The sequence below is a fragment of the Oncorhynchus gorbuscha genome, linkage group LG16 (assembly GCF_021184085.1).
Source record: "Oncorhynchus gorbuscha isolate QuinsamMale2020 ecotype Even-year linkage group LG16, OgorEven_v1.0, whole genome shotgun sequence".
NCBI classification, from domain to species: domain Eukaryota; kingdom Metazoa; phylum Chordata; class Actinopteri; order Salmoniformes; family Salmonidae; genus Oncorhynchus; species Oncorhynchus gorbuscha.
In genome coordinates this window covers 12641497-12785675 of record NC_060188.1, presented here as the reverse complement: position 1 = coordinate 12785675, position 144179 = coordinate 12641497, and the positions used below count along the sequence as shown (strand labels likewise).

General features: G+C 42.2%; 7 protein-coding genes and 1 long non-coding RNA gene across 11 annotated transcripts; 2 read left to right on the top strand and 6 right to left on the bottom strand.

Annotated features, from left to right (window-relative positions):
• Window positions 1-13957: 13957 nt before the first annotated feature.
• On the bottom strand, window positions 13958-26236 carry LOC123999458. 2 transcript variants are annotated; one of them, XM_046305281.1, is made up of 10 exons: window positions 25929-26236; window positions 25430-25562; window positions 25019-25184; window positions 24653-24762; window positions 24336-24499; window positions 23768-23787; window positions 23388-23524; window positions 21702-21868; window positions 20184-21440; window positions 13958-15827 (listed from the first exon to the last, which is right to left on the bottom strand). In XM_046305281.1, the coding sequence occupies exons 2-10, from the start codon at window positions 25540-25542 to the stop codon at window positions 15631-15633; spliced, it is 2331 nt and encodes a 776-aa protein (XP_046161237.1). In that variant the 5' UTR covers window positions 25543-25562; window positions 25929-26236; the 3' UTR covers window positions 13958-15630. The 2 variants fall into 2 exon arrangements, with proteins under 2 accessions (XP_046161237.1, XP_046161235.1); XM_046305279.1 differs by having other exon boundaries at window positions 13958-21440.
• Window positions 26237-31460: 5224 nt separating this feature from the next.
• LOC123999459 (serine/threonine-protein phosphatase alpha-2 isoform-like) lies at window positions 31461-45772 on the bottom strand. 3 transcript variants are annotated; one of them, XM_046305282.1, is made up of 8 exons: window positions 45630-45772; window positions 45266-45376; window positions 34386-34517; window positions 33888-34118; window positions 33682-33786; window positions 33176-33399; window positions 32449-32583; window positions 31461-32262 (listed from the first exon to the last, which is right to left on the bottom strand). In XM_046305282.1, exons 2-8 carry the CDS (start codon window positions 45318-45320, stop codon window positions 32146-32148), a joined length of 999 nt encoding a protein of 332 aa, XP_046161238.1. In that variant the 5' UTR covers window positions 45321-45376; window positions 45630-45772; the 3' UTR covers window positions 31461-32145. The 3 variants fall into 3 exon arrangements, with proteins under 3 accessions (XP_046161238.1, XP_046161239.1, XP_046161240.1); XM_046305283.1 differs by having other exon boundaries at window positions 45266-45373; window positions 45630-45768; XM_046305284.1 differs by having other exon boundaries at window positions 45481-45748.
• Window positions 45773-56326: 10554 nt separating this feature from the next.
• On the top strand, window positions 56327-60246 carry LOC123999539 (claudin-4-like). The gene is made up of 3 exons (XM_046305421.1): window positions 56327-56464; window positions 58613-58745; window positions 58938-60246. Exons 2-3 carry the CDS (start codon window positions 58614-58616, stop codon window positions 59439-59441), a joined length of 636 nt encoding a protein of 211 aa, XP_046161377.1. The 5' UTR covers window positions 56327-56464; window position 58613; the 3' UTR covers window positions 59442-60246.
• A 100-nt stretch (window positions 60247-60346) lies between these two features.
• LOC123999538 (coronin-1A-like) lies at window positions 60347-70484 on the bottom strand. Its single transcript, XM_046305420.1, has 11 exons — window positions 70355-70484; window positions 67113-67316; window positions 63023-63145; window positions 62709-62838; window positions 62404-62585; window positions 62042-62161; window positions 61850-61954; window positions 61450-61595; window positions 61284-61341; window positions 60988-61203; window positions 60347-60733 (listed from the first exon to the last, which is right to left on the bottom strand). The coding sequence occupies exons 2-11, from the start codon at window positions 67308-67310 to the stop codon at window positions 60641-60643; spliced, it is 1371 nt and encodes a 456-aa protein (XP_046161376.1). The 5' UTR covers window positions 67311-67316; window positions 70355-70484; the 3' UTR covers window positions 60347-60640.
• A 5620-nt stretch (window positions 70485-76104) lies between these two features.
• Window positions 76105-85234, bottom strand: LOC124000905 (progestin and adipoQ receptor family member 4-like). The gene is made up of 3 exons (XM_046307589.1): window positions 84079-85234; window positions 77478-77696; window positions 76105-76803 (listed from the first exon to the last, which is right to left on the bottom strand). Exons 1-3 carry the CDS (start codon window positions 84350-84352, stop codon window positions 76370-76372), a joined length of 927 nt encoding a protein of 308 aa, XP_046163545.1. The 5' UTR covers window positions 84353-85234; the 3' UTR covers window positions 76105-76369.
• Window positions 85235-89742: 4508 nt separating this feature from the next.
• On the top strand, window positions 89743-93377 carry LOC124000182 (perforin-1-like). The gene is made up of 5 exons (XM_046306382.1): window positions 89743-89908; window positions 90542-91129; window positions 91337-91475; window positions 91634-91851; window positions 92019-93377. The coding sequence occupies exons 2-5, from the start codon at window positions 90597-90599 to the stop codon at window positions 92896-92898; spliced, it is 1770 nt and encodes a 589-aa protein (XP_046162338.1). The 5' UTR covers window positions 89743-89908; window positions 90542-90596; the 3' UTR covers window positions 92899-93377.
• A 533-nt stretch (window positions 93378-93910) lies between these two features.
• LOC123998989 lies at window positions 93911-120058 on the bottom strand. Its single transcript, XM_046304296.1, has 24 exons — window positions 119966-120058; window positions 119672-119752; window positions 119543-119575; window positions 119152-119193; window positions 118511-118561; window positions 117886-117936; window positions 117333-117392; window positions 115490-115540; window positions 108829-108879; window positions 108677-108733; window positions 105711-105767; window positions 105298-105333; window positions 100961-101311; window positions 100594-100695; window positions 100301-100363; window positions 99943-99981; window positions 99610-99660; window positions 96079-96138; window positions 95808-95882; window positions 95450-95536; window positions 95226-95258; window positions 94961-95011; window positions 94495-94566; window positions 93911-94318 (listed from the first exon to the last, which is right to left on the bottom strand). Exons 1-23 carry the CDS (start codon window positions 120056-120058, stop codon window positions 94525-94527), a joined length of 1617 nt encoding a protein of 538 aa, XP_046160252.1. The 3' UTR covers window positions 93911-94318; window positions 94495-94524.
• Window positions 120059-120667: 609 nt separating this feature from the next.
• Window positions 120668-123563, bottom strand: LOC123999131. The gene is made up of 4 exons (XR_006832391.1): window positions 123410-123563; window positions 121449-121493; window positions 120810-120875; window positions 120668-120707 (listed from the first exon to the last, which is right to left on the bottom strand). It is a non-coding gene; the product is annotated as an uncharacterized LOC123999131 (long non-coding RNA).
• Window positions 123564-144179: the final 20616 nt, after the last annotated feature.

Below are 144179 nucleotides of genomic sequence, written 5' to 3'. Positions count from 1 at the left end.
AAAGGTTTCTGGTCTCCAAATATAAATATATCTACTTATGATAAGATAAAAGGTTTCTGTTTCTGTCTCCATATGATATGGTAAATATATCCACTTATGATAAGATAAAAGGTTTCTGTTTCTGTCTCCATATGATATGGTAAATATATCCACTTATGATAAGATAAAAGGTTTCTGTTTCTGTCTCCATATGATGTGGTAAATATATCCACTTATGATAAGATAAAAGGTTTCTGTTTCTGTCTCCATATGATATGGTAAATATATCCACTTATGATAAGATAAAAGGTTTCTGTTTCTGTCTCCATATGATATGGTAAATATATCTACTTATGATAAGATAAAAGGTTTCTGTTTCTGTCTCCATATGATATGTTAAATATATCCACTTATGATAAGATAAAAGGTTTCTGTTTCTGTCTCCATATGATATGGTAAATATATCTACTTATGATAAGATAAAAGGTTTCTGTTTCTGTCTCCATATGATATGGTAAATATATCTACTTATGATAAGATAAAGGGTTTCTGTTTCTGTCTCCATATGATATGGTAAATATATCCACTTATGATAAGATAAAAGGTTTCTGTTTCTGTCTCCATATGATATGGTAAATATATCTACTTATGATAAGATAAAAGGTTTCTGTTTCTGTCTCCATATGATATGGTAAATATATCTACTTATGATAAGATAAAAGGTTTCTGTTTCTGTCTCCATATGATATGGTAAATATATCCACTATGATAAGATAAAAGGTTTCTGTTTCTGTCTCCAAATATAAATATATCTACTTATGATAAGATAAAAGGTTTCTGTTTCTGTCTCCATATGATATGGTAAATATATCTACTTATGATAAGATAAAAGGTTTCTGTTTCTGTCTCCATATGATATGGTAAATATATCCACTTATGATAAGATAAAAGGTTTCTGTTTCTGTCTCCATATGATATGGTAAATATATCCACTTATGATAAGATAAAAGGTTTCTGTTTCTGTTTCTCCATATGATATGGTAAATATATCTACTTATGATAAGATAAAAGGTTTCTGTTTATGATATGGTAAATATATCTGATAAGATAAAAGGTTTCTGTTTCTGTCTCCATATGATATGGTAAATATATCCACTTATGATAAGATAAAAGGTTTCTGTTTCTGTTTCTGTCTCCATATGATATGGTAAATATATCCACTTATGATAAGATAAAAGGTTTCTGTTTCTGTCTCCATATGATATGGTAAATATATCTACTTATGATAAGATAAAAGGTTTCTGTTTCTGTCTCCATATGATGTGGTAAATATATCCACTTATGATAAGATAAAGGGTATCTGTTTCTGTTTCTGTCTCCATATGATATGGTAAATATATCCACTTATGATAAGATAAAAGGTTTCTGTTTCTGTCTCCATATGATATGGTAAATATATCTACTTATGATAAGATAAAAGGTTTCTGTCTCCATATGATGTGGTAAATATATCCACTTATGATAAGATAAAAGGATTCTGTTTCTGTTTATGATATGGTAAATATATCTTATGATAAGATAAAAGGTTTCTGTTTCTGTCTCCATATGATATGGTAAATATATCTACTTATGATAAGATAAAAGGTTTCTGTTTCTGTTTCCATATGATATGGTAAATATATCTACTTATGATAAGATAAAAGGTTTCTGTTTCTGTTTCCATATGATATGGTAAATATATCTACTTATGATAATATAAAAGGTTTCTGTTTCTGTCTCCATATGATATGGTAAATATATCTACTTATGATAAGATAAAAGGTTTCTGTTTCTGTCTCCATATGATGTGGTAAATATATCCACTTATGATAAGATAAAGGGTATCTGTTTCTGTTTCTGTCTCCATATGATATGGTAAATATATCCACTTATGATAAGATAAAAGGTTTCTGTTTCTGTCTCCATATGATATGGTAAATATATCTACTTATGATAAGATAAAAGGTTTCTGTTTCTGTCTCCATATGATGTGGTAAATATATCCACTTATGATAAGATAAAAGGATTCTGTTTCTGTTTCTGTCTCCATATGATATGGTAAATATATCCACTTATGATAAGATAAAAGGTTTCTGTTTCTGTTTCCATATGATATGGTAAATATATCTACTTATGATAAGATAAAAGGTTTCTGTTTCTGTCTCCATATGATATGGTAAATATATCTACTTATGATAAGATAAAAGGTTTCTGTCTCCATATGATATGGTAAATATATCTACTTATGATAAGATAAAAGGTTTCTGTCTCCATATGATATGGTAAATATATCCACTTATGATAAGATAAAAGGTTTCTGTTTCTGTCTCCATATGATATGGTAAATATATCCACTTATGATAAGATAAAAGGTTTCTGTTTCTGTCTCCATATGATATGGTAAATATATCCACTTATGATAAGATAAAAGGTTTCTGTTTCTGTTTCCATATGATATGGTAAATATATCTACTTATGATAAGATAAAAGGTTTCTGTTTCTGTCTCCATATGATATGTTAAATATATCCACTTATGATAAGATAAAAGGTTTCTGTTTCTGTCTCCATATGATATGGTAAATATATCTACTTATGATAAGATAAAAGGTTTCTGCTTCTGTCTCCATATGATATGGTAAATATATCCACTTATGATAAGATAAAAGGTTTCTGTTTCTGTCTCCATATGATGTGGTAAATATATCCACTTATGATAAGATAAAAGGTTTCTGTTTCTGTTTCCATATGATATGGTAAATATATCCACTTATGATAAGATAAAAGGTTTCTGTTTCTGTCTCCATATGATATGGTAAATATATCTACTTATGATAAGATAAAAGGTTTCTGTTTCTGTCTCCATATGATATGTTAAATATATCCACTTATGATAAGATAAAAGGTTTCTGTTTCTGTCTCCATATGATATGGTAAATATATCTACTTATGATAAGATAAAAGGTTTCTGCTTCTGTCTCCATATGATATGTTATCTACTTATGATAACATAAAGGGTTTCTGTTTCTGTCTCCATATGATATGGTAAATATATCCACATATGATAAGATAAAAGGTTTCTGTTTCTGTGTCCATATGATATGGTAAATATATCTACTTATGATAAGATAAAAGGTTTCTGTTTCTGTCTCCATATGATATGGTAAATATATCTACTTATGATAAGATAAAAGGTTTGTTTCTGTTTCCATATGATGTGGTAAATATATCCACTTATGATAAGATAAAAGGTTTCTGTTTCTGTCTCCATATGATATGGTAAATATATCCACTTATGATAAGATAAAAGGTTTCTGTTTCTGTCTCCATATGATATGGTAAATATATCTACTTATGATAAGATAAAAGGTTTCTGTTTCTGTCTCCATATGATGTGGTAAATATATCCACTTATGATAAGATAAAAGGTTTCTGTTTCTGTCTCCATATGATATGGTAAATATATCCACTTATGATAAGATAAAAGGTTTCTGTTTCTGTCTCCATATGATATGGTAAATATATCTACTTATGATAAGATAAAAGGTTTCTGTTTCTGTCTCCATATGATATGGTAAATATATCCACTTATGATAAGATAAAGGGTATCTGTTTCTGTTTCTGTCTCCATATGATATGGTAAATATATCTACTTATGATAATATAAAAGGTTTCTGTTTCTGTTTCTGTCTCCATATGATATGGTAAATATATCTACTTATGATAAGATAAAAGGTTTCTGTCTCCATATGATATGGTAAATATATCCACTTATGATAAGATAAAAGGTTTCTGTTTCTGTCTCCATATGATATGGTAAATATATCCACTTATGATAAGATAAAAGGTTTCTGTTTCTGTCTCCATATGATATGGTAAATATATCTACTTATGATAAGATAAAAGGTTTCTGTTTCTGTCTCCATATGATATGGTAAATATATCCACTTATGATAAGATAAAAGGTTTCTGTCTCCATATGATATGGTAAATATATCCACTTATGATAAGATAAAAGGTTTCTGTTTCTGTCTCCATATGATATGGTAAATATATCCACTTATGATAAGATAAAAGGTTTCTGTTTCTGTCTCCATATGATATGGTAAATATATCTACTTATGATAAGATAAAAGGTTTCTGTTTCTGTCTCCATATGATGTGGTAAATATATCCACTTATGATAAGATAAAGGGTATCTGTTTCTGTTTCTGTCTCCATATGATATGGTAAATATATCCACTTATGATAAGATAAAAGGTTTCTGTTTCTGTCTCCATATGATATGGTAAATATATCTACTTATGATAAGATAAAAGGTTTCTGTTTCTGTTTCCATATGATATGGTAAATATATCTACTTATGATAAGATAAAAGGTTTCTGTTTCTGTTTCCATATGATATGGTAAATATATCTACTTATGATAATATAAAAGGTTTCTGTTTCTGTCTCCATATGATATGGTAAATATATCTACTTATGATAAGATAAAAGGTTTCTGTTTCTGTCTCCATATGATGTGGTAAATATATTTACATTTACATTTAAGTCATTTAGCAGACGCTCTTATCCAGAGCGACTTACAAATTGGTGCATTCACCTTATGACATCCAGTGGGACAGTCACTTAACAATAGTGCATCTAAAACTTAGGGGGGGTGGGGTGAGAGGGATTACTTAACCTATCCTAGGTATTCCTTAAAGAGGTGGGGTTTCAGGTGTCTCCGGAAGGTGGTGATTGACTCCGCTGTCCTGGCGTCGTGAGGGAGTTTGTTCCACCATTGGGGGGCCAGGGCAGCGAACAGTTTTGACTGGGCTGAGCGGGAGCTGTACTTCCTCAGTGGTAGGGAGGCGAGCAGGCCAGAGGTGGATGAACGCAGTGCCCTTGTTTGGGTGTAGGGCCTGATCAGAGCCTGGAGGTACTGAGGTGCCGTTCCCCTCACAGCTCCGTAGGCAAGCACCATGGTCTTGTAGCGGATGCGAGCTTCAACTGGAAGCCAGTGGAGAGAACGGAGGAGCGGGGTGACGTGAGAGAACTTGGGAAGGTTGAACACCAGACGGGCTGCGGCGTTCTGGATGAGTTGAAGGGGTTTAATGGCACAGGCAGGGAGCCCAGCCAACAGCGAGTTGCAGTAATCCAGACGGGAGATGACAAGTGCCTGGATTAGGACCTGCGCCGCTTCCTGTGTGAGGCAGGGTCGTACTCTGCGGATGTTGTAGAGCATGAACCTACAGGAACGGGCCACCGCCTTGATGTTAGTTGAGAACGACAGGGTGTTGTCCAGGATCACGCCAAGGTTCTTGGCGCTCTGGGAGGAGGACACAATGGAGTTGTCGACCGTGATGGCGAGATCATGGAACGGGCAGTCCTTCCCCGGAGGAAGAGCAGCTCCGTCTTGCCGAGGTTCAGCTTGAGGTGGTGATCCGTCATCCACACTGATATGTCTGCCAGACATGCAGAGATGCGATTCGCCACCTGGTCATCAGAAGGGGGAAAGGAGAAGATTAATTGTGTGTCGTCTGCATAGCAATGATAAGAGAGACCATGTGAGGTTATGACAGAGCCAAGTGACTTGGTGTATAGCGAGAATAGGAGAGGGCCAAGAACAGAGCCCTGGGGGACACCAGTGGTGAGAGCGCGTGGTGAGGAGACAGATTCTCGCCACGCCACCTGGTAGGAGCGACCTGTCAGGTAGGACGCAATCCAAGCGTGGGCCGCGCCGGAGATGCCCAACTCGGAGAGGGTGGAGAGGAGGATCTGATGGTTCACAGTATCGAAGGCAGCCGATAGATCTAGAAGGATGAGAGCAGAGGAGAGAGAGTTAGCTTTAGCAGTGCGGAGCGCCTCCGTGATACAGAGGAGAGCAGTCTCAGTTGAATGACTAGTCTTGAAACCTGACTGATTTGGATCAAGAAGGTCATTCAGAGAGAGATAGCGGGAGAGCTGGCCAAGGACGGCACGTTCAAGAGTTTTGGAGAGAAAAGAAAGAAGGGATACTGGTCTGTAATTGTTGACATCGGAGGGATCGAGTGTAGGTTTTTTCAGAAGGGGTGCAACTCTCGCTCTCTTGAAGACGGAAGGGACGTAGCCAACGGTCAGGGATGAGTTGATGAGCGAGGTGAGGTAAGGGAGAAGGTCTCCGGAAATGGTCTGGAGAAGAGAGGAGGGGATAGGGTCAAGCGGGCAGGTTGTTGGGCGGCCGGCCGTCACAAGACGCGAGATTTCATCTGGAGAGAGAGGGGAGAAAGAGGTCAGAGCACAGGGTAGGGCAGTGTGAGCAGAACCAGCGGTGTCGTTTGACTTAGCAAACGAGGATCGGATGTCGTCGACCTTCTTTTCAAAATGGTTGACGAAGTCATCTGCAGAGAGGGAGGAGGGGGGGGGGAGGGGGCGGAGGATTCAGGAGGGAGGAGAAGGTGGCAAAGAGCTTCCTAGGGTTAGAGGCAGATGCTTGGAATTTAGCGTGGTAGAAAGTGGCTTTAGCAGCAGAGACAGAGGAGGAAAATGTAGAGAGGAGGGAGTGAAAGGATGCCAGGTCCGCAGGGAGGCGAGTTTTCCTCCATTTCCGCTCGGCTGCCCGGAGCCCTGTTCTGTGAGCTCGCAATGAGTCATCGAGCCACGGAGCGGGAGGGGAGGACCGAGCCGGCCTGGAGGATAGGGGACATAGAGAGTCAAGGGATGCAGAGAGGGAGGAGAGGAGGGTTGAGGAGGCAGAATCAGGAGATAGGTGGGAGAAGGTTTGAGCGGAGGGAAGAGATGATAGGATGGAAGAGGAGAGAGTAGCGGGGGAGAGAGAGCGAAGGTTGGGACGGCGCGATACCATCCGAGTAGGGGCAGTGTGGGAGGTGTTGGATGAGAGCGAGAGGGAAAAGGATACAAGGCAGTGGTCGGAGACTTGGAGGGGAGTTGCAGTGAGGTTAGTGGAAGAACAGCATCTAGTAAAGATGAGGTCGAGCGTATTGCCTGCCTTGTGAGTAGGGGGAAGGTGAGAGGGTGAGGTCAAAAGAGGAGAGGAGTGGAAAGAAGGAGGCAGAGAGGAAAGAGTCAAAGGTAGACGTGGGGAGGTTAAAGTCGCCCAGAACTGTGAGAGGTGAGCCGTCCTCAGGAAAGGAGCTTATCAAGGCATCAAGCTCATTGATGAACTCTCCGAGGGAACCTGGAGGGCGATAAATGATAAGGATGTTAAGCTTGAAAGGGCTAGTAACTGTGACAGCATGGAATTCAAAGGAGGCGATAGACAGATGGGTAAGGGGAGAAAGAGAGAATGACCACTTGGGAGAGATGAGGATCCCGGTGCCACCACCCCGCTGACCAGACGCTCTCGGGGTGTGCGAGAACACGTGGGCGGACGAAGAGAGAGCAGTAGGAGTAGCAGTGTTGTCTGTGGTGATCCATGTTTCCGTCAGTGCCAAGAAGTCGAGGGACTGGAGGGAGGCATAGGCTGAGATGAACTCTGCCTTGTTGACCGCAGATTGGCAGTTCCAGAGGCTACCGGAGACCTGGAACTCCACGTGGGTCGTGCGCTGGGACCACCAGAGTAGGGTGGCCGCGGCCACGCGGTGAGGAGCGTTTGTATGGTCTGTGCAGAGAGGAGAGAACAGGGATAAACAGACACATAGTTGACAGGCTACAGAAGAGGCTACGCTAATGCAAAGGAGATTGGAATGACAAGTGGACTACACGTCTCGAATGTTCAGAAAGTTAAGCTACGTAGCAAGAATCTTATTGACTAAAATGATTAAAATGATACAGTACTGCTGAAGTAGGCCAGCTGGCAGTGGGTGCGTTGTTGACACTACACTAATCAAGTCGTTCCGTTGAGTGTAATAGTTTCTGCAGTGTTGCTATTCGGGGGCTAGCAGGCTAGCTAGCAGTGTTGTTTACGTTACGTTGCGTTAAAAGAACGACAATAGATGGCTAGCGAACCTAGAAAATCGCTCTAGACTACACAATTATCTTTGATACAAAGACGGCTATGTAGCTAGCTAAGTAGCTAGCTACGATCAAACAAATCAAACCGTTGTACTGTAATGAAATGAAGTGAAAATGTGATACAACCTGTGAATGCGACCGGGTAGTTGAGTTCTATACAGAAGACGTTGGCTAGCGTTGGCTAGCTGTTGGCTAGCTAGCAGAGTTGGCTAGCTAGCAGAGTCACCTACGTTAAGGACGACAAATAGCTGGCTAGCTAACCTCGGTAAATTAAGATAATCACTCTAAGACTACACACTCTAAACCTAAACAACACAATTATCTTGGATACGATGATATGATGATACGAAGACAGCAAAGACAGCTATGTAGGTAGCTAACACTAAACTAATCAAGTCGTTCAGTTGAGTGTAATAGTTTCTCAGTGCAGCTAATCAGTGGACGTTAGCTAGCTGGCTAGTGAAGACTACGTTAGGACGGCGAAATACGATAATTACGCAATTATCTTTGATACAAAGACGGCTATGTAGCTAGCTGAGAAGAAATTGCTAAGATAAGACAAATCAAACCGTTGTGATATAATGAAATATAATGAAAAAGTTATACTACCCGTTGGAGCGACGTGCGACGTGCAGATGCGACCACTCGCTCCAACCACTTATGATAAGATAAAAGGATTCTGTTTCTGTTTCTGTCTCCATATGATATGGTAAATATATCCACTTATGATAAGATAAAAGGTTTCTGTTTCTGTCTCCATATGATATGGTAAATATATCTACTTATGATAAGATAAAAGGTTTCTGTTTCTGTTTCCATATGATATGGTAAATATATCTACTTATGATAAGATAAAAGGTTTCTGTTTCTGTTTCCATATGATATGGTAAATATATCTACTTATGATAATATAAAAGGTTTCTGTTTCTGTTTCTGTCTCCATATGATATGGTAAATATATCTACTTATGATAAGATAAAAGGTTTCTGTCTCCATATGATATGGTAAATATATCCACTTATGATAAGATAAAAGGTTTCTGTTTCTGTCTCCATATGATATGGTAAATATATCTACTTATGGCAATATAAAAGGTTTCTGTTTCTGTCTCCATATGATATGGTAAATATATCTACTTATGATAAGATAAAAGGTTTCTGTTTCTGTCTCCATATGATATGGTAAATATATCTACTTATGATAAGATAAAAGGTTTCTGTCTCCATATGATATGGTAAATATATCCACTTATGATAAGATAAACGGTTTCTGTTTCTGTCTCCATATGATATGGTAAATATATCCACTTATGATAAGATAAAAGGTTTCTGTTTCTGTCTCCATATGATATGGTAAATATATCTACTTATGATAAGATAAAAGGTTTCTGTTTCTGTCTCCATATGATATGGTAAATATATCTACTTATGATAAGATAAAAGGTTTCTGTTTCTGTCTCCATATGATATGTTTCTAAGATAAAAGGTTTCTGTTTCTGTCTCCATATGATATGGTAAATATATCTACTTATGATAAGATAAAAGGTTTCTGTTTCTGTTTCTGTCTCCATATGATATGGTAAATATATCTACTTATGATAAGATAAAAGGTTTCTGTTTCTGTTTCTGTCTCCATATGATATGGTAAATATATCCACATATGATAAGATAAAAGGTTTCTGTTTCTGTCTCCATATGATATGGTAAATATATCTACTTATGATAAGATAAAAGGTTTCTGTTTCTGTCTCCATATGATATGGTAAATATATCTACTTATGATAAGATAAAAGGTTTCTGTTTCTGTTTCCATATGATATGGTAAATATATCTACTTATGATGAGATAAAAGGTTTCTGTTTCTGTCTCCATATGATATGGTAAATATATCCACTTATGATAAGATAAAAGGTTTCTGTTTCTGTCTCCATATGATATGGTAAATATATCTATTTATGATAAGATAAAAGGTTTCTGTTTCTGTCTCCATATGATATGGTAAATATATCTACTTATGATAAGATAAAAGGTTTCTGTTTCTGTCTCCATATGATGTGGTAAATATATCCACTTATGATAAGATAAAAGGTTTCTGTTTCTGTCTCCATATGATATGGTAAATATATCCACTTATGATAAGATAAAAGGTTTCTGTTTCTGGCTCCATATGATATGGTAAATATATCTACTTATGATAAGATAAAAGGTTTCTGTTTCTGTCTCCATATGATATGGTAAATATATCTACTTATGATAAGATAAAAGGTTTCTGTTTCTGTTTCCATATGATATGGTAAATATATCTACTTATGATAATATAAAAGGTTTCTGTTTCTGTCTCCATATGATATGGTAAATATATCTACTTATGATAAGATAAAAGGTTTCTGTTTCTGTTTCTGTCTCCATATGATATGGTAAATATATCCACTTATGATAAGATAAAAGGTTTCTGTTTCTGTCTCCATATGATGTGGTAAATATATCTACTTATGATAAGATAAAAGGTTTCTTTTTCTGTCTCCATATGATATGGTAAATATATCTACTTATGATAAGATAAAAGGTTTCTGTTTCTGTCTCCATATGATATGGTAAGTATATCCACTTATGATAAGATAAAAGGTTTCTGTTTCTGTCTCCATATGATGTGGTAAATATATCCAATGTAAAAAAAACATTACATTTAAATGGTATTAATATTACTTTGCATATATTTACGTTAATTCCCATATATTCCTGTTAATTCCCACGGAGTTTCCACCTCTGAAGATTCCCCAAAATGTGCAACCCTCACAGTGAGTTTAATGACTATGAGGTTAAAGTACAGACTGTAACTTTTAATATGAGGGTATTTTCATCGTTTTTGTTTAGAAATTACGACACTTTAAAAACTTTTTTTTATACAGTCCCCCCATTTTAGAGGACCAAAGGTATTGAGACAAATTCACTTATATGTGTATTAAAGTAGTCAAAAGTGTAGTATTTGGTCCCATATTCATAGCACGCAATGATTCAATTTATTCAGTCCTCTCTCTCCTCCACAATTGTCCAAGCCATAATTGACACTAATGCCCTGACACCACCAGCACTGGACACTCATTTGGAGCATCAGCCTCCTGTCACCTGGGAAATAATGTCCTGCTACACTATCTCCTTCCAAGCCATCTCTAAGTCCTCTGCTTTCTCTCTCCTCTCCTCCATCTCTGCCCTGCACTCGAAATCTAGCTCTTTTCTCTGTCTGCTCTTCTCTCCTCCATCTCTCTTTTGTCTCTCTCTCTCCTCTCCGGCTGAGCTCATTTTTCAGGGTAACAAATGGGGGTGTTCTCTCTGTCTCTCCGCTCCACTGGCAGAGTGACTGAGCTGTACTCCTACTGTACTGTCTACCGCTGGTCTCCTCTTGACTCCAACACCAAGTCCACTCAGTCCATCTCAGCCATCTCTAAGACTACACCACTACACTACACATGGCTACAGCTACTCTCTGCCCCTCTGACAGCCTGTAATCACCAGAGGGTGTTAAACATGGGGGCAGAGGAGCTCATGCTGCTACATACACTATATATACAAAACTATGTGGACCCTCCCTTCAAATGGCTGGATTTGGCTATTTCAGCCACACCAGTTGTTGAAAATAGAGAACACAGCCATGCAATCTCCATAAACAAACATTGACAGAAGAATGGCCTTACTGAAGAGCTTAGTGACTTTCAATGTGGCACCGTCATAGGATGTCACCTTTCCAACAAGTCAGAGCTGCCCCGTAAGTGCTGTTATTGTGAAGTGGCAACGTTTAGGAGCAAAACGGCTCAGCTGCTAAGTGGTAGGCCACACAATCTCACAGATCGTGACTGGTGAGTTTTTAAGCACGATGAGCTTAAAAATTGTCTGTTCTCAGTAACAACACTCACTACCAAGTTCCAAACTGCCTCTTGAAGCAACGTCAGCACAATAACTGTTTGTCAGGAGCTTCATGAAATTGGTTTCCATAGCCAAGCAGCCACACACAAGCCTAAGATCACAATGCGCGATGCCAAGCGTTGGCTGGAGTGGTGTAAAGCTCACCGCCATTGGACTCTGGAGCAGTGGAAATGCGTTCTCTGGAGTGATGATTCACGCCTCACCATCTGGCAGTCCGACGGGCGAAGCTGGGTTTAGCGGATGCCAGGAGAACGCAACCTGCCCCAATGCACAGTGCCAACTGTAAATGAGGAATAATGGTCTGGGGCTGTTTTCCATGATTCGGGCTAGGCCCCTTAGTTCCAGTGAAGGGAAATGTTAAGGCTATAGCTTAACTCCATATTCATGCCCATTATTTTGGAATGAGATGTTCGACGAGCACGTGTCCACATACTTATGGTCATGTAGTTAGTATATTTAAGAGTTGAGTGGAATTATGACGTACAGAAGAATAGGAGGAAGAGTGGGTGAGGCGTTATAGAATCATTGAAAAAGGAACATCACCTTTGTTAAAGATGGCCAGTTTCAGTTCCCTGAGCCAGTAAAGGAATCCTTCACAGTGTGTGGCTATTTTGCACATATATGCACTAGGCTGTGTGTAGGTGAAGCTGATGGTGCATGGTGTGGATTAGTACCATTTACTAGCAATGATATCACTGAGTTGATGTACATGTAGGTGTCAGCAGGTGTTAGCATTGATATCACTGATTTGATGTACATGTAGGTGTCAGCAGGTACTAGCATTGATATCACTGATTTGATGTACATGTAGGTGTCAGCAGGTACTAGCATTGATATCACTGAGTTGATGTACATGTAGGTGTCAGCAGGTACTAGCATTGATATCACTGATTTGATGTACATGTAGGTGTCAGCAGGTACTAGCATTGATATCACTGAGTTGATGTACATGTAGGTGTCAGCAGGTACTAGCATTGATATCACTGATTTGATGTACATGTAGGTGTCAGCAGGTACTAGCATTGATATCACTGATTTGATGTACATGTAGGTGTCAGCAGGTACTAGCATTGATACTAAGGGCTGTAGGATCATTCAGTGGTTGGTGAAACACCTCAAAGGATCCAGTCTCTTAGCACACTCAGATCGTCTCTCCCTCTCTGCTGCCTGCTTCTCTGCTCTGCTTGTCCTCATTATGGAAAAGCTGTTCCACTTGGCATCACATTTAACCCCTCACATTCCACTGAGACAAGCAAAGTGGGTCACAGGATCTGAAGCACTAAACATGCCAATGGGAAGTACATGCTGCTGCATTTAAAGAGGCTAGAAACAAGACTGAAAACTGAGTGATGGAGAAGATGGGGAAACAGACAGGAAGAGGCTTAGTGACAAGACGTAAATGACAGTGATATACTGTATGGATAGAGAGAAAGACATTACAGACTGAAGAGGGACACACATTCAGTCAAGAAAGGAATATAAAAGTTTGTGTAAATATGTTGAGTAAATAAGGAAGTAGTTGCCTGAAGGTAGCTTTCATTCAAACCTACAATCAAACCAGCATATTGGTATTTTCATAAACTACAGTATAACAAGTATAACAAAATGGCTGAATGAACAAATAAGTCAAAATAGAGTTTACAGCATTTTCTGTGGACGACAATGATGGTTGCAACCAAACAAATTCAGTCAAATAATATAATTACTGTATTTAATTAAGCAAAATGATTAACTAGCTAGGCACTGTAAGCTAACATTACAAGTTCAACATAGCATGCTTCAGACAATCCACAAATCTATAAATGAATCATGGTTCATAGTACAGTTTTATGCCACACGACACAAGGGGTTTGTTGAACCAATAAATACGTGTCATACCACGAATAACTTGTGAAGACACATCCAAAGATTAATTCAAAAAAAGAATGCATTTTCCTTTAATGATTTACATTTGACAATTCTACAGCAGACCATTAGAATGTTTACCTCTTCAGAAGGCTGATGATATATCACCATCTGAATCAACTCTAAATCTTGGTCCAGGGGAAATGTTGGGGAACCATAAATGAAATGTTAGATTTAAAAAAAAGTAAATAAACAATATGTTCTATCATGTAATATAAACAAATCTTTCATATCTGGAACAATCAATATTATATGTAAAATATTAAATTACAATAAAGCACCATTTTCAATAATAATAATAATAATAATAATAATAATACAGACAGACATGACTGCTTCATGGTTCTACATAAGATGATGTAGTACCTCTGTTGGATTGCTACTGGAACGATGTCTAGATGACGAAAGTGGAATAATGCTCAAATGACATTACAAATGTGTAAGAGCAACGTCCATTTCAAAAATGTGAATCTCATTCATGGATGTAAAAATAATACATGCAACCACGTGGCTGACTACACATTTCTCGGATAACATTTCATTGCGATCACCATCTACACAACTAGCCTAACCAGTGTGATCCAATTAAGTAATGAGCGAGACAAGACTAAAAGCAAGATTATCAAGTAACAAGTCACTGTCCTTGTTCTAACTCACAACAGATTGCTTTGAAGTTGCTTCATAATAATGCCATAAGCACCAAGTATTCTCAGTGTGGATACAAAGGGGAAAGAAGGAAGGGAGGGAACACAAAATGTACCCACTTAGTCCAAGTTGCCCCACTAATACAGTATCATCTACCCCTTGACCTACACCAGACCAAAGAAAAAACCTCATTCTGCAGAAAACATTGCAGTCAGTCTCCCACCCACCCGGTCTCCCTCCCTTGTATACTGTGGGTGCTCTGGACAGCGTCTGCAGAGCTGCAGTTCATGTCATGCACGCCACCCCTCAGTGGAGTTGTCCTGGAATTTACAGGCCTGGAAGTCATTCTACAGTACACACACTGTTGATGCACTGTGCATTTATTAATGCACCATTGACTAATCTTCACTCAAATTGGCAAGGCAGTGCACAAACATACCATGTACAGAAAAGCATGGTACCTAAAATTCCTCCTCACTCCCACACACACTTGCAAGTCTATGTACTTAGAGAAACAGAGAACAGATCCAATAAAACTGTACATTTTAGAGCTCGTAGACAGTACTTAAACCGACTGGAATCAAAGCCCTACTGCCCAAAATCACAGAAACATGATAGAGACACACTTGTTTTAAAACTTAAAAACACATTTTTATGTCAAAGTAATCATGTTGTAGAATGTGCAAACAGTTTGTGTAGGCCTATCTTCCTGACATGTCAACTTCAGAGAACAACCCATTCAACTATGTTACAGTACAATAAGAAGGCCTCCACATACTACTAACTAGAGGGTTCAATGTGCCCACCTTGAGGCTAACCTCTGCTATGACAGATTATGAAAGGACGTCATGCCAAAAAAGCATTGTGGAGATCTATTCACTACATATTTTCCTCTTGCAAATCACTGAACTGACACATAAGATGGTTGCATTCACAAAATAAATAGAAGTAAAACTGTTAAGCATAAGCATTACTCGATCCACACAGATGTCAATAAAACCTCTGAGACATTCATATCATAACAGTATCCAAGAGAGGGATTAGAACAAACACCAGTAACCATAAAACAAACATAATGATAGGTAGACTGTGTAAATTGCTGTATAAAAAAAACATCAGGGCAGAGATATGCTCCTCATGAACAATTCTGTACAATAATGTTGATATATTACAAGCTGCATCAAAGTCAGATGAGAAGAACAGGTATAAATCAGTCTGTATACTGGAGGTCCAGATCCACTAGCCCATCAGTAACCACTAGCCTCAGTCTTTTGGGCTTACGGTCTGTGACCGGGGTACTCAAGGAATGGGATGATGTGGGAGCATGGTGGGATGTTGGTGGGTGGTCTATGGGCTGGCACTGCTGTTGCGTGTCCCTCTTGCAGTGGTCATCCTGGCCTTTAAGCCCTGAAAAGCCCCCCACAGAGAAAGATGGTGAGTGTGAGAGTTGGGGTCCACATGGCTCCAGAACCAGCCTCCCCTGGGTGCCCGAAGGCTCCATGAGGCAGCGGTATGTATAGTTGGTGGGCGGTGACCCTGGGTAATCTCCCAGGCCCATGGTGACTGAGTGGTCACCAGTAAAGTTGACCACATAAGGTGGACCTTGGTGACCATAAGAGTAGGAGAAGGAGGAGGAGGGGGGCTGCTGTTTGTTTGCTGGTGTCTGTGATCCAGAGGGAGAGCTATGTGCTACCTGGGGGCTATTGTGCTGAGACATAGAGGGAGAGAGCGAGGTGGAAAAGGTCAAGTCTGAGGAATCGTAACACAGTTTGTCAGGTGACGCCGATGTGGCATAGGAAGAGTGAGGGTTCTGGGAGTGCACAGCACCACAGGGCTTGTCCTGATTCAAACGTTTGCCATGAGAACCATAACTCTGAGGTGCTTGGCTGGGGAAAAAGAAAGGCCTTGGGAGAGTGGAGAAATTTTTGCTGCCAAAGCTGGTTTCAGTGTATTGAGGTTTGTCAGAGGGAGGCTTCTCCAAAGCTGTCGTTGTACTTTTACTGGATGTCTGGAAATAATCTGGATGGACTTTGTCATTGAGAAGATTTGACTTGATGGGGTAGTTTGATGCATTGAGACGAACTGGATCTTTTCCTGAAATGATGCTATAACTGGGCATGCTACCTTTATGGCCGCCAGTGCTAAAACCTGAACATTTGTTACTCTGGTGGACCTTGTCAGTGTCACTGTACCTAGATTTGGCAATATGAGGTTTGGCCGCAATTTTAGGGTTGCCAGCGACAATATTAACTTTAGAAGGGGCACTATTCAAATTCTGACTTGGTTTCCCTCCTTGAAACTTAAGCACACTCTGGATCACACTGGAGCTTTTGTCATACGTGTTGCGAAAAGCATCTCCTACATTAGGATTTAATTGTGAGCCAAACTTGTTAGAAACAACTTGAGGTGAATGGACAGACTTGACCGAGTAATTCTGGGGCCCAGTTTTGAAGGAACTTGGCACTGGCTGAGAGGTGGAAAATGATTGAGATTTGTTGGAAGAACTCATCAGGTGGAAGGGACCCGGAATTTTGACTTGAGGCTGAACCTTAGAAAAATTGGAATGAGCAGAACTAGCCTTAGTACCATTGGTGCTCTGATTGAGAACATTGACTGGTGTATTGTGGGAATGGGAACCGATGGATGGAGTATTTGTATTAAACATGAATGATTCTTTCTGAGAGTAGTGGGTTTTGGCTGCTGAAGATAAGGCCTGTGTCTTAGAATCTTCTTTTGACAATTTCATCCCAGGATTTTTCATCAAAAAACGATCCATGAAAGTCCCCTCAGCGCTGCTCAGGGGTGTAAAACAAAAATTTGCATTGAGCTGTCCTCTGTCTTTGGAAGTATCCTTAACTCCACAATCCAGAGACTCATTTTTGGAGCACACAAGACCATTAAGAAATTGCTGATCCTCTGCATTGAAGATACTTCCTGGGCTTGGAGGGCCAAGGTATGGGGTTTCTGGATTCCAAGCATCCGAGGGGCTATGAGAGAGGGGACTACTAAAGGGCCCGCTGGGTGGATCCATTGGACAGAGGTCTATTGGGGAGGTTTGGAGGATGTTCTGTGGATGATAGAACCCTTCAAGATTGAGACACTGGAAGTCGAGGAGATCTTCACAGCAATTAGCAAAGCTGGATTCTGTGGAAAGCATCCTTTCTGGAAAACTGAACGGTGGAGACTGAGACTGGGATGGAATCTTTGAGGTGGAAGCAGTGTAATCAGAAGGTATGTTTTTTTCTAAGGATTGTGACTGACATAACCCTTCTGAGAGTTTAGAAAGACTATTGTCTATCTGTAGCAGGTTATGACTAAGACAAGAAGTTCCCATCTCTCCAGTTGCAACCTTACGAGCATTCTCGGTTTTCTGCCTTTCTTTCCGTCCCCTTCCCCTTCCCCTTCCTCCCCTATTAGTGATTTTTGGCATGGCCCTATCATTCATTGTTTCAGGACCATATGCCATCACATCAGAACCCAAAGGTTGGGGTGAGTTAAGGGTCAAGGGTGAGAGAGATAAAGTGAGGGGGGGAGGTTCTTTTTTCAGAAGAACAGCAGTGGAATCTTTTAAAGTGTTGCACTTGATTGCACTGTTGAGTTTCTGGCAGGTGGGAGGTTGAGAAGGGCACTCTTCTTTTGGCTTAACGCATGTCATTTCCTTCTCTTTTTCAGACTCTGCTTCAATCTGCTCCAACACCTGGCTGTCCACCTCCCATACACCCTGTATTTTTCTCCGCAGTTTGATCCGTGGTAAGGGTTGGTCTTCATCCTTTACTTTGTGTTCATGCAGTGCCCCACTGTCAACCAAAGTACTCTCTACTCCAATACAAGTATCCTTCACTTGTTCTCTGTCTTCAGCCAAGGATGGAATATCTTTCTCTTTTTCACAGATTCTAACAGGACTTGATGTGACTTGATAGTCACATTGCAGTCCCCCCACTCCGACAGACATACCCTCACTAGAAATTGTATGGCCCTTTTCTCCTGGCAGTTGCTTTACTCCATAAATAACCTCGTCTAGCACCTCATTTATCTCTACCTCGCTGAGCTCCCCCTGTTCCTTTTTTTTCTCTTTTGAGTCTACAGCTACAACCTCACTCTGCCTGTTCATCAAAATGGGACCTCTATCTTTCAAACTCCCCAATCTGTCTCGTCTAACTTTACGTCTCTTCCAAAATCGTACGTCATGAGTCTCCTTCCCATCTGCCTGGGCACCCTTCTCCATTTCTAAGTTTAAGATTGACACAGAATCTAAAATGGCCCTATAAGGCTCCAATTGTTGTGAATCAATAGACTTTTCAGCTTCAATAATCAAATCCTCTCCTCCTGCAGGTCTGTCCAACTCCCACACTTTGCCCCTCTTTCTCTTAAAACGAATTTTGAAGTTGAGGCTCTGCCCTTTCCCATTCTCTTCCTTGCATGTTTGTGAGGTGAGTGAATTCAGTAACTGTGATTCTGGCTTCTTCCCTCCTTCATTTACATGTTCTTTTTTAGAATCCAGTGAGATTTCACCATGTCCTGCTTTGTGTTTGTCCTCATCAGATTCATTCTCCAGTACCTCTGAGTCTCGGGTCCCTCTTTTATACTTTCCTGCACTCCTCCGTGGCCGGTCTTGTTCCAGTTGATTGACTCTGGGACGCAGCATTCTGGGCGTTGCATTTTGTTTTGCTGTCCTCTTGAAGGTCTGTGTCCGAGATTGGACCCCAAACTCTGAAACGGTAGACTTAGGGTCCCTATTAGACCGCAACCCACCTCTACCGCTGTCCTCCAACACTTTGATAGCTTTAGTTTCTCTTCCTGAACACAGAGTAAGATTCTGCCTCAGCTCTGTGGAGGGTTTGAGGTCCTTGGAGGATGGCTCTGACACAGGAGAGTTGATGCTCTGCTCAGAGTCAGTCTCCACCGAATTACGGAACATCCGTTTCTTCAGAGGAATGTTGGCCTGGGTGTGTGTCTGAAGATATTCTGAAGAAGGAGGGGGAGACTTGGAAAGCCTATCTTTCGCTGGGATTAAATCATCATTACTTTGTGGAGAGTGAATATGCAAGTCTTGACCTGGACCCTCAAGTTTCATCTTATTAGCCCTTCCTTTCCCCCGTTTGGAAGTTATCCCACTTTGTGTTGTTGCATGAGGCAAACTATTTGTCTGTGCATCAGATAATATTTGTTCCCTAACCTCTTTCCCTCCATCCTTATTTGCCTCTCTGCCATCTTCCATTTGCTTGTGATTGGAGGAAATTAGATCTTTCTTTCCTGTGTTCCCACTTCCTGAGCCCCCAGCCTTCTGATCCCACTCTTTTCTTAGAATATCAGAAAGCAGAACCCTCACCTGTTTGATGACAACACCCTTCTTGTCCATAGTTATACTACTCCCCATTTCAGACACCCTCTCATTCTTATCTCCATCCTTTCTGACAATGCTGTCACAACTTTTGCTATTTTGTCCTCCTGCTTTTCCATTACTCTGTTCTGCTCCATCATTTCGCCCTCTAAGCACCCTCTTATCACAGCCAACAACTTGAGATTGTACACTTTTACTATTTAGTTTTGCCCCTCTATCAATGTCTTTTACACTCCCCCTATGCCCCTTCCCAGACACACTAACCTCCCCCCCCCCACCAGCAGCATCTATTTCAATGACCTTCTCACCTGCACCTTTCTCACCATGTAATAAATCAACCTTCACCACAGCAGTCTGTTCCCTTCCTACATCAACTTTGTTAATCTTAGCCTTGAAATACATTTCCCTCACCCCTTTCTTACCTTCAGCGTCTGACAACTCCCTGCCTGCTTCCTCCATGGACTTCTGCTGGGACCTGGACACTCTGGTGTCTGCCTCTCCTCCCTGTGTAGCTGATCTAGCCATCTGTTCTGCTTGCACTGGTACGCTGCTCTCTCTTCTCACAATGCCCTTTCCCTCCAATCCTGGACAGGCCCTTTCTTCTGCTACACTTCCCGGCACAGACACTCTTATCAAGCTAACTGTGACTTGCTTCAGTCCTGACATTACCGGAACATGGTCAAGTGAGGGGGAAGAGAGGGAAATGGTGCTAGGGGTGGTAGTGACAAGGGGAGTACTAATGGGTTTCTGGTGATTCCCAGGCTTCTTGGCTTTGTCCAAAGCACTTTGGCAAACTTCAACTCTTTTACCAGAGGATTTGCTCGCCACAAGTGTCCCATCAGTCCCCGATTCTCCAATGGTTTTAATTTCCACTTTCAGATCCACTGGTTTCTGATCTGCATCCTGAGCCTTGCTGCCTTTGGGCCCGCCTCCACCAGTGTATGTTCTGTTGCTGATGTATGCCACATCATTGTTGTTACCGCTGGTGTTATTTTCGATGGTTATGCAATTGGTTCCATGAATATCTTTTCCACTACAGCTATCCATGTGTTTCTGAGGACTTGCGCTGTTGCTTTTTCTGCAAATGGGTTTGGCGAGTTTAATGCGCTTGCAAATTATTTTGTTGTTCTTCTTGGCTCTGGAAACAGACTGGCGTGTGTGACAGTTTCTGATCATGCTCCTTGTTCTGGAAGAGATCCTTGTCTGGACAGATACTTTTTCCACCACTCGAAGGGGCTTTCCACCCAGTATCTGTCCACAAACTACTGGTCCAGCATTCTGTTGAGAAGACAAGGAAGGGTGAAGAGTGAAAGGCTTCAGGTTTAACTCACAAGTATTGCTGCTCTTCTCTATTTTGTCATTCTCTTTGGTTGTACAGCAGAGAGCAGCTTGTTCCTTCCTCCACTTGTCTTTTGTCTCCACATGTTCAAGCTGGTGCAGTAAGGCCCTCTCTTTGCTGGTGGGGTCCTTGCAGCTCAACAAGAAGTTGAACGTGTGGCGCCGTACTCGGACCCGAAGGTCCCTCAACACCACCTCTGATAGGGATGGCATTATCAGCTGTTGCTGCTTCATTCCTGATATCCTCCTTTGCCCCTCCTGTTTCAACCTTTTGGTCTTCCTGCTCATCATCAGAGCATTTCTCTTCATCTGCTGGGTAAATGAATTCCTTGAAGGGATAGCTGAGACAGGAAGACAAAGAACTAAGAAATTCAGGCAAAACCAATAGCATTGCAAATAAATGCATACTGCACCTGACATTACATTCTAGTTGCATACTGTCACTAACTGTCTTATCTGCAATACATTTAGCAATAGACAGTTTATTGCTCAATGACCAATACGTAGTACCACTTGTATCTTCATAGAATGAGAATTTCGGGCATTGTTAAAAGACATGAACATCGTTAGCTTAATTTTTGAAACGAGAGACACAAACTTACCTGAATTTGAAAATGTAAATGTAGGCCGAAATGTAGGAGGACAGGGTGCTTTCCCTCTGTTAAGACGAAGGTCTGTGTCTCTGAGGCGGTACTTCTGGCCAGACAGGTCATTAGAGTCATCACAACCAGGCTGCCTCTCTCTGTGTCGGAAGTGACCCTCTCCTTTTCTAAATAATAAAGAAATAGTATAATGTTACACGTCATTATATAGTACCAGTCAAAAGTTTGGACACACATTCAAGGGTTTTTCTTTATTTTTACTATTTTCTACATTGTAAAATAATAGTGAAGACATCAAAACTATGAAATAACACATATGGAATCATATAGTAAGCCAGAAAAGTGTTAAACAAATCAAAATATATTTCATATTTGAGATTCTTCAAATAGCCATTCTTTGCCTTGATGACAGCTTTGCACACTCTTGGCATTCTCTCAAACAGCTTCATGAGGTAGTCACCTGGAATGCATTTCAATTAACAGGTGTGCCTTGTTAAAAGTTCATTTGTAGAATTTCTTTCCTTCTTAAGGCATTTGATCAGTTGTGTTGTGACAAGGTAGGGGTAGTATACAGAAGATAGACTTATTTGGTAAAAGATCAAATCCATATTATGGCAAGAACAGCTCTAATAAGCAAAGAGAAACGACAGTCCATCATTACTTTAGGACATGAAGGTCAGTCAATGCGGAAAATATCAAGATCTTTGAAAGTTTCCCCAAGTGCAGTCACAAAAACCATCAAGCGCTATGATGAAACTGTCTCTCATGAGGACCGACACAGGAATGGAAGACCCAGAGTTACCTCTGCTGCAGAGGATAAGTTTATTAGTTACCAGCCTCAGAAATTGCAGCCCAAATAAATGCTTCACTAAGGGTTCAAGTAACAGACACATCTCAACATCAACTGTTCAGAGGAGACTGTGTGAATCAGGTCTTCGTGGTCAAATTGCTACAAAGAAACAACGACTAAAAGACACCAATAAGAAGATGGGGCTTGCTTGGGCCAAGAAACAAAAGCAATGAACATTTGACCAGTCAAAATTTGTCCTTTGGTCTGGAGTCCAAATTTGAGATTTTTGGTTCCAACAACCGTGTCTTTGTGAGACGTTGTGTGGGTGAACGGATGATCTCCGCATGTGTATTTCCCACCGTAAAATCATGGAGGAGGAGGTGTTATTGTGCTTTGCTGGTGACACGGTCAGTGATTTATTTAGAATTCAAGGCACACTTAACCACCATGGCTACCACAGCATTCTGCAGTGATGCACCATCCCACCTGGTTTGGGCTTAGTGGGACTATCATTTGTTTTTCAACAGGACAATGACCCAACACACCTCCAGGCTATGTAAGGGCTATTTGACCAAGAAGGAGAGTGATGGAGTACTGCAGCAGATGACCTGGCCTCCACAAACCCCCGACTTCAACCTAATTGAGATTGTGAAGGAAAAGCAGCTAACAAGTGCGCAGCAAGACGGTTGGAAAAGCATTGGTTGGAAAAGCTGGTTGAGAGAATACCAAGAGTGTGCAAAGCTGTCTTCAAGGCAAAGAGTGGCTACTTTGAAGAATCGGAAATATATATTTTTTCATCTATTTAACAATGTACAATGTAGAAAATAGTATGTATGCATGTATGTATGTTAAGCTGGTCATTGAGACAATGAGCAGATATGTCTCAATCAGCTCACCTCTCACAGGTGCAGCATTCACACATTTCATTGTCTTCTCCAAAAAAGCTGTCGCCATAGTAACAGGTGATCTCCTCCCCAGGTGCGATGGGCCTCACCACTTTTACACAGCCTCCATTCTTATCACCAGGAACAAACTGGAGAGAAGGCAGAGGTGAGGGAAGAAACAAGGTGACATCACTAGCCCTGGGGATGTAACACTTCAAACAATAAAACCATAATAGTACAAACAAAAGACACAGACGAGGAGGATAATAACAATAATCATGTATAACAACAATTCTATAAAAAGGGAACAATGCTTAACAGGAACAAACACACAGAGTGATTAAAAATATAGAAGAGTAACATGACTAATAATATATAACATTGTTGATTACCTTACAGTTTGGTCTGCAGTCTTCACCCAGGAAACAGAAACAAACGTATGGTTACAATACAGATATAACAACTTAAAAACACTGGAAATTATGCCATGCGTCTGTATAATAAAAGTATTGACCATTAGCAAATCCTGTGAAGCTCTGCTGTAGGGGAGCACATTAAATAACAGGATTAGATTAGTGCATTTGATTTGATCACTCTAGATCTAATGTACGACTTGTTAGGATTGCCTAATTAAGAGAAATCCCATAAGCAGATGCTCTGTCTGTGTGTTCTGTGATAGTGTATGCACAGTGGATTTCTGTTTTAGTGTGTGTACAGTGCCTGTACAGTGTGGCAGGGTAGCCTAGTGGTTAAAGCGTTGGACTAGGAACCGAAAGGTTGCAAGTTCAAATCCCCGAGCTGACAAGGTACAAATCTGTCCTTCTGTCCCTGAACAGGCAGTTAACCCACTGTTCCTAGGCAGTCATTGAAAATAAGAATGTGTTCTTAACTGACTTGCCTGTTTAAATAAAGGTTAAAAAAAAAAAAATGTAAACTGGAGTTGAATCTTGAAAAACTCACCGTGGTTGATGAAAGCCGCAGGCCCAAGCCAGAGTTGTGCACAGCGCTTACGAGTAGAGTACATCACACTAAAGTCATTCACCCCTGCTCTCAGAACAGCACTGTCTGCTGGACTCAGCTCGGCTATACAACCCAACAGAACCTCCATCCGCTCACCTACAAACCTGCAGCATTCAGCGTCACAGTTAAACATGATATATAAAAACACAGACAAGATTTATTATTATTATTATTATTATTATATATATATATTATTTATCTAATCTGCAGAGTTACACGACTATTGAATGCAACTGTTAAAATAAGTTGATCCTTACCAGTGCTTGGTAGAGGTTATCTTTGCTCCGTTGGTTTCTGAAGAGTATCGGTCACATGACTCAATCTGGACACCACTATCCAACAGGAAGGCACAGAGGTAGCGATACACCTGAAGAAATAATAGCTGTCAAGACCATGCATATAGCCAAGCATGTTCATGCACACAATCATGAATACCCACAGAGTGAAAATAGGTCATATTAGCTAACTGCCCAAACTAATAAGAAAAAATGACAGAGGCAATAAAAGTAAATGAACAAATGAAATAAATTACACTGACCAAAGAAAGGAAGGGGCAATCAAAAACGTACTTCTAGTGCACACTGATATAACAGGGTTAACTGATCCTGCAAACACACACTTACATGCTGTTTCAGTAGTTCCAGACGGTGTGTTCCCAGTCCAGTGAAGTAGCCACAGGCCCAGTCTCCCACTGTGAGGGCCTCAAAGGTGGCCTGCAAGTCATGTGTGCGTTGGAAACGTAGCAGAGTCTCTTTGAGGTAGCCCCAACGACGGACCTCTGGGGGGGGACTGCAGGGCGACAAGAATTAGGTGTGTGCTGTTCTTCGCATTTGTGAATTAACTTTTCCACTTCTCTTTGAAGAACGCTGAAGTTGTGCCTTAACTGTCTGATGAAGACTGATTACTAGACGCATAGAGGAACCATCAAGACCAAGCACAAGAAAAATGGTACAATGCATACATCTATGCCAAAAGTGTGTCATTTCACACACTTTTGTCAAATATAATGTAATGGATAGGTGTAACGAGATTACCTGACGTTCATTTTATGGGTGCTGAACCCCAGCAAGGGGTCCAGCACCAAGCTGGTGGCCAGATCATCCGTCTCACACAGCTCCATCACACTCATTTTACTGCATCCTTCCATCGCCTCCCACCATCAGCATGCTGAAGGGACAGGGGTCGGGGTCAAGGGACAGGGCGATACGACTGACAACCACCCACAACTGAGTCAAGTTGCCCTCGTATCCCCATACAAGCTAACGTTAGCCTTTATGTACGGCTTCGATAAGCTAGTTCTAGCTCAAACATCAATAAGGTTATGTTAGAAACTAGCAAACTGACCAGCTAACTAGCCTTCTGATATTGATGTCTAAATTAGCATCATAGCTAGCAGCTAGCTACCGCAGGACAGCATTAAGCTGAAAGTCTAGCTAGTTAGCGTCTGACTCAGGCATAAGCAAACATGATAAATATAACTAGCTATATTGATTTATATAAGTTACTCTGCAGATATATTTACCATAACATTACCTGGGAGTATTTGATAACGAATGCCGTTAGCTAGATTGTATCCGTAGTGGTTGCTAGCTAGCCGCTAGCTGGCTATGTCAGATGTCGAGTCAGCTAACGTTACGTAGCTAGCTGATCCGCCGAAACACAGTAGTTTCCTGGGGTTGCCTCGTTGATTCAACGCTGCAAATGTAATCAAATGAGCTAATCAGCTCGTTTCCACAGCAAAACGACTGACCCGAGGGAAGGATTTTTTTGTTTGTTGAAATGTTTGTTATTCTCGTATCAGAAGTTGGGCGAACAACCACTGAGGTATGCGAGTAACACTGCTGCAGTGAAACCGAACTAGGGCCATATCCGTTGTTTTTCATTGGCTAGTGCCAAGGTCAATTTTACGCCAGTTACGAAATCTCTCACAGGCCATTTGTCAATAGGGAGAGGATGTACTTCAGTTCTAGTAATGCTGTTGGTTGTACCTGGTCATAGTAAGTTGGGTTTCAGTTGCTTGAATGGTCAGTCGTTATTTATAAATCAGTTTAACCTAACTTTCACGTTACACAAATTGATAACCTCTCAAATAACACTGTTACATCGACAGAATCCATGGCTAAAGGTCTCAGCCATCTACTACATTGGTGTAAGCAGTGGGATCATGTCAGTGGCCCTTCATGGTCATGGAAGTGTGCCCTTACACACACACGCATGCTGGGGTCTTGCACGGGACACCGAGGGGATAACGCATCAGTAGAAGCGTGTACCTACTCAGGCTTGAGATACAAATCATTGTCGATCGAGGCCATTCCAACTACACTGAAGTTTTGGGCCAGTTTCCAGACCTTGATTAAGCCTATACGCTTACGGCAGGGCTAAATACAAAGCGAATATTACGATGTTGGCCTAATAAAAATATTTACACAGGCAGACCAATTCTGCTCTCTTCCTACCAATTGGTCAGCTCTGAAATGTTATTGGGCAAACTACAATAGAACACTTAAATGTCTAGCACTAGATCGAAGAAGCCAGAAAACTGGAATCACTGAGGATTGATCAAAGACAGTGGATACCACCCCCCTATGAACAATATTAAAATGTATGGCACCACTGAATAAGGAAGACATGCAAAGGCCCCCTATACCAGCAAGGGCCTCATTTTGGCCCCAGGTGGTACCCACTACAATCAAACAGATCACACATTTACTTAGCCAGACATTTAACTTGCCAAGGAAATGTCACTGGAATTCACATTAGTGCTCACTAAAAAGCAAGGAGACAGTTTCACATGATTGAAGACAGCCAAAATTGGAGATGCAATTTATTACAATGCTCTGTAGTACAACAGGGATAATGTCATGTGCACAGGTAGAGGACATGGAGTGTCATGTGTCAAGTCCTCACTGACAGCAGCTTGTGTCACACGTCTTGCCCTCCTTGCACACACAACCAGAGGCGCACTTGCTGCATCCAGTCGGGCAGCAGGAACAACAACCTGGAGGAATGATAGAAGAGATTAGTACGGATTAATGACCCTGACTGGTTTTCCAACAAGACCTGTGGCTGCTATATAACAGGCCTGAAGGCATTTTATCTGGGCTAAAAGTTCAGCTGAATGTTAGACATGCCACTAGTGGCAGCATCCACAGTTTGACAGTGGATATTAATTTTTTTTTTATTATTTGGGCATTGCACTAAATGCTTACAATGTAAGAAAAGATATGCAACTAACTTCAGGTGAATGATTCCTTTAAAGCAGGTTTTCCAAACTTGGATCTTGGGCCCATGTTTAGATTATTGCCCAAGCACTACACAGCTGATTCAAATAATCAAAGTTGATTATTTGAGCGAAAAAAGTAAATCCAAGCGTGCACCCAAGGGGGGCCCCAGGACAGAGTTTGGGAACACATGCTTTTAAGGGACACTAGGGAAGTCAATTTCGATCTTAAGTCTCAATGGTGGGTTGCGCGTTGACACTGGGCGGATTTGATTATGCCGAGCAGCGGGGCACAGTTTATGGCTCTTGATGTGAACGGGCAAAGGCGGTGAGGGAGGAACCGGTTCGCAAATCGAACTGTCATTAATCTGCACCGCACCGAATTTGCAAACTAGTTGTGTTCATAGGGAAGGCAAGAGAGAGATATTACTAATGCACGTGAAGGCAATCCTACTCATTACTCCACGCGCATAATTACGTCACTTTGAGCCGACTTTGCCGTGGGCGTTCTCCGGGCACCTGGCTAACGAACGCAAAATCTTTCTCTCCGGGCCCCATTTTTTTCCGAATCCTTGGTCTGGGAGGTCCAGTCAGTCGAAGACGTGGATACCAATTGTTCACAACTAAACTGTAAAGTAAAAAATAAAATAAAAAAGCAATCTGCACTTATAGCCATTGACAAATTCGACATGTACCCATTGATTCGTTAATCATTTAACTTATAAGCATAATGCGCTTAGTTTAACTGTCGTACGCATATTCCATCAGAACACAATATAAAATGATTAAAATAGTGGAGTATAACTACATATTATTTAATGGATAGTCAGTCCTTACAACCCATAGCGCAGTCAAGGTGTACATTTCTCCAGCTCCATCAGTTAGCCTCGCTTTCCTTCGACGGATTACACTTGATCAAGTTTTATAAATCACACATTTAGCAGAAGTTACTCCGGGTGAAACAATTCTTGTTCCGAGCTCAAACGGATCAACACATACTTACTTTTCGTGGCACATCCGCAGTTTGTAGACTTGCAGAGTCCACCGCAACTGTAGCGTCCAGCTGTAAACAAAACAGGTCAACTACTAAATTAATAAGGGTCACCTGCATTGCAAATCTATATAAAAAGCCATTGTACCCGTTCAGGTCAATTCGGAATTTAGAGATCAATTCCATTAGGCAAACTTACTTTTTGAGCAATAACAAGGATCCATTTTCAGTTTGAATTATATCTTAGCTCAAACAATTCAACAAGGCTGACCTGACTCCGTTCCAGTTGCGCTTTGTCTGCTATTGATTTGATATTTGGTTCAGCTGTTTTATATGATCGGAATTGATAGGGCAATGTGCAAAATAGAAACGTACATTCATGCTCCGCCTATTTTCTCCCTATAATACAATTGTACTGTAAATTATTTCCTATAGATGAACTGCATACGTTGTTGTATACACTAGATGGCGCCCATTTAAATTTAATCTCAAACATACAATATGTATCACAATATGGGTAATTCAACATTAGTGGCCTATAGCGTCAATTTATTTTACATTATACACAAACCATGGCTCATTTAAAGTTCCATTATGGAATATTGGCCGTTTCTTGAGACAAAAATGGTCCACTATTATGGACAGTAATATTGTCCAGAAATGACTTCTTCAGAAGGGGGGTCCAACCTCCCCACACCCATGAACAAAAGGTTATGTTGCAATTCATGCATACAAACCTTACAAATAAATCTCCAAGACAAAAACAGACAAAGTACAAACTCACTATTTTTTATTTTCTACCCGGTAACAGAGACAGGATTTGTGATTGGTTGGAAAACAAATTACATAAAAATAAAACATTTTATTTTTATTTAACGTTTTTGATTCATTTATATTTGAGCTTTTCTAGCCTGGGGCGCGTTCAGCAGGACTTAACGTTTTGATACGTTTGGATAGAAATAGGCTATGTAGAACAAACGCCTCTGACATATAGAATACGAACGTATCAGCTCTATTCATGGCATTTCTATCTGCAACGTTCGACAACGTTTGGCAACTGAACGTGGCCTTGTATTGCCTCCAGCGACAGTGCATTAAGGAAAAACGTCCCTGATTGGTTAAAATAAAATAAAAACGTGTTACATTATCACAATATCTATATTGCCCTAGTCCTTGAAATAAAAGTTCAAAAGAAATAAGATTGATATCGATAGAGTAGATTGTTGGTGATGTCTTAATGATTTTAGCAAATTAATGATCTCACCAACATTACAAGCAGAACGTTTACCCTGCTATGAACAGAGTAGGGTCGGGTGAAATTGGAAGTATTATTCAGAACAGCAATACAAAGACCTGCAATGATCCCCAAAACAATGTATCTTCAAGTTGAGGCATTGCTCTACCCTACTGCCTAAAGCATGTAAGCAAAGCTGGTTTCCAAAATGCATATTTTCAAAAAATTGCAGATGATCAACATTACAGCTCTGAATCATTGTCTTAAAGCCTTGCCAGAAAACAAGCCATTGACAATTCCGACAACTTCAAACAAACTGTTTGATCAGCAAAAACGTTTTCCAACCCAAAATGTTCTCTAATATTACAGCTCTTTTAAAAACAATTGTATTACCTTTCCATGTAACATATTGTATATCAAGCATTCAATATCCTTATCTAACAGCAAATAACACTTCCTCTGGTCAATAGATCATAACATGCCATTAAAACCAACACTCCTTGGTCTCACAATATGATCAATTTTCTTTATAAACTACAAAGCCAAAAAACCTTGAGCCATGTGCTCTTTAAAAAAACATACTGCTGTCTATGCACTATGAATGCACTCAGCACTGTTGGGGGCGCATTGAATGTACAGTACTCCTGATCCCAGTCTTCAGTGAGATGGACGCAATGGTGAGTGTTGTATGAAATGCACCACCTAGTGGAGAGGAGAGAGCACTAGAAGCAGATATGAGCTAGCTACTAAAATGTGAGAAAGAACCCAGCACAGGAAATGAGCATTAAATGCTGTCTGGCAAGTTGTTACACATATTTAAATATAAAAGAGAAGAGAAAAACATGAGCTGAGTAAGTGGTGGGGGGCAGATGCAAAGTGGGGTGAGAATTGAGATATGACATCCTTTGACTACTCAGAACCCAGAGGGAAACTACTGAGCAAAATGGGAGTCAGAATATGGAAGATGGGGGAAGGGGGGGGTGAGAACCAGAGAGATGAACATTGACTGTGTTTAAAGGATAGGGGCAAGGAGAACACATTTTAAGGAAAGGGGATGATAGAAAATGGCTAAGCAAAAGCCCCCAAAATGCTGTATTTCTTGGAGCCAGCAACTTATGCCAACATCCCACTCTGAACAAAGCGTTCGATACCGTTCAGACAAGAGAAGAGCAAGTGGGAATGACAAAGGGGGTAGAGCAGAGGTGTCAAACTCATTGAATGGAGGGCCAAATGTAACTAGGCAAGTCAGATAAGAAATTCTTTACAATGACGTCCTACCACGCCCAAACACGAACCCGGACGACACTGGGCCAATTGTGCGCCGCCCTATAGGACTCCCACTCACGGCTGGTTGTGATATAGCCTGGAATCGGACCAGGGACTGTAGTGACTCCTCTAGCACCGAGATGCAGTGCCGTAGACTGCGCCACTCGGGATCCCTGAAATTCTATTATTACTATTTAGTGACCTTAATTCATCCACCAAGTACAAGGGTGGAGCAAAAACCCATGGAAACGCAACCCTTTGTGGAATGAGTTTGACATGTGGGTTAGAGGAATTTAATATATAAACAAATCACAAAGCAATGGTGAGGTGAACATAGTGAACAGTGTGATGGGATATTTTAAATAAATGGTTCTTTATTAATAATCGGCTTCCAAATAAACTAAAACTCAACGATTCAAACCTTTTTTTATGCATCTACAAAAAAACAAAAAAAACAGAAAAGCCAAACTATTTCACATCCATGATTGCGTTTTCAAATCATTGGTTTTTGGGAGAAAAAAAATAAACGTGTCCGCTTCTTGATCTTTGTGAATCCATAAACGAAAAGGGTCCATCTGCACATATTCACCTGTGCTCTCAGTGTGTGCCGTTGTTACCATCTGACCATGCAGATTGACCCCATTCCATACACACCTCTCAAACAGGATGTACAAAAGCTTGTGTTGAGCATCAAAACAGTGCAGGGCCCTAACAAACAGTAAAGGCTCCTTTCCCCTCCTCCCCCCCAGGTGTGCATTTACATCACTGAAAAGAAGGACCAATTTCATCTACAAAGTGACAGGAGAACAGAGCAGGGGAAAGGAAGGACATACAAACAGAATACAATAAACCTCTCTTTCAGACACACGGACATACATACACTCAAACAGTTAAAAACAGTATCAGAGAAAAAGAGGACCGAACCCTAGGTACTGTCTGCTTTGTTGCTGTTTGGTGATGAGGGGAAATGTAGGGAGGTAGAGAAAGAGTATGGGGGTGGGGGGGTGCTTGGTTCAGGGAGGGGGGGGTCCAGTGGGTGTTATTTCTTGGCCTTTCCGCCTTTGGCGGAATTCCGTGGCGGGGTGACGGGGCGTCCAGATCCCATTCCTCCACCTCCACCATAAGAGTAGAGCTTCTTATCCGCTGGCTTGAGAATCTGAGGAATAGAGAGGCTTTCTTTAGACAGCTATAAATATACATATACTCCTACAGACCGAACACTGCAGCACGTAACAGGTAAGACAGGGGACTGGCAGAGCTTAAAAATCTAGACTAACGGACAGGAACAGCCAGACTGAAGGAGAGAGAAAAGGGGCAGAGCGAAAAGCAGAAGAATACACACCTGAAAGGAACACATGAGGGTCTCATCCACACTCATCATGGCACCGGCATTATCAAACTCTCCACAGTAGTTAGGGGCAGAGAACAGAGTAACAAGCTGTCTCTTTGCAAAGAACTCGTAACCGTCTTCTACCACCTGAGGACAGGAATGAAAAAGGTAAGAACGCAATGAAAAATAAACAGGAAAAATACCAGGAATGGATAACCAACAACTGCAGGGCCATCAGTACATTTCAAACAGAGGAGTTACCATCTTAAATGAACACAACCTCCATTGCCAGTAAAAACACAAAATAACACGCTTTAAAGATAGGATCCGCATCGGGGGAAACAGAGCCACTGTTCACCCCTGCACCTTTGTTTTTGTTTGTGTTGTGAAACGGAATAGTCTTTGGCAGCATGGACCAAAAAAATTGCAGTACATATTATTCTGTTCTATTCCGCGTGCAATGATGTCAGAGAGGAAAAATAGGGTTTGTTGTTTACAACTTCTTTGTTGTTGTAATATTCCAAACAGACGTGGCAGTGTCACCAATTAAGGATTCCAGCTTTAAAAAAGTTATTGAATATTTTATGTAGTGATCTTTGATCATCTGATTTCCCTGATTAATAACAAAATCCCTCTATTCTTCCAAACCCACCATTGGTCTGACAGTGTCCTTCAAAATACTCTCTTCCCAGCCCCTAACCCCCATCCCAAACTCTAAACCACTGAGCTAAGCCATTACCTGATGTGCCCTGCATATAAGGTCCATGTCGTGTTTGTGCAGAAATTTGGCCACCACGTCTGCCCCGAATGTGAAAGAGACCCCGCGGTCGTTCTCGCCCCAGCCCAGGACATCTTTGTCTGGGTCGGCCCACAGCAGGTCACACAGCAGGCCCTGGTCAGGCACATCTGTGGGTCGCATCACTCTGCGCACCTGCTCCATGGACTGGAGGTCTGGAGAGAGGCCTGGACAGAACATAGCACACAGAAACATTACATCACCATACAAATGAATGATGACTGCCACGATACTGTCTTCTACCACCAAGAACAATAAGATCTGAAATCACACCTTGATAACTACCACCTCTTATCAAACGTATAGTGTATACATTTGAGTCATCTTCCACCACAAACACTTAAGGGGAGTGGTTAATCCAAACGATCATGGGGCCACCAAGTGCTTATTGATAAGGCACACAGTGGAAAGACCCACACACACAGATCATGCAAGCATACACCACCCACCTCCATGGCAGCAGAAGATCTTCTCATCTACAATGGCAGCCACGGGTAAACAGTTGAAGCAGTCTGTGAACGTCTTCCACAGCTTGATGTTATACCGTCTCTTACCTAAAGAGGAGCAAGGGGCATTACTAAATGGTTAATACTCTGTGTGTGTTCCGGTCTCCCGTTGTTAAGCATGTGTTCCAGCTTCTCGTCTCGGCACTTACACTCGTCATAAAAGCCATAGATACGGTTAATGGAGGCACACTCGTGGTTGCCGCGCAGCAAGAAGAAGTTCTCTGGGTATTTGACCTTGTAGGCCAGAAGCAAGCAAATGGTCTCCAGGGACTGCTTCCCTCGGTCCACGTAGTCCCCTAGGAACAGGTAGTTGCTCTCCGGGGGGAAACCTCCGTACTCAAACAGCCGCAGCAGGTCGTAGTACTGACCATGGACGTCACCTGCAGGGGGCAGCACAGAGGTGGCCAGTCAGTCACTACCACACCCTCCCTGACTACATTAGATCTGTGTGTGTATACAGGCCATTGGACTGAGATAGCAAAGGCAATTAGAGATTAGAATTCTACAGTAAATCAGACAATCAGTCGTGTTATGAAACCTGGGAGCTTTCACTATCAGTTGTCAGAGAGGTGCAGCTGCTTTGCTACACTGACATTAATTACTATGAAACCAATTTCAGCCATGATAATTTATCCAATATGACTCACCGCAGATCTTGAGTGGTGCCTCAAGCTCGAGCAGGATTGGCTGGCTGAGGAAGATTTCGCGAGACTTGAGGCAAAGGCCACGGATCTCGTTCTCTGTCAGCTGAACGTTCTTGCCTGGCCGAGAGCCCTTAACTGGAGGGGAGAGAAAGACAGAGTGAGGACTGACATTGCGCTTATTGGAACAAACATGCTCAGCCAAGACCATGGAAACAACACATACACAAATAGCACAGCCACAGATCTAACACACAGCACACCAGAGCAGAGAAACCAATCAATATCACGGGCCCCGCTGACAGCACAACCCTGAGCATACTGCAGAGCCAAGGTGAATCTGCTCACACAGCACAAGCCAGGAGGATGAACTATTTGATGTGAGAATCTCAAGGTTACAGAGCGTGAAACCTAAATGAAAAGGGTGTTGGGGTCTTTGTTTCTGAGCACTCAAGGCTAGGGGATGATGATGGCAGTGTTGAACTGAGCACCAGCAGAAGGTACAGGCCTGGCTATGTGTCTGAACAAATGTGTGCAGTGTGCACCCAGACCCAGAAGCACGTATGAACACACCACCTGCCTGTCTGCTGATGTAACCAGGACAGAGAGACTGCAACGGAAAGAGGAACACGCAGCGAATCTCACACTGTACGACTCAAACAAGGATCAAATGCACTGCCCTTCAAATCAAAGTAGGCCTAAATCACAATTAAATAAACATATCATTGATGACCAACTTCAGAGCTCTCTGGTTACAAGTACACCGCATGCAGTCTGGTAGCATAGAGCCTGTTAACTGACATCAAACGTTGCTAGGCCGCCTCTGAGCACACGGCAGAGCTAAGCAGGCTAGTAGTAGCAGGATGGTAGTAGCAGGCTGGCTTGGGATGTGGTCAGGTCACAAGGGACACATGCACAGTGCTGAGCTGAGCATCTTCCTGAGGCAGGCTGTCCCCTAACTCTGCTCTGGATCTCAAGAATCTTACATGTTTGTTGAGTACAGTAGCTAGTTATGACATTCACACATATTCTACCAGGAAAAGGAAAACCCACCCTGTGGCTGTGTAAGTGTTACATGTGTGTTACATGTTCATCAAGCAGAGGTGCAAATCCACAGTGTAACTGATATGAGTGTTCAATGATCAACAGACAGGTGATCAGCTCTACTGGAGCCACAAATTGGGAAAATGTTTAATGTTATCGCACCATTGTAGCCCTGGAGCAGCAAATACTCTTAAGTATGTTGGCATGATTTGCAGGGCAGCTTGAGGCTTGTGTGGTGCTGCAGGTCAAGTACAGGTTTAATATGATCAGCTGGATGAGGCTTCTACTTCAATCTCAATACTCCTTCCAAACTAGAACCTTCACTATAGCTGCAAGGGATACCTACAACAGCACATCTATAGTCAAACAAATACAACAGTAGGACTGTATTATTCAGAAATCCTGTTTGTTAGATCCTTGCCTGGAGCTTGTCATGCAGAGCATGTAGTAAGTGTATTCCAGTGACTCATTATGTACGGGGGACTTGTGCAAGAATGCGCATCAGGGTTGTTTGTGTCACATAATCAATTCCACCCCCTTTCCTGCACGTTCTGCTGTCTTCCCTGTGTGCAGGTGAAAAGTTCAATGCCAGCGCTCTATAAACCATCACAAGAGAACTAGGCAATGACAAACAAGCATCAACAGAAAACCTAATATTCAACCATAGACACTTGTTGTGCTCTAGCATGCACCTGGTATTGTAATTGCTGAAGATAAATGGGTTAGACACACTTAAAACTTGTTAGGGAAGTGCTCCCGCTGTGGGAACATCAGTGGAAATTTCAAGTGCGCCACGTATAGTTTTTGATAAAACTCAAACTTTCATTAAAATTGACATACAATATACTGAATTAAAGCTACACTCTTTGTGAATCTATCCACCAAGTCAGATTTGTAAAATGCTTTTCGGCGAAAGCATGAGAAGCTATTATCTGATACCATGCACCCTCAAAATACTGCAACGTCACCTAACACGACAGATTTTGCGTTAGCCGTCGCAAACCAAAACGCTGAAATAAAATATAAAACATTCATTACCTTTGACGAGCTTCTTTCTTGGCACTCCTAGATGTCCCATAAACATCATTTAGGGTCTTTTTTCGATTAAATCGGTCCATATATAGCCTAGATATCGATCTAAGAATACTGTGTGATAAACGGAAAAAAATAGCGTTTCATAACGTAACGTCATTTTTTAAAATTCAGAAGTCGACGATAAACTTTCACACTTCGAAATAATGCAACCTTAGGTATTAGTACACGTTAATAAGCGATAAAATTCATCAGGAGGCGATGCAATTTCTTTTGCTGTCCGTGTATAAAACATGTCTGGAGAGAGCTCGATCAAAACATCCGGTCGGAGTTCCCTTGAACCGGTTAGACCAAGAATCAATTGCGAATCAAATGACAAGACTCTAGACAACGTGTGGAAGCTGTAGGGACTAACCTCGGCCCTATTTAATTCGATCCACTTTGAACAATTCCTTGAAGTCGCGGAAGGATACATTTTTCCATTTTCGTCGTGTTATGAAACCTGGGAGCTTTCACTATCAGTAAACAGATTTCCCTGCACTTTTCGATGAAACACTGTTAAAGCCACAGCCGTGATTTAAACAGTTTTAGAAATGTCTGAGTGTTTTCTATCCACACATACTAATCATATGCATATACTATATTCCTGGCATGAATAGCAGGGCGCTGAAATGTTGCGCGATTTTTAACAAAAAGCTGCGAAAAGCTGCCCGAATTCTCTACTTCCTTAACAGGTTTTAAGAGAGCAGAACAATAAAATAGCCTGAAACCCTTCAGTGACATTCTGCTTTACAAGCTGGGTGCAGACAGTGTTCTTTACAAAAACACACACCGGGGTTAATTGAACACTTGTCAAAACTCTTGACAGCTCAAACTGAACGTTGCTGACCTTGCCAAATACCAAACTAGAGAACATGCAGTTATCACACAACAGCACAGATGTCTCAAGTTGAGGGAGAGTGCAATCGACTGCAGAAATGTCCACCAGAGCGGTTGCCAGAGAATGTCATGTTCATTTCTCTACCACAAGCCGCCTCCAACATTGTTTTAGAAAAATTGAGGCCAGTTGGACGTACTGACAACTGCATACCACGTTGTATAGGCGAGATTTTGCTGATGTCAACGTTACGGTATGGGCTGGCATTAGATACGAACAACAAACATTTGCACTGTAATCGATGGCAATTTGAATGCACAGAGAAACCGTGACGAGCTCGTAAGGCTCATTGTCGTGTCATTCATCCGCCGACATCACCTCATGTTTCATAATAATGGACGGCCCCTTGTCGCAAGGATCTGTGCACAATTCCTGGAAGCTGAAAATGTCCCAGTTCTTCCACGACCTGCATACTCAGACATGTCACCCAACAAGCATGTTTGGGATGCTCTAGATCGACGTGTACGACAGCGCGTTCCAGTTCCCGCTAAAATCCAGCAACTTCACACAGCCATTGAAGAGTCGTGGGACAACATTCGGCTTGGGGATTTGAACCAGCAACCTTTCAGTTACTGGCCCAACGCTCTAACCACTGAGCTACCTGCCGCCCAACTATGTGAAGGAGATCTGTCACAAGATACTGACTGGTTCTGATCCATGCCCCTACCTTTTTTGTAAGGTATTTGTGACCAACAAATGCATGTGTATTCCTAATCATGTGAAATCCATAGATTAGGGCATAATGAATTTCCTTATTTGAGCTGTAACTGTCAAATCTTAGAAATTGTTACATGTTGCGTTAATATTTTTGTTCAGTGTAGTGCTTTCACAAAAATATATTCTGCCCTAATAAAATCACAGGCAGTGGGAGAGGGGCACACATATTTGTTCTGAAAATGGAGTATGGAAACGGACGAGGACTTCCAGGTAGGACCTCAGCAGTAGATCTAAATGAGCAGTGTCATGTTAGGGCAGCAACACAGGCCGTGGCCCTAAAGAGTGAAATGTGGGTATAAATAGGGTAGTGCTGCTTGTCACTTTAAACCTGGATTAGGGTTGGCTAAGCCATGACAGAGCTTACTCTAAAGTTAGCCACATGGCCAATGGCAACAGTGAGCTTAGAGAAGGGGCGTGGGGGATGGGGTCAGACAAAGGGATTTCTGCTTTGCTGGTCACGGGATAGAAAATAAAAAGTTGGACAAGCACAATAGGAAAGCCTTTGGGAATCAACAGTTGGCTGGCTTCAGATTCCCCTCCTGATATGTCCATGTCTGATATGGACATCCTCATAGATAGTGACAGGAGGTGGTAGTAGCGGCCTGGACTGACCGTTCAGATGTACAGGTCAGGAGGCTGATGGTTAATCCCATTGAAACTAGTCACACCGTCACCACATTTAACTGGTTTGGAAACATTGTCACCAGGCTGGCCCATGTGTTACGGTGTACATGGTGCAGCTAAAGGTTGATGGTAGTCAGTCACCATTCTCTGACAAAAGAGTGATTAAGCAACCAGAAGGCAGTTAGTTACCTTGGCCTGTCTCTACATCATAGAAATACAGCAGAATTGGATGGACAAAAAGACACAGGTGATGGTTTATGGACTGGCCAAGACTTCAAAACTAATTTAGAAAATGCCATACATGACATGTTAGGCTAATTATGACAACTCTCACAACAGAGGCAAACACTCTGCCTTGTAATGAGTTGCCACACCGCAAGAGAAAAAAAAGGTCCGCTATATACTGCCAGTACAGCGGTTTTATTTATTTATTATTTTACTGAACTTGTCAGACAACCTTATCATGGACAGAGTAGAACACAGTTTCCACAACACTTCCACCCATCAAGAGCCACAGTCAAAGTCAAAAGGGGGCTAGGGCTGAGCGATATATCTAATTCATTTGAATGTGCATTTTAAAGCGAAATTCCAAACACTTGCATCTCAAGAATAACGTTCTCCCGTTTTTATGTCTGCTTGTCTTTTTACTCCAGTGCTGTGTGCACCTTCCCATTCACACACTCCAGCCCCCCCCACCATAACAACAAAGTTGATAGATTACTTCTTTCTCCATGACAACGAGCAGTTTCAACTGGCTATTTGCATTTGAGGTTTGGTACAACAGAATCATTCATATGGACACCAATTTTTTTGATTCACCTTTATTTAACCAGGTAAGCTAGTTGAGAACAAGTTCTCATTTACAACTGCGACCTGGCCAAGATAGAGCATTGACCTCCATGCAAAAACACCTCAGTCGACGAGTGAAAAATATAAAAACACCATCTGCTGGAGAAGACAGATTTTGGGCCCAGCTATCACTCACGCTTCACCTCTTCCTCTCTGGTGTGACTCACAAATTTCAGTTAATTACTATAGCTCCTGCCTTGGGCTAATCAGTGTCATCATTCACCCAAGTTTCAACAAACTCAGGCCAGTGCTGTCTGAGATGGTGTTTTTACTAACGTACGAACAGAGACCGATCCACAGTCCCCATACCTGATTTCATTATGGGAAACAACAAAGTGGACAGGCCAGTATGTTATTCAAACAGTTGGAGACAGACAGCATGGTAGAGCCAAAGATTTTTTATAACTAACCCAAGATGGACCACAGCCTAGCATTTCCAGCCTAGCATTTCCATCGGGAACAAATGAGTCATAGTGGGCAGAACAAGCAAGGAGTGGGCAGAGCTAAGCAAGAACTAGAGAGGTCCTATTGGCGCGTTCTAGCATGTATCTGCATATTTCCGTTAAGGAACACCTACTCTGAAGTGTGTGTGTAATAATTCAATTTGCCCTTGCACTCCTTCTAAACAACATTTTAATTGTTTTACTATGACAAAGACTAAAATATCCCAAACTTAGTCCACTCTTCATAACGGATTCTAGCTTTGAGAACATAAAACTGTGTTGAGGTCATGTTTCATCAAGGAGAAAATGATCACGATGTCTGCAAAAATCCATCTCGTCTCACTGCCGGCCACTGGGTGCTCTCTCATCACCATATTAGGTAGCTTCATCGGATGCTTCACACTTACACATCCGATGAAATGTCTGGATTATTGTTCCATCTGTGGTGGAGCCCTACAACATGATGCACCACTATTACCATGATGTAGAGGAGTGATAACACTGAGAAAACAGACATGGGAAAATGTCTAGGTTAACTGCAGTACCATTACAGTCAATAATTGTCAAAACAGAAATAAGTGATAGCCTATAAATTGATACAGTAATAATCTGTATACATCAAGATCAATAGATTTCAAAAAGGGAAGAACAAAACAGCAGATCCAGGGGTTTGAACACCTGACTTGACTTTTAAACCAGTTAGACCAGACTTGGAGAGAGACATTTTTTAAATCTAACTAGACAAGTTCCAAAAGCAGCAGAATGCCCCACTTCCTGTTTTCTGTACAGTTCCCAGGCCAGCAGAAGCTCATGTCTGGCTCAGCCACTGTGCTCAATACAGCAGAAGGCCCCTGCAGATTTAGTAGCTGAGGGGTTGGTCTGACAGCCTCAGGTCTCCCATTACGCAACATTTAACATACAGATCATAAGATTGCTTCTGCCCCCCCAAGTCTCATATCTGTTACTATAGAAGCCATCATAAATCTAAGGAGTGGCCAGGACTGAGGGCAAAACTGTGTGGTATAGACAGCTTCTCCCATGCACCAAACACTAACACCTACAGTGGGGCAAAAAAGTATTGTCAGCCACCAATTGTGCAAGCAATCACACTTAAAAAGATGAGGCCTGTAATGTTCATCATAGGTACACTTCAACTATGACAGACAAAATGAAGGGGAAAAAATCCTGAAAATCACATTGTAGGATTTTTAATAAATTTATTTGCAAATGTATTTCAATAACAAAAGTTTCTCAATACTTTGTTATATACCCTTTGTTGGCAATGACAGAGGTCAAACGTGTTCTGTAAGTCTTCACAAGGTTTTTTTTTGCCCATTCCTCCATGCAGATCTCAAATCAAATTTATTTATATAGCCCATCGTACATCAGCTGATATCTCAAAGTGCTGTACAGAAAGAGCAGTGATGTTTTGGGGCTGTTGCTGGGCAACACGGACATTCAACTCCCTCCAAAGATATTCTATGGGGCTGAGATCTGGAGTCTGGCTAGGCCACTCCAGGACCTTGAAATGCTTCTTACGAAGCCACTCCTTCGTTGCTCGGGCAGTGTGTTTGGGATCATTGTCATACTGAAAGACCCAGCCACGTTTCATCTTCAATGCCCTTGCTGATGGAAGGAGGTTTTCACTCAAAATCTCACGATACATGGCCCCATTCATTCTTTCCTTTACACAGATCAGTCGTCATGGTCCCTTTGCAGAAAAGCAGCCCCAAAGCATGATGTTTCTAGCCCCGTGCTTCACAGTAGGTATGGGTTCTTTGGATGCAACTCATCATTCTTTGTCCTCCAAACACGACAAGTTGAGTTTTTACCAAAAAGTTATATTTTGGTTTCATCTGAGCATATGACATTCTCCCAATCTTCTTCTAGATCATCCAAATGCTCTCTAGCAAACTTCAGACGGACCTGGACATGTACTGGCTTAAGCAGGGGGACACGTTTGGCACTGCAGGATTTGAGTCCCTGGCGGCGTAGTGTGTTACTGATGGTAGGCTTTGTTACTTTGGTCCCAGCTCTCTGCAGGTCATTCACTAGGTCCCCCCGTGTGGTTCTGGGATTTTTGCTCACCGTTCTTGTGGAGCCCCAGATCGAGGGAGATTATCAGTGGTCTTGTATGTCTTCCATTTCCTAATAATTGCTCCCACAGTTGAATTCTTCAAACCAAGCTGCTTACCTATTGCAGATTCAGTCTTCCCAGCCTGGTGCAGGTCTACAATTTTGTTTCTGGTGTCCTTTGACAGCTCTTTGGTCTTGGCCATAGTGGAGTTTGGAGTGTGACTGTTTGAGGTTGCGGACAGGTGTCTTGTCCTGATAAGTTCAAACAGGTGCCATTAATACAGGTTGACTAAATACTTTTCTGCCCCACTGTAGAGTGGTGTGGTGGTCACAATCAGAAACACGGCTAGCGGAATCGTTTTAATCCATCAATACATCCATAAGCTGCCCACAACAAAAGACGTGTTCAGAGTAAAAACCCAAGAGAAAGCGAGACATTAGGCCTGCTACTTGCAAACAACACTGTCCCCCTCATTCCCCAAAACAGCCCATATTTCTACTATTCATGCTTCTGTAGCCGATGTGAAATACCTAGCTAGTTAGCAGTATGGGATAGTAGTGTTCAATAACTACTAGCCAGCACTGCTGACTAGTGCTGGCTCAGAGCTTGAAGTAGTTGTTTCCTTGTTTCCCTTAAGAGGTTAAAACCTCTTAAGGAAGCTGAGAATTTTCTTTTTGTTCAAAATCGCGCAACATTTCAGTGCCCTGCTACACATGCCAGGACTATAGTATATGCATATGATTAGTATGTGTGGATAGAAAACACTCACACGACGTTTCTAAAACTGGTTAAATCACGGCTGTGACTATAACAGAACGTGCGTTTCATCGAGAAGTGCAGGAAAATCTGATCACTGAAAATGGAAAGATATATCCATGCGCAACTTCAACCATTTGTTAAAAGTGACCCCCATTAAATGGAGCCGAGGTTGCAATACCTACAGCTTCCACACGATGTCAACAGTCTTGTCATTTGCCTTTTATTTTGTCTTGGTCAAACAGACACAAGGCAGAGCAGTTCTTCCGGTATCCGACCGGATATTTTGGTTGAGATTTACCCGGACATTATTTCCAGACGCACAGCTATAGAATATAATTTGCCTCGTGATCAATTTGATCGCTTATTGACGTTCACTAATACCTAAAGTTGCATTACAAAAGTATTTCGAAGTGTTTTGTGAAAGTTTAGTCAACTTTTTTAATTTAAAAAAATGACGTTGTTAAAAAACGCTATTTTTTTCGTTGATCACACACTCTTCATAGATCGATATCTAGGCTATATATGGACCGATTTAATCGAAAAAAGACCCAATAGTGATTATGGGACATCTAGGAGTGCCAACAAAGAAGATGGTCAAAGGTAATGAATGTTTTAGATTTTATTTGTGCGGTTTGTGTAGCGCCGACTATGCTAATTATTTTGTTTACGTCCCCTGCGGGTCTTTTGGGGTGTTACATGCTATCGGATAATAGCTTCTCATGCTTTCGCCAAAAATCTGACTTGGTGGATAGATTCACAACGAGTGTAGCTTTAATTCACTACCTTGAATGTGTATTTTAATGAAAGTTTAATGACAGTTTGAGTTTTATCAAAAACTATAGGTGGCGCTCTGAAACTCCGCTGAGTGATGTTCCTGCCAGGGAACTGTATTCTGCTACATCCTTAAGATGTAGAGATGTGGAGCTATAGGTAATGATGCTTCTTGGGTGACAGTTGGCTGTGTTCAAAGGGTCCTTGGTTCAAGCCCAGGTTGGGTGGGGCAAGGAGAGGGACGGAAGCAACACTTTATTACAAATCTACTACGATCGCAAAGAATGTAATGTGCCATAATGTTTCCACCTCTAATGTTTACAGTATGCACAACTTTCAGTCCTGCTATAAGCTACTTGGCCAATGAAAAACAAACCGAAATCTGGATATTCCCTTTAAAACCAGGGCACTGATGTTTCCTGTCCATGGAATTTGGAGTAACACAGTAGTACGTTATCATGGTGGAAACAATTGCACCGAATGAAAGCCAGTGTGACCCATTGGTGCCCTTCACTCTGTGTAACCAACCACTAATGATATGGCTAAACCTACTGTAGCTTGCATTTAAACAATAAAAGCAAGTTATTACTTCAGCCAGCACGTTTTCAGCACATGATAATTGCATCCGCAATCCTGAAAAACATGCTTAAGTATGCTTCTCACCCTCATCCAGGCATGAATTGCAATGGGCCTGCTCCTACATACAGCATCCTCCATTCTGGCTGCAAATGCATCATTTTCCTCCATAACTAGCTTAAATGGGCATAAAAAAAACTGAAAACATGTATACTTTCTTTATGAAACTATTTATCTTTTGGATATTGCACAATTTTGGATATTGCACATTCTTGGTTGAACATTGTGTGCAACACATTAGAAAGTCCAAAAATAAAAATAAACAATTGTGTTTCAAAAATAAAGTAAGTATATTTCCCTTGAATGGGGGATGTTTTATGTACAAAGCGATCCATAGGGTCCCCCTATTACTAGTGTAATACCGGGAATGCCCATCCAACCTAAACGATAGTACATGGGCGCTAGATCTGTACTATCGTCTGCCTAGGCTACAGTATAGCCGATGTGTGCTAGACATAGCTAGCTAAATACTGGCAAACAAAAAAACGACATTATGGAAAGATTGGCTGCAGGAAACAGTAATGAATGGTAAACAAAACCTACTAACCGACGTTACTGGCTAGCTTTGCATTAATTTTTATAACAGCATACACTAGACAGAACACGGAACATATTTAACGTTACAGTAGTTAGCTAGAGTTAGTTAGCCAACAGTATCATTGTGTGTTTGTCATCTTAATAATGATTTGCCACTAATACTAATAATACAACATAATAGGCACTTCAGGACAAGTGATAACGATTGAAGCAGCAAGCCAGCCATCTCTCATTTGCCCTACTAGTTCGTAGACCTAGGTAACGTTCTCGCGCTCTAACCCGGACACATCGTTTTCAAAGAGAACAGCTAACTTGACGTTAAGCCTGCTAACTACGCTAACATGCACCAGACATCGTTAGAATTCCGACGCTTCATTGAAAATACAAATATCCAAATAGCAAATGATTCGTAATTAATCAAATTAAGTGCCTTGATTCCTAGTTAAGTGCAAATCCTCACCTTCCAGAAGACGCTGTATTATGGAGTCGATGTTTAATTTGTCCGGCTCCGCCATTTTACTTATTTTTTTGTCGTGGTTCAGGCAGTCAAGACCTTCGTTTCGTGTTGCTTCTTCGATGAGACAAAAAAAACAAGTACCGATCAAGTTAAACAAACAACTAGGCAGCTTATATTTTGTTATGTCAAATTGAGGGAAAAATGTAATTTGGCTTTACTTTCTCTTCCGTGTTGTAGCTAAATGGGTTAGCTAGTTAGTTCAAGCTAGCTAGCCGATGTTAGTTAGCTAACAAACCAAGCTACCCGCTTTAGTTATAGCTAGCCAATAATGAATGATGCAAATACGAAATGTTAACATATAATCAACCTTTGATTTGACAATAGTCTTCCCGTGTAGAAGACAGGGCCCTTTCAGGTCTGTTTAGTGTCTTTTTGTCTTCGTATTTCAGAGTCCCCCTTTCTCTTCCCCCACTGAACTTAAAAAGGGCCGTGTTGTTCAGGGGAAGCGAGAAGACAGGGGGTTGACACTAAGGCGAGTTTTAGATGTACTCAATGATGATTGGGTCACTGCTTGATTTTGAACCCATGTTGTCGTTTTCCATTGGATACATTGTACATCCGTCACACAGTGGTGCCCCACCTCCAGCTGTTTTACGGAAGACATCAACGGTCGTCACTAGTTACCACTACTGAGGTATACAGAACTACCACAGCCACAAAGTCAGAAACTCCGCCTATTTCTACAATGTATCTTCTTAAAATGTGATTTTAGACCTAGCCTTTACCATAACCACACTGCTAAACGTATACGCAACCCTAACCCCAAATTAAGACCAAAAAGCATGTTTTCAAGGATTTTTACGATATTGTCAATTTCTACTTTGTGACTGTGCTATCTAGTGGAAACCGACGTCAACGGGGTTGGTACCGGCAAGGACTGTGTTAAAAGTGTAAGGAATATTTTGCATTAGGGTAGAGTCCAGGGTTTCCCAAACTCAGTCTTGGTTTTTATTATTCAAATAATGTAGTAGTTTAGTGTGTCGTGTGTATAACTTTGTGGGAAGGTAATATGTGTATGTTTTGTCACTAAAGCACCTTATACCACCCACCACTGCGACTTGTATGCTCATTTCGGCTGGCCCTGGCTACATATTCGTCGCCAGACCCACTGGCTCCAGGTCATCTACAAGTCCATGCTAGGTAAAGCTCCGCCTTATCTCAGTTCACTGGTCACGATGGCAACACCCATCCGTAGCACGCGCTCCAGCAGGTGTATCTCACTGATCATCCCTAAAGCCAACACCTCATTTGGCCGCCTTTCGTTCCAGTACTCTGCTGCCTGTGACTGGAACGAATTGCAAAAATCGCTGAAGTTGGAGACTTTTATCTCCCTCACCAACTTCAAACATCTGCTATCTGAGCAGCTAACCGATCGCTGCAGCTGTACATAGTCTATTGGTAAATAGCCCACCCATTTACACCTACCTCATCCCCATACTGTTTTTATTTATTTACTTTTCTGCTCTTTTGCACACCAATATCTCTACCTGTACATGTCCATCTGATCATTTATCACTCCAGTGTTAATCTGCAAAATTGTAATTATTCGCCTACCTCCTCATGCCTTTTGCACACATTGTATATAGACTCCCCTTTTTTTCTACTGTGTTATTGACTTGTTAATTGTTTACTCCATGTGTAACTCTGTGTTGTCTGTTCACACTGCTATGCTTTATCTTTGCCAGGTCGCAGTTGCAAATGAGAACTTGTTCTCAACTAGCCTACCTGGTTAAATAAAGGTGAAATAAAAATAAAATAAATAAAAATGTGTGCAACCCTAATTCATCTCTTTCCTGACATTCCTAATTCCTTCCCATAATCTCCACAAATTCACGTTCCTCCATTACAGGTCACTATTACACAATCCTCCTCCTTACTTGTTCTTTACCGGTTTCCAAATCCATCCCTCACCTCACTGTGTTCCTATTCATCAGACAGTTTCGACAGAGGTATGGGCAAAACTTTTCCTTGGGGGTGTGGGGCATGGGGTGGGACATTGTGAGTTCTGTGCCTTATGATACAGGTAGGGGTAGGGCAGGAGGTGACTTCAACTGAATTCACAGTGAATCATAGGCTACATGTTTACTATGAATCAGAGCCTAAACATGTGAACTCCAAATGATTCATGGTTTCATGATGGTATTGAGAGACCTCTGCAGTTATTGTTGTTCATGTCTTCAATCTATACAACCAAAAATAAACTATTTATCTTTCACTCACATATCCTTTGTTTTCATTTTTTCATGTAGTGGGTAGTGGGTAACACTTTATAGTCCATCTGTAGATGTTCTTCAGACTATCCGCAACATCTCAACTATCTACTAAGCCTAGCCCTAACCCCAAACTGAATCTTTATCCTAATCCTAAACTTAATAACCCTATCCCAAGCACTAACGCTTACCCTAACTCTAATTCTAAACCTAACTCTAACCTTAGCAAGCAGTTTCTTATCAACAGTTTGTTGTCAGTATGACTATCCAGACTATCCAAATAAAGTATGACAGGGGACTGAACCTAATTTTGCAGTAGCTTGTAGGTAGTTGTACTCAATTTGATTCTAGGTAGTGTTTTCAGTATTGAATTACTTTTTTGAGATGTAGCGGTGTAGCTAACTACTGGAAGTACACACTACTTTTTTACAAAAATATATGGGTGAAGTCGGCAATCATTTCCTTTCTTTTTCAGCATCAGACCTTCATAATTCTCACTTGAAACAGTTATGTTTTATTGTTTTTATTCATTTATTTGGATCCCATTAGCTCTTGCTGTAAAGATCTTCTTCATCTGATGAGGAGTATGAAAGATCTTCATCATAAGGGAGGTTTCTGAGTCAAAGGTGAACAAGGTGATTAGCTCACTAAAGAATTCTAAAGCCAAAGATGTGTTTGGGATGGACTCTACCTTTCTTAAAAACTACAAAGAGTCACTCATTGGCCCCATTACTAAGGTCACCAACACATCTATTGGTCTCTGTGTGTTTCCAAGGGTATGGAAGTCGGCCATAATAACGGCCATCTTTAAATCAGGCGACCCTGCTGACGTGAGTAACTACAGGCCCATTATTATACTACCTGTGGTGTCAAAGGTTGTTGAAAAGTGTGTAGCAGAACAACTGATTGCCCACCTCAACAACAGCCCCTTCACATTACACTCCATGCAGTTTGACTTCAGAGCGAAACACTCCACAGAAACGGCCAACTGCTTTCTTCTGAAAAATGTGAAGTCCAAGATGGACAAAGGGGGTGCTGTTGGGGCTGTGTTTCTGGACCTAAGGAAGGCTTTTGATACTGTTAACCATGAGATTCTCATCACAAAATTGTCCAAGTTCAACTTTTCCCCTGATGCCTTGAGATGGATGAAATCATACCTTGAAGGCAGAACTCAGTGTGTCAGAGTGAGCAATGAGCTGTCGCCCACTCGTAGCTATGATGTGGGCGTGCCCCAAGGGTCAATACTGGGGCCCCTCCTGTTCAGCCTGTACATTAATGATCTGCCTTCTGTCTGTACTGGGTCTGAAGTTCAAATGTATGCAGATGATACAGTGATATATGTGCATGCAAAGAGCAAATGACAAGCTGCACAAGAACTCACTACTGTAATGGTCCAGGTTACAAAGTGGCTCAGTGACTCGTGTTTGCATCTCAATATGAAAAAAACTGTTTGCATGTTCTTCACAAAGAGGGCAACAGATGCTACTGAGCCAGATGTCTATGTGTCAGGGGAGAAGCTCCAGGTGTTATCCGATTTTAAGTACCTTGGCATCATACTTGATTCCAACCTCTCTTTTAAAAAGCATGTGAAAAAGGTAATTCAAATAACTAAATTCAACCTAGCTAATTTCCGATTTATACGAAATTGTTTGACTACAGAGGTAGCAAAACTGTACTTCAAATCTATGATACTTCCCCACTTAACATACTGCTTGACTAGTTGAGCCCAAGCTTGCTGTACAACATTAAAACCTATTCAGTCTGTCTACAAACAGGCTCTCAAAGTGCTTGATAGGAAGCCCAATAGCCATCATCATTGTCACATCCTTAGAAAGCATGAGCTCTTGAGTTGGGAAAATCTTGTGCAATACACCGACGCATGTCTTGTATTCAAGATCCTTAATGGCCTGGCTCCCCCTCCACTCAATATTTTTGTTAAACAGAAAACCCAGACATATGGCAGCAGATCCACAAGGTCTGCCATGAGAGGTGACTGTATAGTTCCCCTAAGGAAAAGCACCTTTAGTAAATCTGCTTTCTCTGTGAGAGCTTCCCATGTCTGGAATACACTGCAATCAGACACACATAACTGCACCACATATCACACTTTCACAAAATGCTTGAAGACATGACTAATGGTCAATCAGATTTGTGAACATGGTCCCTAGCTGTGTGTTGCCGCTTTCCATGTTGTCTGTTGTCTGTAGCTTGTGAGGTGTGGAAACACTTCTGCTTTTTGTTCTATGTTGCTCTGTCTGTATGCTACGTCTTGCTTGTCCTATGTTGCTCTGTCTGTATGCTATGTCTTGCTTGTCCTATGTTGCTATGTCTTGCTTGTTCTATGTTGCTATTGTCTATATTGTAATTGTTTTTAATAACCTGCCCAGGGACTGCGGTTGAAAATTAGCCAGCTGGCTAAAACCAGCACTTTTACTGAAACGTTGATTAATGTGCATTGTCCCTGTAAAAAATAAAAAATAAACTCAAACTCAGATCAGACCAAAACGCAGCGTGGTAAGTGTTCATTTTAATGAAATATAACTGAAAACTGACTACAAAATAACCAAAGTGAAACAATGAAAATCAAAACAGTTCTGTATGGTGAAACACAGACACAGAAAACAACTACCCACAAAACCCATGTGGGCAAGAGCTACCTAAGTATGGTTCTCAATCAGAGACAACGACAGACAGCTGGCCAAAAACAAAGAAATACAAAAACATAGAAAAAAGAACATAGATCGCCCACCCTAGTCACACCCTGGCCTAACCAAAATAGAGAATAAAAAGCCTCTCTATGGCCAGGGCGTGACACTTGCAGAAGCAGCAGCTATTCTTCCTGGGGTCCACACAAAAACATAAAACACGACAAGTAACAAAACACTGATAAACTGACAGACAAGAACAGTCACACAAATTTGAAATACAAACAATACAATTAAAGAATAATGTGTGTGTAGATTGTGTGTGTGTGTTACATTGTGTTTATGTGTGCATGTGTTTGTGTGTGTGTGTCATTTCACAGTCCCTATTGTGCCATTAGATTTTGTTTTACAGTTCAGCTTTTTACTTTAGTAATAAGAGATGGGAGTTCAATGAGATCACGGCTCTGTATAATACTGTGTGTTGCCGTTCATTTGTTTTGGACTTGGGACTGAGAAGAGACCCCTGGTGGAATGTCTTGTGGGGTATGTGTAGGTGTCTGAGCTGTATGTAATTTAATTGTGCAGACCATCAGGAATTTTTATCACAGTAATATTTTTCATAAAAACTAGAAGATAAGCAGTTAATCTCTCCTCAGCCTTCAACCAGGGAAGACTGGCATGCATGTTGTTGATGTTAGTTCTGTATGTGTCGTTTAGGCCAAGGCGTGCTACTCTGTTTGGAGCCAGCTGCACCTTTGCTAGGTCTTTCTTTGTTGCATTTGACCATTTTACCAGACTGTAATCAAGATGGGACAAGACCAGAGCCTGAACAACTAGTGCAGTTGATCTTTGTGTCAAAAAGGTAGAACATCTTTCTATAACAGATATACCCCTCCCCACCTTCACAACAACTTTGTTGTTTGACTTGACCATGACAATTGACCATCCAATGTTATAACTAGGATCTAGCTTCCTCAACTTCCTCAACGGTCACACCCTTTATGCACAACTCCAGTTGAGGTTAATGTCTTACAGAATGTTTTAAACCATATACAATTTTAGTTTTAGATGTTCTTAAGACCAGTTTATTATTAATCACCCATTCTGATACTGACTGTAACTCCTTAATTAGAATTTCAGTGAGCTTATTGGCTTTGGGTGCTGACATGTAATGTGGAATCATCTGCATACATAGTCATTCTAGCTTTGTATAAGACCAGTGGCAAATCATTTGTAAAAATAGAGAATAGTAACGGCCCAAGGCAACTTCCCTGAGGGACACTGCACTGTACATATCTGATGTTAGAGAAGCTTCCATTGAAGAATACTCTCTGGGTTCTATTGGATAAATAACTCTCCAACCATGTGATTGTAGGTGATGTAAAGCCATAGCAAGAGAGTTTTTTCAATAACAATTTATGATCAATAACATCAAAGGCTGCACTGAAATCAAACAATACTGCTCCAGATATCCATTTCTTTTAACCAATCATCAGTCATCAGAGTCAGTGCAAGTTGAGTGTCTTCTCTATATGCATGCTGAATGTCAGTAGTTAAGTTGTTCTCTGAAGAATAGCATTGTATTTGGTCAAACACATTTCTCTCCAGTCTACTAAAAACAGGCAGCACACTGATTGGGCAGCTGTTAGAGCCAGCAAAGGGTGCTTTACTATTTGTAGTCAGTGAAAATACTTCAGCTTCCTTCCACACCTGTGGACACACACAGTCCTTTAGGCTTTGTTAAACACATAGCAAATAGGCATAGCAATACAGTCTGCTACTGTTTTCAATATTTTCCCATCAAGGTTGTCTGTACCTGGTGGCTGATCATTATTGATGGAAAACAACAATTTTCCACCTCTCCCACACTAATTTGGCCAAATTCAAAACAGCAATCCTCCTATTTTATTATTAGATCTTTTATACATAAATATGATTGGTTCACTTTTTAGTGTTATCATTTCACTTCTAGATTTGACCATTTTACTAGTGAAGTCATTGAAACGATTGGCAATATCGAAAGGTTTTGTTATAAATTACCTATCAACTTCAATGAACGATGGAGATGAATTGGGTTTTCTGCCCATGATATCATTTAAGGTACTCCAAGGTCTTTTTCCATGTTTTTTTTATGTCATTTAGCTTGGTTAGGCATTATAATTTCTTCTTCTTTCTGTTAAGTTTAGTCACAAACTTATTCAATTTACAGTGTCAACCAATCAGTTGAGCAGCCTGACCAGTTTGCCACCTCTTTTGCACAATTTCTTTTAACCACATCATTTTTCAATGAATCATCAACCCATGGGGGCTCTAACAGTTCTCACAGTTAGTTTACAAATACTGCATTTGGATTCACTTCCTCATACACATCAGACCAACATACATATTTCAACAAAAGATTGCTGATCATTTTTCTGTATGATCTCTTATACATTACTTTGGGCCCAATCTTTGGCACTTTGGCTTACCTTATTATTGTCACAGGGACCACGTTTACATTCACACCAATACCCCGTTATTATTTGGGATACTCAAGTATTTTGTTTTTAAACATCATATACCGTTAACAATAACCTGAAAAGGCTTGTTTCCCGGTTATAAGAAAGCCAGGCTAGAAACATGGGATATGCTGATCTAAAACGGGATACTGTGGCATGTTAACATTTTATCCCGTTTATTGTTGTTTTTGCGGTTTGGGCAGGTTCAGTTTTGCATATCATGGGTGTTGTGTGATGCATTATGTTTTCATCTTTGTTAAACAAATCACTTCAAAAAGTAGGTTACTTGTGCAATTTGACCCACCCGAATAATTTAGCCTACTATAATTAAGTTACTGTAAGTTTCTGCTTATAATTTCCGACATTTGGTATGCCATATTCAGTGGCGACCTGTCATTCAAGGCAGTTTTGAGCCACACATTTTTGCAAAATATAAGTATATAAAAAGGCTTGCCTGTTTTGTATGTTATTTTGGCATTAATACGTGTCAGTTTGCAAACAATAAAAAAATTTGATATATCATTGAGTTAATAAAGCCGCATACAAACAAGGTCTCTTTTTTATTTATTTTTATAAGGAAGCTCCCAAATGCAGGTGTTTCAGCCTAGCTCAGTGCTTTCTGTTGTGGTGGGGCAAGCCAGCAGAAAATACAGAGCGTTGCGCCATGATTGGCGCAGTGTTCTGTCAGTCATGGGGACACAACGTCACTGCCAAGGCAGTAAATTAACTGTTTCACTGCCAGACAAGGCTCCACTGATAGCAAGGTGTAGCAGTCATATAGTGCAATTAATGTATTGTTTAGTGTTGTGGCTTTGCTGGCATACATACCACTTTTTTTTGTTTTTGCCACACCAAGATTTACACGCTAAAATCACTACTGGCCATATTATAATTTCTGACATTTGCTAGGTCATTTGTTTATCAACTATAGTTTGATACATGCAGCTTCTCTTCTGTCATAACTTTCTGCCCCAGAAAATGCAATAAAGTAGTGCTCACCAGAATAATGTCTTACATCAATAGAATGAATGCATTAGTAATGTACTTAATACCAGTAAAGTTGTCTGTTTTGTTTAGGGACCGGGGACCGGGGACAAAATGCAATAACTCCAAAACAACAGAAAGATTGGTCCTGTATTTGACCAGTTTTAAGGAAATGAAAAGCTGAGAAAACGACAAAATATGTTTCTGATAAGATTTCAGTTTGTCTTGGGTGCATATTTTATGTGGTTGAAACACTGTGTGAAAGATAACACATTACATGGGCATTTGCATTTTCTCAAGAGATCCTGAAAGAAAGAAATCCTAGTTCTCCACTCCAGTTCCCAAGATAAAATTAGAATTTGTTGTATAATTTCACTGCAAGAAATGCATAATTCTGCAGGAGTTAATATTATGTTATGCTACACGTGAGAGGTTGTAGGCCAACAGTCAGTGTCCATATGGCTTATACCTATAAAGACCTTAAGCGAGATATGAGCTACTATCCGGATTACTGTGCGCATATTAATGTGGTCAATGCTATGGTCACTACAGCCAATGGGAACTGATATTGCTCTGGAGCGAAGCTCTGCAGTATTAGTGAAGAGATGATCAATACAAGTCGATGTAACAGATCCAACACTATTTGTATGCACTGTAGTTGGTTGAGTGATAACCTGGGTCGTATTACAGGCATTAGTCACGGTTAGAAGCTTCCTTTTGAGAGAAAATAGACTTCTCTGTTAATATCACACACAATATCGGGCATTGCACACATATGATCACATACGATCCAAATACTGAGTGTTAGCACGTCGTAAGCAAAATGTAGCACCCCAAAGGGGCTGAATACTTATTGACTCAAGACATTTCAGATTTTCATTTGTAATTAATTTGTTTTAAAAAATAGAATAACATAATTTCACACTATGGGGTTCAGGCTGTAACACAACAGAATGTGGAAAAAGTCAAGGGGTGTGAATACTTTCTGAAGGAACTGTATATTAATATGGGCTGTTCTTAGCCTTTTCCTTGGTAGCTTATCAGAGATAGATATGTGGAGAAGAAAAAATTAAATAAAAACATTGTTTAGCTAATAGAGTCAGTCAATCAGGCACTTGTGTCAGTTGTTGTGTGTGTGGTGTTGGGCCGAAGATACTGACCCAGAAGCTTGGCTCTCTCACTCCTCCCAGGCTTTTGGGAGGGAGGGGGGACAATGAGCTTGTAGTAGGCGATATAAGCAATGTTCCCATTGTCACGACTTCCACCGAAGTCGATCTCTCTTCTTGTTCGGCCTTCTAGCCATCGCCGATCCACTTTTCATCTTCCATTTGTTTTGTCTTTGTCTTACACATCTGGTTTCAATTCCCCAATTACTTGTTCATTATTTAACCCTCTGTTCCCCCATGTTTGTTTGTGAGTAATTGTTTATTGTATTGCGGTCTGTATTTGTGGCCTTGTATTTATACAACGTGTATTGTTGTATTATTTGAGTAAAATTGCTTTCATTACTCATATCCTCTGTCCTGCACCTGACTCATCTCACCAGCTTCACACAGATGCATTACACCCATGCTCTCTGGCAGCTTTCATGGCTGGGATAAGTTATTTCCACCTCTGGCACACAGGTTCAGAGAAGTCCCTCGTTGAGGAAGATGATTCCTCTCCAGTTTTTGTCTCTCTCCAAAACAGCCATCTTGTCCTTGAACCTTAGGAACTTGACCACTATCGGCCTGGGTCTGTCACCTGAGCTGGTTACAGGATTTCCAGACCTATTGGCGCGCTCCACCGCAATCTTCCTATGATCCATCTGCAGCTTTTCAGTAAAAAAATTGCTGACTTTCTCCTCAGACTATATCCAGGTCAGATGTGGAGACTCTGGTATGCCATCTACAACAATGTTATTCCTCCAGGATTGTCCTTCTAGTCTGTTTTCCCAGTCATTTGTAATAATGATTCACAGACATAGACTTAGAGTTTGTTGTCAACTTGCTGCAAGTCTCTTTCAGGGCATCCACCTCTCCCTGGGAGAACTGCAAACTGTCCTTAAGGTCTTGGATCTCTCTGGTCAGATCGTCCATTCTTTTGTTAGCTGAGTCCACCAATATTTGGACAAAGTTCTTGAAGCTATTTTCCTGTTGCTGTAACAATTACTTGTAGACATATTTTTGTTGATTTAAAAGATCATGCACTTGCGATAGCAAAACACTGTCCTCTCCATTACTCCCACCTTCTTTAGCTTTGGGCAGCATGATGGTAGCGTTACACATTCTGGTAACATAAAGTGTTCTGTTCTGTTGCAATTTTATAGTCTATGACATTTCAAATTTACATATGATCATTTTTCACAAAGTTGTTTGGATGTAGTGAACTCGTTTTTCAAAGTAACTTTAGTTCAGTAAACTATATTTGTCTTAAGGGGAGCTTTAATGTAGCTTAACTTCTTCCAGTGTGAAGTAATTGGTAGGTTGGTAAACTATTTTCAGAGTAGCTTCCCCAACACTGCTAAAAAGTTGTGACTAAACCTGGAATGTCAACACTGGAAACAAATGAAAGCTGGAAAAAGAGTGGGAAAGAGAGGCATAAGACAAGTCCAGACTGGTTGTGAGGTACATCCCTCTCTCTCCTGTTCTTCCCAGCCCCACCCTACACCTCACAGTCCACTACAAAACCCTTTACATCACACCAGCTACATAACAGACCAACGCCTGAATTAAGCGAGTAGAATTTCCTTTTTAAAGAGAAGAAAAACCCTTGACAAAGAACTTTACTTTTCAAATTTCCAATCAAGACAAGAGGACACCTAAGGTATTAGTTAAACTTTTCAACTTGTATCTCTGATTTTGTGCTATTTCAAATATGAAACATACCAGCTCCATAGTGCATTATAAGTGCTTTTTAATTTGTTATAACTCTTAGTGGAGTAACCAATCCAATCAAGTTTAAATAAATGAATATTGATGGTATGTTTAGGGAGCAGACACATGCATGTAACATCCTTATACTTTCATGAATGTTACTTCATTTAAACAGACTAAGGTATGTATGATTCAGGCCATATGCAAAGTACAAACAAATACACTTTTTTTTTGCTCTCTATCGATTAAAAGATAATACGTTCTGAGGAACATTTCCACCCAAACTTTTACTTTTGACATGAATCTATTGTGAAACACTCTATGGTTAATCCAAAATACGCTACTTTTTTCAATATTACATTTACATTTAAGTCATTTAGCAGACGCTCTTATCCAGAGCGACTTAATATGGTATAAGAAAGGTATTCATACTCTATTCCATTGATGAATCAAACATAACGCCATCATGTTATGCTCAGGATTCAGTGATTCACTAGGATCTATAAGTAGCAACAATTACTATTAGTCATTTTGTTCTTACCACTCACCCCCATCCTCTCGACCTCCTCCTCTTCCTCTTACCCTCACCTCTATGGGTCCTTGTGAGAAGAGAAGACACGTGTATGTTTTTGTTTTACTAGTCTGCCTGGTCTTGTCCAGTTGAATATTTAAAAGAAGGGTCCAAGTAAGCACTATTGCATGTTTTCTTAATTCAATGAGAGTAGCTGTTATGCAGGTGAATGAGGACCCAAAAGCGACTTGGCGAAAACAGAGTCTTTATTCCAGTAAAGGAAATAGGCAATACCCCTGGACAATCAGAGCAGAAAACAAAACATAAAAAACTTAATTCCACTCGTAGTGACGAGGACAGACTGGAGACTCGACCATTAACTGTAGGTTGCCTCGGGAAGGCACCGACCGTAGCAGACTCAGACACCTGCTCACACGCAGCATCTGAGGGAAACAAGACACGACAGGGCGAGACAAAGACACAGCACGGCGAACAATATACAAGGATCCGACAGGACAGAAACGGAAAACAAGGGGAGAAATAGGGACTCTAATCAGAGGGCAAGATACGGAACAGGTGTGAAAAGACTAGATGATTGAGTAGGGGAATAGGAACAGCTGGGAGCAGGAACGGAACGATAGAGAGAAGAGAGAGAGGGAGGGAGAGAGAAAAAAGGGAACGAACCTAATAAGACCAGCAGGGGGAAAACGAACAGAAGGGAAAGCAAAATGACAAGACAATATAAGACAAAACATGACAGTAGAATACCATCAAGGGGTGGCAGGTAACCTAGTGGTTAGAGTGTTGGGCTAGTCACCGAAAGGTTTCTCGATCGAACTACCGAGCTGACAAGGTAAAAATCTGTCATTTTGCCCCTGAACAAGGCAGTTGTTCCAAGGCCGTCAATGTGACAAAAGCATTTGTTCTAAACTGACATGCCTAGTTAAATAAATAAAACAATTGCTTAGATGGAATAAATAATATGATCCAGTGGAGAAAATAAAGGTGTGACATTTTACAAGGCTACTGACTGTTGGGGTGGAAGAAAAGCTCTTTTGGCTTCATTTAGTAAAGTTGTACTCAGCTAAAGGTGTGACATTTTGCAAGGCTACTGACTGTTGGGGTGGACGAAAAGCTCTTTTGGCTTGATTTAGTAAAGTTGTACTCAGCTAAAGGTGTGACATTTGCTGGACTTTTTCGCAGGGCTAGGTGAGATTGAGTGGATCCAGGTGAGGAGAGGTTGAAGTCTCAGTGAGACTAGGAGTGGCAGCATGCCTCTGAGCTGCAGCAGCAGGCCGAGGTAGACCGGGCCTGTCACAACACGACTTAGTCCCAGGGCTGTGCTTTCTGAGACATTGTTTTTAAATGCACCTCTGAGCTACACAATCCTGACTTGTACAGGCCTGTCATAGGGAATGAGTCCGTGTGTGTAAGTACGTGTGTGTAGGTGTTTGTGGGGTACTCTGCTGTGTGATGATCACAGAAATGACCATGTAATTCTATATCTATGTTTAAAGAAACCACATTCCTTTAATACCAGAATGGGAACTGTTTTGTACCCCCCCCCCCCCCCTCTCTCTCTTCCAGGATGGGATCTGCTGGGGTACAGATTGTATGTGTGGCCCTTGGGATCCTGGGCCTGATCGGGGGCATTGTGTGCTGTGCCATCCCTAGGTGGAAAGTGTCATCATTTACAGGACAGAACATCGTAACGGCACAGGTACTGAGCAGATCAAGTGTTTTATTAGCCCTATGTGGTTTACATTTTGAACTTCTAAATACTTTCTAACATTATATCGACTCTTATGACTCTAATAACTCGGAAAACGTAGAATGAATGCAATGTGCTGAAGTCAAATAAGCTGTAATGAATGAATGGTGTATTACTGTAACTATTTGTCTCTGTGTGTAGGAAACTGAAGAGGGCCTGTGGATGACCTGTGTGGTGCAGAGTACTGGCCAGCAGCAGTGTAAGAGCTATGAGTCCCTGCTGGTCCTGCCATCTAACCTGCAGGCGGCCCGCGCCATGACCATCATCAGCTGCATGGTCACCTCCCTGGCCATCCTCATCTTGTTCGCCGGCGCCGACTTCACCACCTGCGTGGAGAATGAGGACATCAAGCCCAAGATCAGCCTTGTGGCTGGGATCGCTCTGTTGGTGTCTGGCCTCCTCCTCATCATCCCTGTCAGCTGGTCCGCCCACAACGTCATCAGCAACTTCTACAACCCCCTTGTGGCCCAGAAGATGGAGCTGGGAACCTGTATCTTTATTGGCTGGGCTGCTGGGGTGCTGCTGATTCTGGCTGGAGGCCTGCTCATGTGCTTCAGCAGAGCCAAATCTGGCAGCTCGGGAGGAACCGCCAAGTACTACGGCAACAGCGCTTCAGCCCCCGCAGCAAACAAGAACTACGTCTAGTGCATGTATTACACCTCTGTATGTTTGTATGTGTGTAGAGAGATAGTATGATGTACTACACCTCTGTATGTTTCTATGTGTGTAGAGAGATAGTTTGATGGAAAGGAAATGGGTCAGACAGAATGGAAACAAGAAAGGGGAGGGGTTTAATCTTGAGGATAAAGAAGGGACATTATGAGCAGAAATAATGGTTGTAAATATTGAATATTTCAAAATAGTAAGACTGGTTTAGTTGTAGTTAATCCAAGGGTCCAATATGGTGGTTCAATTTAAAATACAAATATATGTTTCTTTTTTGGGGGGGACTAACTCAATATACAATAATATACTACAAATCGAAACTGTGTAGGGATGATGATGTACCTACATTCATACAGTTTCTTAACTGTGTCCAACTCACTAAGAATCACCTACATGAAGGTTAGACAGTCAAGGAGCACCGGAAATTCCAAAACGATGGATAGAGGAAATTATTTTACAAATTGTGACTGCGAGGAAATATAACCAATTTTCCGTGTGGACCTCGTTGAAGACCAAATGCAGCCCCCGGGGCAGAAGGAGTTTGACACCCTTGTTGTAATGTGTTATCTCGTTGAGGTTTTTAATAATGGGTGACATGCTCCTGTAATGCCATGAATGAACAACAGAGAGCAAGGTGAGGGACTCAGTGGTCATGCATCTCCAAATACAGGTATAGTTAAATGACTGTATATATCATTTACATCCATGAGATCAAAACTATTTTTCTTATGTAAATCAGCTTGTCTTTTACTTTTGTGTATCAAATACGTATCAAATATGTTTTTATTTTATTCTGTTGCATTAGAAATGATTGTCATCTCCTTCAGGTGTGCCATCCTTTGGATGGCGTATGGAAATGTTAACAAAACCAAAACAAGTTTAAATAGTTTGGATAATATTAAGGACTTTTATTTCCAACTATGTAAGAGCATATATTAAAAACAAGTCTCTATAAATGGGAAAACTGACACCAACAAAACAAATTCAAGCTTCCAGACCCAAAAATATTTGGCTGCTGATATTGATGGATCCTGTCTCCAACTCTCCCTTTAAACATCTTTCCTTCAAACATCCCCAACTATTTATAACTATTTTACTTTCATCTCCTCTTTATCTTCTCCTCTTTACACCTCCTTCTCTCTCTCCATCAGCTCCATCTCGAACCCAATGGCTCTGTTTCAATTATTGCTCTCCAGTTTGCTCACGCGCTTGGTCAGCTCCTCTACTGTTTCCTTCAGAGCCTTCACCTCCTTCTGCAAGGCATGTACCTCCTGAGAGTGAGAGAGAGAGAGAGAGAGAGAGAGAGAGAGAGAGAGAGAGAGAGAGAGAGAGAGAGAGAGAGAGAGAGAGAGAGAGAGAGAGAGAGAGAGAGAGAGAGAGAGATGGATAGAGACAAAAGAGAGAGAGAGAGAGAAGGAGAGGGGAGATTCCTGGTGAAATGTGCAAAAGAGGAAGCCCTATCTAAAATACAGTATCTATTCACAGATATATCAGAGCATGTAGGTAGATGCAGCCATGTCCTTACCCCAGTGTTACCGTGCTTATGCCCCATGGCTGCTGATGTGGTCTTCAGAAGACTTTTGTGAACTTTGAACTCTTTGGATTTGGTGGTTGTCGCAAAACCGTCCTTCAAGGAGATCAGGATAGGTTGGCCCTCTTTGCCTTCAAACCACTCATTGGCCTCCACAGACGGCTCTGGACCCATGGTGTCTGGGTACAAATCCTCCTGAAACAGGTCAGACTGAAGAGCGAGAGAGAGAAAGTGAGATATTTAAGAATCACATGCTTTGAGTTATAGTCATTTTTTAAAAGTGTATTTACCTTGCGGGGCACCGTCATAACAATGGGCTCGCACTTCCTCTCATGGAGCTTGTAAAACCTGGTGGAGGACGAATAAAACAATATACATTCCCCTTTTACAAACAGCGCTTGTGTGTATGTGTGTGTATACTGGTGAGTGAAAATGTCCATGACTCTGTGTGGTTACCTGGCGATTTCACACTTGTTGACCTCCAGGCCCCTCTTGGGCATGTAGCCCATGCCCTTCTGACTCTCCTTACTGCTGTACATGGACAGGTAGTGAACATAGGGAGCCTCATCCGTCACCTCAAAGTACCGGATACTGCTGTCACCCTGATGCACGAAAATTAATGGTTAGTAAACCATAGTGTGTGTGTGTGTCAAAGGAGGTTGGTGGCATCTTATTTGGGGAGAAAGGGCTCACGTAATGCCTGGAGCGGAATAGGTGCAATGGTATCGAATATATAAAACACAAGGTTTCAATGTGTTTGATGCCATTCCATTTGCTTCGTTCTGGCCATTATTTTGAGCTGTTCTCAAAAAACATTTGAGCCTCCTGGGTGTGTGTGTGTGTTTTTAACTCTAACCTTGCCACAGAGGTAGACGACACCAGTGTCAGGGTCAAAGAAGGGCAATAGGACACCACTGCTGGTGTCCAACTCCTGCAGGGTGAGTGGCTCCCCAAAGCTCTTCTGTCAAACACATACCGGTCATGTCGGGTCTTAAGACACTATTCATAAGGCTTTATAAGAAGTTCATAATTGTCTCATAACACTCACCGGGTCCCAAAGTGCCACCTGTCTCTCACTCATGCGACTGAAGCCGGTGCTCAGGATCTTCCCATCGGACACAAACACAGCCTTGACAGGCCTGGAGCCTTCGTGTGTCTTCTCCTTCTCCTGAGAGAGACAGAGAGGCAGAGAGAGAGAGAGAGAGATGCAGACTCAGGGAAAGACAGACACCCAACAAAGGAGGTTCATCTATCAAAGACGCGTGAAGGGAACTATATGAACTCATCCCTGACTGTGATTCTATTGAGATCTATGACATTAAACCTGGTAGCTAGGTGCATATGACTGTCCAGGGTTAGAGTGGCTGGTTCTCCTGTGGTATTGATGGGGGCAGGGAGGGGGGCACTCACGGCGATGACTGTGCCCTTGCGGGGGTCCAACACACGTATGGTCTTGTCCTTACAGGAGGTGAGGATCTGGGAGCCGTCCCTGTTCCAGCAGGCACTGTAGATGAGGTCAGGGTGGACCGAGTCGATCCTCACCATGGCCTCTCCACACGCCACGTTCCACAGGATCACCACGTTGTCACAGCCTGGAAGCCAGGGGAGAGAGAGACGGAGGAACAGGCAGTTAGGCCATGCAGTGCTACTCCACTTATGTTAACAGTTGAAGAGGCACTTGTATTCTGAGACGATGCATCATAGCAGTGCTATACCTGCGCTCATGAGCACATTGTGGGCAGTGGGGTGCCAACTGAGGATGCCCACGCGTTTGGAGTGCCCCTCCAGCTTCACCACGGGGTCGTTCAAGGGCGTGACCAGGCCACCCTCCGGGATCTCCCAAATCTGAACGATGGAGAGGTAGAGGAAGAGGAGGGTATGTCATTACACTGAGTTAACACAGTACAAAGATACAGAATACTGATGAACTGGATCACACAGGGACATATGTCCTAAAGTGTGTCCATAATATAATTCTACTTAACAAGCTCAACACTATGGCAAGTGAAAAGTTGTGACCTCTACTTACCATGACACTGCAGTCCTCTGAACCACTGGCGATGATGTTGTCGTTGTGGGGACAGAACTCAATATCCAGCACTGGGCCCGTGTGTCCACAGACTGTGGGCTGGGACATGTCAATACGACCCGTCTACAGGGAGACACAAAGGAAAAAGATGGGTTACTATGACACAAATAAACACACACACACACACAAGCTGATGGCTCAAACAGGAGATAAATACTACAGTATGCAGTAAGAACACATGGAGATGTAGAGTGTTGCTACCACTGTGGTCTTGGCAACAGAAAGACCTAGAGAGGGTTCAGAGGAGAGGAACTCAGTCAGCTGATGACAATTGTATAGCTATGCCTCAAATCAGCCTTAGAGAGCAGAGAACTATACGGGGAGAGCACTAGCAGTCTGCAGGGTTCCCATGGCCCTGGAGGAACACACACAGGATCTGGACTGTTGGCCCTGGTGGAACACACACAGGATCTGGACTGTTGGCCCTGGTGGAACACAAACAGGATCTGGACTGTTGGCCCTGGTGGAACACACACAGGATCTGGACTGTTGGCCCTGGTGGAACACACACAGGATCTGGACTGTTGGCCCTGGTGGAACACACACAGGATCTGGACTGTTGGCCCTGGTGGAACACAAACAGGTTCTGGACTGTTGGCCCTGGTGGAACACACACAGGATCTGGACTGTTGGCCCTGGTGGAACACACACAGGATCTGGACTGTTGGCCCTGGTGGAACACACACAGGATCTGGACTGTTGGCCCTGGTGGAACACACACGGGATCTGGACTGTTGGCCCTGGTGGAACACACACAGGATCTGGACTGTTGGCCCTGGTGGAACACAAACAGGTTCTGGACTGTTGGCCCTGGTGGAACACAAACGGGTTCTGGACTGTTGGCCCTGGTGGAACACACACAGGATCTGGACTGTTGGCCCTGGTGGAACGCACACAGGATCTGGACTGTTGGCACTGGTGGAACACACACAGGATCTGGACTGTTGGCCCTGGTGGAACACACACAGGATCTGGACTGTTGGCCCTAGTGGAACACAAACAGGATCTGGACTGTTGGCCCTGGTGGAACACACACAGGATCTGGACTGTTGGCCCTGGTGGAACACACACAGGATCTGGACTGTTGGCCCTGGTGGAACACACACAGGATCTGGACTGTTGGCCCTAGTGGAACACACACAGGATCTGGACTGTTGGCCCTGGTGGAACACAAACAGGTTCTGGACTGTTGGCCCTGGTGGAACACACACAGGATCTGGACTGTTGGCCCTGGTGGAACACACACAGGATCTGGACTGTTGGCCCTAGTGGAACACACACAGGATCTGGACTGTTGGTCCTCTATGTCACGTTGGCCCTCGCCCATCATTCACAGTACCAAAACAAAACCATCTACATTCAATAATGTACTAAGGATGTGTACATCCATGTGTACAGTACATGCCTTATTTTGAATATGAAGTGGCATAATGGTTTTTTTCATACTTTATTCAAATGTTTCTCCTAATGTTCCTGCCTTCATTGTAGATGAACAATCAGCTGCCATCCTAAAACCTCTTAGTCACCGTCTCAATAATAGTGATCACATACGGGTTATATGGCTGTAGTAATAACTACAGAGTAGTTAATTGACATAAAAATGTACTTCTCCAACATATAAATCAAGGTAGACTCAGCGATATGACGTAGATGCAGAAAGTAAACAGCATAGTGGGTCAATTTCCACAACAACTAAGAGCGTTGAAGCACAATGCTCAACTTCTCAGCGTTTTTGGTTCCGTGGCTCCCACACTGTAAGAGCGTGAAGCGAACCGGTGCACATGAGCAGATACTTTGTGTGACTGTGTGATGTCGTGCATCTCGCTCATCTCAATATCTGCAGTCATTTCGCTGTCTACCTTTAAATCAAATTATTGTTCACTTGGGAACAATGGCTTCCTTTGACCAAATCATTAGGCCTTAAATGCACTGAGAGTTTTGGTTGAGAGGGCTACTATTCATCCCTGTTACAGGGAAGTCCAAACAGTGATGCAATGGTGTCTAACCATGACGTTGAGACAGTCTATATCTTTGGGTAAAAATACATCTGTTATATCTAGGTATCTGTTCTATATATGAATATGCATACAGTTAATGTCAAGTCTTTCAATTACACCTTTATGCTTCAATATCACATAACGCATTCAAAATCAATCTAGATATTGACTACTATAAGACCATTACATACAGTATATATACAAAAGTATGTGGACACCCCTTCAAATGAATGCATTTGGCTATTTCAGCCCCACCCGTTGCTGACAGGTGTATAAAATCGAGCACACAGCCATGCAAACTCCATTAACAACCTGGCAATAGAATGGCTTTACTGAAGAGCTCAGTGACTTTCAATGTGCCACTGTCATAGGATGACACCTTTCCAACAAATCAGTTTGTCACATTTCTGCCCTGCTAGAGCTCCCCCGGTCAACTGTATGTGCTCTTATTGTGAAGTGGAAACGTCTAGGAGAAGTGGTAGGCCACACAAGCTCACAGAACGGGACTGCCGAGTGCTGAAGCATGTAGCATGTAAATATCGTCTGTCCTCGGTTGCAACACTCACTACCGAGTTCCAAACTGCCACCTGAAGCAATGTCAGAACAAGAACTGTTCTTCGGGAGCTTCATGAAATGGGTCTTCATGGCCGAGCAGCTGCTCATCACCATGCACAATGCCAAGCATCTCCTGGAGTGGTGTAAAGCTCGCTGCAATTGGACTCCAGAGCAGTGGAAATGTGTTTTCTGGAATGATTAATCACACTTCACCATCTGGCAGTCCGATGGACGAATCTGGGTTTGGTGGATGCCAGGAGAATGCTACCTGCCCCAATGCATACTGTCAACTGTAAAGTTTGGTGGAGGAGAAATAATGGTATGGGGCTGTTTTTCATGGTTCGGGCTAGGCACCTTAGTTCCAGTGAAGGGAAATATTAATGCTACAGCATACAATGACATTCTAGATGATTCTGTGCTTCCAACTTTGTGGCAACAGTTTGGGGACAGCCCTTTCCTGTTTCAGCACGACAATGTCCCCGAGCACAAAGCGATGTCCATACAGAAATGGTTTGTCAAGATCGGTGTGGAAGAATTTAACTGGCCTGCACAGAGCCCTGACCTCAACCCCATTGAACACCTTTGGGATGAATTGGAATGCCGACAGGGTGCCAGGCCTAATCGTCCAACATCAGTGCCCAACCTCACTAATGCTCTTGTGGCTGAATGGAAGCAAGTCCCTGCAGCAATGTTCCAACATCGAGTGGACAGCCTTCCCAGAAGAGTGGAGGCTGTTATAGCAGCAAAGGGGGGACCAACTTCATACTAATTCCTATGATTTTGGAATGAAATGTTCGACAAGCAGGTGTCAACATACTTTTGGTCATGTAGTGTATGTGTTTGTTGCTGATATTGCAGCACATTCGTCCCATGCTGATATTGTACCTGCATCCCACATATGCTTCTGTTTTTCAATGTCAAACCCACCACTGGTATGCATGACCAAAGAGCTATATTTTCATGTTATCTGACCATAGCACCAGTTCCAATCCATGTGCCAATGCTATTGATCAAACTCCAGGCGGTGCTATAGTCAGATGGCACGAAAATATAACTCTAGCTCAGTAAATAGCTCAGTATGTATATATTTTATACAGTCTTTTTTTCTCATCTTTATCAAGTGTGCTAATAATTTTGGACCTGCCTGTATATGCAGCTGCACTATACTGCGCCCTAGCCACATCCTGTCAAGACTGTGTTGCACTGAACCGCTCCAAATATGGTGAAAAACTAGCAACAACACAGAGAGAGCCAGTGACGTGTAGAACCGAAACTCTGCCACAAACTTCCTTATTCAGCACAATGTGTGATGCCTCCTTGCAATATTCTAAATTAAAATGAACACTGTACAAACGACACGCTAATGAGCATTTTCATCAAAATTGTAGCGTAGTTGGGAAAATCTGGGCATGAATGAAAGTGACATTTTGAAAACTTAAGGCATTCACTTTGACCTCTGTCTCTCTGCTCAGGCCCACCTTGTTCAGAGGCAGCACTAGGAAGGCCCCTCCTCCGCTGGCATCAACAATCATGGCCACGAACTTGGGGTTGACAGAGCAGAAGTTGCTGTCCCAGGTCATCTGGGAGATGCGGATGTCATCGTAGCACTGGTCAGCCTTCACCCCCTGGCCGAAGACATGACGGAACTTACTGGCCCTGACTACCTTCCTGGACATGGTGACCTGATAGGGGAGAGAGATGAGGATGGGGAGAGGAGAGAGGGGGTTGGGGGGGTGGGTTAGTGTGAGAATTAACAAGAGATATAAGAAGAAAAGGGAAGAGGGCAGAGTGTTTAATGCACAGCAGTAGACTAATCAAGTGGTTATTGTATTTACAGTTTTTCTCAGTCGCTTTGGTGCATTTCTTAGATCAAAAGTACAATTCTTGAAACTACTTGTACAAATTCCAAATCATCTAGTCACTTGTGCACATCATTAAAGCAATTTCTTATTCCTTCTGAGCAAATTGCCATTGATAATGTACAAGTGTCAGCTTTTTTACACATTATAAATTGCTCATGTCATGTTGATCAAAATATAGTAGATGGTTCTCTGTTGAATAGTCTTACCCCTCAAAACATCTAGGCATTAGTTCCTTGCATAAGCCATTACATGCAAAATTGTTGAACTATTTGTCATAAACTGTCAAGCATAGTTTTACACATTTCTATTTGACCTTTTGTACAAAAACGTGAATTGATGAATCGTGCAGGTGAAATTGACCCTCACTCATGAAGGAATGTAAAGTGTTAGTTCAACCAACAATCAACCAGTTGTCTAAATTTCTCAAAGGTGCATCTCATGAAGAATCAATTGGCAAGCATATATAGACAGACCAAAAACACAGAGTTGCAATTTTCCAATAATGGATGGACCAGGAAATGAACAGGGTCAACAGCCAAGAGGAGGAGGAAGAAGAGGAGCAAGGATGCATGGTGGAAGGCAAAACAGAGGAAGAGGCAGAAGAGGACATAGGCTCCACCCGGCACAGCCAGAAGAGGACTGGCCAACCCACATAGCCTGGTTCCTCTCCACCCGGCACAGCCAGAAGAGGACTGGCCACCCCACATAGCCTGGTTCCTCTCTAGGTTTCTAATCTCCACCCGGCACAGCCAGAAGAGGACTGGCCACCCCACATAGCCTGGTTCCTCTCTAGGTTTCTAATCTCCACCCGGCACAGCCAGAAGAGGACTGGCCACCCCACATAGCCTGGTTCCTCTCTAGGTTTCTAATCTCCACCCGGCACAGCCAGAAGAGGACTGGCCACCCCTCATAGCCTGGTTCCTCTCTAGGTTTCTTCCTAGGTTTTGGCCTTTCTAGGGAGTTTTTCCTAGCCACCGTGCTTCTACATCTGCATTGCTTGCTGTTTGGGGTTTTAGGCTGGGTTTCTGTACAGCACTTTGAGATATCAGCTGATGTACGAAGGGCTATATAAATAAACTTGATTTGATTTGATTTAATAATAATAATAATATATGCCATTTAGCAGACGCTTTTATCCAAAGCGATTTAGGCGCATATCTGATGACATAAGGGCCACTATTGTAGACCATGTTGTCAATCATGGCCTTACAATGGCTGAGGCGGGTCGAAGGGTCCAAAAGATTCTTTCCACGTTGCATTGGAAGGGAAAATATCCGGTGTGATGTGGATGAGAATATGTTGGTCGACAGACAGGAACGTCTGGATGTGTAGAGACAGCACAACAGTGCTGCGGGCAAAGTTGTGCCTTAGAGGTGTTTCTTTCTAATTTCGTTTTTTTTCCTTTGTGCCTCTTGGGTTGTCCAGTCTCTTTCAATCAATAACCCACATACAGTAATAAGTAAATAGCACTGTTAAAATTGATATATGCCATAAAAGTGCAGCCTTGTGCATTTTCAATACAGCAGCTGTCATCCAAACTGTAGCCTAAGTTTAAATCAAATCAAATGTATTTATATAGCCCTTTCAGAGAGAGAGAGAGGGAGTGAGAAAGATGTATAGAAGAAAAGCAGTAATCTGTGACATAAATGTAACTGATTTAATTTGCATAAATAATAGACAAATGCAAGTATAAACATTTTACAGGATATGAAGAGCAATGTAGGGATTTGAATACTGTGACCTTAGATGCCACAAAATGTCTTAAGAACATGAGCATCACTGACTCACTCCCTAGTTAGACCACAAGATAAACACATAGTGAGGACACAAACATACAGACACAAAGCTACAGGAAGGAAGGACAATACAGGAAAAGCAGAGAAAAGGGGAAGAAAGAACTTGCACAACTTCTTCCTCCAGTCTGCAACTGTTTCTTTTTCTCTTTATTATCCGAGGTACACTTGTGGCTCTGTGCAATGCTTTAACTCACATCTAGTCATAGGGATGAACCCGCACAGAGAGAGAAAACATGGAGAATTGTAGGAAATATGAGCATATGGGTCTACAGAGGCAAACTGAAAGGCATACTCCACTGCTGTTTGGAAATCATGTGAACCAGGAACCTACAGCAACAGTTAGACCACATCCTACAGAACAAACTATCGTTCTTTCCGTCTCATTCACACACATGCTCTGTTTGTCCCTCTCTGATGCTCCTTTTCACACATTGAACAATTGGCAGATATATATATGATATTATTCTTTTACGAGCTATAACCAAAGAGAATGCAACTGGTTGAAATATTGTCGTCCAATTTAGGGTTTGTAGGGTTTGTAATGCATTACTGTCAGTAGATCGTCCTCATGTTTAATGCATAGGCTACATTTCACAAGTTTCAGATTTATCAATAAGAATATTAGTGCACACAATGACTCAGTCCTGACCTACAGCCCATTCATTTATGCTGTAAAACGACAACTCTAAAAGAGTGAGCAGAGAATTTACCTCCATTTGCAGACCTTACTTCCTCAAATCTGAAGCTGCGCTGACTGAATCCCTTGGCTAAAGACTTAGGCCTCATTGTTCTTGTAGTATTTGTGCATCACAAGACCTCTTTGGTAGACATTCATCTAATGCAATAATCCTTTGCAGAGTGTACCTTAATGTTATAAAGGACCAGGACCGGAGTACATGTCAATAATGGTGTGTGTGTGTGTGTGTGTGTGTGTGTGTGTGTGTGTGTGTGTGTGTGTGTGTGTGTGTGTGGACTACAGCATGATCAAATAAAGTGACAGCAATTATGGACTATCAGTCACATGGTTTGTGATTACTAGAAGGATGCTGAAAGCAGGCCTACCTGTTTTAGTGATGGGGAAATGTTCTGCTCAGTCAGGCTCCCTGCTTGGTTCTGCTGTGCCGCCAGAGATGAGTAGGAGCCGGTAGTCTAGGGTAGATCTCTTTATGTGATGGAGGAAGTGAGAGTTTTAGATGAAGGTGGAAATGGGAGGTGTCACGTTCTGTCTTCTTACTTGCTGGGGTTGAAACATTTAAATGACAGATCTCAAGAAGAGATTAGATGAAGTTGTTGATTTGCAGACCAAAGTGAGCCTAATTAATTAGACTAATCAAATCATCAAGTCTGTATTACTTTGATTTGATTACATTTAAATGAATATATATATATATATATGAAGATAAACATTGTAATGTCACTGGAACAGTCTCCAGAGTGCTCTAAAGCTTTGGGCCTCCCGAGTTGCGCAGCGGTCTAAGGCACTGCATCGCAGTGCTAGAGGCGTCACTACAGACCAGGTTTGATCCCGGGCTGTATCACAACCGGCTGTGATTGGGAGGCCCATAGGGCGTCGCACATTTGGCCAGTGTCGTCTCGGTTAGGGGAAGGTTTGGCCGAGGGGGCTTCACAAGTAGGCTGTCATTGTAAATAAGATTTTGTTCCGAACTGACTTGCCTAGTTAAATAAATAAAGAACAATGAATTATAGGGTTAGGTCATCCCAAGGATCCCACTTAGCATCTACCATACTGTAGTTGCCTACTTGCAGTGGGGACTGTTGACTGTGGGATATAAATATGCGCAAAGAGGGTGCTGCTGTGTACAGGACAACCGCCCACAAAAATCGCAATTTAACCTCTGTGCACAATATATGGATAACAGGATGGAGTCAAACAGAGAATACCATGGCACAGCTAGGCTCTGTTTAAACACACATGTATGGATAACAGGATGGAGTCAAACAGAGAATGCCATGGCACAGCTAGGCTCTGTTTAAACACACATGTATGGATAACAGGATGGAGTCAAACAGAGAATGCCATGGCACAGCTAGGCTCTGTTTAAACACACATGTATGGATAACAGGATGGAGTCAAACAGAGAATGCCATGGCACAGCTAGGCTCTGTTTAAAGACACATGTATGGATAACAGGATGGAGTCAAACAGAGAATGCCATGGCACAGCTAGGCTCTGTTTAAACACACATGTATGGATAACAGGATGGAGTCAAACAGAGAATACCATGGCACAGCTAGACTCTGTTTAAACACACATGTATGGATAACAGGATGGAGTCAAACAGAGAATGCCATGGCACAGCTAGACTCTGTTTAAACACACATGTATGCATCCTTTAACCAGACCCTGCTCCCTCAACCCCCCTGAAAACATCTCCATTAAAACAAGCAAGAGAACAGAACAGGAGAGACCAAAAAGACAGAATGGAAGGCCAGAGACAGGTTTAAAAATATAGACTTCAGTTTATTGCACAATCGTTGCTGGAGACTGAGGAGTGGGAGGGCCTGTCTGTATAATGCAAGACACTACAGATGGACACGTAGAGAAACTAGACACAGGGAGATACAAGATGGCCATAAATTAACAGAAGCGTTGGTGAGAAGAACACAGGTGGGTCGATGAGGCACAGTAGGATGCAACTGGCACCCAGACATGGAGCAGGACAGACAAAACACATTAAAACACAGATTTCACACATGAAGTATGAGATCTTAAAACAGCTCATATATTCAAACATACAGGATTCATAATATACATTCATAACTTGTTTGTGCAACCCTGAACATGCAGGGTTTGGTCACTCCTAGCATGTTAACACTTTTGAGGAGTAAGTATCTCAGTCAGTCACATTGCCTGTGTAAAAGCATCCTGTCTAACTCTGGTATTTGTTTTCCACCAATGGTCTTTTGACTAATCACATCAGGTCTTTTCACATCAGATCTTTTTCAGAGTTGATTGGTCAAAAGATCAATTAGTGAAAATATCACAACTGGACTTCCTCTGCCAGACACAGAACGGTTGGCGGTGAGCCTTTATACGATACAATATGATGCCTGCAATAGACTGCAACGTTACAGAGTTATGTCCACCAGATGGGGCCAAATAAACAGCCAGTCAATTCATTTACAAAAACCAAGAGAGACCGAAGACAAGGACAAACAGAGAAACAGACAGACCCTCAAGAAAGCTCCCTTCATCAAGAGGAAAAGGACATTTCATTATCAGTACAGACAGTATCATAATTAGTACCAACCCTCCACAGAGTAACAATAATAATAAGTATCATCATCATCATCGTATAACAATAGTGGACAGTTAATCCTTTATAAATAGTCAGAAACAGGCTAGCTGGTACCTGTGTACAAAAAAAAACATTACATTTTGTTAGTGTTTCATATATCATGTCATCATTATCATCATAGAATAGCAGAATATACAGACTAAAACAATGACCATTGGCTGGCCTGGTTCCATCTCTGAAAAATGGTACTGTTGGTGGGCCTGGTTCCATCTCTGAAAAATGGTACTGTTGGTGGGCCTGGTTCCATCTCTGAAAAATGGTTTTCAGTTCTATCTCCCACCACTCTTCCCATCTTCCCGTTTCCACAGTCTTACTCTTTTCTCAACCGCTCTTTAAATACATTTCACCTTGTTTTATCAGATCCCACCCCAAGAATTCCTAAATAATCCCTACTTCTACTACTACTGCTGACTCTTGCCTTCCCTCGGACCCTTACCCAGTTCCGGAGTCCCTCACGGTGGCCTCTGTGGTGTGTGGCTCTAAAAGCCATGTTTCAGAGAGGAACCCCCTGGCCTCAACGTAACAGCTATAGGACCCTGAGAAGTGGAAAACCCAGGGTGGTGGAGTCCCTTTGAGTAGAGAACTGACCCTTTTTGTTTTTCTGACAGTTGAGAAACACCACTTGAACACACATCCACTTCAGACAGTGTAAATGTATTTGTATCTGATAATGCATAGATATCCAGTTGTAATCAGAGGTATTCATACATGCCCCCCCCCCTCCTGTATCTTCCCCATCTTTTATCTTTATGAGGTTATATTTAATCGAGCAAAAGCATTCTTAAACCCTGGGTCTCTCAAAAACCCACACGGTTACCCATCTCTACAACAGAACTGAAAATAATCCGTTTTATCTGGGTTCACATATTTGAGTAAATAGGTTGGATGTGGTTGATATTAAATACACAGTAGTACCACCCCTCAGGTCCCTTTTCCCTCAGACACAGAGCATTGTCTGAGGTGACATACAGATTGAATTCCAGGTTCCTACTTCTGCTTTCTTTCCTTTAATTACATGTATAAAAAAAGTATCAGCGTTATATACTGTTTGCACTGTATGTATATATAATCTACATACATACATGTATTTACATGGACTTTAAATAAGTTTCATTACTGGTATTCACTTTGATCCAAAGCCCTTTTGAAAATAAATAAACAGTGCAGTTTATTTGATATAGTTGTATTGCCTCTGTTGTAGTCCCTCATATTCCTGTATTAGTATATACTGTATGTAGTATGTTCCTCTCTTAACACTCCTGTTCCACTGCCCTGACAGCATGTAAAGCTCTCAGCTGGAGTGACTGACACATGACGTGTCATATGTTACAATGCACAAGCATTTGGCTAATACTAAGTTAAAGTCCTCGTATGAGACAATGACTTTCCGTTTGAGAGCTACTAACATGCATTAATAATCAGTTTCATTCAGTGCACTGTAATACAATTTCAGCTTATGACGATACAAGGGGCCATGGCTGTAATGTACTCACCATGACAGGGGTGGTTTCATAAGGGGGCTGAGAAACGGTTTAACACTAGTCAGGGTCAGGTTGCAGTCTGAGGCCTGTGTGGGAGAGGCTGGGACATTCTCCCTCACCCTTGACTCAATGTGAGCAAAGTATGTGCTACAACGGAGGCCCTCGACACATCATTTGGCAACTTGTGAGTGAAGTGGTTATTAGTGTGGGTATGTGTGAGTGTGTGCACTAGGTTACAAAAGTGCAATGTTACATAGAAACATGCAAACTTAACTAGTCGATGGGACGACTAGGTTATAGGTCCCTCAGAACAAAGCAGATTAATAAAACAAACCGCTTGGTCTCAACCTTCCACATACAGTCAATCGTTGAACAAAATCTATAAAACATAAAAGTAATCCAAAAAGTAAACATTGTACTGTTCCTCAGAGCATAAACTCAAATGCCAGTGCAGAAACTAGTAGCAACAATTTTGACTTTAAAACTGAGTAACCAGAAATAGTTTGCTCAGGGTTACTGGTTGTGAAAATGGTGAGAGGGTTAGGGGTTCATTCATGCTTGGTTGCAGTTGTCTAATGAAATACTATACGGCACAGGTCAGCTTGGTACTACAGTATAGTACCTCTCTAAGGGTAACAAAGTGCAAAGAGTCAAACTGGGCTATGTTATGTAGTAATAATGTCCAGCTTTGGCATAGAATGCAGTGCCTCATACCAAATCATTATCTGGCCTCAGACAGTTAAAAGCCTAGAAAGTAGCCTAGCTGTCAGCCATTTCTACCCTCCCAGGGGAACCTACTGGTTTCTAGTAGTCAAATAATAATAGTGCATTCTAATTTAAAAAAAACCTCACCACAAACTGTCTCTCTAATACCGTAGCGTAATAAACATTTGGTATCCGTTTGGTGGCAGAACTTCCCTTTTCAGTCAACAAGATCCATCTTGCAGTCATGTAACTATTGTTCAGGTATTATAAAGAGAGACATCCAGTCTGTTTTAGGCATCTTCATTTAAGACGTTATGTGCCCTTTTCATTGACTACAGTATGTGCCAAACATGATTACAATAAGCAACAACAAAATATATTTTTAAAACTTTATAGTCATGAACTAATTATAATAATCCGGATTCAAAACCAATTCAAATTCCTCAGTTAAATGTGAGGAATTGTCACTTTAAATATAGATATTGATGAATAAATAAAAAGCACTGTCTCACAAGATTAATTGGTTAACCAATAATAAAGAGTGTAACTCAACAATAGCAATTGTAAATGTAAATAATCTGTCATGATTCCCTATTCAAAATGGTTGTATTTTCAATGGCACAAAGCATCCAAGTTCAGTCTAGCATTTAGGCTATGTGGACTGCACTAAAAGGGAGGTAAACTTCAAACAAAATGAGCACTCACAAGCCAAGGAATGAACCCTTTCACCCATACCCAGTTACCCTTCACCCAGTTACCCAGACACTTCACCCAGTTACCCATACCCTTCACCCAGTTACCCATACCCTTCACCCATACCTGACCACAGAGAGACAGACAAAGCCAGAGAGAAGGGAGAAAGACAAACAAACATGGAAGAAATCATGAGAGGGAGAATATCCTCTCTAATACACAGTAACTCAAGTAGTTCCATAGGACTCTGTGACGGGTCTGGGAGTGCTTTGTGCATTACTAGCATGTATGTATGTATGCTACGCTGTGAGTGTGTGTGGTGTGTGTGTTTGTTCTAATGTTTATATGCTATGTGCTGCATAGGTTGCAATAGAATGACATCTGAAAAATACTTCAGAAAGAATGAATGCATCATTGAAGGTCCACTTTGACAAAAGACATAGGTTGAAATGGTAATTAACACATAAGGATAAGTCAACAGCAAATCAACTATTGCTCAAGTGTAACTTCACTTGCATATCATGATTTTTTTGGTAGACATTTCTATGTGTATTTCTGACATAAAATCCTTAATCTCCTTTGTGTGTAATCTTCACAGATCCTCTGCTGTGTGTGTGTTGACCAGTGAGCCAATATTCCCTAATATAAATAGCAACGCATGTATAATGGCAAGGTGGACACAGATACAGTATGAACATTCTTGCACATGTGTCAATCCCTATTATGTAAATCACTTTATCTGGCCTTCCATGCACTTTATCTGGCCTTTCATGAACACCTCCCATCTTCTCTTCCCAAGTATTACCTTTTGAAACAGTCCCCCCCCCAGAGGTCCTAAACCCTGTTCCCCACTGGTCCCCCTCCAGGCAGGGTGGGGCTCAGTCTGAGGGACAGTGGTGGCTGTTGATCCAGAGCAGGTCGTCCAGCACACCCCAGTGCAGGTAGAGGATGGAGCCCACCACCAGCACATGCATGATCTGGTGGCTGTTGCACCAGTAGTCAAAGAGGCCCGGGCGGAAGCGCTCTGGGATGCGCGAGATGTTGATGATCCCGCCCAGTACAGCCAGCGCGTCCATGGTGAGGAAGTGTTGCAGCGAGGTGGGGCTGCCGCCGCCCACACCCACCCAGCGCAGCAGGAAGAAGGAGAAGCGGAACAGGGCCTGCCAGGCAAAGGAGCGCAGGCGCCGCACGCTACTCCGCGCCGTGATGGCCGAGTAGATAGCGTAGCTGGACAGCAGGATGTAGACGAGCAGAGCCACTGTGCGGGTGAATGGGTAGCACAGCAGGGTGCTGTAGACGATGGGCAGCGCTCCTGAGGCAAACACAACACACAAAGTCAGAGGCAGTTAGTCATTGAACTACACCACAAGAAATATTCCCATCCCAGAGAATCATGCACACAAAGCTGCCATCAAGGCAAAGGGTGGCTACTTTGAAGGATCTCAAATAGAAAATATATTTAGATTAGTTTAACACTTTTTTGGTTACTACATGATTCCATATGTGTTATTTCATAGTTTTGATGTCTTCTCTATTATTCTACAATGTAGAAAATAGTAAAAAGAAATGAAAAGCCCTGGAATGAGTAGGTGTGTCCTAACTTTTGACTGGTACTGTATTATATAGATGTCTTTCCTGTCAAAATAAAGGTTTAATAATAATAATAATAATACTTTATTTGGCACTGAATAGGTACTTACTATAGTCATTATTTATGAGATGGGATTTTTATTTTATTTTTGTTAGGTTATGCATGTGCTCTTTATGACAAAGTGTGAAATCAAACTTTTTCCCCCCTACCAAGTTACACATCTTGAAAGGCACCAAATTGCTGGAACGACCCACTGGTTATTGGATACTCAAGATGATTTGCATATATGTAAATTAAAAATGGATAGAAGGAGAGAAGGAGATAAAAAGGTAGAGAGAATGAAAGAAAGAATGAGAGAGAGCTTTTAGTTGCTACCCAGAAGCCCCTCTGCTTACCCAGCGTGTTGATCATACAGATGCCACACATGTCGAGGGTGAGAAGAGTGTGGTAGACAGGCTCTCCTCCCTCGTGGTTCATGAAGAGGTGGTAGAGCACAGAGCCCAGCTGGGGGGACAGGCAGGCCAGGAAGTGGACCACACCCAGCCATGTCACACTGATCTGGGACCAGGGGAAGTTGAGCGGGATGAGGAACAGGAAGCAGAGCAGAGGGATACCTGTCAGGAAGGGGTGAAGGGGATAAACAGGGTTCGGTCAAATAGGCCTAAATCTTGCTGACAACTAGCACCAGGTTTACCAATACAAAACGCTTGCAGTTTGCACTACTGTACTGGATAGTTTATTTTCACCTGTTAATCTATTCCACTGAAATGACAGAAAATGTCAAATGTGTTATGAATTTCCAATCACATTAGCAATACGGCATAGCGCTACTGCATAGACACCTTTTTTCACCTTCCACAAGCTCTTGTTTAGCTTCAGCAACAATTACTGCTGCACTACAGGGCAATCCCACGGTAACAGAATTACACAGAGACTGTATGGCAAGCAAAAAACAACTATGTACAATGACTACTTTGACCAACTTACACACCAGGGTTCTCCCCAGGATATTTTAACAAGGAGGTGCTGCAGAGTACAGCCAAGATTTATGAACACCTGTAACTGCAATTTCCTGCAATCTAGAGCAAACAATGGCCTTATATGATAACAAATGAAGTAATAAAACATGTTTGTTTAAATGGTTTGGTCCTACAGACAGTGAGTCATATGGCAGGCAAACAGGCATCCAGTTACTGTTAGATTGAACGCTAGGATGACATAAGTGACGTTGAACGTGGTACGATTGTCCAGTATCTCAGAAATGGCCGGCCTCCTGGGATTTTTGCGCATGACAGTGTCTAGGGTTTACTGAGAACGGTGCGACCAACAAAAAGCATTCAGCCAGCGTAGCCCTGTGGGCGAAAACAGCCTGTTGATGAGAGAGGTCAAAAGGAGAATGGCAAGAATCATGCAAGCTAACAGGCAGGCCACAAACAGGCAAATAACGGAGCAGTACAACGGCATCTCGGAACGCACAACTCGTCGGTCCTTGTCACGGATGGGCTATTGCAGCAGACGACCACACCGGGTTCCACTCCTATCAGCTAAAAACAATGGGAATGGGAATGTGATCACCAACACTGGACAACTGGTCCTTCTGTAGCTCAGTTGGTAGAGCATGGCGCTTGTAACGCCAGGGTAGTGGGTTCGATTCCCGGGACCACCCATACGTAGAATGTATGCACACATGACTGTAAGTCGCTTTGGATAAAAGCGTCTGCTAAATGGCATATATTATTATTATATATATTATTATATTATATTATTATGTTATTATTATTATATATTATTTTCCTGGTCCGTCTAATCACGGTTGCTGTTATGTCATGCTGATGGCAGAGTCAGGACTTGGCCTAAGCTGCATGAGTCCATGGATCCATCCTTCCAGCTGTCAACGGTACAGGCTGGTGGCGGTGGTGTAATGGTATGGGGAATGTTTTCCTGGCACATGTTAAGTCCCTTGCTACCAATTGAGCCATGTTTGAACACCAACCACACCTTGTAGAATCCATGCCCTGAAGAATTCAGGCTGTTCTGGAAGCAAGAGGGGGGTCTGACCCGGTACTAGATGGGTGTACCTAATAAACTGGCCACTGAGTGTAAGTGCCTTTAGAAAGTATCCATACCCCTTCACTTATTCCACATTTTGTTGTTACAGAGGGAATTATAAATGGATTAAATAGATGTATTTTCTCACCCATCTGCACACAATACCCTATAACGACAAAGCAAAAACATATTTTTTCAAGATTTTTGCAAATGTATTTAAAATGAAATACAGAAATATCTCATTTACATAAGTATTCACACTCTTTTGCTTTGACACTCCAAATTGAGTTCAGGTTCATCCAATTTCCTTGGATCATCCTTCAGATGTCACTATAACCTCCTTGAAGTTCACCTGTTGCCAATTACATTTTTGGGGCATTTTGAAAGGAACACACCTGTCTATATATGTCAGAGCTGCAACTATCCCATGAAGTCCAAGAAACTAGTACATCTCCAAGATTGTGATGAGGCATATATCTGGGGAGGGTATAAAACAACTTGTAGAGTGTTCAAAGTTTCCAAGAGCACAGTGGTCTCCATCATTGGGAAATGTAAAAAAGGTGGAACTAAACAAGACTCTGCATAGAGTTGGCCTTCTGACCAAATGGAGCAACCGGGCAAGAAGGACCTTGGTCAGGGAGGTGACCAAGAACCCACTGAACACTGACAGAACTACAGAGTTCCTTGGCTGAGATGGGAAAACCTGCCAGAAGGACAACAGTCTCTACAGCCTTTTAAGGGAAAGTGTTCAGACAGATGCCACTTCTGAGAAAAAGCCACGACAGCATGCCTGGAGTTAGCAAAAATGCAGGTGAAAGACTGATAGCATCAGGCGAAATATTCTGTCGTCTGATGAGACAAATTGTACTATTTGGCCTGAATGCAAAGCGCTATGTCTGCAGAAAACCAGGCACAGAACATCAACCGTCTAACACCATCCCTACTGTGCAGCATGGTGCTGGCAGCATGATACTAAGGACATGCTTTTCAATTGCAGGGATTGGGAGACTGATAGAGGGAACAATGAATGGAGTCAAATACAGGCAAATCAGAGTGCAAATGACCTTAGACTGGGGAGAAGATTTACATTCCAACAGGACAATGACCTCAAACATACAGCCAAAGCAACGCTGGAATCCTTTCCAGCGTTGGAATGCTGTTCACCACCACTGCCCATCTAACTTCACAGAACTTGAGAAAAAACCCAAATTCAGATGTGCAGAGCTGATACAGACATACCCCAGACGACTCAAAACTGTAATCACCACCAAAGGTGCTTCTGCAAAGTACTGACTCATGGGTGTGAACACTTATTTAAACAAGATATTTCTGCATTTAATTTTCAATACATTTGCAAAAAACATTAAAACGTGTTTTCACTTAGTCATTATGGGGTATTGTGTGTAGATGGATGAGAGATTATTTTTTTTAAATCAATTTTGAACTCAGTGTGTAACAACAAAAAAGAGGTATGTCCGGGGGTGTGAATACTTTCTGAAGGCACTGGGTTTCTTTTCTCTTACGTTCTTTGGGAGATCCCTGCACAGTAAATACAATTAAAACATTTACTGGAAAACAGTGCAGATGCAAAGATCACAGTTCTTTCCTGTGAAAAATCACAGCGTAATTCCGTTACCATGGAATTACCCTTAAACTACAGAGATGTGTAGTAGGTTGCTTCACTTAGGCTATTGGGATGTGCTTGGAGGGCAAAATCAGGTCCTTGAAATTTGATACACACATATCACTCTCCTCCACATCCTGCCTTCTTCCCGTCTTTCGCTCACTCTGCTTTTCCGAATGTAAAATCATTTGTCCTGGCCAGGTGATACAGCCAATGCAATCCAACACCAGAGGAGGCTGGTGGGAGTAGCTATAGGAGGACAGGCTCATTGTATTGGCTGGAATGGTATAAATGGAATGGAGTCAAACATGTGATTTCCATGTTTGATAATGTTCCATTTATTCCATTCCAGCCATTACAATAAGCCCATCCTCCTATAGTTTCTCACACCAGCCTCCTGTCTAACATCTATTTTGAGTTTGATCTCTTCTGCACCCCTCCCTCCATACCCTCCCTCAGCACGACTGAACAGTACAAATGGACAGGCTCTCTAAGGCTGCATTTACACAGGCAACCCAATTCTGGGGGTTTTCCATTAATTGGTCTTTTGACCAATCACATCAGATATTTTTCAGAGCTGATCTGATTGGCCAAAAAAACAATTAGTGTAAAAAATATAATTGGATTGCCTGTGTAAACACAGCCTAAGCGGTCCAAAGTATGATTGCTACTCTTTAGACAGGAGTTGCATGTTTCTATCCAAAAGTATTCCAGCTGTTGAACCTATTGTGCAAATGTAGCATGTGGACAATCTTATTTGGTTTTCAGGTGCCATATATTACCAAAAATGGGACCTGTGTGACTTCACCAACTTGAAATATATAAATATATACCATTTAGCAGACACTTTTACCCAATGAGACCCAATGAGTCATACATCCGTATTTATGTAGCCTATTTTCTGAATGCTATTATGCTGCAAGAATATTGCAATAACCTTTTTCTCTGAATGACAAACATTTTTCTCCTCTGAATGACAAACCTTTTTCTCTGAACATCCTTTTTCTTTTAATTACTTTCTCTGAATGACAAATTGCATAGTAAGGGAGAGGCTAAGCTGCCTGCCAATCAATCAATCATTCCTGGTCTTAATAAAGGATTCCTCTTCCTTTCAGGAATAAATTCCCCCCTGCCCTGGTGATCACTAATCCTGTCTGGTTCAATGACTGTTGGCAGGTGTGCTGTAAGTAAAATGGAAGGAGTTGGCTGACACTAAAACTCAACACTGCATTGGTACACAAGCATCCTTTATACCATAGCAAGTTGACTTCACTTGAGGTCATCAAGAATCCTATGCTAGAAACCATGGTTTCATATGCAATCTTGGTCACTTCAATCTGAAAATTAAGAGGATTTTTAGAGACACAGAGCCTTCTCCTTCTCTACCCAACACATATACTGAAATTATAAGAGTATGTGGGCAAATTCATTGTGAAGATCTCAAACTTGTTACCATACTTTCTGACATAATTACCACATTATTACCAGTTTATTCTGTGCTGTAATGTACTACCAAGTGCAACCAAAACTTTACATAAAGCTTATTATATTAGTCATCAGCTGGTGTTGAGATTTGTCTTTGGCAACTTACTGTGATTCAACTAACTACAATAGCCAGCTGCTTGCTAGTTAGCTAGCCAGCTAACACTTCCCATGGCTGCTGTCACTGGTCATAGTACGGAGCGACTTCCGTGCCAACAGAAACTGTATTTGAATTCAACATTTGTATTTCATGATTGAAAACGGGATTGAATTAATAGTTTTAATTTAAATTGAATTAAATATATTTTCAAATTCAGTTCTCTAAATTCAGATTCAAAACCAGAGGCAACATCCTGGTACTTTGTCAGCAAGGAATGGTAGAAGTTAACAGATTGAATCAAACGTTCTACAGGTTGAACAGGGTTCCGGCGGTTTCTGAAGCCAATGTGGCATGTTTAATTATTATTTTTTCCCCCAATTAATTTGGCTCTAATATGTGTACCATTTTGGCTATAAGCTATTATGTCCCCATTCCTAAATGGGACTCTCTAAGACTCTCTTGAATATTGTCGTTCCTTCTGTTTCTTCTGTTCCCCTCTCTGATGCATACAGGACACACAATAGAGTGTGACAAAAATAAATGCAATTTGGCCCCCATAAGAATATAGTTGAATTGCCCTGTCATAGCCCTTCTGAGGATAGCTTTTCCACTCCCTATTTAATCTTGTTCTTGTGACCTACTGGGTTCAAACTGGGTCTCCAGCATGTCATAGACTGTGTTAGCCCACTTAGCTAAATCGCATAAGTCGAATATGTCTAACACGTCTTCAAATCTCAGGCAAGGTTCTCATCACATAAACATGGTCACAGAAACCACATCCATGTTCCAAGTTTTAGCTTTCAGCAAAGGGGTCATAATAGCTTGTAGCCCAAAGAGTTCAATCGCTAGAGCCAAATTCATTGGAAGAAGATAAATTCAACATGACACATTGGCTTTAGAAAATTCCTGAAACCTGTTTAACACAGAGCGCATGGTTCTCCCCAATGTAAGTGTGATGCTGCGCCACCTTGTAGACTGGCTGCACCACTATGTAAAAAACATATTTTTTTGTTCGCATTTAATAGAGTATTTTTTACTCTAGATTGGAGGAAATGGCACTTACACGTCTTAAAAATTAAAAAATCTCTGAGTACAAAGGGGGTCACTGCCCTGCTCCAGGCAGTGAACCCGCAGCCGTACTCTGCTGCACCACCTTGTTAAAATATCCTGGAGTGAACCCTGGAGTGTGTGATTCTATCTGTTATTTTGTTTTTACCATTCCTTGCTAGCAAAGTATCAGGATGATGTCTCTAGTTTTGAATCTGAATTTAAAGAACTGAATTTGAAAAGTGAATCTGAATGCATCTGAGAAGTTGAATATATGAAACTTTGCTAAACTTGAAATTATATTTTGTAAACTTAATTCACAGACAATGAAAGCAATATATAGCATATTTAAACTGAATATATAAATATTGTATTTGAATATTTAATGCAATTGAAATGTAATTTTAAAACGGAATGAAATATTCATTCAATTCAGTTTCAAATCAGGAAATACAAGTGCAATTCATGAATTCAGTAACTCAATTTGTGCATTACAAATCGAAAAATATAGAATTCAAATTCAATATCTTAATACAAAAATATTGAATTCAAATCGTTCCTGTTTACACTGAAATCGCTCCATAGCAAAGCCTGCACTGCTCTGTTACTAGCTAGCAAACCCACTAATTTACTTCTAGAGACATTTAGCTAGCCAGCCAGCAAGTTATCTTCATCTCAAAATATTTAAACTCACCATGTGTGTATATGTTTCCCAGTTCGTTGTGCATGTAAAAAAGGCTTCTTATACAGTCTTGGACAGAGGATATTGGTCGGTATCCAGTCAGGACGTATTTGTTGAATTGAAGATGAGGAGGTGAATTCGCCCAGTCTAATAGTCTGGGTCCATTTAAAAATGCCATAGCAACCAAAATAGTTAAAACGACGCCGCCAAAAAAGTAAAATAATGACTGTACACCTATATACACATATAATAGAATTATTGCGAATAAAAATTTATTAGACACCATTGATAAAATCTGGGGGGTTCGCTAGCTATAATGTGCCGCTAGCTACATTGCTAGCTAGCTCCCATTGCTACAGTACTGTAGCGAGCTAGCGACAGAAAATATGTTCTTTCTTTTCAGCACCACTACCCGGTGACAGCGTTTTTATCCCGCTGTTTGCTTTTAAAAACCGATACATGTGTCAACCACAGGGGTTGACAAGGACGAGGCCAACCACATACATGGTGTAAGCCCGTGGTATACATTACATATTACATTTGATTGCCGACATAACACCCAACATCTGTCGGAGGTTAGCTAACACAATATAATTCATGGTAGCTGCTAGCTAGTTACTCAATGTGTCGCTAGCTAGCGTACAACATTCCACGGCACACATTAGCCATAGTTAGTTTATCTACACCGGTTCACCGGTTCACAAGTCCAGTGGCTTTAGCTTAGCTACTTCCATCCGTCACCTTGATACCACTGACTACAGAGGAATGGGTTTAGCGGTCAGATTTCCAATACAGTACTAACGTTAGCAGGTCATAACGTAAAATCAGCTAAACGCTCGAGCACAACCACCTCTATTGTCTTTACAAAAATATCCATATTCTGGTTACAGCTAACTAACCGTAGCTAGTTTGTCACCGACCAACAACTGCAGATGTAGTGCGATGGAACGCGTTAGCGTGCTACTGCTGTGATTTGCACCGGGAGATTTCAAACAAATATGGATAAGGAAGATGTTAACCCGACACCAGAAAATATAGATTTTCGTGTCCAAATCTTCTCTCGTATTGGTACCCCCATTTCCCATAAAGATTCCGTCCAAACTCTTGTTAAATGTGACTCGTTTATTCACCGGCGTCGAGTCCCTCGCATCGGATGATTGATGCCCTGTACCGGTGACGCTCTAATCCAATGTTGGTATAGAGCGGTACTGAAGAGAATTATTGCGGGGGACTGACACTGGGGTTTTATGAGAAAACAGCACAAGGGAGACAGGGATACATACCTCACCAGTCACTGTCTGGTATTATTTTGGAATAATGTTTAATAATGGCTGCACCAATAATTAGGCTATCCTCTCTAGAATTTAGGAAACATGAAGAAGAAACCGTTATTTGTACTTTAATCTTACATCTTCTTCTATGTATTTTTCTAATTACTTTCACGTAGTTAACAAATATAGACCTACAACAGCAAAGTTTACTTTAAAATACACAAAAATGCACATTGGATAAGAAGGTGAAAGGTTGACTGTAGTGCCAGCCAGGGTGGCGGAAGCCATGTCAATCAACCAGCCCTTGCAGCTTGCGCTCTATGTTCACTCTTCATTAGCCAATAGGAAAGCCTATAACATGAACACGCCATTACTAAACCAATTGGAGGGCAGAATTGTATTCATGAGTGTGTTCATGTAACATATTATTATATGGGTGCGTTTCTATCTGATATGACTCTGTAGTTGTGAGAGCGCAAAGCATAGAGAAAATATATTGTCCCTATATTGTTGGAGGTATGCTTAATAATTCTAATTGACTGTATAGATTGTGATTCAATAACAAAAACAATTGTTTACCAAAAAGTAATAACTTAGTTATTAGGAGCATATGAATGTTTCTCTAAATATGAATCTAAAATGTTGTTTCCACACTCTCTCTCTCTTTCTCTCTCTCTCTCAATTCAATTCAAGGGTATTTATTGGCATGGGAAACATATGTTTACATTGCCAAAACAAGTGAAATGGATAAAACAAAAGTGAAATAAGCAATATAAAGTTAACAGTAAATATTACACTCACAAGTTCCAAAATAATAAAGACATTTCAAATGTGATATTATGTGTGTTGTAACGATGTGAAATAATTCAAGTACAAAAGGGGAAATAAATACATATGGGTTGTATTTACAATAGTGTTCTTCACTGGTTGCCCTTTTCTTGTGGCAACAGGTCACAAATCATGCTGCTGTGACACACTGTGGTATTTCATCCAATAGATATGAGAGTTTATCCAAATTGGATTTGTTTTCAAATTCTTTGTGGGTCTGTGTAATCTGAGGGAAATATGTGTCTCTAATATGGTCATACATTTGGCAGGAGGTTAGGAAGTGCAGCTTAGTTTCCACCTTTTCTTGAGAGCCAGGTCTGCTTACGGAAACCTTTCTCAATAGGAAGGCTATGCTCACTGAGTCTGTACATAGTCAAAGCTTTCCTTAAATTTGGGTCAGTCACAGTGGTCAGTTATTCTGTCACGGGTGTCGTTGGAAGTAGACCAAAGTGCAGCATGGTGAGCGTACATTTTCCTTTTATTTTAAAATGTTGCCAACAAAACAACAAACAAAAGAAACAACCTTGAAGCTTACAGGGCTAAGTGCCACAAACAAAGTTAACTACCCACACTGAAGGAGGGTGAAAGGGATACCTAAGTATGATTCCCAATCAGAGACAACAATAGACAGCTGTCCCTGATTGAGAACCCTACCCGGCCAAAACATAGAAATAAAGAAACATAAAATGCCCACCCAAATTACACCCCAACCAAACCGAAATGGAAACATAAAAAGGCTCTTTCAGGTCAAGGTGGGAATTATTCTGCCACTGTGTACTCTCTGTTTAGGGCCAAATAGCGTTCTTGTTTGCTCTGTTTTTTTGTTAATTCTTTCCAATGTGTCAAGTAATTATCTTTTTGTTTTCTCATGATTTGGTTGGGTCTAATTGTATTGCTGTCCTGGGGCTCTGTGGGGTCTGTTTGTGTTTGTGAACAGAGACCCACAACCAGCTTGCTTAGGGGACTCTTCTCCAGGTTCATCTCTCTGTAGGTGATGGCTTTGTTATGGAAGGTTTGGGAATCACTTCCTTTTAGGTGGTTGTAGAATTTAACGTATCTTTTCTGGATTTTGGTAATTACTGGGTATCGGCCTAATTCTACTCTGCATGCATTATTTAGTGTTTTACGTTGTACACAGAGGATATTTTTGCACTCTCTCTCTTTCTTTTTCTCCCTCCCGCTCTTTCACTCCCTCTCTCTCTCTAGATGAGTGTCATTTCATATCTAAACTTGAATAACATTATGAGTCTCCCAGTCGGCCAGTCTCAACATTTCAATAGTTGTCCTACGAGGTGACCCTATGGGTGGTACATGCCATAAATATCAGTCTCTTTGTATGCAAGACTTGATGCCATTGTATCTATTTTGATAGTTCTGATTGACACATCAAAATTAAGCTTGGAGCACATTTGGAAATGATCAGCCAGCAAAATGCTGTGGTAGCCATGCTGGTTAAGTGTGCCTTCAATTCTAAATAAATCACTGACAGTGTCACCAGCAAAGCACCCCTACACCATTACACCTCCTCCTCCATGCCTCACGGTGGGAATAAAAAATGTGGAGACCATCCGTTCACCTACCTACCACAGCAGTTGGAACCACAACTCTCAAACCTGGACCCAGACTAAAGGACAGATTTCCATTGGTCTAATGTCCATTACCTGTGTTTCTTGGTCCAAACAAGTCTCTTCTTATTATCGGTGTCCTTTAGCAGTGATTTCTTTGCAGCAATTCAACCATGAAGGCCTTATTTAAGCAGTCTCCTTTGAAGTATTTATTTAGGCTGCAATTTCTGAGGCTGGTAACTCTAATTAACCTATCCTCTATAGCAGAGATAACTCTGGGTCTTCCTTTCCTGTGTTGGTCCTCATGAGAGCCAGTTTCATCATTCGCTTGATGGTTTTGCGACTGCACTTGAAGAAACGCTCAAATTCTTGATATTTTCCGTGTTGACTGACCTTCATGTCTTAAAGTAATGATGGACTGTTGTTTCTCTTTGTTTATTTGAGCTGTTCTTGCCATACTATGGATTTGGTCTTTTACCAAATAAGGCTATCTTCTGTATACCACCCCTACCTTGTCACAACACAACTGATTGGCTCAAATGCCTTAAGAAGGAAAGAAATTCCACAAATTAACTTTTAACAAGGCACACCTGTTAATTGAAATGCATTCCAGGTGACTACCTCATGAAGCTGGTTGAGAGAATACCAAGAGTGTGCAAAGCTGTCATCAAGGCAAAGGGTGGCTGGCTACTTTGAAGAATCTTAAATATAAAATATATTTTGATTTGTTTAACACTTTTTTGGTTACTACATGATTCCATATATGTTATTTCATAGTTTTGATGTCTTCACTATTATTCTACAATGTAGAAAATAGTACAAATTAAGAAAAACCCTTAAATGAGTAGGTGTGTCCAAACTTTTGACTGGTACTGTATGCTTGAAGGGTGCTTTCTTTCTTTCTTTTTCGGACCTGAGCCCTAGGACCATGCCTCTGGACTACCTGGCCTGATGACTCCTTGCTGTCTCCAGTCAACCTGGTCGTGCTGCTGCTCCAGTTTCAACTGTTCTGCCTGCGGCTATGGAACACTGACCTGTTCACTGGAAGTGCTACCTTGTCACAGACTTGCTGTTTTCAACTCTCTAGAGACAGCAGGAGTGGTAGAGATATTCTGAATGATCGGCTATGAAAAGCGAACTGACATTTACCCCTGTGGTGCTGACCTGTTGCACCCACTACAACCACTGTGATTATTATTGTTTGACTCTGCTGGTCATCTATGAACATTTGAACATCTTGGCCATGTTCTGTTATAATCTCCACCCGGCACAGCCAGAAGGGACTGGCCATCCCCCCATAGTCTGGTTCCTCTCTAGGTTTCTTCCTAGGTTCCGGCCTTTCTTGGGAGTTTTTCCTAGCCACCGTGCTTCTACACCTGCATTGCTTGCTGTTTGGGGTTTTAGGCTGGGTTTCTGTACAGCACTTTGTGACTGATGAAAGAAGGGCTTTATAAATCAATTTGATTGATTGAATGATTGATTGCTGTCTTGTTTTCTGTCTTGTTGTGTCTTATGTGTTTGTTGTTATTAGTGTAATGGTGTAATGTCATATTGAAAATGTAAAAAACTTTATTGACAAAATAAAAACCATTCTTCCTTGAGTTATCTATGGCCAACTCATATTGCTCTCTCAAATCATAACAAACTGATTATATTTGGTCATTTCAGAACATACATGTAGCTTGTTATATGGAATGAGAAGGTAAATTCCTGCCTATATCACATTACCCTAGACCTAGTAGGCTATCATTATCTTCTCAACAGTTTCATTTCATTAACCCACACCACCACTTTAGAGAAATGACGAAGTAAATGGTCTGTCAGATGAAGGCATTTAACTGAAAGACCACTGTCGTATTTTTCCACTGAGCAGCACACCAGACCACCACGCCAACCCCTCTTCCGCTCAATTCTCGCTCTCTGAAACCACAGTGTTCTATTCTGTGGCAGACACTCTTTTGTGTCGTCTATACTAAGACCAACATCCCCTCAACCTTCCATTTGCTCGTCCTGTTTGAGTACGAACACACCTTTTCCTATATCAAAAAGGAACTTAATTACGGTACATTATTACATTTACATTTACATTTAAGTCATTTAGCAGACGCTCTTATCCAGAGCGACTTACCCCAGCCTCTCACTCTCACATCCATCACATAGTGGACAGACTGGTCAAAGGTGAGTTTTAATGCTGTATATTTAGTTTTGCTTTGCACCAATTTTATAGAAAGGAAGCATACACAAGTAGTTATGTGAATATGGACAAAAACATAATTTTTGAGTACACATATTCTAATAATTGGATTTGACTTTGATAGTAGGCTGCGGTAACACATTTACTACCACATTAGATAACAAAAGTAAGAGAAATTGAACAAAATATGAACCAAAAAAATGGTACAGTCAATAAGAGAGTGGCCTTTGAAATGGATAAATAACTAACACGTGGGATGAAATAGAACAAGATTGAATTTATGCAAGTGTTATGCTTATACCCTATTATGTATTTCCTAGTTGAGGGTCAAGATTAATTTCCATTGAGGATTCAATTCAGGGAATGAATATGATGACGGAACTAGAATTCAACAATAACCATTATGTAAATTGGGAATATTTTTGTAGAAGTTCCATGTAGACCAGCACCAAGTTTTCATGTTTGTGTAAAATATGGTAAACATTGTTAGCTTATGATCTAGCCTATAGGTTACGTTTGCATGCTGACTTGCAGTAAGTTATGTATGTTATATCTTGGTCAATAATTGTTTACTTCATTATAATAATTACCCTCTAAATAACGTTTATTTTTTTCAGCATGAAACAGTGACTTGTAGCTGTCCGTCGCAAACATCTTCTCACCTCATCCAGGATGTCCTTATTGATAGTGTGCCTCTGGGCAGGGCTTATGATGTCCATTCCTCGTCCCAGTTGCCAATCATGCACCATCGGCTCAGCCAATGAGTGCAAAGAGGCAGAATTTGCTCCTGGAACCAACCTAGCAGGGGAAGGCTTTGACATCACCAAAATGAAACGCAAAGGAGCCTTTGTCATTGACATGAACGTGTGGAAACGCAAAGACAAGACCTGCACCCTCTGTAAGAATCCCTATCTGGAAGGGAAACAACAGAGGCTTCCTTTGGCAGTGGTGGATTGGAGACCAAACCACCAGTGTAGTATGAAAGTGTCCAGTAAACTCCATCGCTCCAGTGAGTCTCTCGTCAGCTCCAGTGGCTCTTCTGTGGAGAATAACTGGCAGGTCAATCTAGAGTTAGAGAAGGGATCAAAAAGTGGGAAGATAATGCTTGCTGGTACCAACTCCAAATTGGCTGAGTACTCCATGGAGAAAACCAAGAGTGACAAGTTCAGTTTCACAAGCCACAGTGTGTCCTGCGGGTATTACAGGTAAACATCAGGTGGCCTACACAGCATGAGCTCATTTTACCCATGTGTCTCTGTGAAACCTCATCTCAGTTTCCTCTGGGGATTGTAAATACAAGTGTGTTTTTGCATGTTTATGTCTGGTATATTTCTGTGATCATTTCATTTTATGAGTGTTTGTCTGTATCCATACAATATTAACCCCCCTCTCTCTTTTCTCTCCAAAAATAGCTATCGAGTATCTGGCCAGCCCAAGTTACACCGAGAATTCAAGACAGCAGTGAAGAATCTCCCCAAAATATATCAACAAGAAAACAAACAACGTTATTACAAGCTTATTGATAACTTTGGCACGCATTACATTACCAAGGTGAGGGAGAGAGATGGTCAACATCAATGTGGTAAATCATCAAGGCAATAGGCACACAAACTAAATAGCAAAATTAGGGATGTTTGCCCCTAGATGTGCAGTTTACTGGCATCTCTCTGGGAACATTCATTACTTTCTACCTCTCATCCTGTGTGTAGGTGAGCCTGGGTGGAACGGTGCAGTCTGTGACCAGTATCAAGCAGTGCCAGGCCAGCCTGCAGGGTCTCAGTGCGGAGGAGGTGAAGATGTGTCTGGATGTGGAGGCGTCTGCCAGTGTGGGTGACAGCAACAGCTTGAAGACTGAGTTCAAGCACTGTCAGGAGGATAAGTCTAAGACAGAGAGCAAGGCCAGTTTCTCCAGTGTCTTCAATGATAGGTGGGGAATTATAGTCTGCTGCTCTTTCACATATAGATTCTCCCTCACACAATTTCTTTATTTCTGTCTCTCTCTCTCTTCACACTTCCCTAATCAATACATACTCTCCCTTGCTGAAATGTGTACAGCCCCTCACAAAAACCTTTTCCCCCTCTGACAACCTACAGGTTCACAGAGGTGAAAGGTGGCCACACCACAGAACCAGAGCTCCTCTTCTCTGCTGAAAAAGATCCCCCCTCCTACAAGGCATGGCTGGACTCCCTACCACACTATCCGGACATCGTCTCCTATTCGCTGGAATCTCTCCATGAGTTGCTGCCCACCACCAACCCAGCTCGGAAGCACCTGCGCAAGGCCATCAGCGACTACATCCTGGAGAAGGCCTTGTGGAAGAACTGTTCTGAACCCTGTCAAACTGGCATCAAAAGTGACCACAGAGACTCCTGCGTCTGCAGCTGCCACAATATCCCTGGGGTGAGCGCCGACTGCTGCCCCACCCGCAAGGGCCTGGCGCGGGTGGTCATCACTGTTCAGAGAGGGGCCAACCTGTGGGGAGACCACACCACTGCCACTGACGGCTACGTGAAGGTGGCTTTCGCAGGCCAGATAATCGGACGCACTAAAGTTATCTACAACAACAACAACCCCAGCTGGGCAATGAGCTATGACCTGGGAACCGTGGATCTGTCAACCAGTAAGAAGCTGAGATTTGAGGTGTGGGACGAGGACGACAAGTGGAACGACGACCTGTTAGGAGAATGTGAGAAGGAGCTGACAGCCGGGGTGAAGGAGGATCTCTGCAACCTCCAGCATGGCCAAATATTCTACAAGTGGGAGGCGGTATGTGCCCCCAGTCTAGGTGGCTCCGCCTGTATGGACTATGTGCCCTCCCCTATGAATCCCCACCTGGAGAAGGTTTATGTGTCTCGCCACTCCCGTCTCATTCCAAAGGACATGCTGGTGAGTATGGGAGTGTTGGTGGACGGACCCAATCTCCATGGCAACAAGAGCCTCAGTCCAGGGAACAGAGAGTGTGGTCGATTTTAGAGGTATGCATGGTGAACCATGTCAAAACCCCAGATAATTTCCAGGTAGATTTCTCCAACCTAAAATAATAAAATAAATGTTTTGGCAAAATGTGTTTTGTTTTCTATACTGTATCTTTGAACTCCCGAATGGCACAGCGGTCTTAGGCACTGCATCTCTGTGCAAGAAGCATCACTACAGTCCCTGGTTCAAATCCAGGCTGTATCACATCTGGCCATTATTGGGAGTCCCATAGGGCGGTGCACAATTGGCCCAGCATTGTCTGGGTTTGACCGGGGTAGGCTGTCGTTGTAAATAAGAATTTGTTCTTAACTGACTTGCCTAGTTAAATAAAGGTTACATTTAAACAAAATAAAACTATTTGAGTATTAGTTGCTTGTTTTGTACTTGTTTGTGTTTATTTACAAGGTAGCTTGCATTCAGTTTCAAATTGTTGAATGATTGGGTTACTTTATGCATAATAAAATGCTTATAGCACACACAGGGATACCTCGTTTATGTCTCAAATGCAAAGTTCTCTGAAGTTAACAATCAGGCAATATGTACATGTTGATGCAAGATGAGCACGTGCAAAGCTGTCATTTATTTTTCTGTCAGGTGTCGTATTGTTACGTTATGCTGCATTTGGTTTTGTTTACTGTATGTGAGATATCAGTTGTTTGTTGCATTATCACAGTTGCATTACTTGAGAGAGGAAGGGCTATGGTTTCCTGTGCACGGATAAAGTTTAGGGGACGCCATGCGAAAGACGAATGAAACGAACTGCCGTGTTGAGATAACGACAAAACTATTTCCATTGTGGAACATGATAAAGGTCTTTGGGGATACATTGTCAGTAATATCAATACAGTAAGAAGTACTATGTCATGAACAAACACCACTGGCATACTGAGGTATTAAGGAATAGTTTTTCATACACATGACATCTTCTGTATGTACTGTCCATCACAATATCCCAGAGAATATCCCCCTTTATAATGACCTCAGAAGAACTCAAGTGTCAGGTTTTGGGAACAGGTCTTTAAATTTTATTTGATTTGATATTGATTTAAACTCATAGAGCTTCAGTCTTAAAACTCAACCCCCACATCACATGTACAGTACATTTGCCATACTTTTGCCAAGGTTAAAAGAATGAGGAGACTGACAGACATTATACGGTTGCTTTCTGCCCTTTAGTGTGAAATGGATATGAACACAAACACACTGGCAACACAATCTCCAAAACCAGTAGAGGAAGAGAGGGGACAGACACACAACAACACATAAGACAAGGACCATGAACAAAAAACCAGACAAATACAGAACAAAAATGGAATAGTTAAATGTAACAACAGACCAAACAACAAACATCACCATGAACACATGACGGAACGGAACAAATATTCACTTCAAGAAGGCCTCAGCTGATTCACTTAACCTGGACAGAGAAAGAGAGAGAGAGATAAGACATGTTGTTAAGTGAAGCAGCTGGTTAAAGAGGACAATAAAACAAGGTAGACCATGAAGCTCTGATCTAAAGGACTAGTAAGGTGACTTCATGTGCTCAGTCACAGAGACAAGCATAAATGAGTAACAAACACTCATCCCACCCACCTTTGTACCCTCCGTTTCCAAAGAATCCAGTCAGTCCACCACCACCATATTTGCTTTCCTTCCCTCCTGCTCCTGAAGGAGACACACAGTCAGAGGTTTAGGTTTTGTTCGTTCAGCAGACAACAAAACAACCAAACAACAAAACAAACAAAAATGCAACGGTGTTAATGGACATCCCTGGTTAGATGTAGGAACCAGTGGAGGCTGGTGAGGGGAGGATGGTTTACAGTAATGGCTGGAATGGAGTCAATGAAATGGAATGCAACACATTTAATTCCATTCCATCCACTCCATTCCAACCAATAATCTCCCTCTCTATACTATAATTACTATAATGATCTACTCCATTCCAGCCATCACTATGGGCCGTTCTCCCCTCACCAGCCTCCACTGATAGGAACTAATATGGTTAATCTGACAGAAGAGAGCAGGACTTTCAGTCAGGGAATGTGACTATATAACTTACCGTTACTGTAGGGGGCACTCTGACCTGCACCCAGCTGTCCTTGACCATAGCCTAAGCAGTGACAAGATGAGTCGTAACAATATTTACCACAAACAGGACACACAGAGACACAAGGGACATTTACAAGACACGAACAACAGACTAACACTGAAAAATGGGTGCTCTTCCTCACCCACATGCATTCACACCATAAGCAGTTACCACACACATAATTTCCTGAGGCAAGCAGTGTAGGGGATGTGGTTGTGAGTGTGAGTTTAATCACCTGCTGGCTGTGCTCCAAAGCCCCCTCCGTTTCCTGAAACGACAAGAGACAAGTACCCACATGTAAATAGGAGGAACAACGACAAACACATTCAGACATACTACAGAAAACACACAACATCATATATAGCACATGAGCAGACGGACGCGCGGACACACAAACGCATACGTATAGTGACAGACGACACATATAGGACAAACGGACATGTACACAAAGACATGTACCATTTTTGCAAGGTGGTTTCCCACCACCAGTCGCAGGTCCATAAGACTGTGCACCCTGTTGTGCACCCTGTGGCAATCCACCGTTGCCTTTAGAGAGATAGTCAGACAGCAGAAGCAAGACAGGTTTAGAGAGAAATTACCACACAAACAAGCACATTGTACACACACAATCTCTTTCTCTTTCTCTTTCTCACACACACACACACACACACACACACACACACACACACACACACACACACACACACACACACACACACACACACACACACACACACACACACACACACACACACACACACACACACACACACACACACACACACACACACACACACACACACACTACCAGTCTCACCATATTTGCCAGAGGATTTGCCTCCATCACCACCAAGGCCCAGTTGCTGAGCACCATAAGGGAAGCTTCCATCACCTGCTGGGAGAGTTTATTACAACAAGTGTATTTAATTGTGTCTAATACTGTTACAACAAGACCTCACATAAACATTCACAACCACACACACAAACAGTTTTTTTTCTTCCTCACACATCCACACTGTATAAGCAGGGTCACAAGTCACAGCAAAGAATTGTAATACAAAGGATTCCTTGGGTCACAGTGTTCTTACCATCCAGTCCAGCAGTATTGACTGGGGCTCCATTGTAAGGAAGCTGACTGACTCCTCCCCCTGTGGAACACCACAAGGGTCGCTTATAGAGTCTCATCATCTCTCCTCCCACCCCACAGACCACATCAATGCATGGAAAACATATGACTCAATTATGGCATCAACTGTATGCAAATGTGTAAAATGACAATGATTACTGGCTTTCCTGTGACAGTGACCCTTGAGTTTTTGACAGTGACCTTTGAGTCCCTCTGTTGCTGCTTCAGTGTTCATCACTGACTTGCTTTTTTCTTTGTCTAATCCTTCTTTTCTAATCATCTCTACTTTTCACCCTTTCTCTACCTCTTTATTTTTCAGTCCTTTTTCTGCCTCTATTTTCTCTTGTTCTTCCTTTGTTCACCCTCCCCTCTCTTTAGAGTGTATTTACCCAGGCCAGTATCATGCCCCAGCCCCATAGGCTATGCAAACCCGTAGGGATCTGGGCCGTACCCGCCCAACTTCCCACCATCAGGCCATGGCCCAGCAGTTACCACAGGCTGGCCCCCATAAGGCAGAGCACCACCAGGACCAGAGCCAGCACCCCCTACAGACACACACAGGGTACTGCATGAAGGAGGAGGCATGTGAGTTAAACAGAGATGGATTACACAGATTACACAGTGCTGATCAGAGTGAGCATAGAGATTATGTCAGATGAGAAGTGAAACACAGAATGTGTGTATGATTGTGTGAAGGTAATCATAAATTTGTTTCGATATGTGTCCTTTAGAATGAAGATATATGTAGATGTCATCATCCAGATGATGTCATGAATGATGTGCTGAACATGCATATTTTGATGAGCTGGCATTTCTGAACAGATGTTTTTCAAACATAATTGTCTGGTTAAAGGGGTCGTTTATGGATTATCACATGATTATGGATTATCACATGATTATGGATGAATTGATCAGGTATGTTTCAGATGGTCATTCCTGATGGTAATTCGGAGTGTTTAGGATGAGTGATTAGGTATTACACCGTGACATGTCCAGGGAGCGTTTCATTGCTTTCGTTAGCATGCATGTTTTGGAGTGTGATGTTATTAGTGACATCAATTAGGGTGAAAGTTATTCTCCTTCCATGTGTACATCCTGCTTGTTAGCAGAGGAATAAAACAAACGATGAACTCCTGGGCGGTAACTCTGTGGTTAGATAGAGGTCCCCTAAAGTGATGAAGAAAATCCCACATAAGACAACTAGGAGATATTGACAAGACATGGTTGGCAGAACATTGGCATGGTTCAGAGTTATTTCCATATGGGAGACAATTGCTACACCTAGCGTCCACACTGTTACATTACACCTGGCGTCCACACTGTTACATTACACCTGGTGTCCACACTGTTACATTACACCTAGTGTCCACAATGTTACATTACACCTAGTGTCCACAATGTTACATTACACCTGGCATCCACACTGTTACATTACACCTGGTGTCCACACTGTTACATTACACCTCGTGTCCACACTGTTACATTACACCTAGCGTCCACACTGTTACATTACACCTAGCGTCCACACTGTTACAATACACCTGGCATCCACACTGTTACATTACACCTGGCATCCACACTGTTACATTACACCTGGTATCCACACTGTTACATTACACCTGGCATCCACACTGTTACATTACACCTGGCATCCACACTGTTACATTACACCTGGTATCCACACTGTTACATTACACCTAGCGTCCACACTGTTACATTACACCTGGTATCCACACTGTTACATTACACCTAGTGTCCACACTGTTACATTACACCTGGCATCCACACTGTTACATGACACATGGCATGTTATATGATTATGACCTGACAAAATACTTTCCTCTTACCTCTCTCAATGCAGACTTTGAATGGTTGTTATTTGTTTTTAGTAGGCCTAAGTAAGATCCTAAATTATGATGTCATAACTAGGTATGAGTTGTTATGACAGCTTATGCAAGTTTTATAATGCACTATAATGCCTTATTTGTATATATGCCTCATAGAATGTGTTACTGACCTTCCTCATCTTACTGAGAGCGAATCAAGTTCCCATAGAATAGAGTAGTTACCAGATTGAGATATTATTGAGTTATTATTTATACTGCTGGTGATTCCCTGATCCACCTCTACGCAGACAACACCATTCTGTATACATTTGGCCCTTCTTTGGACACCATGCTAACAAACCTCCAGATGAACTTCAATGCCATACAACACTCCTTCTGTGGTCTCCAACTGCTCTTAAATGCAAGCAAAACTAAATGCATGCTCTTCAACCGATCGCTGCCCGCACCAGCCCGCCTGTGCAGCATCACTACCCTGGATGGTTCTGACCTAGAATATGTGGACAAGTACAAATACCTAGGTGTCTGGTTAGACTGTAAACTTTCCTTCCAGACTCACATTAAGCATCTCCAATCCAAAATTAAATCTAGAATCAGCTTCCTATTTCGCAATGGCATTCCTTCGCTCATGCTGCCAAACATACCCTCGTAAAAAAGACTATCCTACTGATCCTTGACTTCGGCGATGTCATTTATAAAATAGCCTCCAACACTCTACTCAGCAAATTGGATGTAGTCTGTCACAGTGTCATCCGTTTTGTCACCAAAGCCCCATATACTACCCACCACTGCAACCTGTACTCTCTCTTTGGCTAGCACTCGCTTCATATTTGTCGCCAAACCCACTGGCTCCAGGTCATCTATAAGTCTTTGCTAGGTAAAGCCCGCCTTATCTCAGCTCACTGGTCACCATAGCAGCACCCACTCGTAGCACGCACTCTAGCAGGTATATTTCACTGGTCACCCCCAAAGCCAACTCCTCTTTGGCCGCCTTTCCTTCCAGTTCTCTGCTGCCAATGACTGGAACGAATTGCAAAAATCACTGAAGCTGTACATAGCCCATTTGTAAATAGCCCACCCAACTACCTCTTTCCCAGATTGTTATTTTTTCTTTTGCTCCTTTGCACCCCAGTATCTCTACTTGCACATTCATCTTCTGCACATCTATCACTCCAGTGTTCAATTGCTAAATTGTAATTATTGTGCCACGATGGCCTATTTATTTACTGACCTCCCTAATCTTACTACATTTGCACACACTGTATATAGACTTTTCTATTGTGTTATTGACTGTACGTTTGTCTATTCCATGCGCAACTCTGTGTTGTTTGTGTCACACTGCTTTGCTTTATCTTGGCCAGGTCACGGTTGTAAATGAGAACTTGTTCTCAACTGGCCACCTGGTTAAATAAAGGTGAAATCAAATAAAGAATGAGTTGTTACTGGTTTATGAATGGTTACCTCCTGCTCCCTTCCCTGCCTTGCCTCCCAGCCCAGCAGCACCATCCGCTAACACTGTTGGGTACCCAATCCCTGAAACATAATTATAATCATCAATCAATTATAATTATGTCTGTATGTGAGCGGGTCAGTTAGTTGGTCAGCCACCCACAGATGTTAGTTGGTTGGCTGTAGATGATGAGACCTACCGGCTCCATAACCATTGCCTCCAGTACTAGCACCGTAGCCATTGCCATAGCCTGTGGAGAAGAGGGGACATGTTAAAAACCTTGACAAGAAAGCAGACATTTAGTCTAAAACAAAGTCCCCAAACAACACTGCATGCAGCTTTCCAGCTCCTCTAGCTTTAGCGTGGGCTTGTTAAATGTTGTGGCAGAAGTTTTCCCCAACAGTACTTCCTGTACAGGGGATAGAAAGGTTAACAGATATGGACAGGTGCAGACAGACAGACATGACAGACAGACAGACAGACAGACAGACAGACAGACAGACAGACAGAGACACATGCCGGCGCCAAATACCTGCAGGCACTGCATTGGCCCCCCCAGCTGGGCCTCCACCTGCATGAGAACAAAAGAAGTCAAGGTCCCTTCCTGGTGGTACAGACCCTGAGGATCTGTCTTCTCTCATTTAAGATCACTTCTCAGTGACAACTTTGGTGCAGTTGTCTTCCGTCTCTAGAGGCAGCTATGTTTCACACTACTACTGTAATCCTCAGTCATTCCCAACATATCTATTGAATCTCGTATTTCATCGTTAATGCCTCAGCTCTATACTTCAGTCTACAGTGTCCTCTAACTGTAGTTATATTTTAAGGCATTTGACCTTAATAAAGGAATTTGACCTTAGCATTTGACAAGAGGAAGCATGCTGACTCACCATTCCCATAGCCGTTGCCCGCTCCAGCCCCGGGGTATGCTCCTCCAATTTGATCACCATAACCTGTGAGGACAACCAAAAAACATTAGAGCACAGCACATCATTCATAGAGAGAGTACTGTGGGATATTTCATAAAGAGAAAAGAGGAGATTGAAGAAGAGTAAAGAAGATGGCAAATGGAAATGAGAGAGAAAATGAAAGGTGGGAGAGATAATAAGAGAGCAAGAGAAACAGAGAAAGATTGAAAATTAGAACTAGAGAGCGCAAAAGTGTGATAATTAATAGTCCTTACCCGCTGATTTGCCTGCTCCACCCTGGGGGTATCCTCCTGCTCCACCCTGGGGGTATCCTCCTGCTCCACCCTGGGGATATCCTCCCTGTCCCAGATTAGCACTCCACCCTGGGGGAGATCCTCCCTGTCGAACCTGAGAGAAAAACTGATAGAAAAAATAGAAAGACAAAGATATATAAAGAGAGACCAGAGAGAGAGAGAGAGAGAGAGAGAGAGAGAGAGAGAGAGAGAGAGAGAGAGAGAGAGAGAGAGAGAGGGCAAATGGAGTGAAAGAGAAAAAAGAGAATAGAAAGAGAGAGAGAGAGAGGGAGAAGAAAGAAAGAGAGAAATAAAGAAAAAAAACATGGCGACAAAGTAAAAGACTCACCACCGCCAGCTTTGCCTGGTTTTCCTGCACCCTGGGGGTATCCACCTGCTCCACCCTGGGGGTATCCACCTGCTCCACCCTGGGGGTATCCTCCTGCTCCACCCTGGGGGTATCCACCTGCTCCACCCTGGGGGTATCCCCCTGCTCCACCCTGGGAGTATACACCTGCTCCACCCTGGGGGTATCCACCTTCTCCACCCTGTGGGTATCCACCTGCTCCACCCTGGGGGTATCCACCTGCTCCACCCTGGGGGTATCCTCCTGCTCCACCCTGGGGGTATCCGCCTGCTCCACCCTGGGGGTATTCCCCTGCTCCACCCTGGGGGTATCCTCCCTGTCCCAGACTGGCACCTGAGATAGAGAGCAAGAGCGAGAAAGAGTGAAAAATTGATTAAGATAGAAAAAATAGAAAGACAAAGATATATAAAGAGAGACAGAAATAGAAAGACAAAGATATATAAAGAGAGACAGAAATAGAAAGACAAAGATATATAAAGAGAGACAGAAATAGAAAGACAGATATATAAAGAGAGACAGAAATAGAAAGACAAAGATATATAAAGAGAGACAGAAATAGAAAGACAGATATATAAAGAGAGACAGAAATAGAAAGACAGATATATAAAGAGAGACAGAAATAGAAAGACAAAGATATATAAAGAGAGACAGAAATAGAAAGACAAAGATATATAAAGAGAGACAGAAATAGAAAGACAGATATATAAAGAGAGACAGAAATAGAAAGACAGATATATAAAGAGAGACAGAAATATAGAAAGACAGATATAAAGAAACAGAAATAGAAAGACAAAGATATATATAAAGAGAGACAGAAATAGAAAGACAGATATATAAAGAGAGACAGAAATAGAAAGACAAAGATATATAAAGAGAGACAGAAATAGAAAGACAAAGATATATAAAGAGAGACAGAAATAGAAAGACAGATATATAAAGAGAGAAATAGAAAGACAGATAATAAAAAGACAAAATAGAAAGACAGATATATAAAGAGAGACAGAAATAGAAAGACAGATATATAAAGAGAGACAGAAATAGAAAGACAGATATATAAAGAAAGAAATAGAAAGACAGATATATAAAGAGAGACAGAAATAGACAATATATAAAGACAGAAATAGAAAGACAGATATATATAAAGATAGAAAGACAGATATATAAAGAGACAGAAATAGAAAGACAGATATATAAAGAGAGACAGAAATAGAAAGACAAAGATATATAAAGAGAGACAGAAATAGAAAGACAGATATATAAAGAGAGACAGAAATAGAAAGACAGATATATAAAGAGAGACAGAAATAGAAAGACAAAGATATATAAAGAGAGACAGAAATAGAAAGACAGATATATAAAGAGAGACAGAAATAGAAAGACAAAGATATATAAAGAGAGACAGAAATAGAAAGACAAAAGATATATAAAGAAGACAGAAATAGAAAGACAGATATATAAAGAGAGACAGAAATAGAAAGACAAAGATATATAAAGAGAGACAGAAATAGAAAGACAGATATATAAAGAGAGACAGAAATAGAAAGACAAAGATATATAAAGAGAGACAGAAATAGAAAGACAAAGATATATAAAGAGAGACAGAAATAGAAAGACAGATATATAAAGAGAGACAGAAATAGAAAGACAAATATAAAGATAGAAAGACAAAGATATAAAAGAGAGACAGAAATAGAAAGACAGATATATAAAGAGAGACAGAAATAGAAAGACAGATATATAAAGAGAGACAGAAATAGAAAGACAAAGATATATAAAGAGAGACAGAAATAGAAAGACAGATATATAAAGAGAGACAGAAATAGAAAGACAAAGATATATAAAGAGAGACAGAAATAGAAAGACAAAGATATATAAAGAGAGACAGAAATAGAAAGACAAAGATATATAAAGAGAGACAGAAATAGAAAGACAAAGATATATAAAAAGAGATATATAAAGACAGAAATAGAAAGACAGATATATAAAAGAGAGACAGAAATAGAAAGACAGATATATAAAGAGAGACAGAAATAGAAAGACAAAGATATATAAAGAAATAGAAAGACAGATATATAAAGAGAGACAGAAATAGAAAGACAGATATATAAAGAGAGACAGAAATAGAAAGACAGATATATAAAGAGAGACAGAAATAGAAAGACAAAGATATATAAAGAGAGACAGAAATAGAAAGACAAAGATATATAAAGAGAGACAGAAATAGAAAGACAGATATATAAAGAGAGACAGAAATAGAAAGACAGATATATAAAGAGAGACAGAAATAGAAAGACAGATATATAAAGAGAGACAGAAATAGAAAGACAGAAATAGAAAGACAGATATATAAAGAGAGACAGAAATAGAAAGACAGATATATAAAGATATAAAGAGAGACAGAAATAGAAAGACAAAGATATATAAAGAGAGACAGAAATAGAAAGACAGATATATAAAGAGAGACAGAAATAGAAAGACAGATATATAAAGAGAGACAGAAATAGAAAGACAGATATATAAAGAGAGACAGAAATAGAAAGACAAAGATATATAAAGAGAGACAGAAATAGAAAGACAGATATATAAAGAGAGACAGAAATAGAAAGACAGATATATAAAGAGAGACAGAAATAGAAAGACAGATATATAAAGAGAGACAGAAATAGAAAGACAGATATATAAAGAGAGACAGAAAGACAGAAATAAAGACAGATATATAAAGAGAGACAGAAATAGAAAGACAAAGATATATAAAGAGAGACAGAAATAGAAAGACAAAGAAATATAAATATAAAGAGAGACAGAAATAGAAAGACAGATATATAAAGAGAGACAGAAATAGAAAGACAGATATATAAAGAGAGACAGAAATAGAAAGACAGATATATAAAGAGAGACAGAAATAGAAAGACAAAGATATATAAAGAGAGACAGAAATAGAAAGACAAAGATATATAAAGAGAGACAGAAATAGAAAGACAGATATATAAAGAGAGACAGAAATAGAAAGACAGAAATAAAAAGACAGAAATATATAAAAAGAGAGACAGAAATAGAAAGACAGATATATAAAGAGAGACAGAAATAGAAAGACAAAGATATATAAAGAGAGACAGAAATAGAAAGACAGATATATAAAGAGAGACAAATAGAAATAGAAAGACAGATATATAAAGAGACAGAAATAGAAAGACAGATATATAAAGAGACAGAAATAGAAAGACAGATATATAAAGAGAGACAGAAATAGAAAGACAGATATATAAAGAGAGACAGAAATAGAAAGACAGATATATAAAGAGAGACAGAAATAGAAAGACAGATATATAAAGAGAGACAGAAATAGAAAGACAGATATATAAAGAGAGACAGAAATAGAAAGACAAAGATATATAAAGAGAAAGACAGATATATAAAGAAATAGAAAGACAGATATATAAAGAGAGACAGAAATAGAAAGACAGATATATAAAGAGAGACAGAAATAGAAAGACAGATATATAAAGAGAGACAGAAATAGAAAGACAGATATATAAAGAGAGACAGAAATAGAAAGACAGATATATAAAGAGAGACAGAAATAGAAAGACAGATATATAAAGAGAGACAGAAATAGAAAGACAGAAATAAAGAAACAGAAATAGAAAGACAGATATATAAAGAGAGACAGAAATAGAAAGACAGATATATAAAGAGAGACAGAAATAGAAAGACAGATATATAAAGAGAGACAGAAATAGAAAGACAAAGATATATAAAGAGAGACAGAAATAGAAAGACAAAGATATATAAAGAGAGACAGAAATAGAAAGACAGATATATAAAGAGAGACAGAAATAGAAAGACAAAGATATATAAAGAGAGACAGAAATAGAAAGACAGATATATATAAAAAGAGAAATAGAAAGACAGAAATAAAGAAAGACAGATATAGAAAGACAAAGATATAAAGAGAGACAGAAATAGAAAGACAAGAGATATAAAGATATATAAGAGACAGAAATAGAAAGACAAAGATATATAAAGAGATATATAAAGAGAGACAGAAATAGAAAGACAGAAATAGAAAGACAGATATATAAAGAGAGACAGAAATAGAAAGACAGATATATAAAGAGAGACAGAAATAGAAAGACAAAGATATATAAAGAGAGACAGAAATAGAAAGACAGATATATAAAGAGAGACAGAAATAGAAAGACAAAGATATATAAAGAGAGACAGAAATAGAAAGACAGATATATAAAGAGAGACAGAAATAGAAAGACAAAGATATATAAAGAGAGACAGAAATAGAAAGACAAAGTGAAAAGCTTTGCCTGCTCCATTCTGGGGGTATCCTCCTTGTCCAAGACCTGTAGCATAGGTCCATTCATTACTCAAGGTGCATAGGTCCATTCATTACTCAAGGTGCATAGGTCCATTCATTACTCAAGGTGCATAGGTCCATTCATTACTCAAGGTGCATAGGTCCATTCATTACTCAAGGTGCATAGGTCCATTCATTACTCAAGGTGCATAGGTCCATTCATTACTCAAACGATCATCTACTTTTAAATCATTTCAATTACATCATCTAACATGCATTAGAATGTACTGTGAAGAGATAACATGGAACCTGTGGCAGGTTTAGTTTCCAATGACGTTCTTTATGCCACAGAATAGTGAGCCATTCATTGAAAGGAGAGAAGATGTTGATTAGGTTTCTGTCTGTCAGTGTCAGTTCCATTACCTGCTCCATAGCCGTTGTTTCCTGCCCCAGGGTAGCTGCCTGCTCCAGCACCGTAGCCTGTGGAATAAGTCAACAAAGCTCAGCACAAAACCCTGTGATTGACTTGAGACTGAGCGACACGATCCCTAAACTCATCGCATTGTGATTGACCCTGTTACCTGTGGAGGAAAACTCATCACATAATGCTGCTATTGGCTCCAAGCCTGCAGAGCACAACATCCATGCACATTATTTATCACTGTGATTAGGCCGTAGCCTGTGACACACAACGTCCATGCACATTACATATCACTGTGATTAGGCCGTAGCTTGTGACACTCAACATCCATGAACATTATTTATCACTGTGATTAGGCCGTAGCCTGACACACATCGTCCATGCACATTACATATCACTGTGATTAGGCCGTAGCCTGTGACACACAACGTCCATGCACATTACATATCACTGTGATTAGGCCGTAGCCTGTGACACACAACGTCCATGCACATTACATATCACTGTGATTAGGTCGTAGCCTGTGACACACAACGTCCATGCACATTACATATCACTGTGATTAGGCCGTAGCCTGTGACACACAACGTCCATGCACATTACATATCACTGTGATTAGGCCTGTGACACACAACGTCCATGCACATTACATATCACTGTGATTAGGCCGTAGCCTGTGACACTCAACATCCATGCACATTACATATCACTGTGATTAGGCCGACACTAGCCTCCATGACATTATTTATCACTGTGATCCATGCACATCGTCCATGCATTACATATCACTGTGATTAGGCCGTAGCCTGTGACACACAACGTCCATGCACATTACATATCACTGTGATTAGGCCGTAGCCTGTGACACACAACGTCCATGCACATTACATATCACTGTGATTAGGTCGTAGCCTGTGACACACAACGTCCATGCACATTACATATCACTGTGATTAGGCAGTAGCCTGTGACACACAACATCCATGCACATTACATATCACTGTGATTAGGCCGTAGCCTGTGACACTCAACATCCATGCACATTACATATCACTGTGATTAGGCCGTAGCCTGTGACACACAACGTCCATGCACATTACATATCACTGTGATTAGGTCGTAGCCTGTGACACACAACGTCCATGCACATTACATATCACTGTGATTAGGTCCCTGTGACACACAACGTCCATGCAGCCTGTGACACACAACATCCATGCACATTACATATCACTGCGATTAGGCCGTAGCTTGTGACACTCAACATCCATGCACATTATTTATCACTGTGATTAGGCCGTAGCCTGTGACACACAACATCCATGCACATTACATATCACTGCGATTAGGCCGTAGCTTGTGACACTCAACATCCATGCACATTATTTATCACTGTGATTAGGTCGTAGCCTGTGACACTCAACATCCATGCACATTACATATCACTGTGATTAGGCCGTAGCTTGTGACACTCAACATCCATGCTTACCACATAACTGTGACCAATCAAAAAGATATGTTTACACAAATCCAAGCCACAGTGAAAATAAAACAAACCTGCAACTCAGGTCAAATGTCAAGTCAACCATCCCTAAAGCAATTCATCAAAAGCTTCCAGTGTGCTTCTAGAACACAAACATAGAGCCAACAAGTCCGGTGCATCATAGAGGGTGCCTTCGGAAAGTATTTAGACCCTTTGACCTTTTCCACATTTTATTACGTTACAGACTTATTCTAAACTTGATTAAATTGTTTTTTTCCCTCCTCAATCTACACACAATACCGCACAATGACAAAGCAAAAACAGGTTTTTAGACATTTTTGCTAATTTATAAAAAATAAAAATGGAAGTATCACATATACATAAGTATTCAGAACCTTTACTCAGTACTTTGTTAAAGCACCTTTGGGAGCGATTACAGCATTGCGTTTTCTTAGGTATGATGCTACAAGCTTGGCAGACCTGCATTTGGGGAGTTTCTCCCATTCTTCCCTGCAGATCTTCTCCAACTCTGTCAGGTTTGATGGGGAGCGTTGCTGCACAACTATTTTCAGGTCTCTCCAGAGATGTTTGATCGTGTTCACGTCCAGGCTCTGGCTGGGCCGCTCAAGGACATTCAGAGACTTGTCCTGAAGCCACTCCTATGTTGTCTTGGCTGTGTGCTTAGGGCCGTTATCCTGTTGGAAGGTGAACATTTGGCCCAGTTTGAGGTCCTGAGCACTCTGGAGCAGGTTTTCATCAAGGATCTCTCTGACTTTGCTCCATTCATCTTTACCTCGATCCTGACTAGTCTCCCTGTCACTGCTGCTGAAAAACATCCCTACAGCATGATGCTGCCACCACCATGCGTCACCGTAGGGATGGTACCACGTTTCTTCCAGACGTGAAGCTTGGCATTCAGGCCAAAGAGTTCAATCTTGGTTTTATCAGACCAGAGAATCTTGTTTCTCATGGTCCGAGAGTCCTTTAGGTGCCTATTGGCAAACTCAAGTGGGCTGTCATGTGCCTTTTACTGAGGCGTGGCTTTGGTCTGGCCACCCTACTTTAAAGGCCTGATTGGCGGAGTGCTGCAGAGATGTTTGTCCTTCTGGAAGGTTCTCCCAGGCAGCTCTAGGAAGAGTCAAGGTTGTTCCAAACTTCTTCCATTTAAGAATGATCGAGGCCATTGTGTTCTTGGGGACCTTCAATGCTGCAGACATTTTTTGGTACCCTTCCCCAGATCTGTGTCTAAACACCTGTTCTCGGTTTGTCATTATTGGGTATTGTGTGTAGATTGATGAGGATTTTTTATTTATTTAATCAATTATAGAATACGGCTGTAATGTAACAAAATGTGGAAAAAGTCAAGGGGTCTGAATACTTTCCTAGGGCACTTTAGCCATTGACACAAAGTGATCGCTACAAACGACAGTTAATGGCACATGCAGGTGGATATAACACACAGACTGCTATATTGTATGGGGTTACCAGTTTTTGTTGCTTTAGCACCCTGTCCATTGGGCTCTCCCACTCCTGGACCATATCCTAGAGACCACAACAAATGTTACCCGACACTGCTACCTTCACAATATTACAGACACAAAGGAAAATAGAAAAAAGGGACAGACACAGAGGTTTACCATGGCCTTTGGCTCCCTGATCCCTGGAAACTCCAGCTCCTGGACCAAATCCTGGAGACCACTAAACAAGTTAGCTCTGAAGCTTATAATAACAGAAACAGCGTCCCTCTGTTATAGCGCTTGCAACACTAAGGGTTGTGGGTTCAATTCCAGCTGGGGCCACCCATTTATAAAATGTATGCATGCATGACTGGAAGTCGCTTTGGTTAACAGTGTCTGCTAAATGGCATATATTATTATATATTATATGTCCAGCTCAAAGGACCATGAAAAACACCACCACACAGAGAGTGGTTTAAAATAAGAAACATATCACCCTGTCTACTCCTACTGTGTCATTGTCCTAACAGGGGACCCACTTTAAATTGTACCTCTCCCTGTGTCCAACCCTCACTGGAAGGTGCTCAGACACAGTGACGTTACAATAGACTGAGAAAGAGGTTTACCATTGATTTTAGCACCATTGAGAACTCCAGCTCCTGGACCATATCCTAGAAACCACAACAAGTGTTACAACTAGAGGTCGACTGATTAATCGGAATGGCCGATTAATTTGGGCCAATTTCAAGTTTTCATAACAATCGGTAATCGGCTTTTTTGGACACCGATCACTGCCGATTACATTGCACTCCACGAGGAGACTGTGTGGCAGGCTGACTACCTGTTATGCGAGTGCAGCAAGGAGCTAAGGTAAGGTGCTAGCTTGCATTAAACTTATCTTATAAAAACAATCAAGCTTAACATAATCACTAGTTAACTACACATGGTTGATGATATTACTAGTTTATCTAGCTTGTCCTGCGTTGCATATAATTGATACGGTGCTTGTTAATTTCTCATTGAATCACAGCCTACTTCACCAAACAGGTGATTTAACAAGCGCATTCGTGAAAAAAGCACCGTCGTTGCACCAATGTGTACCTAACCAATGCCTTTCTTAAAATCAATACACAAGTATATATATATATATATATATATATATATATATTATATATATATATATTATTTTTTTTTTACCCCTTTTTCTCCCCAATTTCATGGTATCCAATTGTTGTAGTAGCTACTATCTTGTCTCATAGCTACAACTCCCGAGACGAAGGTTGAAAGTCATGCGTCCTCCGATACACAACCCAACCAAGCCGTACTGCTTCTTAACACAGTGCGCATCCAACCCGGAAGCCAGCCACACGGAAGACAGCCATGCCGGAGGAAACACCGTGCCACCTTGGCTAGCGCACACTGCGCCCAGCCCGCCACAGGAGTCACTGGTGCGCGATGAGACAAGGACACCCCTACCGACCAAGCCCTCCCTAACCCGGGTGACGCTAGGCCAATTGTGCGTCGCCCCACGGACCTCCCGGTCGCGGCCGGTTACAACAGAGCCTGGGCGCGAACCCAGGGACTCTGATGGAACAGCTGGCGCTGCAGTACAGCACCCTTAACCACTGCGCCACCCGGGAGGCTCAAGTATATATTTTAAATCTGCATATTTAGATAATATTGCCTGCTAACATTAATTTATTTTAACTAGGGAAATTGTGTCACTTCTCTTGCGTTCTGTGCAACAGAGTCAGGGTATATGCAGCAGTTTGGGTCGCCGGGCTCTTTGCGAACTGTGTGAAGACCGACTTCACTAAACGGGGGATGACTTAACAAAAGCACATTTGCAAAAAAAGCACAATTGTTGCACAAATGTACCTAATCATAAACATCAATGCCTTTCTTAAAATCTGGTGGCGTAACTTGCTCTGAGACCTTGAAGTAGTTGGTCCCCTTGCTCTGCAAGAGCTGCGGTTTTTGTGGAGCGATGGGTAACGATGCCCTAGATGGTGGCTGTTGTCGATGTGTTCCTGGTTCGAGCACAGTTAGGGGCGAGGAGAGGGACGGAAGCTATACTGTTACAATGTCAATATTAAAGTGCCTATAAGAACATCCAATAGTCAAAGGTATATGAAATACAAATGGTATAGAGAGAAATATTCCGATAATAACTACAACCTAAAACTTCTTACCTGGGAATATTGAAGACTCATGTCGTGTTCTGAGCAAGGAACTTAAACGTTAACTTTTTTACATGGCACATATTGCACTTTTACTTTCTTCTCCAACACTTGGTTTTTGCATTATTTAAACCAAATTGAATATGTTTCTTTATTTATTTGAGGCTATATTGATTTTATTGATGTATTATATAAAGTTAAAATAAAAGTGTTCATTCAGTATTGTTGTAATTATCATTATTTCAAATACAATTTTTTTAAATTGTCCGATTAATCGGTATCAGTTTTTTTGGTCCTCTAATAATCGGTATCGGCGTTGAAAAATCATGATTGGTCGACCTCTAGTTACAACCACTCATTATTCAAAACCATTTGCATTCCCACAACACACTGCTCTTTATCCTAGTAATTCAAAACATAGATTCTTAGCCATGCACCAAAAAAATATATATCACAGAGACTAGCTGACTAGCATTTGGGAGGATATCAGCAAATTTCATGTCACCAAAAATATATTTTTAAAGATAGTTCTAAATATACAGCTCCACTTCAATACAGAAAGAGACAGAGACAGACTGTGACACAGACCGGGTATCAGAGGTTTACCATTGCTTTCAGCACCACTGGGTTGCTGAACTCCTGTGCTGTATCCTAGAGACCACACTAGTGATTACTTTACACTACTTGCTCAACACAGTTTACAATTGACCATTGGAAAGCTTGGTTACATCCTTTCCAGAACAGTTATAGGCATTCAATAAGTCTGTCGGGTTAACTTTACTAGGGTAGAGGGCAGCATTCTGAATTTTGGATGAAAAGCGTGCCCAAATTAAACTGCCTGCTACTCAATCCCAGAAGATAGGATATGCATATAATTAGTAGATGTGGACAGAAAACACTCTAAAGTTTCCAAAACTGTTAAAATAATGTCTGTGAGTATAACAGAACTTATACGGCAGGTGAAAACCCGAGGAAAATCCAACCAGGAAGTATTATTATTTTGAAATGCTATTTTTCCATTGAAAGCCTATCCACCATACAAAGACTTAGGACCCAGTTCATGAGCTCTGTGTTTTCCTCTACATGTGACCAGTCTTTAGGCATTGTTTCAGGCTTTTACTCTTAAAAATGAAGGAGATACAGCACTTTCAATTAGTGGCCAGTGGAAATTTCCATTCATCATCATTTCTTGTTTCTCCTTTCCTATTGACAAAGCTTTTGTCCGGTTGAAATATTATTTATTATTTATGACAAAAACAACTGGAGGATTGATTTTAAACATCGTTTGGCATGTTTCTATTAACTTTAATTGTATTTAAAAAAAAACTTTTAGTCCTGGAATTAGTGCACGCGCCTTCTGCATTCGGATTATGGACACAACGCGCAAACAAAAAGGAGGTTTTTGCTCATAAAGAGGGACATTATCGAACAAAACAAACATTTATTGTCTAACATGGAGACCTGGGAGTGCCACCAGATGAAGATCATCAAAGGTAAGTGATTAATTTGAATGCTTTTTCTGACTTTTGTGACACATCCTCTTGTTTGGAAAATGGCTGTATGGGTTTCTGTGGCTAGGAGCTAACCTATCATAATCACAAAGTGTGCTTTCGCCGTAAAGTATTTTTTAAATCTGACTCAGAGGTTGCATTAAGGAGAAGTTGATCTATAATTCCATGCTTAACACTTGTATCGTTTATCAATATTTATGATGAGTATTTCTGTTATTTGATGTGGCTCTCAGCACTTTCACCGGATGTTTGTTTGAGACAATGCATTTCTGACCATAACGTGCCAATGTAAACTGAGATTTTTGGATATAAATATGAACTTTTTCGAAGAAAACATACATTTATTGTGTAACATGAAGTCCTATGAGTGCCATCTGATGAAGATCATCAAAGGTTAGTGATTAATTTGATCTCTATTTCTGCTTTTTGTGACTCCTCTCTTTGGCTGGAAAAATGGCTGTGTTTTTCTGTGACTAGGTACTGACCTAACATAGTACCAGAGAGGTTAAAGCGAGACTTATTCCAACATGGTCTTAACTGTAAAGCTGACAAAGACATAATTGTTGCAGTGGCAGTGCCATCCAGCATGCAGAACAATGTGCAGATCACCACTGATGAAGACCAGCCAGAGAAACAGAAACAACCCAGTAGCAGAAGTCTACCATTTTTAGCACCAAGCCCAGTAGACACTCCAGCTCCTGAACCATATCCTGAAGACCACAACTACTGATACTGAACACGGGTTACTCAACAAGCCCTGTAGACACTCCAGCTCCTGAACAATATCCTGGAGACCACAACTACTGATACTGGTTACTCAACAAGCCAAGACTTATAGTCACAGGTTCTGTAGCTTATCATACGAGAGTGACAGAGAAAGAGAGATTGAGAGACTGTAACACTCAGATAGAGCTTTACCATAGCTTTTACCACCGTTGAGGGCTCCAACTCCTGGACCATATCCTAGAGACCACAACAGCTATTACTTAACACTGGGTCAAAGCAAGTTAGTGCTGTAGAATTTATTATCAAACGTTTTGTAGGTTATGATAATGAGTGCCATCCAGTTATTTAAACACAGAGATTTAAACTGGCATTACCATTGCTAAAAATGACCAGACCATGCAAGCATAATATGCTACAAACGTTGGCATTACCACACAGCATGCACCATTCAGCTCAACCTCAATTTTGAGATAGAAAGACACACATTGAATAGGGCCGTAGACACAGACAAAGTAGCCATGGTTTACCATTGGGTTTAGCACCCTGACCATTGGGAATGCCAGCTCCTGGACCATATCCTGAAGACCACAACAACTGTTATTCAATACAAGTTAGCTCTGTAGATCTCGTCAATGACCATTGGGTTCAGTCTGAAGTCATGAAAGATACAGCAATAGAGATACAGACTCTGACATTTAGTGATGGTAACAGAGGTTTACCACTGGGTTTAGCACCACTGGATTTAGCACCACTGGGTTTAGCACCACTGGGTATAGCACCACTGGGTATAGCACCACTGGGTATAGCACCACTGGGTTTAGCACCACTGGGATTAACACCACTGGGTATAGCACCACTGGGTATAGCACCACTGGGTTTAGCACCACTGGGTATAGCACCACTGGGTATAGCACCACTGGGTATAGCACCACTGGGTTTAGCACCACTGGGTATAGCACCACTGGGTTTAGCACCACTGAGTATAGCACCACTGAGTATAGCACCACTGGGTATAGCACCACTGGGTATAGCACCACTGGGTATAGCACCACTGGGTTTAGCATCACTGGGTTTAACACCACTGGGTATAGCACCACTGGGTTTAGCACCACTGGGTTTAGCACCACTGGGTTTAGCACCACTGAGTATAGCACCACTGAGTATAGCACCACTGGGTATAGCACCACTGGGATTAGCACCACTGGGTTTATCACCACTGGGAATAGCACCACTGGGATTAGCACCACTGGGATTAGCACCACTGGGTTTAGCACCACTGGGTTTAGCACCATTGGGATTAACACCACTGGGTTTAGCACCATTGGGATTAACACCACTGGGTTTAGCACCACTGGGTTTAGCACCACTGGGTTTAGCACCATTGGGATTAACACCACTGGGTTTAGCACCATTGAGATTAGCACCACTGGGTTTAGCACCACTGGGTTTAGCACCATTGGGATTAACACCACTTGGTATAGCACCACTGGGTATAGCACCATTGGGTTTAGCACCACTGGGTTTAGCACCACTGGGTTTAGCACCACTGGGTTTAACACCACTGAGTTTAGCACCACTGGGTATAGCACCACTGGGTATAGCACCACTGTGTTTAGCACCACTGGGATTAGCACCACTGGGATTAGCACCACTGGGTATAGCACCACTGGGATTAGCACCACTGGGATTAGCACCACTGGGTATAGCACCACTGGGATTAGCACCACTGGGTATAGCACCACTGGTTATAGCACCACTGGGATTAGCACCACTGGGTATAGCACCACTGGGTATAGCACCACTGGGTATAGCACCATTAGGAACACCAGCAACTGGACCATATCCTGAAAACCACAACACTGGTTAGTAACCACCACATACCGTTTAAAGAATGCATGCCTGGGCGCTGCATAAAACTGCATCAAATGCCACAATAGCAACAATATGGAAGTTAGGCATCCAGTCAAAATGTACAGCAACAGTGTACTTAAAAATCCCTAACAGATCATAGCAGGACACCAGCTGATATTCACACACTAGACAGTGATATTTGTCAGAAGGGCAATATCATCCAGAAATACCAGCATCATGCAATACTGTACGTAGCAGACAGACGGAGTAACAACAGACAGAGTAACAACAGACAGAGAAACAACAGACAAGAGTAACAACAGACAGAGAAACAACAGACAGAGTAGCAGAGGTTTAACATGGGGTTTAGGTTTAGCACCCTGACTATTGGGCACTCCACATCCTGGGCCACTTCCTAGAGACCATTATACTGGTTATTCAACACAACCTAAAACAGGGTATTCAGCAGCTATCTGATTGTAATATATTTACTGTAACGTCATATCTTCCTGCTGTTAGAGTTTAAACTTTTGACAGAGACAGACACACAGAGATAGAGTAGCAGATGTTTACCATTGGGCTTAGCACCCTGTCCATTGGGCACTCCAGCTCCTGCACCATATCCTGAAGACCGCAACAATGACTCATTAGGTACAAAAATATATATAAACAGACCAAACACGTGACATAAAAGATAACATATTGACAAGTTGTTGAATCGGTACGTTAGTCATGGGCATGCAGTCTTAGCGACACTTGTACTGCAACTAATATGAACCATACATAGACTTCAGGAACCCAATATGACACAGCATATTGAACACCCCAGCACGCAACAAGCAGTGTTCACTATTAAACTGTGACACTCACTCTAAACGAAAGCTAAACTGAGAATGTAGCAGAGACTCTATATTTAGACCGTCAGAGTCAGGGGGATGAATTCGGATTATCATGTAAGTCAGAGTTTTGAATGAACCAAGCCGTCCTCTGTGGCGCAACACTGATACATAGAACAGACACCAGGGCACAGACACAGACAGGCTCACACACTGTGCTACAGACGGGACGACAGCCAAACACACAGTTGCCTTTAGCACCCTGTTCAATAGGTTGCTCTGCTCCACCATCACCAGTCCCTAAACAACCAGTATACATGTTATGCAATCGGTGGGTCTAATCCTGAATGCTGATTGGTTAAAAGTTAATTCCAGGCGGTGTCTATTCCACAAGTTTCCACCTGCTAAATCTATACACATTTTACCACACAGTCACATAGCTTCATTAAACACATCAACATGTTCAGCTAAGAAGTCAAGTAAATGTTAATTGAAGGTCACTTCAAGTTTTTTGTCACAACTGAATTGAATGCTTTCCCAATCTGGTGATATTACATCAAGAACTACTGATAAATCAACGCTGTTAATGTAAATGAGAACTCAATTGAGGCAGGCGTAAGTGAAGACATTGGATGACAAAGACGCTGGAGAGACAACATAGATAACATGTTAAAATAACACTTCAGGAAAACACCATATCAAATGCATTAGCATCCTCAGACAGCTGATATGCACATTCTAAAGAGAGGTTTCTATGAACACCTGGAGTTAGTCACTGATTGAGATACATTTTAAGATTTAATACATTGTAATTAGATGAAGAGCAACATTCACAAACACTTTTGGAAGGAAACCATAGACAAACAACAGGAAGATGATATGCATCCCAGTTGACAACTAACAATGAAAACAAACAATTGCAGGTGAAGAGGAGTCTCTAGCGAGCCCCAGTCCAGCTGGTATTGTAGGTCTATAGTGTTTGGCTCCCTGTCCATCTGGTATCGTAGGTCTATTGTTTTTGTCTCCCTGTCCATCTGGTATCGTAGGTCTATAGTTTTTGGCTCCCGGGCCATCTGGTATTGTAGGTCTATAGTGTTTGGCTCCCTGTCCATCTGGTAGTGGTTAGATCATTGGACTAGTAACCGGAAGGTTGCAAGATCAAATTCCCGAGCTGACAAGGTAAAAATCTGTCGTTCTGCCCCTGAACAAGGAAGTTAACCAACTGTTCCTAGGCCGTCATTGAAAATAAGAATTTGTTCTTAACTGACTTGCCTAGTTAAATAAAGGTAAAAATTAAAAATGTAAAAACATCAACAAGACTCACAAAACATCCACGTCAAACCGTAAGCCCGTTGGATATACCAGCGGCTCGAGCACTGACGCTGAAACCTTGAAAGCACTTAGTAAGTATAGAGAACCAGATCAGAGACTTAGAACCAGATCAGAGACTTAGAACCAGATCAGAGACTTAGAACCAGATCAGAGACGAAGGAAAGGCCACCAGGTGCACGTATGAAACGTTAAGTTCTAGACTAATTATTATAAAGAGATGACATGAAAACAAGGAAAGCGAGGTTTACCCTGTTTGGATGGTTTAGCACCCTGTCCAGTGGGAACTCCTCCAGCTCCTGCAGCATACCCTGGAGACCACAACAGTGCTTATTCAAAAAGATTCACCCATAAACCAACCAATAAAAAGACTGGCGTCTGAACCACAAAATGAATCTAAAATTCTATATGACAATGTGATTTGAAATATCATATTGAAAATAGAATACTTTGATCATCGTTAGGAGTCACTTTCTAGTGATTGGTCAAGAAGACTCAGGACAAACACATGATGTTAGAAAAACCCAAATCCCTGTACAAAGTTAGGAACAAAACCCACAACCACAACATGCTGACAGGGGCTGTGATCCACACATGGCAATAGATATTGGCATGGTGTCTCAATAGCATTCAAACAAAACTAGGACTGAAAATGATACCTGCACCATATGTCGACAGTATGTGAAATTACACAATCAATATCATGATTGTGGCATAATGTGTCTACATGCGACATGCACCTTTACAGAATCTGGGACAAAGACACACATAGACAGACAAACACACAGGGTAGCAGATGTTTACCATTGGGTTTAGCACCCTGTCCATTGGGCACTCCAGCTCCTGCACCATATCCTGAAGACCACAATAGTGATTACTTAACACTGGCGACTATAGGACGGACTCATGCAGATACGATGCTCTGATCCACAAACATAACCATACACAGACACACCCACTTACATACTTTACTACTAACACAATTCTAATCACACCACAACAAAATATATATGGCTGCCCATTTGAAAGAATATGGCAACTGAAAAATAAAGACAACCATTGATGGTAAGTAGATAGACACCTGTTAATGCACTGAGCAAACAACCTGCATTTACACCATGTCTGACTGAATCAGCGAAAGGCATAAATACTGATTACATTTACATTACATTTAAGTCATTTAGCAGACGCTCTTATCCAGAGCGACTTATTACACAGAAGAGATTGAAAACGGCAACACGAAGAGCAGACATGAAGAGGCACAAACTGAAAAACGCAGGTAAAAACAAACTAACATGAATGCGGACACAGACGGACACAGACGGACACCGACGGACACAGACGGACACAGACGGACACAGACGGACACAGACGGACACAGACGGACACAGACGGACACAGACGGACACAGCAGGATTGGAAAGTTTACCCGGTTTTGGTCCCTTAGATCCCTGTCCATTGGGATACCCAGCTCCAGCACCTAATGTTTGCAAAGGGGCACTGTCAATTGGAATGATCGAACTCCACATGCAGTGTATGAGGTACAGAGGCTTTGCAGCAATCAACCACTTTGCTTGTACAGATGTAGGATCTTAATTTCAGCCAGTTTGCTACGGCAGGAAAATAATCCTGCTGCGACAAGAAATGTGAATTATTATGTATGTGGATTAGAATTCATTTTTAAGAGTAAATTGACACACCTGTGCATCAATCTAAGTAACATTATAAAAAGATACCCAACAAAACCAGTCAGTTTAATTGACATTTATGTAGGGGTTAATACATTTTTCATTAGGGCAAATTAGGTCTGAAATTTCAAAATGGAAAATCTTTTTAAAACTCACATTCTTCAAATTAACGTACACTGTACAGTGTACAATATGCAGATGCTAATTTGTAAGATGCGTAATATGGAAATCCCCACTGATTTATTGATTGGGATTGACAGTTTGTTCAATGATTTAAGTGCTTGAGGTGTGAGCTGTAAAAGATATCAACACTGGCTTGTAAAATAGTAGACTATAGTATTGGCCTTCAGATGGTTCAGGCCAGCAGGGATTGGCTGCTTACCTGGTCGTGGATAGCCTCTGGCTCCAGCTCCAGCCCCGTAACCTAGCAACAAGACAAGTAGCAAGATCAAAGGACATGCAACACATAACTCTTTACATCATGTCATTTAACCACATAACCACAAACAGAAAGCTTAAATCTCCACCCCTGGAGTTATTATTATTTTATTCTAAGATCACATTCTGGTTTATTAGATGAGAACCAATCTGCACTCACAGACAACGTCACAAATTCAACTTAACTATGATTAGATCCAACAGACAGAGACAGAGGAGACGGACTTGAGGATCTTAAATATTGTGTGTTCTATACAAATAAATACCAGGTAACAGAACAAACACGTACCTGGTAACAGAACAAACACGTACCAGGTAACAGAACAAACACGTACCTGGCTGTGTGCCATATCCATTACCACCGTATCCTGACAAACACAGACAAACAGACAGATGATGTTTACTCTGCATTGTTAGTATAAACTTTGGAATAAAACATCTCTTGTCCTGAATGTCACACTCACCTCCACCTCCACGTGGTTTCCCACCCTGTGAGCCCAGTCCGGCTCCCATTCCTTGGCCATTTCCTGCTCCCAGACCAGCACCTACAATCAGACAAATGGGAAGAAGTCATATTATGTAGACATTTATTAAAATAAATGAATGAATATTTAAATCAACAAGGAAAACTGCTGCAAGAGTTAGACATTTTTGGCATATAACCATTGTGGATTTAATGTAAACCTAAGTTACTAAGACATGTAATCTTAACAAGCCTTGTTCAGAGACTGTTTGTTAAGTAAAGTAGTAGACATTACCATAGCCTCCCTGGCCTCCGTTACCATAACCTCCCCTACCCCCGGCCCCTCCTGGGCCTCTGTATCCCCCTTTGGGAAAGACAGTGGAGACATGTCACATATTGATACACACAAATAACACATTGAACAGAGTAGATAAACACAAGCTGAATCACAGAGAACAGAGAATACTTACAGTGAGAATACAAAACATTAAGAACACCTGACACAGCCTTTACCTGGATTCACCTGGTCAGTCTATGATCATTTAGTGATGTCACTTGTTAAAGTCACTTCAATCAGTGTAGATGAAGGGGCCTCAGGTTAAATAAGGATTTTTAGGTCTTGAGACATGGATTGTGTATGTGTGCCTTTCAGAGGGTGAATGGATAAGACAAAAGATTGAAGTGCCTTTGAAAAGGGTATGGTAGTAAGTGCCAGGCACACCAATTTGTGTCAAGAACGGCAACGCTGCTGGGTTTTTCATGCTCAACAGTTTCCCGTGTGTATCAGGAATGGTCCACCACCCAAAAGACATCTAGTCAACTTGACAAAACTGTAGGAAACATTGGAGTCAACATGGGCCAGCATCCCTGTGGAACACTTTGGCAACATTGTAGAGTTGGGAATTGAGGCTGTTCTTAGGGCGGGGGGGGGGGGGTTCCTAATGTTTGGTACAGTAGACTCAGTGTACGCGTTTTAGCTCTATCTTTGAGAAACTCACCTCCTCCAAGCTGCTGAGCCCCCCCTGGATAACGACCACCTGTGATTCATTAGAAAGACAGGTCATGATGGTACATAAATTAAATCACAAATGATGATTGGCAGCACTAAAAATGTAAATATGGCAATCAATCAATATTACCCCCAGCTCCTCCAGTTTTGGCGGGCTTGGCTCCGTAGCCTCCCTGTATCCCAAGAGCACCAGCCCCTGGAAGACCACAAGACACCACAGGGAGATGTGAGACGTCAGTGATCAGTGATGCACCATAGTGGAGCATGTTTCTCTATGGTGGGAAAAAAATCTAAACGTTGTATCATATGAGTCTATATTAAATCATTAATAAGGAGGATGAGCATTGCAAGACAGAATCTAAGTCAGATTTCTCACTGACGATTGCACCACTTTCCGTTTTTAATTAATTCTAAAAATGACAGACAACTTAAGCAGAAACTATATTTAGTTGAGCAAATTAGTTTAGACCATGCTCAAGATGGGTCAATTGAGTGCAGTCCTGAGATAATACAGAATCTGTTAGGGGCTGATTGTTGGTGGAAGTTCCACAGGGAGATGTGAGACGTCAGTGATCAGTGAGCACCATAGCGCTTGCTTAATGCACAGCAGTGTAAGGAGAGAGGAGAGAAAGAGAGAGAGAGAGAGAGAGAGAGAGAGAGAGAGAGAGAGAGAGAGAGAGAGAGAGAGAGAGAGAGAGAGAGAGAGAGAGAGAGAGATGTGGGGGTGGGGGAGACAGACAGACATACCGAGACTAATAATTGCACTTACCCCTGGGTAGCATTTTCCCCATACCGCCACTTTGAGGTTTCACTCCTAATAGAGATGAAAAACAGAATTGCAAATCACTCTATGAAGTATACTATGCTGCTATGCTGTGGTTTGGAGAGAGATGAAGGCCTTCATCGTTTCCTGTTGGCCAGTGCCAGTATTACACCATCCATAACGTAAGCATTTGAAACCCTACAGCTGATTAAATATGAAGTGATGTCATCGGATGATGAGTAGTGAACATCTCACTCCCATCCCATGCAAACTCAGCTCCAACTGGGCAGCTTGAGGGAAGAGAAACAGACATTCCCATTGATGGAGTGGAGAGACAGACAAAAAGGAAGGACTGTGTGCAGGTTGTAAAGGATTCTTTCACAACAGGTTGTCAAATTTGGACCGCTGCTGCCACCTCACCTTCCCATGCTTTGATTCAAAGCAATCAGACGAGATGAAACTACAGAGGCTTAGCGGGGTCACCAGACTTGGAGCAGGTCTGTTTCACAGAGATCCAGGCAGCAAGGACCACGTAGGCCCATTTTTTTCCCTGATCTGACACGGACATTGGAAATTTGACACATAAATGTCAGTTGGGCGGTTTTGCAGAGATATCTGAGCATAATACCCAAGTTGATTCCTGATACTTTAGCAACATGTCTACAGCTATCTGTCACTCAGCTGTACAGGTGTAGGATCGTAATTGGATCCCCATGTTGCAGGAGAAATGTCCTGCAATGCATAAAATGTGAAACTTGTAGTGTATTTGAGGTTTGTAATTTTCACTTTGAAAATTCAGACTTGATTTTCCCAGGAAAATATCAATCCATTATAATACACATAATAATTCACATTTTCTGTCGTTGCAGGATTATTTTTCTGCTGTAGCAAACTGGCTCAAATAAAGATCCTACATCTGTATGTTGACAGGCCTTCTAGACCTCTCAGATAAAGTCACCAGAAACATGAAATGCATGTTGTCAGGGTTTAAAACAAAGTAGTTGCTCTGAATTGTTCAAATGTTCCATACAATTTTTAATTGTTTTGATTTTATCCCCAACTATTCAATTAAAGCAATTATGCTGGCAATTATTTGCTGATTTTCTCTGTGAATTTTAGAGCTTCTTTGACTACATGTGTCAAAGGAATTTCACAACTAGGGAATTGATGTTATATTAAACATATCTTATAATTCAAATGTTATTTCAATTTAATTTGGACAATTCAAATTGGCAAGTTTTTTTAATGGAAGTTGCAAGTGGTGCGTAATAGGTAACTAAATGTGGACCACAAAGCAACACATCCAACAACAAAAATAGTTCATGTTTCATATATGAATATAATATGAATATTATCATGCATAATCATTTAAGTAATCAAACTACAATTGTTAAATATGATTTTTTCTTTAAAAAAAAAATCTAATTTGGGAAACAAGCAAATCCATAATTTACAGAACAATACAATATCTTCGGAAACTACAATAAACTAATAAATAATTGACATTTAAACATTTAAGTCCAATTTACACTGCTGTGCACACAGCAAGCACCCGTGAAGATTTAAGGTGGTAACAAGCAGTCCTGTACTGACACCTACTGTACAGTGTTTCACAACACAACGTAACGTGTCTGAATGCTATTATAATAATGTTCTACAAAGACAGTCTTGAAACTACTCCAACATGAATTAAAAATACAATTTCTGATGAACCAACTCTACAAATGAAGAAATGATGGTGCCATGTCTTAATCTCTCTTTCTATCCTTCCCAATCCTCACTTCTTCTCTCTCTTCTCTCCACCTGTGATCTACATCCTTTAGACAACGTTCTCACTTTCTCTCATATTCTGTCATATTCTCTCACATCCCTCTTCCACATCCCTCACATCCCTCTTCCACATTCCTCTCATCACTCTTCCATCAGCCATTCTATCCTCCACACAGATAGTCTTGGTTATGTCTTACCTCCTTGTAGTGTGTGCTGTGTCAGCCATAGGACCAGCGAGGTCTGAAGGAGAGCTTTTACCAGCATGGTGGAGGAGACCTGGTCCGGCAGAGAGAAAAACAGGCAGACAGACAGAAAGACAAGGAGAGAGAGAGAGAAACTGGCCGACTGAACAGGGGCACAGCACAAGTAGACATCTCCAGTGTTTGCCCACGCCTTAAATACAGTTCTGGTTTTGATACCCTCCCCCTGACCAGCCCTGCCCTCTACCCTGCAATTGGCCGATGCTGCACCGAAGCACCTGCCCCATTTCTCCCTCTCTCTCTGGACAGGCAGTCAGGTCCACCTCTGCCCATCCAAAGACAGTCCACATCAGGTTGCTGATCAGCTGGATTGCTGCCAGCCAGTATATTAACATGGCAATGTGATTTGTGTGTGATGAGCGGAATAAGACAATGCTTCAAAGAGGTGATAAGTGTGAGATCATGGTTTAGATCAGGGATCATCAACTAGATTCAGCCGTGGACCGATGTTTTCTTGAGCAGATGGTCGGGGGACTGGGACATAATTACAAATCATTTGTAAACTGCAAATTGACCGCAAGAAGCCCAAACAGATATATTTGACTAAAACATCATTTCAAACCTTGCTTACATTTGTGTACGATCACGGGTCTCTCTATTATTCATGGAAATCACTTGGAGCTGATTTTCTGCTGTTTTTATAGTATGTTATGTCTAACAATAAAAATTAAGTGCATAATGTTGCTCAGAAAACTTTTTTTGTGGGTGGGGGGCAAATAAAACCACCCGCGGGCTAAATTTGTATTGTGGCCCTTCAGTTGAGGAAGCCTGGTTTAGAAGGTAAGGAGGTGGCAGTAGGACAGAAGGGCTGTTTCAGTATGACAGTGTTTTTAAAGTATTGTTTATTTAACCTTTATTTACCTAGGCAAGTCTATGTGTGTTTTGCAGAGGGGAAGGATGGGAGTGTGTATACATTCAAGGTGGCCTTGGAAATCCACTTCTTTGGACTGGCTGTATGATATTATTACATAACCCTATTACATAATTACATCATATTTATAACATTTCTGAACAGGAACTTATTATATTTATCAAAACACATATACTTAAACAAGTACATAGACCATACACACAGAAACAGAAACAGCCAATAAGCTGAAATTCCTTCTCCAAGAGAACATGTATACATACACCAGGTCTTTGTCCCTGTTGTTCAGTTCTACTCTGTAACCCCTCCCGTCTTTAAATCACATCCTGACCATAAGGAAAGAACCCTCAATGGCCCTCTGCCTCTAACAACCCCTTCAGACCCCTCCTACCCCCTCCCCACCCCTCCTTAGACTTAGTGACCCCTTCAGACCCCTCCTACCCCCTCCCCACCCCTCCTTAGACCTAGTGACCCCTTCAGACCACTCCTACCCCCTCTCAGAGCCTCACGGTCACGTCAGCCCAGCATGAGCTCACAGCGGCAATTTACAGTGACAAAACAGTGCATGAATCACTTTTCTGGCTGGAAGCAGCAATAAAATCCTAAGAAAATGTAGAAGACTGATAACATTCAAGTTGGAATCCAATTAAAACCAATAAACAGACAACCCGCTTACTTGTGGTCCCCCCCCCAAAAAAAGACATCATGCATTGAGCTCATGTCTGAATTTATATGCAGTCAAGCAAATTTTTGAGTACAATGTTTTTTTGAGTGATATTGTTAGTATATTCCTGTCAAGCCAAAGGCAAAAGGAAGCTGTTTTAGGTCTACCTCAGGTTAGTGGAGGCCAGTGGAGGTTGGTGGGGGGAGCTATAGGAGGACAATCTGATTGTAATAGCTGGAATGGAATCAATGGATTGGAGTCAAACGTGGTTTCCATATGTTTGATGTGTTTGCTACCGTTCCATTTATTCCATTCCGGCCATTACAATGAGCCCGTCCTCCTATAGCTCCTCCCACCAGCCTTCACTGGTGGAGACATATTAGATGGACACAGACAGACAAAAAGCAAATTCTTGTCAGTGATGAGAGCCAATGAAGATGCTGCCCAGAGAAAACACACTCAGAGTATCTGATGTCATCTCCACATACTGCACTGTTTACAGAGAGAGGGCTGGAACAGGCACACACACATATTTCAAACTGTATTATTTGTCAGATGCAGTTATCCAAAGCAACTTACAGTAGTGAGTACCATCATCTTCATGCAGGTCCCCCGTGGGAACTGAACCCATAACTGTGGCGTTGCAAGCGCCATGCTCTACCAACTGAGCCACAGTGGAGTAAAGTACCTAAGTAAATATACTTTAAACTACTACTTATGTTGTTTATTGGGGTATCTGTACTTTACTATTTACATTTTTACTACTTTTACTTCAATACATTCCTAGTGAAAATGATGTACCTTTTTTCCCCCTGACAGTCAAAAGTACTAGTTACATGTTGAATGGTTAGCAGGACAGAAAAAGGGTCTAATTCACAAACTTATCAAGAGAAAATCCCAGGTCATCCCTACTGCCTCTGATCTGGTAGACTCACTAAACAGAGAACATCCCTGGTCATCCCTACTGCCTCTGATCTGGTAGACTCACTAAACAGAGAACATCCCTGGTCATCCCTACTGCCTCTGATCTGGTAGACTCACTAAACAGAGAACATCCCTGGTTATCCCTACTGCCTCTGATCTGGTAGACTCACTAAACAGAGAACATCCCTGGTCATCCCTACTGCCTCTGATCTGGTAGACTCACTAAACAGAGAACATCCCTGGTCATCCCTACTGCCTCTGATCTGGTAGACTCACTAAACAGAGAACATCCCTGGTCATCCCTACTGCCTCTGATCTGGTAGACTCACTAAACAGAGAACATCCCTGGTCATCCCTACTGCCTCTGATCTGGTAGACTCACTAAACAGAGAACATCCCTGGTCATCCCTACTGCTTCTGATCTGGAGGACTCACTAAACAGAAAACATCCCAGGTCATCCCTACTGCCTCTGATCTGGTAGACTCACTAAACAGAGAACATCCCTGGTCATCCCTACTGCCTCTGATCTGGTAGACTCACTAAACAGAGAACATCCCTGGTCATCCCTACTGCCTCTGATCTGGTAGACTCACTAAACAGAGAACATCCCTGGTCATCCCTACTGCCTCTGATCTGGTAGACTCACTAAACAGAGAACATCCCTGGTCATCCCTACTGCCTCTGATCTGGAGGACTCACTAAACAGAGAACATCCCAAGTCATCCCTACTGCCTCTGATCTGGTAGACTCACTAAACAGAGAACATCCCTGGTCATCCCTACTGCCTCTGATCTGGTAGACTCACTAAACAGAGAACATCCCTGGTCATCCCTACTGCCTCTGATCTGGTAGACTCACTAAACAGAGAACATCCCTGGTCATCCCTACTGCCTCTGATCTGGTAGACTCACTAAACAGAGAACATCCCTGGTCATCCCTACTGCCTCTGATCTGGCAGACTCACTAAACAGAGAACATCCCTGGTCATCCCTACTGCCTCTGATCTGGAGGACTCACTAAACAGAGAACATCCCTGGTCATCCCTACTGCCTCTGATCTGGCAGACTCACTGAACAGAGAACATCCCTGGTCATCCCTACTGCCTCTGATCTGGCAGACTCACTAAACAGAGAACATCCCTGGTCATCCCTACTGCCTCTGATCTGGCAGACTCACTAAACAGAGAACATCCCTGGTCATCCCTACTGCCTCTGATCTGGAGGACTCACTAAACAGAGAACATCCCTGGTCATCCCTACTGCCTCTGATCTGGCAGACTCACTAAACAGAGAACATCCCTGGTCATCCCTACTGCCTCTGATCTGGCAGACTCACTAAACAGAGAACATCCCTGGTCATCCCTACTGCCTCTGATCTGGCAGACTCACTAAACAGAGAACATCCCTGGTCATCCCTACTGCCTCTGATCTGGCAGACTCACTAAACAGAGAACATCCCTGGTCATCCCTACTGCCTCTGATCTGGCAGACTCACTAAACAGAGAACATCCCTGGTCATCCCTACTGACTCTGATCTGGCAGACTCACTAAACAGAGAACATCCCTGGTCATCCCTACTGCCTCTGATCTGGCAGACTCACTAAACAGAGAACATCCCTGGTCATCCCTACTGCCTCTGATCTGGAGGACTCACTAAACAGAGAACATCCCAGGTGATCTACGCCTCTGATCTGGCAGACTCACTAAACAGAGAACATCCCTGGTCATCCCTACTGCCTCTGATCTGGCAGACTCACTAAACAGAGAACATCCCTGGTCATCCCTACTGCCTCTGATCTGGAGGACTCACTAAACAGAGAACATCCCTGGTCATCCCTACTGCCTCTGATCTGGCAGACTCACTAAACAGAGAACATCCCTGGTCATCCCTACTGCCTCTGATCTGGCAGACTCACTAAACAGAGAACATCCCTGGTCATCTACGCCTCTGATCTGGCAGACTCACTGAACAGAGAACATCCCTGGTCATCCCTACTGCCTCTGATCTGGCAGACTCACTAAACAGAGAACATCCCTGGTCATCTACGCCTCTGATCTGGCAGACTCACTAAACAGAGAACATCCCTGGTCATCCCTCTGCCTCTGATATGGAGGACTCACTAAACAGATAACATCCCTGGTCATCTACTCCTCTGATCTGGCAGACTCACTAAACAGAGAACATCCCTGGTCATCTACGCCTCTGATCTGGCAGACTCACTAAACAGAGAACATCCCATGTCATCTACGCATCTGATCTGGCAGACTCACTAAATAGAGAAAATCCCTGGTCATCCCTACTGCCTCTGATCTGGCAGACTCACTAAACAGAGAACATCCCTGGTCATCCCTACCGCCTCTGATCTGGAGGACTCACTAAACAGAGAACATCCCTGGTCATCCCTACTGCCTCTGATCTGGATGACTCCCTAAACAGAGAACATCCCTGGTCATCCCTACTGCCTCTGATCTGGAGGACTCACTAAACAGAGAACATCCCTGGTCATCCCTATTGCCTCTGATCTGGAGGACTCACTAAATACATCCTTCATTTGTAAATGATGTCTGAGTGTTGGATCGTGCCCCTGGCTATCCGTCAATTAAACAAATCTTAGAAAATGGTGCAGTCTGGTTTGTTTTACATAAGGAATTTTAAAAGAGTTATACTTTTCCTTTTGAGACTTAAATATATTTGAGCAATCACATTTACTTTTGATACTTAAGTATATTTAAAACCAAATACTTTGAGACTTTTACTCAAGTAGTATTTTACTGGGTGACTCACTTTTACTTCAGTCACTTTCTATGAAACTATCTTTACTTTTACTCAAGTATGACAATTGGGTACTTTTTACACCACTGCTGTGCCACACGGGAATACATATATATGTAGAAAACATACTCGGGCAAACTAACACAAAACCTCTATGCACAACATTCCAGTCTACTGACAGGTGTAATATAAATGGATAGGGCTGTTGCTCTGGGAAGAGAGATGATGATGAAGAGTGGTAGAGAGCTTTCACAGTCAGGTGTTCCAAACAAGACCCATTAGGTTAATTAATGACCGTCTTGTTTTTACTAAACAGGTGTGACTGTAGACCTCCTAAAAAATTAAGGAAAGGGAAAAGAATGAGAACACGCAAACAGAATGTCTGAAATGTACACAAACAGCCCAGAAAAGGGCCCAGTAAATTGCAGGATAAATATGACATCATTGTAGAATAGTTTGTTTCTGCCAGGCACTGTAAGGCTCAGTGAAAAGCATGTTGGTATAAATGTTTAATGTGGAAACCTGTGCAACCAGGTTGAACTATACCTCAATGCCACCTCCTCTCTTAAAAGATGAAAAGGGATTTTTCCATAATTATTCTACAGTGAGACGTTGTAAAAATGTTCCTTCAAAATAACCTAAAACCTTTTATTACACTGTTTGTACTCTTAGTTTTCACCTCAGTTCGTAAACAAGAGGCATTGGTCCATCCATGGGATTGTGGTGCCTCATTTACTCATACATGATCTACTGTCTTCTACACTTCAACTGTGCTGTGTGAGGGCTGCTACCACTAACATGCACTGTCCACCTACACCTCCATGACTGCCGAATATATGAGGATATAAAACATTAAAATAGTCTATATGGCACCACGCTGATATCCAAAACCTTACACAATATACAATAAATTAACGAGTGGAAGTCAAAAAACTCTGGTTATTTTCATGATTGTATAGAACTGAAAGTATAGAACTCTGAATAGAAACCCTAACTTCTTAGACATAAATGATTCAAATTACTCCTCACCCACGTTTGACCTCTGCATGTATATTTTCTGGTCATTTCAATCATGGGGATCTTTTTGAAGACATTGTCCAAACCCACAGCTTCTGTGTGGTCAGTGCACTGCACAATTAATGTCAACACAATACAGTTTTTTATTATTGTTTTTAATTTGACCTTTATTTAACTAGGCAAGTCAGTTAAGAACACATTCTTATTTTCAATGACGGCCTAGGAACAGTGGGTTAACTGCCTGTTCAGGGGCAGAACAACAGATTTGTACCTTGTAAGCTTGGGGATTTCGGTTGCTAGTCCAACACTCTAACCACTAGGCTACCCTGCCGCCCCACATTGATGAGAGGATCCAAAGAACACTGGTTATTTTCAGAGAAAAGAGAGGCAGAAAGAGGGAAGAAAGAGAGTAGAAAGAGAGGGAAGAAAGAGAGAGGCAGAATGAGGGAAGAAATAGGGAAGAGAGGCAGAAAGAGGGAAGAAAGAGAGTAGAAAGAGAGGGAAGAAAGAGAGGCAGAAAGAGGGAAGAAAGAAGCAGAAAGAGGGAAGAAAGAAGCAGATAGAGGGAAGAAAGAAGCAGAAAGAGAGAAGAAAGAAGCAGAAAGAGGGAAGAACGAAGCAGAAAGAGGGAAGAAAGAAGCAGAAAGAGGGAAGAAAGAAGAAGATAGAGGGAAGAAAGAAGCAGAAAGAGGGAAGAAAGAAGCAGAAAGGGGGAAGAAAGTGGGAAGAAAGAAGCAGAAAGAGGGAAGAAAGTGGGAAGAAAGAAGCAGAAAGAGGGAAGAAAGAAGAAGATAGAGGGAAGAAAGAAGCAGAAAGAGGGAAGAAAGTGGGAAGAAAGAAGCAGAAAGAGGGAAGAAAGAAGAAGATAGAGGGAAGAAAGAAGCAGAAAGAGGGAAGAAAGAAGCAGAAAGGGGGAAGAAAGTGGGAAGAAAGAAGCAGAAAGAGGGAAGAAAGAAGCAGAAAGGGGGAAGAAAGTGGGAAGAAAGAAGCAGAAAGGGGGAAGAAAGTGGGAAGAAAGAAGCAGAAAGAGGGAAGAAAGTGGGAAGAAAGAAGCAGAAAGAGGGAAGAAAGAAGAAGATAGAGGGAAGAAAGAAGCAGAAAGAGGGAAGAAAGAAGCAGAAAGGGGGAAGAAAGTGGGAAGAAAGAAGCAGAAAGAGGGAAGAAAGAAGCAGAAAGGGGGAAGAAAGTGGGAAGAAAGAAGCAGAAAGAGGGAAGAAAGAAGAAGATAGAGGGAAGAAAGAAGCAGAAAGAGGGAAGAAAGTGGGAAGAAAGAAGCAGAAAGAGGGAAGAAAGAAGAAGATAGAGGGAAGAAAGAAGCAGAAAGAGGGAAGAAAGAAGCAGAAAGGGGGAAGAAAGTGGGAAGAAAGAAGCAGAAAGGGGGAAGAAAGTGGGAAGAAAGAAGCAGAAAGAGGGAAGAAAGTGGGAAGAAAGAAGCAGAAAGAGGGAAGAAAGAAGCAGAAAGAAGCAGAAAGAGGGAAGAAAGTGGGAAGAAAGAAGCAGAAAGAGGGAAGAAAGAAGCAGAAAGAGGGAAGAGAGAGGGCAGAAAGAGGTGGTATAGACAGTGTTGGCTCTTTGAGGAAGTGAGAAGAACAGGCTATGCAATGTGTGGACGGACATCTGGACGGCTATTTATGTGTGGTCAGTCAAACTGAAAATACCGTGCCTCACTGAACACACAGACTGAAACAGAAACTGGAAAAACACACCATACCATAGAGACAACCTCATAGTTGGTAAGGAGGAGGGGGCTGAACAGGTAGTTCCTGCAAACACAACACACGATGAATGCATGCACCTACACTGATGCAAGCACACACACTGAGACGTCGCAAGACAGTGTGCCACCGCAGCACTGGCATACATACATAACAATCAGTCAATTCTTAGTTTCTGACAGGTTCTCACATGCCTGTGCGTAGGTGTGTGCATTCAAATGATTTGCAATCATGTTTTTCATCTCTTAGGATTGAGGTAAATGCCATTATTAGTGTGTGTGTCTGTCTGAGATAAACCTGTGCCCACTACATCTGTCCCAGGGCCTCATTCATCCTCTGAATATCAATAACCCATCTCTTCAGACACATGTTTCAAACCCAGACAAATATGGTGCTGGACACATGACATAATTATTTGTCATGTATTTTTTTAATTGCTTACCGCAATTTAGCCCTGAGGTTCCAGAGTGTTAGGCCTACGTGGTTTTATGCTCTTCGGGCATTGTGCTGCTCCAGTCTCGTAAGTTGCTCTGGCCACACCTGGGGGTTCTCAATATTAGTGTTCAACTCTGTGTAGCATATCAAAACTGAGTTAAGAGAACACAAAGAACCACAGAAAGGTCTGAAAAGCATGCTCACCTCCCTAGCTGTGCAGGTGCAACGGACATACCAGAGGATGTGGCTGAACCAACAGGTGGTGGTTGTGTCTGATGACAAATCTGTTTGCAATAAAATATCCCTCTGACAGACCACCTGCACCCTCTCACAGATGGACAACTCAAACAGTCAATATTTGCAGTCAAAATCAATCACTGCAGTAGCAATGGATATAAAAACCTTGACAACAGTAGCGGAACAGAGAGATGCAAGAGAAGCTTTTGTGTAGATACACGACTCAGGTTGCCCGAGCTGGATCCTCCAGGACACACAAATCAAAGACAAAAAGCTGACCAGCAGCAGGGATATGGACAGGGGGAGTATGGAATCCCATATGAGCTATTACCTATACTCTTAGAAAAAAAAGGTTCCAAACGGGTTCTTCGGCTGTCCCCATAGAAACCTTTTGAGTTCCATGTAGAACCCTCTGTAAAAAAAATATTTATTTATTTATTTCAGTGTAAACTCAAACACCCGAAACCAAATATCCCAAATATGTAGAAAAAAATAATAGACCTATATATGTAATAATAATAATAATAATAATAATATATGCCATTTAGCAGACGCTTTTATATGTTTTTATTATATAATCTTTGAGAACTAACAATCACCAATATAAAAGCGAAACATTCAGGGGAATAGAAAAATCCAAAAATAATGCATTTAACAGTATTGATGTTGTTAATAAATTTGAGCAAAAGAACCAGCCATGGCAAAATGCATAGAATTGCAGGAATTTATCTTTAAACTGCTAAATGTTCTCTCAGCTACATGGCAGAATATGTATAATCCTGTGGAGGCTGCTGAGGGGAGGACGGCACATAATGGTTGGAACGCAGCAAATGGAATGGAAACCATGTGTTTGATGTATTTCATACCATTCCACTCATTACGCTCCAGAAATTACCACGAGCCCGTCCTCCCCAATTAAGGTGCCACCAACCTCCTGTGGTAGAATTGCTTAAAAAACTGCATCTTTATCTTTCAACTCCATGGCAAAATGTGTAGAAATGCAGGAAATGTACTTTGAAACTGCCAAAATGCATCTCGGCTCTACTGAGAAATTCTAAGAATTGCAGGAAATTTGCTTAAAGAAATGCAGGCCGGGGGCAGCAGGAGCAGAGGGGTGCCAGGAGGAGGAGGGGGTGAGTGGGGCTGTTTAAACAGTCATATAGAATCCAGACTGATGAAACAGACAGGAGAGGGAGAGGGTCACATACAGACGGGCCGGCCTGTCAAAATATCATGACTCTGCCAAGCTCTCAGTGAGAGAGAATGGCCAAGAGACTAGCTGCCGGCCCAGTTGGGTGATCTACAGTTTCCTGCCCCATAGGCCAGGCACGCAGTAATGGACAGCTCCATTAACACTGTAATAATTACTGCCTCTTATTCAGACTGAGATAACCCACTGGGCACACTACGTCATTTCAACATGGATAATTGGGTAATATTTGGTTGAGACATTGACCAATGAGGTTACAACCTATATTCACTCAAAAAGACAGACAAAAGTTAGTTGCATTTGCATTGTGTTACTATGCTTTCAAACGTCTAAAAGCACAACCAAATTCCCATGGAAAAACAATGTCTGAGTTTTGGTTTAGTCGTCACCCAAATGTTGATCACGGCACTTTGAATCATTTAAAAGCACAGCAAAGTTCAAATGTCAGATATCTGTTTATACAACAGAGGAATGTGATATCACTGCGTTTCATCTAATAGCACAACCACATGACCTGGATTGCAGTTGAGATTACATTAAAATTACATGGTGCAAGTGATCATTGTCCTTCGAGATTCTGCACAAATTATGACAGCAATTGTGAAGATCTCCACAGACCTGCTATGTTGATCATGCACTCTATATGATTACATAAGAAGAAATACATAGTTACAGTAAAACTCAAAATGTGGCCATGGATCTATTACTAATTTTAAGGTTGAATGTTACATTTGTTTGTAAAATAGCTTTAACTGTAGGCTATTTAAGAAATTACAAAAGTACATTTGATTGACAACACAACCAAATATCAACATTTAAAGGATACGTATGTATTGCTTTTGTAGTTCCACCTGAGCTACTGGCTTATCCCATTCTTTAACTTGTATTTTTGGTTGAGTTGAAGACATGAATCCAACATATAATTTGCTAACTTGGGCTAAGTTAATAGGCTATGTATTGTATTTCAAAAGTGATATTGAATTGTGTTTGGTTGTCAACACAAATAATATTTTAAGGAGATTTCTCTTCTCATTGGATAGTTCCATCTGTGCAACTGTAACGGTTTTCTTCTGGTGAAAGAGAGGCGGACCAAAATGCAACGTGGTGGTTATTCATGTTTTTAATAAAGACGACTATACATGAACAGACTAAACAAAACAAGAAAAGTGAAAACCTAAACAGTCCTATCTGGTGCAAACACAGAGACAGGAACAATCACCCACAAAACCCAACACAAAACAGGCTACCTAAATATGCTTCCCAATCAGAGACAATGACTAACACCTGCCTCTCATATCAGGCCAAACATAGAAATAGACAAACCAGACACACAACATAGAATGCCCACCTAGCTCACGTCCTGACCAACACTAAAACAAGGAAAACACATATGAACGATGGACAGAACGTGACAGAACCCCCCCCCCCCCCCCCCCCCCCCCCCCAAGGTGCGGACTCCGAACGCACAACCTAAACCTATAGGGGAGGGTCTGGGTGGGCATCTGTCCGCGGTGGCGGCTCTGGCGCTGGACGTGGACCCCACTCCATAATTGTCTTCGTCCACCTCCTTAGCGTCCCTTGAGTGGCGACCCTCGCCGCTAACCTTGGCCTAGGAAACCTAACAACGGGCCCCACTGGACTGAGGTAGCTCAGGGCTGAGGGGAAGCTCGGGACTGAGGGGAAGCTCGGGACTGAGGGGAAGCTCAGGAGTGAGAGGAAGCTCAGGAGTGAGAGGAAGCTCAGGCAGGTTGATGGATCTACCAGATCCTGGCTGGCTGGTGGTTCCGGCAGATCCTGGCTGACTGGCACTTCTGGCGGATCCTGGCTGACTGGTGGATCCTGGCAGACTGGCGGATCCTGGCTGAATGGCAGATCTAACTGATCCTGGCTGACTGGCAGATCCTGGCCGACTGGCGGATCCTGGCTGAGTGGCAGATCCTGGCTGACTGGCAGATCCTGGCCGACTGGCAGATCTGGCGGATCCTGGCTGACTGATGGATCCTGGCAGACTGGCGGATCCTGGCTGACTGGCACTTCTGGCAGATCCTGGCTGACTGGTGGATCCTGGCTGACTGGCAGATCCTGGCTGACTGGCAGATCCTGGCAGATCCTGGCTGACTGGCAGATCCTGGCAGATCCTGGCTGACTGGCACTTCTGGCAGATCCTGGCTGACTGGTGGATCCTGGCAGACTGGCGGATCCTGGCAGACTGGCGGATCCTGGCAGACTGGCGGATCCTGGCTGACTGGCGGATCCTGGCCGACTGGCGGATCCTGGCCGACTGGCAGTTCTGGCAGATCCTGGCTGACTGGCACTTCTGGCGGATCCTGGCTGACTGGTGGATCCTGGCAGACTGGCGGATCCTGGCTGAATGGCGGATCTAACTGATCCTGGCTGACTGGCAGATCCTGGCCGACTGGCGGATCCTGGCTGAGTGGCAGATCCTGGCTGACTGGCAGATCCTGGCCGACTGGCAGTTCTGGCGGATCCTGCTGACTGGTGGATCCTGGCTGACTGGCACTTCTGGCGGATCCTGGCTGACTGGTGGATCCTGGCAGACTGGCGGATCCTGGCTGAATGGCGGATCTAACTGATCCTGGCTGACTGGCAGATCCTGGCCGACTGGCAGTTCTGGCGGATCCTGGCTGACTGATGGATCCTGGCAGACTGGCGGATCCTGGCTGACTGGCACTTCTGGCGGATCCTGGCTGACTGGTGGATCCGGGCAGACTGGCGGATCCTGGCTGAATGGCGGATCTAACTGATCCTGGCTGACTCGCAGATCCTGGCCGACTGGCAGATCCTGGCCGACTGGCAGATCCTGGCGGATCCTGGCCGACTGGCAGATCCTAGCGGATCCTGGCCGACTGGCAGATCCTGGCTGACTGGCAGATCCTGGCCGACTGGCAGATCCTGGCCGACTGGCAGTTCTGGCGGATCCTGGCTGACTGGCGGATCCTGGCAGACTGGCGGATCCCGGCTGACTGGCAGTTCTGGTGGATCCTGGCTGACTGGTAGTTCTGGCAGATCCTGGCTGACTGGCGGATCCTGGCAGACTGGCGGATCCTGGCTGAATGGCGGATCTAACTGATCCTGGCTGACTGGCAGATCCTGGCCGACTGGCGGATCCTGGCTGACTGGCAGATCCTGGCCGACTTGCAGATCCTGGCCGACTGGCAGATCCTGGCCGACTGGCAGATCCTGGCAGATCCTGGCCGACTGGCAGATCCTGGCTGACTGGCAGATCCTGGCTGACTGGCAGATCCTGGCTGACTGGTAGTTCTGGCAGATCCTGGCTGACTGGCGGATCCTGGCAGACTGGCGGATACTGGCTGACTGGCGGATCCTGGCCGACTGGCGGATCCTGGCTGAGTGGCAGATCCTGGCTGACTGGCAGATCCTGGCCGACTGGCAGTTCTGGCGGATCCTGCTGACTGGTGGATCCTGGCTGACTGGCACTTCTGGCGGATCCTGGCTGACTGGTGGATCCTGGCAGACTGGCGGATCCTGGCTGAATGGCGGATCTAACTGATCCTGGCTGACTGGCAGATCCTGGCCGACTGGCAGTTCTGGCGGATCCTGGCTGACTGATGGATCCTGGCAGACTGGCGGATCCTGGCTGACTGGCACTTCTGGCGGATCCTGGCTGACTGGTGGATCCGGGCAGACTGGCGGATCCTGGCTGAATGGCGGATCTAACTGATCCTGGCTGACTCGCAGATCCTGGCCGACTGGCAGATCCTGGCCGACTGGCAGATCCTGGCGGATCCTGGCCGACTGGCAGATCCTAGCGGATCCTGGCCGACTGGCAGATCCTGGCTGACTGGCAGATCCTGGCCGACTGGCAGATCCTGGCCGACTGGCAGTTCTGGCGGATCCTGGCTGACTGGCGGATCCTGGCAGACTGGCGGATCCCGGCTGACTGGCAGTTCTGGTGGATCCTGGCTGACTGGTAGTTCTGGCAGATCCTGGCTGACTGGCGGATCCTGGCTGAATGGCGGATCTAACTGATCCTGGCTGACTGGCAGATCCTGGCCGACTGGCGGATCCTGGCTGACTGGCAGATCCTGGCCGACTTGCAGATCCTGGCCGACTGGCAGATCCTGGCCGACTGGCAGATCCTGGCAGATCCTGGCCGACTGGCAGATCCTGGCTGACTGGCAGATCCTGGCTGACTGGCAGATCCTGGCTGACTGGTAGTTCTGGCGGATCCTGGCTGACTGGCGGATCCTGGCAGACTGGCGGATACTGGCTGACTGGTGGATCCTGGCAGACTGGCGGATCCTGGCTGACTGGCGGATCCTGGCTGAATGGCAGACTGGCAGAACCTGGCCGGCTGGCATATCCTGGCCGACTGGCAGATCCTGGCCGACTGGCAGTTCTGGCGGATCCTGGTTGACTGGCGGATCCTGGCAGACTGGCGGATCCTGGCTGACTGGCAGATCCTGGCTGTCTGGCAGATCCTGGCTGACTGGCAGATCCTGGCTGACTGGCAGATCCTGGCGGATCCTGGCAGACTGGCGGATCCTGGCAGACTGGCGGATCCTGGCTGACTGGTGGATCCTGGCAGACTGGCGGATCCTGGCTGACTGGCGGCTCTGGCGGATCCTGGCTGACTGGCGGCGCTTGGCAGACTGGCGGCACTGGCGGCACTGGGCAGACTGGCGGCACTGGCGGCTCTGGGCAGACTGGCGGCACTGGCGGCGCTGGACATACTGGTAGCTCAGACAGCGCAGGGCAGACGGGTAGCTCAGACGACGCTGGGCAGACTGGCGGCACTGGCGGCGCCGGGCAGACTGGTAGCTCAGACGGCGCTGGGCAGACGGGTAGCTCAGACGGCGCTGGGCAGACTGGAGAAAAAGGCTCTGGCAGCGCTGGACAGGCGGGAGACTCTGGCTGCGCTGGAGAGGAGGAAAGCTCCGGCAGCGCTGGACAGGCGGGACGCACTATAGGCCTGATGCGTGGTGCTGGCACTGGTGGTACTGGGCCACGCACCTCCGGGTGAGTGCAAGGAACAGGACACACCGGGTTGTGAAGGTGTACTGGAGACCTGGTGTGTATAGCCGGCATCAAATCCCCCGGAACTCCAACACATGTTTCAGGCTGAGTACGAGGAACTGACACGGGTGACATCGGACAGCTAACACGCTCCTCAGGGCGAATGCCGTGCATACTATGCCAAACCAACAGCTTTCTTTCTACTCTGTCCAATACATCCTCCACACTCTCAGACTCAGCACTCTGCTTCGCCGACAGCTCCAATTCCATCCATGGCTCCTTACGGTAAACAGGGGGAGTTGGCTCAGGTCTGACTCCTGACTCTGCCACACTCTCCCTGTGCCCCTCCCCAATAAATTTTTGGGGGTGCCTGTTACGGATACAGTTATCCTGTGTGTGTGTATCCTGTGTGTGTGTTTCTTTTCTCTCCTTCTCCCCTCACAGGTGAAAATCATCACTCCCCAATCAGTCAACAATCAATCATCAATCAGAAGACACACCTCCTCCTATTTCCTGACCTATCACAGTTCCTTCCCCATGGTTTAAAAACCCCATTTGTTTGTTCTAGAGCTCAGCTCAGCTCAGCTCAATCTCAGCTCAATCTCTAGCTCAATCTCTAGCTCAATCTCTCTGTAAATGCCATGTCTGCAGGTCTCTGTGTTTCACTCTCGCTTTGTATCTTAACCTCTCTTTTGTTTAAGCACCTCATAGCACTTTGTCATCACCTGTGAGTATTGTTTTTGTTTATGGTGTTTGTTTGTTGCTGGTGGGAAAAGGGGGAAACCAAGACAAGTCGCCCATGGGCATACACTACCCGTAGGTGAACTTTGTTAAATACACTAGTTAGAACTGGGCGGACCACCCACTGTATTTTTGGTTAGTTAGTTAGCTGTTGTTAAAGTAGGCTAGTCTAGCTTAGGGGTGTTTTTGAATACTTATTGTTTCTTTCCTTGGGTCCAGCTCAGCCCCTTTTCCTGTTCCCCCTATTACCGTGTGTTTATAAATAAACCTAGAGTTTGACGGTAGATTTCTGTTGTCGTGGTTATTTCGTGCACACTTTTACTTTGTCACAATAATAATTTGCATGAGTTATGTTACGGGTCTCATTACCATCCCCCCTAGACTGTCAGGCCAAAAGGGATTCGTAACAGTGCCTCTCGGGCTTCCAGCCGCTCTGCCTTGCTAGCTCCTCATAATGCCGCCTCTCTGCTTTCGCTGCCTCCAGCTCGGCTTTGGGGCGGCAATATTCCCCTGGCTCTGTCCAGGGTCCTTTTCCGTCAAGGATCTCCTCCCAAGTCCATTAAATAGTGCAGCCTCTCCCACTGCTGCTGCTGCCTCTGTTGCTTCTCCTGCTGCTGCCTTTGCTGCTGCTGCTGTTGCTCCTGCTGCACCTGTCGCTTCTCCTGCTGCTGCTGTTGCTGCTGCCTCTGTTTACCACGCCGCTTGGTCCTTGGTTGGTGGGTGATTCTGTAACGGTTTTCTTCGGGTGAAAGAGAGGCGGACCAAAATGCAAAGTGGTGGTTATTCATGTTTTTAATAAAGACAACTATACATGAACAGACTAAACAAAACAAGAAAAGTGAAAACCTAAACAGTCCTATCTGGTGCAAACACAGAGACAGGAACAATCACCCACAAAACCCAACACAAAACAGGCTACCTAAATATGGTTCCCAATCAGAGACAATGACTAACACCTGCCTCTGATTGAGAACCATATCAGGCCAAACATAGAAATAGACAAACCAGACACACAACATAGAATGCCCACCCAGCTCAGGTCCTGACCAACACTAAAACAAGGAAAACACATACGAACGATGGACAGAATGTGACAGCAACTGACTCAGTCTGGCTTTAATTCCAGTTTGTCTACAAATTAATAATTGATATGTTGGATTCACGTCTCCATCTCAACCACAAATCAAAGTTATAGAACAAAATCAAATCAAACTTTAAATGCACTTTAAATCAAGTTTGATTTCATTTAGTCCTATTCTTTAAATTTCACTTTTGGTTGAGCTGGAGACATTTGGATATCCTTCAAATTTTGATATTTGGTTGAGTTGACAACCAGACACAATTCAATATAACTAAATATCATTACATTTTAAATCAACCAGAGCTTGAAACCATAGGCCTATTGTATTTTTTATTTTTTATGATGAGTTGAATTGAACAATTGCTGTTGATTACTTTGCAGGCCTAAATAGCATCATTAATGATTGATAAAGTATGGTCACATTTCATTTGCTCTGTTAAACCTACACTTTGGAATGACTTCGATAGTGACACAGAATATATTTTCGATTTTAAGTGGAGATCTCTTAACAATAATTCTCATGATAGCACATTGCTAACAGTTGGTGACACATTTCGTGGCTAAGTAGGGCTTACTTAAAACCTTGTGATGGGAGACCAAAGACTAACTGTAAATGGATCAAATCTCCAGTAGGAGGTGCTGCCGAGCCTATTGTTTTGTTTTTCTGACAGTTCCTTCAGAAAGTATTCATACCCCTTGTCTTTTTCTACATTTTGTTGTGTTACCGCCTGAATTTCAAATGTATTATATTGAGATGTTTTGTCACTGGCCTACACATAATACCCCATAATGTAAAAGGGGAATTATGTTTTTCGAAATGGTCCCAAATGTATTAAAAATGAACAGCTGAAAAGTATTGAGTCAATAGGTATTCAACCCCTTTGTTATGGCAAGCCTAAATAAGTTCAGGAGTAAAAATCTGCTTAACAAGTCACACAATAAGTTGCATGGATTCACTCTGTGTGCAATAAGTGTTTAACAGGATTTTTGAATGACTACCTCATCTCTGTTCCTCACACAAACAATTATCAGTTGACCAGTGAATTTCAAACAGATTCAACCACTAAGATGAAGGAGATTTCCCAATGCCTCACAAAGAAAGGCACCTATTGGTAAAAAAGCAGACATTGAATATCCCTTTGTCACTATAAAGATACAGGCATCCTTCTTAACTCAGTTGTAGGACAGGAAGGGAACTGCTCAGGAATTTCTGTGAGATTTACATTTTACATTTACATTACATTTAAGTCATTTAGCAGACGCTCAAATTGGTGCATTCACCTTATGACATCCAGTGGAACAGTCACTTTACAATAGTGCATCTAAATCTTAAAGGGAGGGGGGGTGAGAGGGAATACTTATCCTATCCTAGGTATTCCTTAAAGAGGTGGGGTTTCAGGTGTCTCCGGAAGGTGGTGATTGACTCCGCTGTCCTGGCGTCGTGAGGGAGTTTGTTCCACCATTGGGGGGCCAGAGCAGCAAACAGTTTTGACTGGGCTGAGCGGGAGCTGTACTTCCTCAGTGGTAGGGAGGCGAGCAGGCCAGAGGTGGATGAACGCAGTGCCCTTGTTTGGGTGTAGGGCCTGATCAGAGCCTGGAGGTACTGAGGTGCCGTTCCCCTCACAGCTCCGTAGGCAAGCACCATGGTCTTGTAGCGGATGCGAGCTTCAACTGGAAGCCAGTGGAGAGAACGGAGGAGCGGGGTGACGTGAGAGAACTTGGGAAGGTTGAACACCAGACGGGCTGCGGCGTTCTGGATGAGTTGAAGGGGTTTAATGGCACAGGCAGGGAGCCCAGCCAACATCGAGTTGCAGTAATCCAGACGGGAGATGACAAGTGCCTGGATTAGGACCTGCGCCGCTTCCTGTGTGAGGCAGGGTCGTACTCTGCGGATGTTGTAGAGCATGAACCTACAGGAACGGGCCACCGCCTTGATGTTGGTTGAGAACGACAGGGTGTTGTCCAGGATCACGCCAAGGTTCTTAGCGCTCTGGGAGGAGGACACAATGGAGTTGTCAACCGTGATGGCGAGATCATGGAACGGGCAGTCCTTCCCCGGGAGGAAGAGCAGCTCCGTCTTGCCGAGGTTCAGCTTGAGGTGGTGATCCGTCATCCACACTGATATGTCTGCCAGACATGCAGAGATGCGATTCGCCACCTGGTCATCAGAAGGGGGAAAGGAGAAGATTAATTAGCATAGCAATGATAGGAGAGACCATGTGAGGTTATGACAGAGCCAAGTGACTTGGTGTATAGCGAGAATAGGAGAGGGCCTAGAACAGAGCCCTGGGGGACACCAGTGGTGAGAGCGCGTGGTGAGGAGACAGATTCTCGCCACGCCACCTGGTAGGAGCGACCTGTCAGGTAGGACGCAATCCAAGCGTGGGCCGCGCCGGAGATGCCCAACTCGGAGAGGGTGGAGAGGAGGATCTGATGGTTCACAGTATCGAAGGCAGCCGATAGATCTAGAAGGATGAGAGCAGAGGAGAGAGAGTTAGCTTTAGCAGTGCAGAGCGCCTCCGTGATACAGAGGAGAACAGTCTCAGTTGAGTGACTAGTCTTGAAACCTGACTGATTTGGATCAAGAAGGTCATTCGGGAGATCTGGCCAAGGACGGCACGTTCAAGAGTTTTGGAGAGAAAAGAAAGAAGGGATACTGGTCTGTAATTGTTGACATCGGAGGGATCGAGTGTAGGTTTTTTCAGAAGGGGTGCAACTCTCGCTCTCTTGAAGACGGAAGGGACGTAGCCAGCGGTCAGGGATGAGTTGATGAGCGAGGTGAGGTAAGGGAGAAGGTCTCCGGAAATGGTCTGGAGAAGAGAGGAGGGGATAGGGTCAAGCGGGCAGGTTGTTGGGCGGCCGGCCGTCACAAGACGCGAGATTTCATCTGGAGAGAGAGGGGAGAAAGAGGTCAGAGCACAGGGTAGGGCAGTGTGAGCAGAACCAGCGGTGTCGTTTGACTTAGCAAACGAGGATCGGATGTCGTCGACCTTCTTTTCAAAATGGTTGACGAAGTCGTCTGCAGAGAGGGAGGAGGGGGGGGGGAGGATTCAGGAGGGAGGATAAGGTGGCAAAGAGCTTCCTAGGGTTAGAGGCAGATGCTTGGAATTTAGCGTGGTAGAAAGTGGCTTTAGCAGCAGAGACAGAGGAGGAAAATGTAGAGAGGAGGGAGTGAAAGGATGCCAGGTCCGCAGGGAGGTGAGTTTTCCTCCATTTCCGCTCGGCTGCGAGATCAAAGGTGATTTTTTTTTAAACGTTACAGAGTTTAATGGCTGTAATAGGAGAAAACGGAGGATGGATCAACAACATTGTAGTTGCTCCACAATAATATCCTAAATTACATAGTGAAAATAAGGAAACCTGTACAGAAAACAAATATTCCAAAATCTGCATACTGTTTGCAACAAGGCACTCAAGTAATACTTTTAAAAATGTGGCAAAGCAATTAACTTTTTGTCCTGCATACAAATTGTTTTGTTTTGAGGCAAATCCCACACAACACATCACTGAGTACCACTCTCCATATTTTCAAGCATAGTGGTAGCTGCATCATGTTATGGGTATGCTTGTAATCGATAAGGACTGGGGAGTTTTTTAGGATTAAATTAACAAAATGGTGCTAAGCACAGGCAAAATCCTACAGGAAAACCTGGTTCATGCTGCTTTCCACCAGACACTGGAAGATGAACTCTCCTTTCAGCAGGACAATAACCAAAAACACAAGGCCAAATTAACACTGGAGTTGCTTACCAAGAAGACAGTGAATGTTTCTGAGTGGCCGAGTTACAGTTCTGTCTGAAATCTATCTGAACATCTATTGCAAGACCTGAAAATGGTTGTCTAGCAATGATCAATAACCAATTTGACAGAGCTTAAAGAATTTTGAAATAATAATGGGCAAATGTTGCACAATCCAGGTGTGGTACACTCTCAGAGACTTACCCAGAAAGACTCAAAGCTGTAATCGCTGCCAAAGTTGCTCTACATAAACAGTTACGTAAATGTGATATTCCTGTAATTCATTTTTCAATATATTTTCAAAAC

What these genes read in the sequence shown, in the direction of transcription:
- LOC123999458 (XM_046305279.1), bottom strand. Translation starts at nt 25,542, where the DNA reads ATGGAAGGATGCAGTAAAATGAGTGTGATGGAGCTGTGTGAGACGGAT. An exon ending in ACCCATAAAATGAACGTCAG is followed by an intron (nt 25,185 to 25,429) that starts GTAATCTCGTTA and finishes GTCGCCCTGCAG; the next exon opens with TCCCCCCCCAGAGGTCCGTC. An exon ending in ATAACCTCTACCAAGCACTG is followed by an intron (nt 24,500 to 24,652) that starts GTAAGGATCAAC and finishes TGAATGCTGCAG; the next exon opens with GTTTGTAGGTGAGCGGATGG.
- LOC123999459 (XM_046305282.1), bottom strand. Translation starts at nt 45,320, where the DNA reads ATGGCGGAGCCGGACAAATTAAACATCGACTCCATAATACAGCGTCTT. An exon ending in AATACAGCGTCTTCTGGAAG is followed by an intron (nt 34,518 to 45,265) that starts GTGAGGATTTGC and finishes TCTCCCCTCCAG; the next exon opens with TTAAGGGCTCTCGGCCAGGC. An exon ending in CCCTCATGTGTTCCTTTCAG is followed by an intron (nt 32,263 to 32,448) that starts GTGTGTATTCTT and finishes TCTATTCCTCAG; the next exon opens with ATTCTCAAGCCAGCGGATAA.
- LOC123999539 (XM_046305421.1), top strand. Translation starts at nt 58,614, where the DNA reads ATGGGATCTGCTGGGGTACAGATTGTATGTGTGGCCCTTGGGATCCTG. An exon ending in AGAACATCGTAACGGCACAG is followed by an intron (nt 58,746 to 58,937) that starts GTACTGAGCAGA and finishes CTCTGTGTGTAG; the next exon opens with GAAACTGAAGAGGGCCTGTG.
- LOC123999538 (XM_046305420.1), bottom strand. Translation starts at nt 67,310, where the DNA reads ATGTCCAGGAAGGTAGTCAGGGCCAGTAAGTTCCGTCATGTCTTCGGC. An exon ending in AGGTGGCACTTTGGGACCCG is followed by an intron (nt 61,955 to 62,041) that starts GTGAGTGTTATG and finishes TGTGTTTGACAG; the next exon opens with AAGAGCTTTGGGGAGCCACT. An exon ending in ATAAGCACGGTAACACTGGG is followed by an intron (nt 60,734 to 60,987) that starts GTAAGGACATGG and finishes TCTCACTCTCAG; the next exon opens with GAGGTACATGCCTTGCAGAA.
- LOC124000905 (XM_046307589.1), bottom strand. Translation starts at nt 84,352, where the DNA reads ATGGTGTCTAATAAATTTTTATTCGCAATAATTCTATTATATGTGTAT. An exon ending in GGGAAACATATACACACATG is followed by an intron (nt 77,697 to 84,078) that starts GTGAGTTTAAAT and finishes CCTTCCTGACAG; the next exon opens with GTATCCCTCTGCTCTGCTTC. An exon ending in CTGTATGATCAACACGCTGG is followed by an intron (nt 76,804 to 77,477) that starts GTAAGCAGAGGG and finishes TGTTTGCCTCAG; the next exon opens with GAGCGCTGCCCATCGTCTAC.
- LOC124000182 (XM_046306382.1), top strand. Translation starts at nt 90,597, where the DNA reads ATGTCCTTATTGATAGTGTGCCTCTGGGCAGGGCTTATGATGTCCATT. An exon ending in GTGTCCTGCGGGTATTACAG is followed by an intron (nt 91,130 to 91,336) that starts GTAAACATCAGG and finishes CTCCAAAAATAG; the next exon opens with CTATCGAGTATCTGGCCAGC. An exon ending in TCCAGTGTCTTCAATGATAG is followed by an intron (nt 91,852 to 92,018) that starts GTGGGGAATTAT and finishes GACAACCTACAG; the next exon opens with GTTCACAGAGGTGAAAGGTG.
- LOC123998989 (XM_046304296.1), bottom strand. Translation starts at nt 120,058, where the DNA reads ATGTCTCCACTGTCTTTCCCAAAGGGGGATACAGAGGCCCAGGAGGGG. An exon ending in CAGAGGCTATCCACGACCAG is followed by an intron (nt 118,562 to 119,151) that starts GTAAGCAGCCAA and finishes TGCAAACATTAG; the next exon opens with GTGCTGGAGCTGGGTATCCC. An exon ending in CAATACTGCTGGACTGGATG is followed by an intron (nt 95,883 to 96,078) that starts GTAAGAACACTG and finishes CTCTCCCAGCAG; the next exon opens with GTGATGGAAGCTTCCCTTAT.